This window comes from Papio anubis, chromosome 1 (genome assembly GCF_008728515.1).
Source record: "Papio anubis isolate 15944 chromosome 1, Panubis1.0, whole genome shotgun sequence".
In the NCBI taxonomy this organism is placed as follows: Eukaryota; Metazoa; Chordata; class Mammalia; order Primates; family Cercopithecidae; genus Papio; species Papio anubis.
Window position 1 is genome coordinate 21,761,522 of NC_044976.1, and position 142,718 is coordinate 21,904,239.

General features: G+C 48.2%; 3 protein-coding genes across 3 annotated transcripts in view; 2 read left to right on the plus strand and 1 right to left on the minus strand.

Annotated features, from left to right (window-relative positions):
• The window catches only part of ID3 (inhibitor of DNA binding 3, HLH protein), a 1,916-nt gene extending 1,532 nt beyond the window's left edge, over positions 1-384 (minus strand). Inside the window, exon 1 of the mRNA XM_003891312.4 lies at positions 1-384. This exon is cut by the window's left edge and continues 330 nt beyond it. The gene's annotated coding sequence lies outside the window, so the exon portion shown is untranslated.
• A 56,766-nt stretch (positions 385-57,150) lies between these two features.
• MDS2 (myelodysplastic syndrome 2 translocation associated) lies at positions 57,151-84,907 on the plus strand. Its single transcript, XM_031664120.1, has 6 exons — positions 57,151-57,297; positions 63,771-63,848; positions 64,106-64,198; positions 83,175-83,386; positions 83,815-83,930; positions 84,530-84,907. The coding sequence occupies exons 1-6, from the start codon at positions 57,151-57,153 to the stop codon at positions 84,691-84,693; spliced, it is 810 nt and encodes a 269-aa protein (XP_031519980.1). The 3' UTR covers positions 84,694-84,907.
• Positions 84,908-134,062: 49,155 nt separating this feature from the next.
• Positions 134,063-139,029, plus strand: RPL11 (ribosomal protein L11). The gene is made up of 6 exons (XM_003891321.4): positions 134,063-134,151; positions 134,917-135,067; positions 136,092-136,198; positions 137,260-137,391; positions 138,410-138,520; positions 138,951-139,029. Exons 1-6 carry the CDS (start codon positions 134,146-134,148, stop codon positions 138,978-138,980), a joined length of 537 nt encoding a protein of 178 aa, XP_003891370.1. The 5' UTR covers positions 134,063-134,145; the 3' UTR covers positions 138,981-139,029.
• The last annotated feature ends 3,689 nt before the right edge of the window (positions 139,030-142,718 follow it).

Here is a 142,718-nt window from a genome sequence, read left to right on the forward strand (position 1 = left end):
AGGGGAAGAAAACCCACAGAAATCCCCTCACAGCGGCTTGCAATGCGCACACGCTCGCGGCCGCGGGCACTTATAGAGCCCGCCTCGAAGGCACGCCCCTTTATTCAAAACGGCGCGCCTCGGCCACGCCCCTGCCGGCCCTGGGCGTTCACAGCCCGCTTAAATTGCAAACAGGCTTCCTCCGGCTGGTCTGACGCCGAAGACCGCAGAGCCGCGGATTCAAAGAATGAGGAAGCGCTGATACTGGGGCGAGGCGGGCCTCTTCGCCAGCAAGGATTTAAAAATCACTCAAAACCATTAACTTCAAGAATTTGCTTTTTCCTGGCAGCGCCCCAGATCTTTGAGCTTCCCTGCCCCCTGCCAGTCCGCCTTTAGCCCAACACTGGTTCGAACCCACAGCTCCTCCGAGGTCATAAATCCCTGAACAGCAAAGAAGCTCCCCCCTCCCTTTTTTTTAAGCAAAAGATTTTTCAAGGGAAACTTGTAAGGAATTAGTGCCGCCTTGTTCCCCAATTTGCTGTTCGTCTGACCTCCAGACTCACTGGCGTCAGGAATTATCTTGTGACCAGAGGGAAAAAAAATTAATTGCGGTGAAGCTGAGGTTACAATGAAGAAAACAGATTTGCGCTAGGCGCTGAGATTGCAGAAGGAGGAGGGAAAGGGGGTTTGAGCAAAGAACACTATTTATTTGAGCAACAGGGGAAAAGAAGAAAGCCTGAGCCCATGCTTTTTGCATGGGGAAAAAAGGAGCCTGGACCCTCTGCCCTGTGAACTCCATAACGAACCAAATATATGCACAGTTGTGCTTTGTGAGTTCAATTAGAATTTTAGACAAGGTTTTAAATGTGGAGGCACAGATGGGACAATTCCTATATAAACCTTTTTAAGAGCCCCCCCATTGGGTCAGCAAATTTGTTAACTTCCCCTCTCCTTACTTTCCACACACCTCTGTGCAGAAAACAATGGTAATTTCATTGCTCTATTGTCTATCCCTTTCTCCTATGGAAGGGCAGGCCACCTGGACTTGATTATTCTTAGCCCTGCTGAAGTAGCTCCAGCTCCATCTGAAAGACCAGGAAAGGAACCAGAGGGCCGGCAAACTAAGTCCTGTATTGCAAGAGGACACTGTGCTCAGTATTCTTTCTTTGCTTGTCTTCTTGTCACCTCCTTAGACATTTGGGAACCTGCATTTCCAAGATGCTGCTTTCCATTTTGGAAATGACCCAGTGGGATTCCAATAGTTACTTTCCTAATGAACCATTGGTGAATATATATGGACTCCCTCCACATAAAACAGTGGTTCCTGCTTTCAAGCACCCCACAATTTGGGGAGAGAAGATTAACACAGAAAACAAGAGTTCAATAGTGTGTGGCACTGATGAACAGGACAAGGGGAGCTCAGAGCCAAAGAGAGTCTCAAAACAGTTAAAAAGGACACTGGGAATTGAGAGCCCTGGGTTCATAGTGCTAGCCCTGACAATAATTTGTCATGTAATCTTGAACAAGCCCAGGTACCCTGGCTTTAATTGCCTTGTGAGTAAAATAGAAGATGGTGCTGAGTGATTATTTTAAATCCTTTCCAACTGCAGAAGTCCAAGACTGTGTGAAATTTGGATAGGTAGGTGAAGGCTGCTGAGGGACCCAAGGAGGGCATTTAAGACACATCCAATGTTACACTACAAGTATTAGCAGAGCCAGTCTTGAAGCCTTGTTCTTTTTCATCAAACCACAGGGCTCTGTGGCCCAAGAAAGATTTCTTCCTGGAATGTTTTTTTCAAGGACAGGCTCTTTAGTATAAGAAAAGAGGAAGAAAATAACCTGTGAGTGGGCCAGTCAGTCTTTATATGCTACAGCAGTCGAGTGCCAGCTATTTGATCAGGAAAGGCAAAATAGTGGTTGTAGGAACTCCTGAATAACCAAGAGAAGATCCTTCTTTTCCTATCTTGCAGACTTCTGTGACAAAATGGTCAAGTCCAGGGGGTTCTAGAAAAATCACGGTCCAGGCAGATTTCTGTGCAAATGTCCATTCTTCTTCTAAACTAATTGTGTGAACTTCGGCTAAGTTATCCCTGGGTGCTTCTATTTTCCCATCTATAAAATGGAACTAATTGGGTCTACTCATTCATTCATTTGATAATTATTGAATGCTTTTTCTTTGCAGAGCACCTGATGTGCTCACTCCATCTGATCTTAAGTCTTCTTACTGCCTGGGGGGCCCAGCATGGGCCAGTTGTGTGGAAGGTGCTCAGTCTACCCAGGTTCTCCTTCCTTCTTTTCTTTCCTCCACTACTACAGCTGATACCTCAGGCTTGTATAGTGGTTTAGGTTTGCAAAGCACTTTCGCATTTATTATTTCCCAGGATGCTTCCAGGCTGAAATGCCCATGGGCTGTGTGACATAAGGCAGAAGGATGCCATGGGATTAGCAAGCAAAATTCTGTTCTGTGCATGCCAATAATTTGCAGTGTGCCCTTGGACGAATTTCCTCCCTTCCTGGGCTTCATTTTCTCTTAAAAAAAAGAAAGAAAGAAAGAAAAAAGATAGTGGGTAGGAGGAGGCTGGGAGGAAGCAAGTGACCTTTAAGGGTCTTCTCTAGACGAAGATTCTAATTCTGAAAGAAGCCGGTTATGGTTAGGAACCCTGAATAGAGTTTAAACGCAAGAGACTTCTTTTTCCCCACAGCAGACTGGACAGGCTAGCTCAGGCCTTCTGCAACTTGTTTAGCGGTGGTGGGGCCTCAGCCTCTTATTCCAAATGCCTCTGAACTTTCTGTTCCCAGTTCTGCTCCTTTTACCAGCTTTTTCCCCCCTCTTGCATTTTTTATTTTTATGAAAGGATGTCATTAAGGCTTTTGTCTGCGCTGTTTTTGTTTCAGAACTTTTCTCACAATCCTATTTTTTGTTGAGGAATCCGCTCCTTTGCCCAGCTGTGGGTCCCGGTCCCACAGCTGTGTTGATCTAAGACTCAGCCCCAGACAGCCTGGCGCCAGGGTGGGACGTCATGCGTTCACACAGGGATGCGTGTCCCAGGCAACCTTTCCTCGGGCAGTCACCGGCCGGCGACTGTCTCCACCACCAATGAGCGCGGGACACCCGAGAAAGGGGCGGGGTCTGCACCGCCCCAACCGCGAGCGGCTTGTGAATTGCAGATGCTGAGAACTTGATAATGTTCCTTCAATTGGGGCCCTTTAAAGTCTTTTTTTTCTTTCTCTTCTAGTTATTTCTCTTCTTTTGTCTATTCCCTTTCTTTCCACCTTCTTCCTTTATCTATATATGTGTATAATTTTTTTCTTCTTTTTTCTAACTATCTCCTCCCAGTGTCAGGAATCATTTTGTAAGCATTTCCAGGAACTGAATCTTCCTCTGCCAAAATTTAAAAAAAAAAAAAAAAGAAAAGAAAAAAAAATTCAATGTGCTCTCTGATTTTTTTTTTTTTTTTTTTGAAGAGTTGGCAGAACTCTTTAAGTTATACTGTTTTGTATTTTAAAAAATTTTAAGTGCTGGTAGTGGGATCCCTGAATTATTGATTTCAAAATCAAAGTAATGATGGCAAGGATTGCAGATGTCTTTTTGTCTAAACTGAGCCTCTATTTATTATCTATCTATTGATGGATCATCTTTTCCCCATTTATGTTCTAGACATGGGGATCATGGGGACCTCAGAAACTTGCTCAAGTTTACTTGGGATGTCAGTAGCTGGGCCTGTGGCCAGAATCCAGACCTCCTCTCATTTGACTCTGTGTCCACTCTGCCTTCTCTTTTTTTTTTTTCTTTTCTTTTCTTTTTTTTGAGACGGAGTCTCACTCTGTTGCCCAGGATGGAGTGCAGTGGCGTGATCTCGGCTCACTGCAACCTCCACCTCCTGGGTTCAAACGATTCTTCTGCCTCAGTCACCCGTGTAGCTGGGACTACAGGCACAAGCCACCACACCTGGCTAATTTTTGTATTTTTACTAGAGACAGGGTTTCACCATATTGGTCAGGCTGGTCTCGAACTCCTGACCTCATGATCTACCCAACTCCATCTCCCAAAGTGCTGGGATTACAGGTGTGAGCCACTGCGCCCTGCCTGTCCCCCTAACTCTTAATAGCATTAGGATGGTCTGCTGTGGTCTCAGAACATTCCCAAATGCCACATTTCATAATATGTACCTCCTTGCTCATAAGTGCCTAGAAGGTGTGGTGAGGACTTTGCAGTCACACACATAGAGCATCCCTTCTCCTTTTCCCCTCAGAGAGTCTGGAGCCCAAAGTATTGCTTGAGATTCAAGTGATACAAGGAAAGCACAGGGATTCAGAATCAAGACCAGGCTCAATCCTTGCCCAGACTACTACTACCTTCACTCTGCCTCAGCTGTCTCTTCTGTTAAATTAGGAGGAAAATACCATCCATCTACCTCGCAGCTGGGAGAGTCAAAGGGGACAAGGGATAGAAAATGGTGTGGGAACCAATTAGTTATTTTTATCTGCTATAATGTGATGTAGCCCCTGTTGAGTGGGATAGGTGGTACCAGGTGAGTTGAATGGTTCCTGCTGAGGCTGTTGTCAGGAATGTGAGGAGCATCAGGATCTAAGGCATGAGTCCTTACAGGGGTGGGGATTTCAAAGTCCTCCAGGATGAGCTACTCTCTAGCTCAGAAGCACTCAGCGCCACCACCACTATCATCATTCATTGAGTTCTGTTTGCCAAGTCTTGCTTGCCTTCTCACACATTTTCCCATTGATCCCTCTTATAGACAAAGAGACAGTGGCTCAGAAAGGTGAATGTGCTTGCCCAAGGTCACATAGCTAGATAAGTGGCAGGTCCAAGATTTGCACCCAGGTCTGCCCGTCTCCCAAAGCCTGTATCCTCCTGCACCTATGCTTTTCCTTCTGCCCTCACAAAGGAACTCCTGGGAAGGTAGCTTGGGCCTGAGAGGGTTTTATTCTACCAGATAGGGAAAAGTAAAGGCAGATCCATTAGGTAGGGAGACAGACACTGAAGTGTTGGGGTACTAAGGAAAAACATTGTTTTCTATGCAGAGAGACTCAGAAAGCATTGGAATTTGTTGGAAATCTAAAGCTTTTCCTCCCTCAAAGACCTTCCTCCTGTCCATACTTACGTTTTAGGAGATGTTTATTTTTTATTTTATTTTATTTTTTTGAGACAGAGTCTCACTCTGTCGCCCAGGCTGGAGTGCAATGGCACAATCTCCGCTCACTGCAATCTCTGCCTCCTGGGTTCTAAGCTATTCTCCTGCCTCATCCTCCAGAGTAGCTGGGATTACAGGCACAAGCCACCACTCCCAGGCTAACTCCAGGCTGGTCTCAAATTCCTGAAAAGTGATCCACCCACCTTGGCCTCCCAAAGTGCTGGGATTTCAGGTGAGAGCCACTGTGCCCAGCCAGATTATTCTTAAAGTAACTACTCCTGTTTTTAGGAGTCAGCTTTAGAGTTGAGCTCTCTCTTCTAACCCAAAGTCAGCCTAGCTTCAATCAGCCACACCACCCTGAAATTAACTTACCCCTTACTTCAGTAGGTAGGCAGTAACTATAGAATGCCCACAGACCATCTGGGATTGAGGGCTGAACACCCACAGGGAAACAGGAAGGAAATTTATTTTCTGAGGGACTGTCATGTGTTCAAGGTTTCATAAATTCTATTTTAATAATTGGCCCTCGAGTTTTTGGGGGTTATTATCATGATCATTTTCTCCACAAAAATACTGAAATTCAGCTGGGCATGGCGGCTCACATCTGTAATCTCAGCACTTTGGGAGGCTGAGGTGGGTGGATCACGAGGTCAGGAGTTCGGGACCAGCCTGGCCAACATGATGAAACTCCATCTCTACTAAAAATACAAAAATTAGCCGGGTGTGGTGGCAGGTGCCTGTAATCCCAGCTACTCAGGAGGCTGAGGCAGGAGAATTGCTTGAACCCAGGAGGCGGAGGTTGCAGTGAGCCGAGATCATGCCACTGCACTCCAGCCTGGGCAACAAAGCAAGACTCCGTCTCAAAACAAAACAAAACAAAACACAAAAAACTGAAGTTCAAAGACATTTGTCCACACAGCTGACGAGGAAAAGGAGAAAACAATCAGGATTTGAACCCAGGCCTATGGCTCAAACATTGATACACACAAAGAGATATTCAAGCTGCTCACAGTGTCCAGAAACAAAAGGACCGGTTCCCTCATCTTTGCACTTCTAGGCTAATGAGGACAGAGACAGCCTTTGCCTCATTTCTCTGTTAAAGGGAAAGTTTGAAACTTCTAGACTTTGGAGAGCATCAGTAGGTTATGTAGGAATTTAACTTAGACTTAACAAACAGCAAAAGAAAAAGAATTATGAACTCTTATAATGCAGTTTCACTACTTTCAAAGCAATTTCATTCACAGTTTCATTGAACACTCCCCACCACCTTATGGGACACACAGCTCGCCTGCTTCGTAATCAAGTCTTATTTGTCTCCCTGGAGTCAGTATCCTTCACAGTGCCTGGCATCGAGTAGGTACTTAGTAAAGGTGTACTGAATTAAGTTCCACCCCATTAATTGCTTTTGGGAGACAACTAGAGGGGTGATTTGAGACTCAGATGCAAGCTGTGCTGGATGACTCTGATTCTACGACTCCCAGGCATAATGTTCTTTGCTGTAGACAGATGCTGATGGTTGGATTTGGGACCCCACTAATGGGGGTTCAGGAAAGGCCTTAGAATGATGGCGTCCAAGGTAAGAAAAGATGAAGCCCAAAAAAGGCCTTGAAAAGCAATATTCACCCTGCCCAAATGTGTTGGCCTAGGTCTCAGCAGTAGTTCCAACAGCTGAGAGAGTAGAGAGGTTGGGAAGGGAGGGATGTGGCCTGGGGACAGAGCTGACCCTCCCTGAGAGGAAAGGGCTTCCCTGCCCCTAACCCAGCCAGAGCTCTGCAGTGAGCTAGAGATGCAGGGGTGCTAGAAAGCAGAGGCAGGGGCTGCAGCTCAGAGAGAGCCTCCTGCTGGCCACAGCTATCCCTGAGTGTAATCAAGTGGCCCAAGCTTCAGCAGGCTTAGTAGGATCTTATGCAGAGTGCCAGTCATGAACCAGACATTTTACATGTATTATCTCCCTCAATCCTCATATCAGTTGAGGCTCAGAGAGGTGAAGTGACTTGCCTAAGATCACACAGCAACTGGGAGGCAGAACAGGGTCCAGAGTTTATGGTTTGCAGCACGAGCCACCAATTGGAGGGAGAAAGGAATCAAATGCTGGAGAATGGGAACTGTCTTAATAAGAAACTGGGGGCCGGGCATGGTGGCTCACGCCTGTAATCCTAGCACTTTGGGAGGCTGAGGTAGGCAGATCACTTGAGATCAGGAGTTCGAGACCAGCCTGGCCAACATGGTGAAACCCCATCTCTACTAGAAATACAGAAGTTCACTGGACGTGGTGGCTCATGCCTGTAATTCTAGCTACTCAGGAGACTGAGGCAGGAGAATCACTTGAACCCGGGCAGCAGAGGTTGCAGTGAGCTGAGATCATGCCACTGCACTCCAGCCTGGGTGACAGAGTGACTTCCTCTCAAAACAAAACAAACAAAAGGGATGGAAGAAGAAGAAAACACGTATTTGACATGGATTTTGTTTCACAGAACTTTATGGTGTCAGGCAATGTGTGTATGTGTGTATTAGTTTCTTTTCTTTCTTTCTTTTTTTTTTTTTTTTTGATACAAAGTCCCACTCTGCTGCCCAGGCTGGAGTGCAGTGGCGCAATATTGGCTCACTGCAGCCTCCAACTTTCGGATTCAAGGAATTCTCCTACCTCAGCCTCCTGAGTAGCTGGGATTACAGGCGTGCGCCACCACGCCCAGCTAGTTTTTGTATTTTTTGTAAAGACGGTGTTTCGCCATATTGGCCAGGCTGGTCTCAAACTCCTGACCTCAAGTGATCCGCCCGCCTCAGCCTCCCAAAGTGCGGGGATCACAGGCGTGAACCACCGCGCCCGGCCTCAGTTTCTGAGTGTATTCCTCCCCGAGAATGTGCTGTCCTCCCTTGTCTGGGTGTGGAGCTCTCCTTGAGGGCTGTGCGCGGGGTGAGCGCATGTGTCTTCCTCCCTGGGTGTTTCAGCCTGTTGTGTGCGATGTGTCTCCGGGTCTAGTGTAGGATCTTCCTTGGGTGTGCAGCTGTCTATGCGCGTGCTTCAATGTATGTCCATCTTCACCCAATCTCCTGGCCAGGTGCAGAACAGGGCCAAGAGGACAATGGTCTCGAGCGCCCGGGTGGCCTTTTCCTCCACTCCCTCACCCACCGCGACCCTCCCCTCCTGCACCCCGCGCCCTGGCTGCCCCCTCTCTGGCCCTGCCCGACCTTCCGCGGCCCTCCCTGCCCGCGCCCTTGCGGCCCCACCCCGACCCGCCCCGCCCGCGCCCGCGCCCCGCGCCCGGCGGCCCCCTCCCCCGGCGATCCCGGGCGCGCAGCTGCGGGACACACAATCGCCGGCGCCCCCTCCCCGCCCCCCCCGCGCAGCCCCTAGTCCAACAAAAGCCGCTTTCTTTCCCCACAACAGATTAAAGACCAGGAGGGGGTGAAAAATAGCTTCTCCAGCCACTGGCGGGGGAGGGGCGCGGGAAAAGCTGGGGCTTTGGGGACTCTTTGATAGCGAGTGTGTGGGAAACCCGGGGGAATGTGGCTGCTCGGACCGCCGCGGCGGGGCCAGGCGCCGGGAGGAGGGCCCGCACCTCCCCCGCTGGGACCCCCGGGACCTCCCGGACCCCCGCGGCCCCGGCGTCCCCACGCCCTACGCCGCCCGCGCCCTGCACGCCGCCTCCCTCCCGCTGAGCGTCTCCTGCGCGCCCGGGTCTCCCATCGCGCCCTGCTTTTCCTCCCCTAGTCAATTTCCTCACATTCTAATTTCCCTACCTTCTTCGCACTTTCCCTTCTAACTCTCCTTTTCGCAAGTCCCCTTTTCTCGTCCTCCACCTCTTTCTCTATGTCTTTTGCTCAGGTCTGTTCTCCTTATCTCCCTCCCCGGGTCTTTATCTTGATCTATACATTCTTTTTTTTCTCTTTGTCTGGAACACACTCTGTGCCTCTTTGTTTCTGTGTCTCTTGCTATTTCTTGGTGGCTTTCCTGGGTTGGGTCGGAGGGATGGTGGATTTAGCACCGTCGCTGTCGCCCTTTCTCCTGCCCATCTGGAAGGGCTGGGAAGAGCAAGCCAGGGTGTGGGCAGTTTGTTTAAATGTCCCTCTCCCGCCACACACACGTGTGAGTGCAGGTGGGCGCTGGGCAGGGAAGTCTGGGGAGCCCAGGAAGACACAGGGAGGAGCTGTGGGGAGGCCTAGCCAGCTAGACCAGGATGGAGCAGGGATGGGGGACTCGTGGAAGCCTCCAAGGGTTTGGAATTATTTTTGGCCCGGTATAATTCAGTCTCTGAAAGGAATTCCTGGCCCAGGACCGGATGGTGGCCTTGGGACCCTGATGGGAAATGGGTTGGGTCTCCTGGCCCCCTCCTCTCTAGTCCTTGGGACAAGCTAGTGGGAGGAAGGGGGCTGGTTCAAGACAAAGGGCTTCCAGGTGGCTGAGGAAGGAGGCCTTCCATGTGAAGACAGCGTGGTACAGTGGGGAACTCAGCCTGATCTGATTTGTTCCAAATGCGTTGCTTGTATTAATGAATCTGCTTTCATATTTTGTGTTTATGAAAGACAAGCATTCAGTCAGGGTTTCTGATTAGCATGCTTCATCACCATGCAGAGCTGGTCTAATTCAAAGAACAAAGACACCCCAGCCAAAGATACCCTAGACAGATTCTCGAACAGAGATACCCCAATTCCAGCTAAAGACACCCCAGACAGACCCCAAAAGCTCTTGGTGTTTTTTCAGTAGTCTGTGCAGCAAAATCCCATGGAAGAAGAGCACAGGCTTTGCAGTCAGACAGCTTGGGTTTGAATCCTGACTCTGCCAGTGTCCAGCTGCGACCTGAGGGAGGCCACACCCTCCCTCAGTTTTCTTATCTGGAAAAAAGAAATATTCATGGTATCCACCCCCACAGAATTGTGGTATTATATCAGATAACAGATACAAAAATTTAAGAAGTAGGTGCTCAATAACAGGATGTTGATGCTTTATACGATTGCTGTCCAATAGAACAATAATGCAAGCCACAAATGTAATTTAAAATTTTCCAGCTATATTTAAAAAAGCAAGGACAGTGAAATTAATTTTTTTTTTTTTTTTGAGGTAGGGTCTTGCTCTGTTGCCTAGGCTAGAGTGCAGTGGTGTGATCATGTTCAAACTGCAGCCTCGATGTCCTGGGTTCAAGCCATCCTCCCACCTCAGCCTCCTGAGTAACTGGGACCACAGATGCATGCCACCAAGCCTGGCTAATTTTTAAATTATTTGTAGAGACAGATTCTCACTATGTTGCCCAGGCTGGTCTTGAACTTCTGGACTCAAGCTATCCTCCCACCTCAGCCTCTCAAAGTGTCGGGATTACAGGTGTGAGCCACTGTATCTGGCCTTAAAATTAATTTCAGTAATATATTTTACCTAATCCAATATATTCAGAACATTATTTCAACATGTAATGAACACAGAAAAACTATTATTCCTACATTATTTTTTATACTTCGTCATCAAAATCTGGTGTCTATAATTCAGCACATCTCAGTTTGAACTAGATACATTTCAAATGCTCTGTAGCCACACATAGCTAGTGGCTACCAATTGGAAAACTCTGGGACTCCAGATGTGTCCCACCACACCTGGCTAATTTTTTAAAAAAATTGTGTAGAGATGAGGTCTTGCTGTGTTCCCCAGGATGGTCTCAAACTCTTCGCCTCAAGCAGTCCTACCACCTCAGCCTCCCAAAGGAATTACAGGCATGAGCCACCATGCCCAGCCCAGATGAGATTTTGGTACACGAAGACAGGGCAGGAGAAAGACTGGAGGGAAGGGGGCAGAGAATGGTATGAACAAAGCTGCTCAGGTGCAGATCACTTGATTGGGCAGGAGTGAGGAGGTGGAGAGGTGCAGGCCAGGATTGTAGAAGTAGATGGAGGTGCGATATCTGGAGAGCTTTGAATGCCAGGCTAAAGAGTACAAATAGGCCGGGTGCGGTGGCTCAAGCCTGTAATCCCAGCACTTTGGGAGGCCGAGACGGGCGGATCACAAGGTCAGGAGATCGAGACCATCCTGGCTAACACGGTGAAACCCCGTCTCTACTAAAAAAATACAAAAAACTAGCCGGGCGATGTGGTGGGCGCCTGTAGTCCCAGCTACTCGGGAGGCTGAGGCAGGAGAATGGCGTAAACCCGGGAGGCGGAGCTTGCAGTGAGCCGAGATCCGGCCACTGCACTCCAGCCTGGGCGACAGAGCAAGACTCTGTCTCAAAAAAAAAAAAAGAGTACAAATAATGTAAGCATACTTCCAGGGAAAAAAAAGAATTTGGTCACTTTCTTCAGAGTGACTATGGTTATGAGATCCACTTTATTCAGAATAGGGAAGAAGGCAGCCGTTCTCTGGGTACTGTAACTTCCTGTTTCTATTGAAACCTGTTGGTGCTAACTATCATTTACTGAGGATTTACTATGACCAGGCGCTATGCTAAGCACTTTGTGTTGGTAATTTTGTTTAATTATCTCAACAAACCCTCATATGCTGCTAATGGGAAGGTAAAACTTTGGAAAACAGCTTGGCCGTTTTTAAAAAGTTAAATATCGGCCGGGTGTGATGGCTCATGCCTGTAATCCCAGCACTTTGGGAGGCCGAGGCGGGCGGATCACCTGAGGTTGGGAGTTCGAGACCAGCCTGACCAACATGGAAAAACCCCATCTTCCATGGGAAGAACACCCACCGGGTGTCGTGGCACATGCCTGCGATCCCACTGTAATCCTAGCTACTCGGGAGGCTAAGGCAAGAGAATCGCTTGAACCCGGGAGGTGGAGGGTTGCAGTGAACTGAGATCACTCCATTGCACTCCAGCCTGGGCAACAAGAGCGAAACTCCGTCTCAAAAAAAAAAAAAAAAAAGTTAAACATCAATTTATCATACGACTTAGCAGTTCTCCTCCTAGATGTCTACCCAAGACAAATGAAAACATGTCTGCCCAGAAACTCGTACAGGGATGTTCACAGCAGCATTGTTCATGATAGCCAAAAAGTGGAAATAACTCAAATAGCCATCAACTGATGAATGGATCAACAAAATGTAGGCCGGGTGCAGTGGCTCACACCTGTAATCCCAGCACTTTGGGAGGCAGAGGTGGGTGGATCACGAGGTTAGGAGTTCGAGACCAGCCTGGCCAATGTGGTGAAACCCTGTCTCTACTAAAAATACAAAAATTAGCTGGGTGTGGTGATGCGTGCCTGTAATCCCAGCTACTCAGGAGGCTGAGGCAGGAGAATGGCATGAACCCGGGAGGCAGTGCTTGCAGTGAGTGGAGATCACGCCACTGCACTCCAGCGTGGGCGACAGAGTGAGACTTTGTCTCAAAAAAAAAAAAAGTGTATATTCATACAAAGGAATATTATTCAGCCATAAAAAAGAAATGAACTACTAATCTATGCAATAAATAGATGGACCTCAAAAATATGCTCACATGAAAGGAGCAAGACACAAAGGACCACATACTGTGCAGTTCCATTTATGTGAAATTTCTAAAAGAGGCAAATTTATACAGACAGAAAGTAGATTTTTTTTTCTTTTTTTTTTTTTGAGACGGAGTCTCACTCTGTTGCCCAGGCTGGAGTGCAGTGACACGCTCTCAGCTCACTGCAAGCTCCACCTCCTGGGTTTACGCCATTCTCCTGCCTCAGCCTCCCGAGTAGCTGGGACTACAGGCGCCCGCCACATCGCCCGGCTAGTTTTTTTTGTATTTTTTAGTAGAGACGGGGTTTCACCGTGTTAGCCAGGATGGTCTTGATCTCCTGACCTCGTGATCCGCCCGTCTCGGCCTCCCAAAGTGCTGGGATTACAGGCTTGAGCCACCGCGCCCGGCCGACAGAAAGTAGATTAATGGTTGCCTGGGACTGGGGGACAGAAGGGGAGTGACTGCTAATGGATACAGGGTTTTTTGCAGGGGTGATGAAAGTATTCTAGAATTGATGTGATGGTTGAACAACTCTGTAAATGTGCTAAAAAGCATTGAATTATATACGTAAAAATGGGTGAATTTTCTAGTATGTAAATTAAAAATTCTCCCAGCAACTTTTTTTTGGAGACAGGGTCTTGCTCTGTTGCTTGGGCTGGAATGCAGTGGCCTGATCATGGCTCACTGCAGCCTTAACCTTCCATGCTTAGGCAATCCTCCTGCCTCACCCTCCTGAGTAGCTGGAACCACAGGTATATGCCACCACAGCTGGCAATTTTTTTTTTTGTTTGAGATGAAGTCTTGCTCTGTCGTCCAGGCTGGAGTACAGTGGTACAATCTCGGCTCACTGCAAGCTCTGCCTCCTACGTTCACGCCATTCTCCTGCCTCAGCCTCCTGAGTAGCTGGGATTACAGGAGCCCACTACCATGCCCGGCTAAATTTTTTGTATTTTTAGTAGAGACGGGGTTTCACCATGTTAGCCAGGATGGTCTTGATCTCCTGACCTTGTGATCCACCTGCTTCGGCCTCCCAAAGTGCTGGGATTACAGGCGTGAGCCACCGCGCCCGGCCCAATTTTTTTGTAATTATTTGTAGAGACAGGGTCTCTCTATGCTGCCCAGGCTTCCAAACAACTTTTGTGACAGATACTATTATCATCCCATTTCACAGTTGCAGAAGCATCAGAAAGGTGAAGCCACCTGACTGAGGCCAAGGAGCCAGAAGCAAAAGAGCCAGGTTTCAAAACTGCAAAGTGTTCCTGGCCTCTGGGCTCTCCTGCTTCCTGGAAATTGCTTTGGCAGTGTCCTCCATCTTTCTGGGGGCATTTAACCCACAAGTTTGCTAGCAGCCATGTTTTCTTTTTTTTTTTTTTTTTTTTTTTTTTTGAGACGGAGTCTCGCTCTGTCGCCCAGGCTGGAGTGCAGTGGCCGGATCTCAGCTCACTGCAAGCTCCGCCTCCCGGGTTCACGCCATTCTCCTGCCTCAGCCTCCCGAGTAGCTGGGACTACAGGCGCCGCCACCTCGCCCGGCTAATTTTTTGTGTTTTTAGTAGAGACGGGGTTTCGCCGTGTTAGCCAGGATGGTCTCGATCTCCTGACCTTGTGATCCGCCCGTCTCGGCCTCCCAAAGTGCTGGGATTACAGGCTTGAGCCACCGCGCCCGGCTAGCAGCCATGTTTTCAAGCTGCAACAACTACTTCTTAGATGGTGAGAATTGGGAGATATGGCAGGCGGCCTGGGGAAAAGTGGGGATGCTGGGAAAGCCTCCTGGTGAGAAAGCTCAGGCCACAGCTGGGCCAGGGTCATCGACAGCAGTCTCCAGGCTCTGACACCCCCTCCCCAACCCTGACTCCCTCCCAGGGGAGAGAATAACTTGGCTCTAAAGCTGAGGCCAGAATATAAGCCAGAGACCTACTGACCTGACCCCCAACCCTGGAATCTACTGAATCTGGGGCCAGGAGGTGGGAGGGGCTGCCCCAAACTGAACAAATCAAAAAGCCAAGTTCCCCTCTCAGCCCTGCAATTTTTTTTTCTTTTGGACCAAATAAGGAAGGAGCACCTGTTACTTTATAACCATACTGTAGGACAGCCTCTAGTTGAAAGCCATGGGATCTGGAGTCTTGAAAACGTGGTTCAAGCTCCTATCTTCTCTATTTCCAAACTCAGTGTCCTAGAGCAACTTAATCACTTTCCCCAAGTCTCAGTTTTTCTATGAAATAGACAATGATACTCCTGTGAGAGGGCACTTGTAAGGATTTGGGGAACCAGAGATTAAATTCACTTCATTTTAGTTCACCTACATTACTTATGTTTTGTTACATGTCTTAAGTTATGGTTTTAATACTCCTCCCACTCAAAATAAACAAGATGAAAAGGATAGTGAAAATAGTTAATAATAAGAGTCAACATTTATGGGCACTGATTTTGTGCTGTTTCAAGTGCTTTATACACATTAACTCATTAATCTTCATAACAAGCCTATGAAGCCATTATACAAATGAGGAAACAGGCTCAGAGAGGCTAAGCATGTTGTTCAAGGTCACACAGCATGGAAGAGGCAAGCCGTCTGACTCCAGAGCCTTAGCTTTGTGCCAGTCAGAATGGAAAGGAACTTCCCAGAAGACACCAACCTGGTTTATTCAAGTGCTGGCATGTGAGGATAAGGAAAAGCAGCCATCAGTTTGAATGACAGGCGATTGGTCCGGAGTAATTAGCCAAATATATGAACATTTCACCATTTCTAAACCATCCTGCTATATGACCACACATACCATCTTCATGGAAGTGCAGTAGCGTCACCATGACAACTGCTTCTGTGTTTTTACCTCTAATGCACCTGATTGTATTTTAAAATATTTTTAAATGAATACAAGGTTTTGAATTTAACATCTTAAGTAGGTAATACTTTCACCTGGTTAAAAACTCAAAAAGCTCGAGAAGCATAAAGTGAAAGGCCTCCTTCTCACCTCCGCCCCTGCCGTCCTCTCCTCACAGCCAGCCAATGTTGCTAGTTTTTTGCAGAGGGGAAGAACTGATACTTTTTGAAAGTAGAAAGAGTGTGCTTGATTTGTTCTGAGGTCACAAGCCATAAAGCCCACCTTACTCTGGTTGATTTTTTCAGGTCGACCTCAGCCTGATTTCCTGTACCCTTTGAGGCACTGCTGCTTCCTGCAGGTGATGGCTGGTCCCTTAGGGAGTTGGTCGGTCCCTTCTCCCTCTGAACTTTCCCCTGAGGCACCCCCTTCAGTACCCGCTATGCTCCTGACCACATTCTCTCTGGCCTCTAGGCCTGACTGGTTCTCCATCCCCCAGAACCTGCAGAGCCTGTAAATGCCAGCGAAATCTCATCATCTCACACAGCTGATGTGGTGGAGGTGGACCCAGAGGTCACACCTGGGTGGCTTCAGGCTAAATCTAGCCTATGAGATTTTTTTTTTCTTTTTTCCTTTTTTGGTCTGTACAATGATGTCAGAATTGGAAATCTTCACCTGAAAGTCCAGTTTTCTGATTTCACTTGAAATATTGGCAGACTCAGCCACACTGAACCCATATTGATGCATGATGACGACAGCTGGAACTGAGCAGCAGTTGCTCCCTTGAGAAGGAGCACGTGCTCTCTGTGTTGTATGGTCCCTGCCACTCTGTTGGTTAAGATGGTAGGCAGGATCATAGTCACCTTCAAAGATGTCTGTGTCCTAATCCCTGTGATTTGTGAATGTGTTGTTACATGGCAAGTGGGAATTAAGGTTCAGATGGAATGAAGGTTGCTATGCAGGATTATCTAGGTGGGTCCAATGGAATCAGAAGGGTCCTTAAAAGTGGGAGAGGGCAGCAGAAAAGAGTCAGAGAAAGAGAGACAGCCATGAAAACAGGGTCAGAGAGATGCCATGTTGCTGGGTTTGAAAATGAAGGAAGGGGTCATAACCCAAGGAATGTTGGCAGCCTCCAGAAGCCGGAAAAGGCAAGGAAATCAATTATCTTCTAGATCCTCTGGAAGGGAAGGCCCTTCCAACACCCTGATTTTAGCCCAGTGAGATCAGGTTGGTTTGAGAGCATAAACTTACGTTGTTTTTTTTTGTTGTTGTTGTTTTTTGAGACGGAGTCTCGCTCTGTTGCCCAGGCTGGAGTGCAGTGGCAGGATCTCAGCTCACTGCCAGCTCCGCCTCCCAGGTTCATGCCATTCTCCTGCCTCAGCCTTCCAAGTAGCTGGGACTACAGGCGCCCGCCACCTCGCCCGGCTAGTTTTTTGTATTTATTTTTTTAGTAGAGACAGGGTTTCACCAGGTTAGCCAGGATGGTCTCGATCTCCTGACCTCGTGATCCGCCCGTCTCGGCCTCCCAAAGTGCTGGGATTACAGGCTTGAGCCACCGCGCCCGGCAACTTATGTTTTTTTAAATGACTAAGTTTGTAGTCATTTTGTTATAGCAGCAATAGAGAAGTAATATAGTTAATATGGGCCCTTGTAGGTCTCCAGGGATGGGGGAATGGGGCACAGCTGTGAGAGCTGTTGTACGTGTGCAAGATTCATAGCTTAAAGAGCTCCGTAAATGGCCATGAATGTTCTAATGAATAGGTGTAGCAGGCGGGTTCCGGGCAGAGTAGAGATATGGGTGACCCTTGCTTTGGCTTTTTCTCCCTCCACTCTTGTGACACCCTCTGCCCAGTTTCCTTCACAGCCCTGGGGCTTGCTGAGAGAGCCGGGCTGATATGTCAGGCCTTCAGCACCGAGTAGGACAATCACTCAGCAAGTTGGCAGGTCTCAGCCACCAGTGGAGGAATCTGGCCTCTGACTGAGGACAGGATTAGAGGATTAGAGAGCAAAGTGGGAAAGTAGGGAATAGGCCCCAGAGTGAGTAAAAAGGCCAGGAGAGCTGAAGGTTGGGGAGGGTCAGGAGCAGGTTCTGAAAGGGGGTACAAAGCTGGGCAGGGCCCAGACTCGAGGCCTGTTCTAGGTGTTGCTGGCTGGTATGGGAATGACAGATGGCCTAGGATTGCTGAGGGCAACTGTGCACCTGCCAGCACTGTCCTAAGCCTGCCTCTGAATACTAAGCTGCCAGCCTCTGTTTACCTTCCACTCTCAGTATAACCTGCATTTGGCCTATTTGTTGGGAGGCAACTGAAAAACTAATTTATCCTGAATATTCTTAGTGACTGATAGTGGCTTACTGTGTCAGATACTTGCCAAGGAGATTCATGTTGAAGTGCATATCATCTTAACCTAAAAAGATGAAGTTGCATTTAAGGTAGCAGTGTCTGAGAAGGAAAACCTCATGGCTACTGGTGGTAGGGGGTGGCAGGGAACATAGGATGTCACATGGTAGACAGCCTTACCTGATCACAGGGTCTTACACCCCAGGAGGTCTCTCATATTCCAGCCCCCATGCCCTTAAGTCTCTGTAGATTTTTTTCACCTGGGCTTTCATTACAATTCTACTTTCTATGTTTCCTGGGTAAGCTTGTTTATATATTTTTAGCAAACATTCATATAACACTATGTGCCAGGCACTGTTCCAAGTGCTTTACAAATGTTTATTTAGGTAACAGAGGTACTGTTGCCTCCATTTTACAGATAAGGAAACTGAGACACAGAGAGGCTAATTTGCCCAAGACCACGTGGCTAGCCAGTGGCTACACTTTCTGAGCCTCAGCTTTCTTGGCTGTTAAATTGATATGTATATACAAGCACCTTCTGCATAGCAGGGCTTCTCAGCCCCAACACTATTGACATTTTGGGCTGGATAATTCGTTGTTGTGGAGCTGTCCTGTGCATTGCAGGATGTTTAGCGGCATCCCTGGCCTCTACCACATAGGGTAATTGCTGGCAAGAGATGCCAGTAGCAACTCCCACTCAAGTTGTGACAAACCAAAATGTCTCCAGATCTTGCCAAATATCCTCTGGGGGCAAAATCAACCCCAGTTTAGAACCACTGCCTAATAGGATCCTGGGGAGGATTAAATGAGCTATTTCATATAAAATACCTTCCAGCAATCCCTTCCCCATTAGGGTTAGGGTTAGGGTTAGGGTTAGGGTTAGGGTTAGGGTTAGGGTTAGCACTCACCATAACTCTATGGTGAGTTCTAACTCCTCGGAACCCTCTTGCTCTTTCTGTTCCTCTACTGTTTGGAAAATGTGCCCACCTATGGAGACTGAGTGCTTGAAAGCTTCTTGCAAACCCAAAGCTGTTCCAGGGGCCAGACCTGATTCCAGTCCTGTCATTTCCACAGACATGCTGTGGGACCTTGGCTGAAGCCCTTCCCCTCCTTGAGCCTCGGTTTCCCCGTGTGTACAACGAGGGGGCTGACCCAGAAGCTTTCCAAAAGGTCTTCTCGCTGCAGAAATCAGTGACTGGGTGATTCATACCAAGTGCAAATTCCCCTCACAAAGTCCAAATTCTTCCAGCGACTTAGTCATTCCAGGGTTTGAACTTTCTCGCAAAAACCATTTGAAAAATTCTTCCAGCTTAAAAAAAAAAAAAAAAAAAAAAAAGCTATTAAAAGAAAGTAAAAGTTTCAAAACCAAATCCTAGGCAAACAACCCTGAAAACAATACACACATGCATATTCACATACAGCACCCAAGGTAGCTCTGAGAACAGGATATGAAACCTTGCAGGCCGGCACTAAGACATGATTCACAGGCCTTTGAGATGCTTCTATTTCAAGACACAGTCCACCCACTGGATCTGGTGGCTCCAAAAACAAACCTTCAGCTGCTGTTTCTTATCGCAGTGTGGTTCGCCTGGCCAGTATCCTTGGGTCTCAAGAGCTCCAAACAGAAGACAAGGTTGAGTCCTGTGAATTCCCTTTCTGTTCTATTTCAAGCCTCAAGCTGCTGGCTTGTTTAAAGAAAGTCTTTTGCATCCACCTTTTGGTTGGCTGACCTGAGTTTAAAGCAACATAGCCTAATGGGTTCCTAGCACAGCCTGCGAATTCATAATTTTAGTTTAGCAAGGCCTCTGTATGACTCCAGCAAGTCCTACTGGATCCTGGGCTGGTCATTCTAGAAGCTGTCTCCAGCTAAACAATCCTGCCTGGCTTTGCTTATACATATCAATATTATACTTGCCCCAGTCAGGATTAAGAATTTTAACACAAATTCAGAATTTCATGCTTTTATGTAAAATAGAAATATAAAAGTTATTCATTCAATGAAATGCTTACTGAGTGCTCACTATATGCCAAGCACCAGCAATGTACTGGCGATAAAATGCAGCCCCTGCCTTCAGGAGCCACACTGAATAGGAAAAGCAGACAATCTAAATACACGTAGTAGAAACACATGGAACTATTCCCTATGGGAAATGCCCTGCATAAAAAGTGATACCAAAGTTGGAGCAAAATTGAAAGAAATGCAAATGCTTGTGATACGATTAAGTACATTTTCATCTGTACTTACCCTTGATTTTGTTTTAGATTTAGAAAACCTTGAACTTTCACTGAGGCTTCATTTGCCCTCCAAAAATCCAGAATCTTACAGAAAGGGTCACTGTCTGGATCAAACTTATTTTTCTTATCTAATTTCCTCGCCCCAGTTTTTGTTTATACCATCATTGCTGCATGGAGTCCTGCCTCCTCTCCTTGTCTATCCTCCGAGGTCTGATTCAAAGCCCACTTCCTCCAGGAAGCATTCGCAGACCCATCTGGCCACATCCTCGCTGTTCTCTAAACACATATATCTCATGCTCTTGACTCGGCCTTTAGCCTGTCCTGCCTTATGATCTCTCTTGTACTTCTGTCCTGAAGTTTTATCTAACTTATGAATTAGGGGAAAGAGAACAAGCACTGGCATTTATTAAGTGCTTTTTTTTTTGGTGACAGGCATTTTGCTAGCTCTTTACTGTATATAATGTGCCTGGTATGTAGAAGACGTTCAATAAATATTTATTCAATGAATCCTTCAGTGATTTGGCTTAAACCTACTAATAACCCTATGAGACCAATTCTATTCCCATATTATTATTCCCATAGTATTCCCATATTACAGATAAGGGAACTGAGGCACAGACAGGTAAAGTCTGCATGTGAGGGCTTTCTATCTTAAAAGCTGAAGTTCAGACTTTCTCTTTTACTCTGTTGCCTTTTTCTGCAAATAGATTTCCCTGAAGTGTCTTGATTAATTAATGGGACATACAGTGTGCTCCCTGCTTTATCCCATCTCAGGCATTATTACCTGTTCTCTCCGTTGTGAGCCCATATTTGTATTTCTATAGTTAGTTTAAAAACCACCCTGCATCAGGCGTGGTGGCTCATGCCTGTAATCCCAACACTTTGGGGAGGTTGAGGAGGGTAGATTGCTTGAACTCAGGAGTTCGACATCAGCCTGGACAACATGGCAAAACCCTATCTCTACAAAAAAATGAAAAATTAGCCAGGCCTAGTAGTGCACATCTGTGGTCCTAGCTACTAGGGAGGCTGAGGTGGGAGGATCGTTTGAGCCCAAAATGTGGAGGTTGCATTGAGCCAAGATCACGCCACTGTACTCCAGCCTGGGTGACACAGTGAGACCCCATGTCAAATTTAAAAAATCACCCCACCATTACCTGTGCCTTGTCTACCTTTCCCACTAGACCATAGGCAGCACTAATGTAGTATGACTGCTGTGCCCCTGGCTGGCACACTGCTCATGCTCAGTGAAGATTTGCTGAATCAGGGTGGTGGTGATACAGTGGGTTGAGTGATGTTCCCCAAAAGATATGTGTTAAATTTTAACCACCAGTACCTGTGAATGTAACCTTATTTGGAAATAGGGTATCTAAAGATATAATTAAGGATCTTGAACTGATACCCTGTATTTTTGGTGGGACCTAAATCCAAGGACTGATGTGCTTATAAGAGAAAGGAGGCTGGGCATGGTGGCTCACACCTGTAATCCCAGCACTCTGGGAGGCCAAGATGGGCGGATCATGAGGTCAGGAGTTTGAGACCAGCCTGGCCAACATGGTGAAACCCCATCTCTACTAAAAATACAAAAATTAGCCGGGTGTGGTGGTGCGTACCTGTAATCCCAGCTACTCAAGAGGCTGAGGCAGGAGAATTGCTTGAAACCAGGAGGCAGAGGTTGCAGTGAACCGAGATCATGCTACTGTACTCCAGCCTGGGCAACAGAGCGAGATTCCATCTCAAAAAACAAAAAGAAAAAAGAGAGAGAGAAAGGAAAGTAAGATTTAAGACACAGAGACACAGTGAGAAGAAGTACAAGTGAAGATGGAGGCAGAAACTGGACTTATGAAGCCCCAAACCAAGGCATGTTAAGGCCACCTGTAGAAGCTAGGAGAGGGGCCTGGAGCAGATTCTCCCTCGAGCCTCCAGAGGAAACCCACCCTGGCGACACCTGCTTTTGGACTGCTGACCTCTAGAACTGTGAGAGAAAAAATTTCTATTGTTTTAAGCCACTGAGTTTGTGGTAGTTTGTAACAGCAACCCTAGGAGATGAGCATAGAAGATGAGCAGGAGGACTTTCCCGCCTATGAAATTCAGGGTTTCAAGGAAACAGCTTCCACTCTGGGGCCTCACAGACCTGGCATTGGCACCTGCCTGTCCTATGGTCTTGACTTTGCTTCCCTGAGCCTCAGTTTCCTCCTCTGTAAAAGGGAAGAGCCAGAGTAAAGCTGCATTTGCAGAGTGCCAGTGTGCTAAGCCCTTTACTGCATCCTAAGACTCTGCTTGGATGGTAATAGGCCAGGAACACCGTTAACAAAGAAACTGGGTTTGAAATTGACAACTTCACATTGCCATGTAAGAAGCAACCTCCACCTCCTGTTTTTGCTTTGAATCTGACCATGTGATAACTCGAGAAAACTCATGAATATTGGAGTCAGACAGAACGAGGTTCAAAGCCTGGCTCTTGCATTTACCAGCTGGGTGAAATTGTGTGATCTGTCTTGCACCTCTGAGCCTTTCATAGTTTGCAAAATGGGAATGGTACTGGTCCCTATTTGATGTTGATGTGATGATTAAATTAAATGATATTTTTAAAAGCATGCTGTTATGGGCTGTGCCACAGAAGGTAGCACAGTTCCAGCACATAGAGGAGGCTTCTCTCTGAAGATGCTACTGCTGAAGATGCTGGTTCAGGAGGGGACAATCCAGGAAGAGTAAGCCAGTACACAGAGGACGGCAACAGCTGGGGACTGATTTTCCCAGAGGAGGAATGAGGGACAGTGCGGGCCTCTTGGGCAGCTGCTTCCTGGGGTTGTGATGTCACCAGCCCATCCAGGAGGCCACAGTACCAGCGCCTGTTACTGCCTCCCAGCTGGCCGGCTCCACTTCCTGCGCCCTGAGCCTGCCCTTGCCTTCTTTCTCATGACCCTCGGGAGGCAGCTGGGCTGCAGCTCAGAGAGCAACGCTCAACTGCAAGTTGGGACAGCAGAGGCCCTTCACTCCTCCCCAGGGCTCCCACACCTTGGGAGGGACCCTGAAGAGTGACTCTTGTCCAGTGGTTTTCAAACTGAGTTCCTCTAAGCCCTGGGGTATTAGTGCCCCAAGGACCCCTGAAGGCAAGGAGGTGGAGCATGGTGGAAGCCAGGGCTACCCTAAGTAGGCTCAATTCTAATGCCACTCCCTTCACCCTCCAAAGCAGCTTTTTGTTTTGTTTTGTTTTGTTTTGTTTTGTTTTGTTTTGTTTTGAGATGGGGTCTTACTCTGTCACTCAGGCTGAAGTACAGTGGCATGATCTGGGTTCACTGCAGCCTCGACCTCCTGGCATCAAGTAATCCTCCTACCTCAGCCTCCTGAGTAGCTGGGACTACAGGTGCACACCACCATGCTCAGCTAATTTTTTATTTTTATTTTTGTATAGACAGAGTCTCCTCATATTGCTCAGGCTGGGCTCGAACTCCTGGGCTCCAGTGGTCTTCCCACCTGGGCCTCCCAAAATGCTGGAATTACAGGTGTAAGCCACTGTCCTGCCTAACAGCACCCCCCCTTTTTTTTTTTTTTTTTTTTTTTTTTTTTAGACTGAGTCTTGCTCTATCAACCAGGTTGGAGTGCAGTGGCACGATCTCAGCTCACTGCAAGCTCTGTCTGCCGGGTTGATGCCATTCTTCTGCCTCAGCCTCCCGAGTAGCTGGGACTACAGGTGCTCACCACCACACCTGGCTATTTTTTTTTTTTTTTAATTTTTTAGTAGAGACGGGGTTTCACCGTGTTAGCCAGGATGGTCTAGATCTCCTGACTTCATGATCCACCCACCTTGGCCTCCCAAAGTGCTGGGATTACAGGTGTGAGCCACTGTGCCTGGCCATAGCCCCACTTTTTATCTTGTTTATGAATTGAGTCTTCATATCAAATTTAATTTGGGAAAAAAAGACTGCGTCAAAAGAAAGTTCAAAAAACCTCTGATCTTATGCATGTGGGAATTAAATCCCAGTTAAAAAAGCCCTCCAAACTATTCTACTCGTTTCATTTTCTAGATGGGAGACTGAGGCCAAGTGAGGAGGGGGGGCTCCTTTGTGGCCACCCAGTGAGTCCGTGTCAGAATCAAGAACCAGGCCTCCTGCCATACCAGATTCTGTTTCTACATCATGTGGTACCAGGAGTGGGGTGGCGGGCAGACAACTCTGATTCCTACACCTGGCAATCACCACCTCACTTCTGTCACTCTGGGAGGCACAGCTCAGAGGCAAAGTGAATCCAACTCAGTGACAGAAAACTGAGCCTGAAGATAAACACGCAATCATCTCACCTCACTGAGCCTCAGTCACCTTCCTCTGTCAAAAGAGAATACTGGTGCGTAGGCCTGGTGTGGTGACTGACACCTGTAATCGCAGCACTTTGGGAGGCTGAGGTGGGCGGATTACTCGAGGTAAGGAGTTTGAGACTAGCCTGGCTAATATGGCAAAGCCCCGTGTCTAATAAAAATACAAAAATTAGCCGGGTGTGCTACAGGCATGTGCCTGTAACCCCAGCTACTCGGGAGACCGAGACAGGAGAGCTTGAATCCGGGAGGCAGAGGTAGCAGTGAGCTGAGATCGCACCACTGCATTCCAGTCCGGGTACTAGAGACTATCTCAAAAAACAACAACAACAACAAAAACTGGTACCTGAAGAGGAGTACTGGGAGGACCTAATTTATTAGTTGTTCTTTCAACAAACATTTTGAAAACAACTACTGTGTCTTTGGGAAGCAAGGCAGAATCAGGATGTCAGGCTCTTGCTCTCATGGAAACCTATATTTTTATGGGAAAGGCCAATAATACACAAGTAATCAAAGAAACTAATAAGAAAGTATCACAGAATAAATTCTATTATTAAAATAAAAAGGGTAATCAGATTATGTTTCTGATTAGATTGGGCAGTTGGAGAGAATCCTCTAGAGAGGTGATATTTGGGGCCAGGCACAGTGGCTCATGCTGGTAATCATAGCATGTTGGGATTACTAGGTGGGAGCCCAGGTGGAAGGATCACTTGAGGCCAAGAGTTTGAGACCAGCCTGGGCAACATAGTGAGACCCCCCATCTCTACAAAAATTAGCCCGGTGTGGTGGTACATGCTTGTAGTTCTACCTACTTGGGAGGCTAGGGCAGGAGATCACTTGAGTCCAGGAGTTTGAGGTTACAGTGAGCTATGATTGTGCCACCGTACTCCAGCCTGGGCAATAGAGTAAGACCTTGTCTCTAAAAAATAGGCAATATTTGAACTGAGACCTCAATGAGCAACACCTAGCTTATTAATACTAAATGTTAATGCTAAAATAGCAACATGTGAGGGACAAAACTGATTACTATGAGTGTTTATTTGCATTACAACTGAATTATTGGAAATGTATGTAATGTGCATGGATCATATGTTTGTTTCTCCACTTAAGTTTAATGATGGTAATAACTGTTAACATTTTTTGCACACCCATAATATGCAGTGTCCTAGACATTTCGATGTTTTGCTTCATTTAATTCTCATAGCAATCTTGTAAGGTAGGCACTGATATTTTTCAATTTTACAATTTTTTTTTTTCTTTTGGGACAGGGTCTTACTCTGTTACCCAGGCTGGAGTGCAGTGGCACGATCTTGGCTCACTGTAACCTCCGCCTCTCAGGCTCAAGTGATCCTCCCACCTCAGCCTCGGAGTAGCTGGGACTACAGGCGTGTGCCACCACACCTGGTTAATTTTTTGTATTTTTGGTAGAGATGGGGTTTTGCCATGTTGCCTAGGCTGGTCTTGAATGCCTGAGCTCAAATGACCCATCCACCTTGGCTTCTCAAAGTGCTGGGATTACAGGCATGAGCCACTGTGCCCAGCCTCAATTTTACTTTTTTTTTTTTTTTGAGACAGACTCTCCCTCTTTCACTGGGCTGGAGTGCAGTGGTGTGATCTCGGCTCACTGCAACCTCCGCCTCCCAGGTTCAAGCAATTCTTCTGCTTCAGCCTCCCGAGTAGCTGGGACTACCGACGCGTGCCACCGCACCCAGCTAATTTTTGTATTTTTAGTAGAGAGGGGGTTTCACCATGTTGGCCAGGATGGTCTTGATCTCTTAACCTCGTGATCCACCCGCCTTAGACTCCCAAAGTGCTGTGATTACAGGCATGAACCACCGTGCCCAGCCAATTTTACAATTTTTTTAAAACCATGATTTATTGTTTTACAAATAAGGAAACAGGGACGCAGAGAGGTGAATTGACTTGCCTGAAGTCACACAGCTAGAAAGTGGCAGAGCTTGACCTTGAATTCAGTCAATCTGGGAACTATGGTTTTAGCCATTGCCCAGCTTTGCTTGGTCCTCTAGACAGTCTGCCCATAGTAGGTGTACAATGAAGAGGATGCCTGCTTGTGTTTGCAGAGAGGGATCTCTGACCAGGCTATTTAGGGTGTTCAAGACCTTTGGCATGACTGCCCTGTGAGTGGCACATGAGGTCTTGTGCTCACCTTTCCCTGCCTTGCTCTCTTCAACCTTCCAAAATAAATCTTTGATGGCCCAGGGGCTGGGGGAAGGTGGATAATGTCTGTTGAAAATATGCTGGCATGACACACGATAGCATCTGCAATCATGGATTGTGAAATCTAGACAAGTTCTGAGACTGTGACTCACAGATTTTACGTCAAAAAGGAAATTACAAAGGAATAACTAGCAGCATCTTTTACAGAGCGTCCTTCTCTGGCTGTGTCACCCTGAGTCCCTGATCCTACATTTTAGTCATGGCAGGCGTCTGGAATACAGATGGGAACCTTGCACCACCATCCCCCGCTCAAAGCACCTGGCTCTCAGGTTCTCTCTTTCTCTTGAGGATTGGCTCTGGCTCTTCACGAGCCACCTCTTGATCCTCCTGTAGTTCCCCCTAAGGTAATGGCTCCAGCTGAGAAGCCTGGCAGATCTGGGTTCAAATCCTGACTCAGTCACTTACCGGCTGGTACCCTTGGCCACTTTCTGGATCTCCATATTAAATCCATATTCAAGGATTAATTAGGGCTACAGATGCTCACCTTCCAGGGCTTTTTTTTTTTTTTTTTTTTTGGAAACAGAGTCTCACCTTGTCGGCCAGGCTGGAGTCCAATGGTGCAATCTCGGCTCACTGCAAACTCCGCCTCCCGGGTTCAAACGATTCTCCTGCCTCAGCCTCCCGAGTAGCTGGGATTACAGGCACCTATCACCATGCCCAGATAATTTTAGTATTTTTAGTAAAGACAGGGTTTTACCATGTTGGCCAGGCTGGTCTGGAACTCCTGACCTTGTGATCCGCCCACTTTGGCCTCCCAAAGGGCGGGATTGCAGGCGTGAACCACAGCACACAGCTCTTCTAGGTCTGTTGTAAAGAATGACAGCTCCAATGTCCTCCAAGAAGGAATTGTCGATTGTGTTCATTGCTCTATCCCAGGGCCTACCTAGAATGGTACTTGGCAAATAGTAAACCCTTAGTAAATAACTGCCAAACAAATGAATAAAAGTCCTAGTACAGTGTCCGGCACATAGTAGATACTCAGTATCTGATCACTTTTTTTTTTTTTTTTTTTTTTGAGACAGGATCTCACTCTGTGGCCCAGACTGGAGTGCAGTGGTGCAATCTCAGCTCACTGCAACCTCCACCTCCCAGGCTCAAGTGATTCCCCTGCTTCACCCTCCCCAGTAGCTGGGATCACAGGTGCACACCACCATTAATTTTTCTATTTTTAGTAGAGACGGGGTTTCGCCATGTTGGCCAGGTTGGTCTCTAAGTCCTGACCTCAAATGATCCACCTGCCTTGGACTTTTTTTTTTTTTGAGACAGGATCTCGCTCTGTCACCCAGGCTGGAATACAGTGGTGTGATCATGGCTCACTACAGCCTCAACCTCTCAGGCTCGAGTGATCCTCCTGCCTCAGCCTCCTGAGTAGCTAGGACTACAGGAGTGCACCATCATACCCAGCTAATTTTTGTATTTTTTGTAGAAGCAGGGTTTTACCATGTTGCCAAGGCTGGGCTCAAACTCCTGGCCACAAGCAACCCGTTCATCTTGGCCTCTCAGTGTTGAGATTCCAGACGTGAGCCCCTGTGTCCAGCCATCACTGCTATTATTGCTAATTCCTGAAAGGGACCCCCTCATCAGCTGACCTCAGATTTCCTGCTGTTCAGCCTCTAACTCTCTCAGGATCAGTTAATGTATCAGTTTCTTGTATATTGGTTGGTCTTGGGTGGGTTAACTTGCGTGAGTCGGTGTCCCAGAGTCAGGACACCTGGGCTGGTAGAAGCAGGTTGGGCAAACAAGACTTTGATCTTGCAAAGTTCAGGAGGAGGATTGGCGCATCAGGGCCTTGCTGAGGGCTGCTGCTGCTTGGGAGGCTCAGCTGGTATAGGCAGCTCTGCAAAGACTCTTCTCCCAGGCCTCTCCTTCCAACTCCATACCTCCGGAGATGGTCCCCATGAGTGATCTCGCCTTTGGAGGATAGGAACTTTCCTTCTGCAGCTGTGGTGAGGGACAGAGAAAGCACTTTGATAAAAATAGGAAAACTGGTGCTGGGCGTGGTGGCTCACACCTGTAATCCCAGCACTTTGGGAGGCTGAGGACTCACTTGAGCCCAGGAGTTCAAGACCAGCGGGCTAACATGGTGACATGGTGAAACCCCATCTGTACCCCCCAAAAAGGGAAACAGGCTACTGGCTCCTTGTGTCAGTCAAGGTTCCAGCCATCCAATAGGTGGCTTACTCAAAGGAGCCTCTGGAGAGAGCTGAATGAAGGGACTTACCTATAAATGGAGGAGTAAGGGGGCACCCAGGGACCAGCAGCAGCAGGAAGTCCTGGCACCATTATCCTGAAGGCAGGAAGGGAAGGAGTGGTGAAGAATATATCTGCAATATAGGAGCTGTGGCCTTAGGGAAGGGGACTTAACACAGCCAACCAGTCCAGTAGGAAGGAGGGAGCCAGGACGATCCAGGCCCCCAACCCTTGCTCTTCCTTGAGACCCCAGTTTTTTGCCATTGCTTCCATTGGCTAAACCCAAGTGCAAGCCGGACTCAAGTGAAAGCCAGAGGCCAGGGAAGCCCAGGAGCTTCCCCAGGTAGAGAAGGAGGGGCTGCTCTGGAGGGGCAAAGGCAGAATACATGGTATGCTTTGTTTCTGTTTTGTTTTGTGCCTTGGGGGGATTTACATCATTATTGTTATATGTATTACATATATTCTGACAGTCCCTCTGGGGGGTGGGGAAACCAGAGAGGTGAAGTCACTTGCCCCAGGTCACACAGACAGGTAGGTCTTTTGAGCCCCAAATCCATGTTCTTTCTATGCAGTATCCCCTGATGGAGCTCACACTGACTTTCTGGCTGATATGTTCTACTTTCCAATGGAAATCTCTCTTGACCAGGTGATGCTAAGACTCAAATGGGAGGAAACTGGGGGAACAGGGCTGACTGATGACGGGGAAGGTGTTTCACTGTGGAGCATCTGTGGTGCTTCTCAGAGCAGAGGCCAGCCCTGTGGCTGGCTCCAATTCATTCTGTGATTCAATGGCTGTGAAGCCGACAGGGCAAGGGGAGCAGAGGCTGGGCTTGGGAGGGGGCATTGCCCTCATAGAGATGAATAAATGATTAGGTAATTACCACCTTACGGTTCCTGTCCTAGGGAAATACAGACACACGTACCAAGATGACGGCTGCAGCTTTTCTATAACACAAAAGTTCAGACCCTCTACATGCCCATCATTCAGGGTTTTAATTGTGGCTAGGATTTAATTTAGAGAGATGATGAGGCAATGAGGTCAAGGCCATTGAAAAAGTTTTACTCCTTACGGTTCCCAAGTGGGGGTGAAGCGGGCGCACTGTGTCACACAGGGCCACATGGGGAATCTCTGGGATCGGTCAGAAGGCAGGAATGCAAGGAGAGCATGGCCCAGAGCCTTTAGTGCGGTTTTTGCGGAAAGGAATGGGCGAGGTAGGGTAGGCAAGTTTGAGCAAGTTTAGGACTGGACAGTTTGAGTACTGTTAGCAAGCTCTAGGCTCTAGGGGTGGTCTCTCGTTGTCTAGTACCTGACCCTGGGGTGATGCAGGGCAGGGGAGATATTGGCTTGGCGTATGAGAGTGGTTAGTTAGTATATGAAAGGCATGTTCACAGGCAAATTGTTTACCATCTCTACGAATTAGCTAGCCTGGGAGGGGCCATCTCTCCAGGATTAGCAAGGCCCCAGATGTCAAAGCATCGTAAAATACAGAAAATAAAAACATGATTCATACATTCAGGGAATGATTGGAAAATGACATTATGTACATACTTTGGAATACTATGAGGTAGGTAAAAATAGGAAGGTAGGTCTACACAGATGACCTCCAAGACATTAAGTTTTTTTGCTGTTTGTTTGTTTTTGAGACGGGGTCTTGCTGTGTTATGCAGGCTGAAGTACAGCAGTGCAATCAATCACAGCTCACTGCAGGCTTGACTGCCCAGGTTCAAGCAATCCTCCTGCTTCAGCTACCACGCCCGGCTAATTTTCTTTTTTTGTAGAGACAAGGTCTCGCTATGTTGCCCAGGCTGGTCTCAAACTCCTGGGCTCAAGTGATCTGCCTGCCTTGGCCTCTCAAAGTGCTGGGATTATAGGCGTGAGCCACCGTGCCTGGCCAAGACATTAAGTAGAAAAAAGAAGTTGTGGAACAATACTTACCCATATGATTCCATTTACATGTGGAAAAAATGAACAAATAAACCTTAAAATTCTATGTATTTCTGTATATGTATGCAATGCACCAAAGAATGTATGAGTGGATAGACACCAAACTAGCATCAACGGTTATTCTTGGAAAGCAGGGGAGTGGAACTGGAAAAGGATCAGAAGGAGGTCTTTTACTACATCTGTATGTTTGAAGTTTTTACAATAAATACATGTTCATGTATTATCTGTGTAATTTAATATAAAATAATTAAATCCTCCCTTTTCCTCTAGATAATGTTAAACCCATTTGATGGGGAAGTATAGGGGCTGGCTGGTGTGTAAGCAGAGAGGCAGGTCCCTTACCCTGATTAGGCAATCAGGGAGGACTTCCTGAAGGAGGTGAGTCCTGGATTATGTTTTGAAGGATGGGTTAAAATTAGCCAGATGAAGAAGTAGAGAAAGAGTATTCTAGATAAAGAGGATGGTGTGTCTGGAGAAGTGATGAAGTAGCTATATTTAGGAGTGTAAGATTGTGAGAAAGAGGAGGGTAAGGGATGAAGCGGGAGATGTGAATGGAAGACCTCGAGGAGCCTCATAAGCCCAGCTGAGAGGTTCCAGTTTCACCCAGAAGGCAATGGGGAAGCCTCAGAAGGGCTTTAAGTTTTGCCATGCGTGGGCCAGGATGGAGAAGCAGGGAGGAGGAGGCGGGGCTGGAGTGACGCTAATATCAGCTGCCATCAACCTCACCCTCCCACACTCCAGCTACAGGCTTGCTTTCTGAGCTCTAACTCACTGATCCTAAACTTTCAGGTGCATCAGAACCACCTGGAGGGTTTGTTAAAAACTCAGCTTGCTGGGTCTCACCCTCAGAGTTTTAGCAAGTCTAGGGTGTATCCCAAGACTGGACATTTCTAGCAAGGTCCCAGTGATGCTGATGCTGCTGGCTGGGGGAACTTCCTATGAGAACCACTACTCTAACATACCTTTCCCTTCCCACCTCAGTGCCTTTGTTTGTTTGTTTTGTTTGTTTTTGAGAGGGAGTTTCACTCTTGTCGCCCAAGCTGGAGTGCAATGGCGTGATCTCGGCTCACTGCAACCTCCGCCTCCTGGGTTCAAGCGATTCTCCTGCCTCAGCCTCCTGAGTAGCTGGGATTACAGGCATGTGCCACCATGCCCGGCTAATTGTTGCATTTTTAGTAGAGACGGGGTTTCTCCGTGTTGGCCAGGCTGGTCTCGAACTCCTGACTTCAGGTGATCCTCCTGCCTCGGCCTCCCAAAGTGCTGGGATTACAGGCGTGAGCCACTGCGCCCGGCCAACCTCAATGCCTTTGCACTTGCCTTTCCTTCACCTTGAAATGTCTTCCCCACATCTTTGTCACCTCCTTAGGAAGCCTTCCTTGACCACTCACTCAATTAGCCACTTGGTCACTACCTTCTTGTCCTGTGTTATTTTCTTTAGGGCACTGGCCACCGCTGGAGATGATCTTGGTACGGTACCGGCTGGCTTTGTTCGTTGTCTGTTTGCTTCTATTAAAATGTAAGCTCTAAGAAGGCAGGGATCTATCCCTGGGCTCCTAGGGCCGTGTCTGGCCCGCAGCAGATGCTCAGGAGTCTGGTACGCTAACAGCTGGTAGAGTGGGTTTCTGCAGCCTGGAAGAGCCTGATGGGGCTGGGGCTTTTTGACGGTGGAGGGCTGGTGATGGGCACCAGGAAGGACAGCTGTTTGGATATTGAACTGAGCTGTTGACACAGGTTAGAAAAACTCGTCCTCTTTTTGGGGGAAGGGCAGGGTGGGGTGAGAAAGAGTTTAAAATAGGTGACCTTTTCAAGCAGATGCGGGAGGAAGGAAGAGCCCGCTGACATCACAGCTGAGAGGCCCAGAGCTCAGTTGTGGCCCAGGGGCCAGCGCTACCAGAGCAGGCCCCCAGCCTGAGTCACTCCCACCTGTAAGTCAGGTGACCAGGCCAAGCCTGGGGGCGGGGGCACTGTTCTCAGAGGCATGGGGCGGGCACCCAGGGCCTCCTCCTTTCTTCCCTCAGGCCTCCTCCAGCCATTCACTGTCCTCTGCATTATGGAGGCCTGGGTAAGGCACAGGTCTTCAGTTTCCCCATCTGGAAACAGGAGTAGAGGGAGAGGAAGGGTTTGGGCTCAAAGGTCTCAGAGGATCAAATCCAGGCATCTCTACTTGTCATAGATAACCTTACCCCAGCTATTGATCTCCACTCCCTTGCACCCACATCTGCCTTGTGTTCCTGTCTCTGGGCCCCCATTCAAGCTCTTCATCCTTCTCTGCCCCCACTCCCCAATATACTAGTACCTCCTCTCCTAAGCAAACACTTTCCACCCTCCAGGCTTGGGGAGGCTGGGTACAGGAGAGGAAGGAATATGGGCTTTGGAGCCTGACAGCTGGTTCCAGATCCGGTCTTGTCCCTGACACCTTTGGTCTATTGTCACCCTTTTGACCTCAGTTTTCCTTTCTATAGAGTGGGTACATCTACCTTCTAGATTGTGGTAAAGATTTTTTTAAAAAGCCCTGTTGTGAAAGTTGGTTTCCTTTGCCTTTTTTTTTTTTTTTTTCTAGTTTGTTCCTGCTGCTCTGAAGCTTTTCAGCATTTCTTAAAACAATGAATTCCAGTAACACTGATAGCTCTTGGCCGGCTCACCATGAAGCCCTTGATCCCAGCCTGGCTGAGAGCAGAGACTGTTTCACACATCACTAACTCTGCCCCAGCCTCTGGCTCAGAGCTAGTAGCAGGACATGAAGGTTTACTGAACACCAAACAGATGGTGAGTGCCCTGCTAAGAACATCACATACATCTGCCTCCTCCATCCTCCTCACTGTGAGGAAGTGTCATCGTCCCCACCAGAAAAACAAGGCCTGGGAGGTGTCCTGACTTGCCCGGGCAGAGACTGGTGAGTGATGAGGCTGGAAAAGTGACAGGGCCCAGTTCTTGAAGGGCCCTGAATGTATTTTATCTTTTTAATCATTTTATTATTTTTAGAGAGATGGGGGTCTCACTATGTTATCTACGCTGGTATCAAACTCCTGGCCTCAAGTGATGCTCCCACCTCAGTCTCCCAAAGTGCTGAAATGACAGGCATGAGCCACCACGCCCAGCTGAATACACTTTACCTTAAGGGCAATGGAGAGGTTTTAGACAGGGAGGCAACATGATCAGACTTGGGCTGAAGGCTGGGTGGGGTTGAGATAGGTAGGGAGGAAAGAGAGGGGTAACAGTTTGATTTCTGCTTCCCAGAGTTGTAAGAAGGGTGAGCCTGCCCTGTCAAAGAGGGAAGGTGATTGGGCAGGGCACATGGGAACACAGCTAACACATGTGAACTGGAATGAGCCACGTGAGCTGGGATTGGGTGAGAAGCTTGGGATGGGCCCATGTTGCCTAATACATGGCCTTAGGCAAATTATTTGACTTCTCTGAATCTCAAGTTTCTCATCTGTAAAATGGGCTTAATCACAGTATAACTTCCTGAGGAGCTGTGAGACTTCAGCAAGATAATTAAGACATGCAAAGCACTTACTTGGGCCAGGGCCTGGCACAGAACAAGTGCTCAAGAACCACCAAGCATTGTGAAAAGTGAGACATCATCATGATTTTTATTGTAATCCTCATGGCTCCTGAGATAGCCCTTCCAGTCGGCTGGGGGCTTCAACTCCCAGGAGCATTCCCAAGCCCAGCGATTTCAGGTGGACTCTGCTAGCTGACGTTTCTCTGCTTCCTGGCAGGGGGGTGGGAATGGCAGCCAAGAGTGCAGGTGTCACGTCCCCTCCCTCCCCATCTATTTCCAGCGTGGCTGCCTGAGGCCACTGCCAGGTGTGGGTGGTGAGTCAGAGCCAGGCTGAGAGGACAAGGCAGCCCTGGGGGCCTGAAGCTGTCCCAGCTTCCCTCCCTTGGCCTTTCCCATGGGCATTTTGAAGGGGGACGGCTGGGCCAGTGCCTAATGGTCCTCCATCAGTGTCACACAGAGGACACAGGGCAGAGCCCCAAGGACCCCCAATCTACCTGTTTGCTGGCTGGAGGTGGGGGCAGAGGCCATGTTCTATTCATCTCTACCTCCAAGAATACCTAGGACAGGGCTTGGCACGTAGTAGGGATGCAAGAAATGCACATTGACTGAATGAGGCAATGTTTGTTCAGGACTTTAGAGGAGCAGGATTTGTTCATGAGAACAGACTATGAGCTCTGCAGACAGACAGACAGATAGACAGATAGACAGGGTTAATATGACCCTGGACAGGGGAATTTGCCTCTCTGAGCCTCAGTTTGCTCATCAGTGAAATGGGGATAGCAATGTGTACCTTATATTAAGGACTATTGTGAGGTGTAAATTAGGCAACCTCAGGAAACTGTCTACTGTGCCTCAGACTATATCTATAATAGCATCGATTACATTTTGTTGCAAGTATTTATTGCCATATTTGCCCCTCTCTGGATGGTGAGCTCCTCTCGGGTCAGGACAATAGTAAGTAGAGGCTTCTGAGACAGGAAGGTATGAACTTGAATCCTGGACCTATTTTTATTTTACTGTGTGACCTTGGACAAATCACCCACCCTCTCTGAGCCTCAGTTTATTTGTGAAACAGAAATGATGGCCGTAGAGGCCACAGTGAAGATTAAAAGAGGCATGTTGTGCAAAGCACCCAGCCCAGTATCTGGTACCTGAAGGCAACTATATCAGGAAGAGAAACAGGCTTGAAATGGATCAACAAGGACCAGCCCCATGGCTGGGTGAATGGACAGATCTTGGACTGATAGTGAAGAGACCTGGGCTCTGGAACTGACTTTGAAGCCAACTGGCTGAGTGTCCTTGGACAAGTCCTTCAGCCTCTTTGGGCTCAGCCTCACATCTGTAAAATGAAGGGCTTGGATCCAGTGGCCCAAGGGTCCTTCTGGCTCAGCATCCTCTGAGGCAGGTAGCCTTGGCCAGACCCTGTGAGCTGACTCCTCAGTAAGAAGCAGAACATGGAAGATCTTGGTGTGTCCTAGACGTGTCTTGAGTCCATGAAGGTAGTCAGTCAAGTGCACCCTGGCCCTGGCCCCAGCAAGCCACAGGGATGAACCTGAGGCCTCTGCAGGCAAAGAAGATGTGCCCAGTGCACACAGCTAATGAGCGAGCAGGCAGGTGAACCATGCATGGCTGGTCCTAAGATCAAGGCTCGCCACACTGCTTCCCGTAGGCTGCCCTCCCCCAACCCTGCCCTTAGCCACCTCTCATCCTGGTCTGTCCTCAGGGCACGCTGCGAAGGAGGCCTTGTTCCTCATTTTATTAATGCAGAAACAGGCCCAGCAGCACTCAACTGCAAAGTCAAGGAGACAAAACTTGAACTTGGGGCCTCCTGCTCCCAGGCCTTTCCTGCTACACTTAGGACCTTTCGCAGGGAACTTTCTTTACCCGAACGTCACTGCCCCCTGCTCTGACCCTCTCACCCACCCAATGTCCTCTCCTTGTCCTCAGCTCATCTTCTTCCAGTCCATCGTCCCCCTGGCTCTGACTGAGTTTCCTAAAGTGGCTCTGACCATCTTGCTCTCACCTAATGGCATTCATTCATTAATTCATTCATTCTCTCAATAAATATTTGTTGAATGGCTTCTATGGTACCTGGCTCTGTTCCAAGCCACCAGGAACACAAAAAGATGGACAAAACAAAGTCCCTGTCCTCATTTTGCATTCTACTGTTGGGGAGGAAATAGACCATAAATAAACGAATAAAATACAAATTGCTCTGAAGAAAGAGAAAGCAGGATAAGAGGGTGGTGTGATGGATGCTATTTGAGATGGGGGGATGGGTATCAGGCATATAAACATCTAATTACCATGTAAGGTGCCAGGTGCTGATTCAGAGTTGGGTACAAAGTGCATTGGGAGCTTGAGGAACAGAGCAGGTCATTCCTGCTGGGAAGGAGGGAGGGGCTTTTGAGAGGGTCATTAGGGAAGATATCTCAGAGTTGCTGCCATCTGAGCTAAGCTGTGAAGGATAAGTGTACTAAGCCAAGAAATTGGGGAACAGCATGTGCAAAGGCAGGGAGGTTTATGTTCAAGGGGGCAGGAGCATGGCAGCAAGGGTAGAGAAATAGAGCCAAAACTGTAGCCAGAGGGTAACAGGTGATGAATGTCGAGCTCAGGAGTTTGGACTTGATCCTGAGGATAACGGGGAGCCTTTGAAGGGTGTTGAGCATGACAGTGACCACTACAGATGGGTTTTAAAGCCCTTAGTGGGGTGGCAGTGCAAGGAACTGAAGGGCCTGGGCTAGAGAAGCTAGATATAGAGCGGTCTGGTTTAGGCTGGCCCTGGGGATTGGAGCTTGGAAAGTTCTACCCATGGAATCATGGCCTATAAACATCCAGAACTGCATTCAGCAAGCTGAGAGGACCTGATTTAATGCTGATGGCATCTGAAGAGTGAGGACTCCCAGATTTGAACTGAGAGAAGCAAGCAGGCCCAGGATTAGACTTGGGAAAGTTAGACTAAGGAATTCACTGGTGGCAGCCCAACCTGTGACCAAGCTAAGCCTCATGTCTGAGCCACACACAGCTCCTACCCTAAAGAGAAGCCGGCTTTTGGCTTATTAAAGAACCTACTGTATGCCAAGAGCTTTGCAGTACATTTCATCAAATTCTTACGGCACCACAGGAGCAGGTCCTACTCTTAGCCCCATTTTACAGGTGAGAGGACTCACTTGCTGAAGGTCACATGTTGACCTAGTGGTGGAGCTGGGCTCAGACTGCAGTCTGTGTGGCTCTGTGATGTTCTGCATGGTCCCTGATACTGCTGGCATAGACAGAAGTGGGAGTCAGGGAGTGCTAGTGGATTTCCTTGCTCCTTGCTGATTTATGCTGCCTTGAGATAGCCAGGATCTCAGGACTGTGATGGCCTGTCATCTATGCACCCCCACCACTACTGGGACTTTTTTTTTTTTTTTGAGAGGGAGTTTCACTTTTGCTGCCCAGGCTGGAGTGCAGTGGCATGATCTCAGCTCAGTGCAACCTCTGCCTCCTGGGTTCAAGCGATTCTCCTGTCTTGGTCTCCCGAGTAGCTGGAATTACAGGTGCCCACCATCATGCCCAGTTAATTTTTTGTATTTTTAGTAGAGATGGGGTTTCATCATGTTGGCCGCTGGTCTTGATCTCCTGACCTCAGGTGATCCACCCGCCTCGGCTCCCTAGAGTGCTGGGATTATGGGCGTGAGCCACCGGCGGCGCCTGGCCAGTACTGAGGACTGTAAGGGATGGGACTACGCTATTGTTTGGATGTTTGTGTCCCCTCCAAAATTTGTGTTGAAACTTAATCCCCAATGCAACAGTATTAAGAGGTGTGACCTTAAGGTGGTGATTAGGCCATGAGAGCTCTGTCTTCATGGATGGGATTAGCAACCTTATATAAGGGCCCAAGGGAACTAGTTAGGCCCTTTTTCCCTTTCGTCCCTTGCACCACGTGAGGGCACAGTATTCCTCCCCTCCAGAGGTTGCGGTAACCAGGAGCCATCTTGGAAGCAGAGAGCAGCCCTCACCAGACAACTGAATCTGCCAGCACCTTGATAGTGGGCAGCCCAGCCCCCAGAACTGTGAGAAATAGATTTCTGTTGTTGATAAATTACCCGGTCTCTGGTATATTTTGTTTCAGCCGTGATCTGGTTTCGATGTTGGTCCCCTCCAAATCTCCAGTTGAAATGTGATTCCCAGTGTTGCAGGTGGGGTCTGGTGACGGGGTCACAGGGGCAGATCCCTCATGAATGGTTTGGCACCATACCCTTGGTGATGAATGAATTCTCGCTCAATGAGTTCTTGCTCAGTGAGTTCGTGAGAGATCTGGTTGTTGAAGAGTCTGGGCCCTCCCCCTTCTCTCTCTTTTGCTTCTGGTCTTCTTGCCATGTGACCTGCTGGCTCCCCTTCGCTTTCCACCCAATGTCCTCCCCTTGTCCTCAGCTCATCTTCTTCCAGTCCATCGTCCCCCTGGCTCTGACTGAGTTTCCTAAAGTGGCTCTGACCATCTTGCTCTCACCTAATGGCATTCATTCATTAATTCATTCATTCTCTCAATAAATATTTCTACACTTTCTGTACAGCCTGCAGAACTATGAGCCCATTAAACCTCTTTTCCTGGCCGGGCATGGTGGCTCATGCTTGTAATCCCAGCACTGTGGGAGGCCAAGGCCGGCAGATCACCTGAGATCAGGAGTTCAAGATGAGTCAGGCCAACATGGCAAAACCCCATCTCTACTAAAAATATAAAAATTAGCCAGGTGTGGTGGTGGGCGCCTGTAATCCCAGCTACTCGGGAGGCTGAGGGAGGAGAATCGCTTGCACCTGGGAGACGGAAGTAGCAGTGCACCGAAGTCGCGCCACGGTACTCCAGCCTGGGTGACAGAGCAAGACTCCGTCTCAAAAAGAAAACAAAACAAAATAAAAATCTCTTTTCTTTATAAATTACCCAGTCCCTGGTATTGCTTTATAGCAGTACAAGAATGTACTAAAGCCCGGAGCAGTGACTCACACCTGTAATCCCAGCACTTTGGGAGGCCTGGGTGGGCGGATCACAAGGTCAGGAGTTCGAGACCAGCCTGGCCAACATGGCAAAACCCTGTCTCTACTAAAAATACAAAAAATTAGCCAGGCATGGTGGTGCATACCTGTAATCCCAGCTCTTTAGGAGGCTGAGGCAGGAGAATTGCTTGAACCTGGGAGGCGGAGGTTATAGTGAGCCAAGATCGCACCACTGCACTCCAGCCTGGGCAGCACAGTGAGACTCTGCCTCAAAAAAAAAAGAATGTACTAACAGGGGCTGGGCCTAGTGGCTCATGCCTGTAAACCCAGCACTTTGGGAGGCCGAGTGGGAGGATCAGTTGAGGCCAGGAGTTCAAGGCCAGCCTAGGCAACATAGCGAGACCCTCTCTCTAAAAAAAAAAAAAAAAAAAAAAAAATTAGGTGGGCATGGTGGCACATGCCTGTAGTCCCAGCTACTCAGGAGGCTGAAGAGAGAGGATCACTTGAGCCCAGGAGTTTGAGGTTGCAGTGAGCTATGATCACACCACTGTACTCCAGCCTGGGTGACAGGGAGACCCTATCTCAAAAAAAAAAAAAAAAAAATGGACTAACACACATGGCACAAACTAACAAAACCAGACTATGTCTCCTTCACCATGGGATCTTCAGTGCCAAGCACAGGGTCTAGCGTATAATAGGTGCTTAATATGAGTTTCCGGGGAGAATGAGTAGCCTTTGACCTTTTCTGTTGACTGGGGGGTCCCACACTGTTGGGACAGCACAAACAACTTCACTTAAAGGCAGTTTCTGGGTACCAGTGCAACCCAGGCTGGCGACGCAGGCATAGAAGCAGAGCTGAACTGGCTTCTTAGTCACGGCCAGTGCTTTCCTCCATTTTGGATTCTGTCTGTCCAGCCCCCAAGCTTAGCCTTTCCCAGATTGAGTCCCTCTCTCTGCCGTCTAAGACACTGGAACACTTCTTCCCCCCACCCCATGACAGCTCTCACACTTGGCAAAGCAGAGACTTGCTTTAGAAGTCACTGAAGCAGTTATGTCAGGTAGGCTGGGCCTTTTACTTAGTTCCTTTGAGTCTCTGAGCCTTTGGCTATTGCTAGCACAGTGGCGGGCCCATCATAGGTGCCCAGTATTTGTTAAATGAATGAACAAAGGAATGATGAATGAATGAGAGAGTGAATCAGGACTCAGTGAATCTATAGCTCTACTGAGCTCTCTGCTGGTAAAGCTCTGGATTGATGTGTGTGTGACCTTGGCACTTCTGGGCCCTGGTTTGCCCACCTTGGAAATGAATAGGTTGGATGGAACTGTCAGGGGCATTTGAACCAGCAACTCCATCTTGAATAAGGGCTGGGTAAAATAAGGCTGAGACCTACTGAGCTGCCTTCCCGGGAGGTTAAGGCATTCTTAGTCACAAGATGAGATAGGAGGTTGGCATGAGATACAGGTCATAAAGACCTTGCTGATAAAACAAATTGCAGTAAAGAAGCCGGCCAAAACCCACCAAAACCAAGATGGCGATAAGAGTGACCTCTGGTCATCCTCAGTGCTACATTCCCACCAGCACCATGACAGTTTAAACACAAATGCCATGGCAAACTCAGGAAGTTACCCTATAAGGTCTAAAAAAGGGAGGAATCCTCAGTTCCAGGAATTGCCCACCCCTTTCCCAGAAAACTCATGAATAATCCATCCCTTGTTTAGCATATAATCAAGAAATAACCATAAAAATGGGCAACCAGCAGCCCTCAGGGGTGCTCTGCCTACAAGTAGCCATTCTTTAATTCCTTTACTTTCTTAATAAACTTGCTTTCACTTTACTGTATGGATTCACCTCAAATTCTTTCTTGTGCGAGATCCAAGAACCCTCTCTTGGCATCTGGATTGGAACCCCTTTCTGGTAACAGAACTGGCCCCATCCACCCGTGTCCATACTGGCATGCTGGACAGACAGGGAACATTGCCATGCTGAGCCTCCCCGCCATGTACACACCCAGACTTTGATGAAACTCAAAAATTGTGTGGAAAGCAAAGCCCTAAAATGATTTGCAACCATCACAATTGTTGACCCAGGAAATAGCAGCTCACTGTGGGTTGGGGCTTACAATCCTCAGTGCAAGAGCAAGACTTCCTTTTGTTCTCCTCAAGGAAGCAGATGGCAGAGCCTAGGGTGTGAATGACATTATTACAGGGATTCAAGTGTTCGTCTCTTTATCTAGTTAACTATTTATGGAGCATCTTCTAAGTCCTTGGCCCTGGGGATGCAACAATGAGCAAGAAGCCCTTTTGGAACTTACATTCTGGTGGGAGAGACAGGAAATTCAAAAATAAAGATACATATTAAATGAGAGGATCGCTGATAATAAGTGTCATGAAGGAAATCACCCAGTGCTGGGTTAGAGGGGGCAAGGGAAAGGGGGTTACCTTAGCAGGTTCCCAGAGCTTCACTGAAGAGCTTTATTTGAGCTGCAACTAGAGGATGAGAAGGTGCTGACCTTGTAAAAAGCAGAGGAACGAGCACGGCAGGCGGAAGGAACAGCATATGCAAAAGCTCTGAGGGGGAAAAGGGATGGTTGGGAATCCTTTTTATTTTTCTAAACAAGCAAATCAATATAAAACTATAATTATTTAGTTATTAGTAGTGCCAGATTAATTTTTTCATTCAGCAAATCAAGCCCCTACTGTGTAGACAGCCCTGGTTTAGGCCCTGGGGACAAACAACGATGAATGAAAGCGACATTCTTGTCGCACAGGTCCTCAGCCTGGCACCCCATGGAGATGAGCTGGTCTGATGTTTGCAAAGGGCTCCCCAGCTTGGATCCTTGGGGAATCCAAATAAACCCTGCGGGTTCTGGCATCCCAGGCCTCCCTCCAGCCGGCTGGCGGCTCCAGGCCTCCATAGGCAGGCGGCTTCTCTGTTTCCTGCCTTTCCCTCCCCCACCCACCTGGGCACAGAGGGTCTTTCATCCATTGTTACTGCTTCCTGCCCATCCATCTCCAGCTGCTGGTCTGAACCCTGCAGATTTACACTGACAAGCGGATGCTTTTACCAGGACCCTCGAGGGGGATAGGGAGGGGAGTGATGTGGAGTGTTGGGAGGAGAGGGGGGAGGGAGGACAAGAGCTCTGTGACAAGGAAGAGTTTCCTGCTCTGAAGAGGTGTTAGACCCTGAGGGCTGAGAGGACGGGAAGCAGGCCTCTGTCCCCAAAGCCTCCCCCACCACTCTGGGGGAAGGGGTGATTTATGACCCCTGACCTGGCAGGGCCTCCAATCCCCTTGGACTGGGTTTGGGTTCAGCTACATCTTCCCTGGCTAAGGGATGCATAAAATGAGCACTGAGCTTGGAGTCAGGAGACCTGGGTTTCCGTACCCTATCCACCAACTATCAGCTGAGTGACTTAGGAAAGTTTCTTAGCCTCTCTGGGCCTCGGTTTCCTCACTGGAGAGGTGGGTCTGATAACCCATGCCCAGCAGAGGTTATTGTGAAAATGAATATGATCATGTAGGATAGATGGTTGCAAAATACCATAAAATGAAGAGCATTTCGTCCCCTGGAGCTCTTTCTCCTTCTATCCGAAGAAGAAGGTTATAAGCTGGCTTCTGTTAAGACAGACTTGATTGAGCACCTACTATGTGCCAGCTGCTGTTTGGGGTATTGAAGATAAGGAGACACAAGTTCTTGCTTTTTCTTTTGAGATGGAGTTTCACTCTTGTTGCCCAGGCTGGAGTGCAATGGCACGATCACGGCTCACCGCAACCTCCGCCTCCCAGGTTCAAGCAATTCTCCTGCCTCAGCCTCCCTAGTAGCTGGGATTATAGGCATATGCCACCACGCCTGGCCAATTTTGTATTTTTAGTAGAGACAGGGTTTCTCCATGTTGGTCAGGCTGGTCTCGAACTCCCGACCTCAGGTGATCCACCCTCCTCGGCCTCCCAAAGTGCTGGGATTACAAGCGTGAGCCACCACGCCCGGCCAAGTTCTTGCTCTTAAATGAAACAGATAAACAGACATTCAGCATGCAATTGACTGCAGCATTTGGACACAGCGGCCAAGAATGTGGCTCTGGAGCCAGGCTGCCTGGGTTCATTTCCCAGCTCTGCCACTTACTGGTTGTGTGGTCGTAGGCAAATTAGGCAAATTACTTAACCTCTCTGTGCCTCAGTTTCCAGTCTGTACAGTGGAGGTAATAATTGCCCACTGCATAAGATTGTTGTGAGGACGAAATGACTTAATACTTTTTTTTTTTTTGAGACGGAGTCTTGCTCTGTCACCCAGGCTGGAGTGCGGTGGCCGGATCTCAGCTTACTGCAAGCTCCGCCTCCCGGGTTCACGCCATTCTCCTGCCTCAGCCTCCCGAGTAGCTGGGACTACAGGCGCCCGCCACCACGCCCCGCTAGTTTTTTTGTATTTTTTAGTAGAGACGGGGTTTCACCGTGTTAGCCAGGATGGTCTCGATCTCCTGACCTCGTGATCCGCCCGTCTCGGCCTCCCAAAGTGCTGGGATTACAGGCTTGCGCCACCGCGCCCGGCCCGACTTAATACTTTTAAAGCATTTAGTATATGCCTGTCATACAGAAAGTGCTCCATAAATAAAGTTATTATTATAGGTGCTGATGAAGTCAGCGTGGAGTGGGGAGGGCATGGCCAGCCTATAATCCCAGCACTTTGGGAGGCAGAGACGGGAGGATAGTTTGAGCCTAGGAGTTTGAGACCAGCCTGGGCAACATGGCAAAACTTGTCTCTACAAAAAATACAAAAATTGGGCCAGGCACGGGGCTCACATCTGTAATCCCAGCACTTTGGGAGGCCGAGGTGGGCAAATCACTTGAGGTCAGGAGTGTGCCTGTAGTCCCAGTTCCTTGGAAGGCTAAGGTGAGAGGATCACTTGAGCCCAGGAGGCAGCGGTTGCAGTGAGCCGAGAGTGCCACTGCACTCCAGCCTGAGTGATGGAGTGAGACTCTGTCTCAAAAACAAACAAACAAACAACAACAGAAGAAACATCACCATGTCCGTGAGCTGATTCATTCAGCTGCTGGTCTAGCTTCTGGCTTCATTCATCCACCAACTCTTCGGTGAGCACCTACTATGCGCAAGACACCTTCCTGAGCACCTACTATGCGCAAGGCACCTTCCTCGGTGCTGGGGCTATAAAACAAAGCAGAGCTGGTCCCTGGCCCTGGAGCTCACCATTCATACACGGAGGAAATGAGGAAATAACCTGTTTCATCAAATGACCAGAGACTGCTACAGCCTCTGGAGCTGCCCCCAGGCAGACTCTCGGTGGTTTGTACACTTCTCAAATGAACATGCCCCAAACCAGATTCCCACACTCACCCCTCCTGCTTGCAGGTTCCCCTGACTAGAGAATGGCACCAGCACCTCACAGGCGCTCAGGTCAGAAACCTGTGTGTCCCCTCCGGTACCCTCCACGCTACCCCACCACTCATCCCATCCATCTGCAGCCCCTGTGACTTTTGTTTCAAAAGGACATATTTGTAATCCATCTTCTGTTCTCTCTGTTTTCCCATCTTAGTCCAGGCTGCCATCACTGCTGCCTGGATGCCACGTCCATTGCCTAACTTGCCTTCTTGCTGCCTGCCTTCCCCTCTAATCCTTGTCCCACACAGCAGTCAAGAACAGGCTTCTCCAGGCAGGGGGCAGTGGCTTACGCCTGTAATCCCAGCACTTTGGGAGGCCGAGGGGGCAGATCACCTGAGGTCAGGAGTTCAAGACCAGCCTGGCCAACATGGTGAAACCCTGTCTCTACTAAAAATACAAAAACTGGCCGGGCGTGGTGGTGGGTGCCTGTAATCCCAGTTATTCGGGAGGCTGAGGCAGGCGAATTGCTTGAGCCCAGGAGGTGGAGGTTGCAGTGAACGGTAATGGAGCTACTGCACTCCAGCCCAGGCAACAGAGCAAGACTCCATCTCAAAAGAAAAAAAAAAAAAGAAAAGAACAGGCTTCTTCAAAGGCAAACCACATCCCCGTTTCACTACTGAAAACCTTGCTTCAGTAGCTTCCCACCGCTCTGGAATCAAACCAGAAGCCTATGCACATCCTTAAAGCCAGCACACGTCTGGCCCTGCCCTCTTCCAACCTCCTCCTGCAAGTCTCCACCCTTTTCCCCCTGTTCACTGGCTTTTTAGTTCCTTGAGCCACCAGACTCCCTCTCCTGGAGATCCTCTTCTGTTCTTTCTTTGCTGGGCTGGCTTCTTCTCACCCTTCCGGTCTCAGCTTGTATCTTCCCTCCTTCCAGAGGCCTCCCTGCCCATCCCAGCTAAAGTAAATCTCCCCTGTCAGTTTTTTGTTTTTTTGAGACAGAGTTTCGCAATCTCAGCTCACTGCAACTTCCGCCTCCCGGGTTCAAGCGATTCTTCTGCCTCAGCCTTCCTAGTAGCTGGGATTACAGGCATGAACCACCATGCCTGGCTAATTTTTGTATTTTCTGTAGAGACAGGGTTTCAACATGTTGGTCAGGCTGGTCTTGAACTCCTGACCTCTGGTGATCCACCTGCCTCAGTCTCTCAAAATGCTGGGATTACAGGCATGAGCCACCACTCCTGGCCCCCTGTCAGTCTTTCTCAGCACTGTTTGTTTCCTTCATAGCACTTTGTAATTATTTTATTTGTTGATTTTTATGTCTGTCTACCCCCTCTAGAGATCAGGATCTCCCAAAGGCAGCATCCAGGCCTGTCTTGTTCCTTAGGGTTCCTGCAGCCAACAGCCTACTAGCCTACAGCCTACAGTGCCTGCCAGAGCCGGCCCTCTGTTCATGTTGCCAAATACTGAGACTCGGTGGGTCCAGACCACTCTGCTCAGTCACCCACAGTGACTCCCAGCTCCCTTTCTGCTCACCCAGAATCACGCTCTCTCCTCTCCCCAGTCTCAGTGGAATAACTTGTGGGTTATCTTGTCATCTATCAATCTCTAATAAAAACCAGATTATTTTTAGAACAGGTGAAAGCAACGATCTAACATCTCTGAGAGGATTTTCCACTCCCATCTGCCTTTCTACTACAATTTGGTTTCCTGTGGTGGTTGCAGAGGCTGCCGAACCAGCCAGCTTTGTTATTCTGGGGTGCAGAAAAGAGCCTCAAAAGAAAGCCAAGCCCCTCTTCTTCCACCCTGCAGAGAGAAAGAAATGTGGTGTCTAGTGCATGTGCCTGGTGTACAGTGGGAAGCCTGGGATGAAGCCTTGTGCTCATTTGCTGTGTGACCTTGGGCTGGTCACTTTCCCTCTCTGAGCCTCAGTCACCCACCTGTAAAAGGAAGGGGTTGGAGCATTAATTACTAAAGGTCTGTGACAGCGAAAATTTGGATGGCACCATGGGCATCAGTTACACTCTTGGGCATCGGTTACACTCTTGGGCATCGGTTACGTGACAGTCCCAGTTCTTTCTATGAAATGAACTGTAGTTGGTGCCTCTTTTAAGTGTATGTGCAGATGTATGCAAATTAACACAAAATAAGAACCCCAGAGGCTCTCGTTCACAGGACCAACGTCTGGCCAGACCTGGGATGAAAGAAGAAATGTAGCTCATATTTTCAACACTGCTTGGTGTCTTTCCCAACATGGCACTCTTACAGAGAGGAAACTGAGGAGGGAAAGTGACTTGCCTGAGGCCATGCAGCAAGACACTGACAAAGTATAATTAGCAGCCAGGTCTCCATTCTAGCACTTTCCTGACCTCATCTTCCTGCCATTTAGCCATAGGCCTGGGGCTAGAACCTAGCTCTAAGGAAAGTTTGTCCTCTAGTTGACACAAAGTGGACTGGGATGAGCTTCCTAAAGAAGTTCAAACAAAATACTTTTTTTTTTTTTTGACAGAGTCTCACTATGTTTCCAAGCCAGAGTGTAGTGGCGTGATCATTGCTCACTACAGCCTCCATTTCCCTGGCTCAAGCAATCCTCTCACCTCAGCCTTCTGAGTAGCTGGGAGTATAGGTGTGTGCCACCATACCCAGCTACTTTATTATTTTTTTAATTTTTTTTTTTTTTTTTTTTTTGAGACGGAGTCTCGCTCTGTCGCCCAGGCTGGAGTGCAGTGGCCGGATCTCAGCTCACTGCAAGCTCCGCCTCCCGGGTTCACGCCATTCTCCTGCCTCAGCCTCCCGAGTAGCTGGGACTACAGGCGCCCGCCACCTCGCCAGGCTAGTTTTTTGTATCTTTTTTTAGTAGAGATGGGGTTTCACCGTGTTAGCCAGGATGGTCTCGATCTCCTAACCTCGTGATCCTCCCGTCTCGGCCTCCCAAAGTGCTGGGATTACAGGCTTGAGCCACCGCGCCCGGCCTACCCAGCTACTTTAAAAAAATTTTTTTGTAGAGATGAGGTCTCACTATGTTCCCCAGGCTGGACTCAAACTCCTGGGCTTAAGCAATCTTCCCAAAGTGCTAGAGTTACAGGTGTGAGCCACCACACCCAGCCCCCAAATACTCTGTCTTTGGAGCAGGGAGAGGTGGGTTATTTTGGTTATGTGCCGGGGGCGGGGCGGGAGGCGTCGGGGAGGGAGGCAGGGGGATGAATCAGAATGGAGTTGCAGAGAGACCATTCCATGTAGGGGGACCAGCATATGCTAAGATGCAGATGTAGAAAAAAAGCACAACCAAGCTCAGAAGTTGTTTATAAAGACAACTTCAAGACATGTCAGCCGGGCACATGGCTCACACCTGTAATCCCAGCACTTTGGGAGGCTGAAGCGGGTGGATCCCCTGAGGTCAGGAGTTTGAGACCAGCCTGGGCAACATGGCAAAATCCCATCCCTACTAAAAATACAAAAATTAGCTGGGTGTGGTGGCGAATGCCTGTAATCCCAGCTACTCAGGAGGCTGAGGTAGGAGAAGCACTTGAACCCAGGAGGCGGAGGTTGCAGTGAGCCGAGACTGTGTCCCTGCAGTCCAGCCTGGGTGACAGAGTGAGACTCTGTCTCAATTAAAAAAAAAAAAAAAAAGACATGCCTCCCCACTGTGTCCCCTTCTAATCAGAATGCACCCCCCTCCCCGTCAACTAAGTCTCTTTTAATTAGAAATTCCGGAACCTCCATTACCTGTAAGATAGAGCACGTGTAGAGAAATCATGAAAAACAAGCCTGGGGACCAACTTGTAAAGCCTGAAATGGCAAAGCTTAGGAATACGGACTTTATTCTGAAAGTAATAGGGAGCCATTGAAGGTTTCATGGCAGTCAGAGAAGTGATCAGATTCATATTTAGGGTGATCCAATTACCTGCTGGTGGCAAGGAAATCAGTCTGAAGACTGAGGCCGTAGTTCCAGAGAGAAAGACAAAGGCCGAAGCAGGTCTACGTGGCAGGGTTGGAGATGGGCATTTGTCTGAATGGAGCAGACTGAGCCTGTTTGGATGAGGAAGTGAGGGAGAGGGCTGAGAACTGTGGGTTCCACTTAATCCAGTGAGCAAGGGCGCTGAGGCCCCTCTGTCCTTTTTGTTACTGGCTATTTCCCCAAGCCAGTGCCCAGGCAGACGGTGAGGCTGGGGTCAGTGGAGCAACTGCCCGCCAGCTATACAGGACAGAGGGCAGCTTGACTTTGTTCCCTGGAAACTTTTACTCTATTATTTGGGCTTATTAAGGAAAGACTTTAGGGCCTTAGGGGACCACAAGTCAAGTATTTCTCAAACCTTCATTTAGTACCCGCTAGGGCAAAGTTCTAGTGTAGTGGACAGATATATTGAGGCTATATTTTCTGAATATCAAACTGGGACACATGAACTGCATAGGAGTTTTTCAAATTTGACATTTATTTATATGAAAAGTCCTTTAATGACATTTTTTGGGTTGAATTGTGTCTCCCCAAAATATATGTTGAGGTCCTAACCTGTAGTGCCTCAGAATGTGATCTTACTTGGAAATAAGGTCGTGGCAGGTATAATTAGTTCAGATGAGGTCATACTGGAGCAGGATGGGCCCTTCATCCCGTATGACTGGTGTCGTTATACGAAGAGGAGAGAGACACACAGGGAGAATGCCACGGGATGACGGAGGCCGAAACTGGAGGGGTGTTTGTCAAAAACCTGGGAATGCCAAGAACTGACGGCCACCACCAGAAGCTAGGAAGGGGCAAAGAAGGACTCTACTCAGATTCTCAGGGATAGCACAGCCCCGAGGACATCTGCATTTCAATCTCTGGTCTTCGGAACTGGGAGAGAAAACATTTTTGTTGGTTTAGGCCTCCCAGCTTGTGGTACTTTGTTATAGCAGCCTAGGAAACTGATAGTGTCTACGTTAGGCCGGGCGCAGTGGCTCATGCCTGTAACCCCAGGACTTTGGGAGGCCGAGGTGGGTGGATCACCTGAGGTCAGGAGTTTGAGACCAGCCTAGCCAGTATAGTGAAACCCCATCTCTACTAAAAATACAAAAATTAGCCAGGCGTGGTGGTACGCGCATGTAGTCCCAGCTACTTGGGAGGCTGAGGCAGGAGAATTGCTTGAATCTGGGAGGTGGAGGTTGCAGTGAGCCGAGATCATGCCACCACACTCCAACCTGGGTGACAGAGCAAGGCCCTGTCTCAAAAAAAAAAAAAAAAAAAAATTAAATCACATATAATTGTCCGTTTGGGCCCCTACTGATCACCACTTCTTTTTTTTTTTTTTTGAGGAATCTCAGCCTCTGTCGTGAGCACGGAGTCCGGTGGCGGGATCTCGGCTCACTGCAAGCTCCCGCCTCGGTTGCCTCCAGCAATAACTGAGAACCAGCCCGCTCTGCCCGGCTTAGTTTTTGTATTTTTAGTAGAGAAGCAGTTTCACCATGTGCTCAGGATGGTCGATCTCCCACAGCCTTGATCCCTCCCGATCTAGAGGCCTCCCAAAGTGCTGGGATTACAGGCTTGAGCCACCGCGCACGGCCTGATCACCACTTCTAAGGGAGGGCACTTCTCTAGAACAACCGTGCCTATAGGTCCCCAGTCCCAGAGCAATGCTTTGAGGGGCTTTTTGCCTGGGCTCTGACTGCTCCCTGGCCCCTCCACTCAGCAGCCTCCCTCCCGTCCCCTCTCGGCTCCAGCACATCATCTTCTGTTTGGGCTTCTCCTCCTGTTGCGCCCTCCATGTGGCCCCCCTTTTCTCCCAACACCAGCTTCCACTTCCCCTTCCTCAGTGGAGTGGGTAAGAGCAGACCGCTTGGTTTCAAGTCCTGGCTGTGCCATTTTCTAGCATCTAGCAGTGAGAACTTGGGCAAGTTCTTTCCTTCTCAATGCCTCAATTTCCTCATCTATAAAAGGGGAATACTAGCAGTTCCTAGCTCACAGGGTTGTTTGGGGATGGAAAGGTATTAAAAAGCCTTATGAGGGCTTAGCTCTTTAATCTGGCTTCTAGTAAGCTCACAAAAGTGGTTGTTATTATTATTATTATATTCTTTTAGAGATAGGGATTATTGTAGAATGCAGTGGCATGATCATTGTACACTACAGCTTCAAACTCCTGGGCTCAGGTGATCCTCCTGCCTCAGCCTCCATAGTAGCTAGGACTACAGGCACATGACACCACACCTGGCTAATGTTTAAATTTTTTGCAGAGATAGGGTCTTGCTATGTTGGCCAGGCTGGTCTCAAACTCCTGGCCTTAAGCGATCCTCCCACCTCAGCCTCCCAAAGTGCAAGGATAAGAGGTGTGGGTCTCCATGCCTGGCCTAGAGTGGTTATTGTTATCTGCTTGTCCTCCTGGCCTCCAGAATGCCTCCCTGACCACGGACTCAGCCTCTCGCTGGATTGTGTTACCCACATGGTATTGGAGCTGTCCGCCTTGCCTGCCTCTTCCAGACTGTGCTCCTCTCTGGTTAGGAAAGGGGCTATTCTGCATCCTTGGGTCCTAGCACATAGCAGGTACTCAATGCATGCTTGTTGAATGACCCGTTGAGCAGAGAAGAGGAGAGAATTGGCCGAGGCCAAGAAGGTCTGGGATGTAGAGGTTGGGGACAGCTTTCATAGGACGGTGTGCCCATCCTTCTAGAAGTGAGAGTCTTCTTCTTTTTTTGAGACAGAGTCTCACTGTGTCGCCCAGACTGGAGTGCAGTGGCGCGATATCGGCTCACTGCAACCTCTGCCTCCCAGATTCAAGTGATTCTCCTGCCTCAGCCTCCCGAGTAGCTGGGACTACAGGCGTGTGCCACCATGCCCAGCTAATTTTTTTGTATTTTTAGTAGAGATGGGGTTTCACCATGTTAGCCAGGATGGTCTTGATCTCCTGACCTCGTGATCCACCCGCCTCGGCCTCCCAAAGTGCTGGGATTACAGGCGTGACCCACCGTGCCCGGCCCAGAAATGAGATCTTACTCTAGGTTCTCGAACCCTGCTCCAGCACCCCTGACCTTGCCCCCAAGCCCAGCACATCCTGCCCTCCCATGGCACCCCCTCCACACCCTGTTGCCCACGCACACCTGCCCCGTCCCCAGGCAGCAGCTTCCCCTGACACACATTTTCCACTGCTAGGCGGGGCAGAGCAGGTTACAGGTGAAAACAAGGTTTCCTTTCCTGAGTCCTTCCCCCACCTCCCAGCCCTACTCCCTTGTTTGGTTTCTGTCCCTGCAGAACATACCTGTCCACAGTCCCTGACTTCAATGGCACAGGGTCCGTTGGGGGCCAGAACATTCGAGGCTATGTGACTGCCACCTAGGGTCTTGGATCAGGTACAGGGTATAGTGAGGACCTTGGCCCTGCTGCATTTGAACTGTGTGACGCTGGGTAAGCCCGTTCCCCTCTCTGAGCCGAGTGACTCTGGGCAAGCCCCTTCTGCCCTCTTTCCCCATCTGCAAAAAAGAGTAGTAATTCCAGTCCCCTGGGACTGTTATGGGAATTAAAAGGGACAATGGAGGGAGTGCAAATGAGTTCTATCAATCCGATTATTTGTGGGGACAGGGCAGGTACCCAGTGTAAGTAGGAGAGGTCCCCTTCTCTGGGCCCAGCACTATGCCAGCCACTGAGGGGTCGTGAGTGTTTAGAATCTAGCGTGTGTTCAGGATGGGGGAGGGAGACTCCAGTGGACAGTACACTAGCCTGGATATAAGAAACCTGGGTTTGGATCCCCGAACTCTCTGTGTAACTTTGGCATGTCTCTTCTCCTCTTCAGGCCTCAGTTTCCCTGACTTGCAATAAGGGGACTAACTTGTATGCTCCCCAGGTCTGATGTCCTAGAGCCTGCACAGTGCCAAGAGAAGGCAAGGCCAGGTAAGAATGGTGCGAACTTCCAAGCTGACACCATTCCGAAGTCACTCCTGCTGAGAACCTGAGGTGAAATCTTGGCTGGAGGTCAGTTCTCCTTGATTTCCTCCCATCAGCTTCTGTGGCAAGCTCTTTTGCGTCCCCGGCTGGTCTGAATCGCTGCCCATCTCATCAGCCAGGCTTTCTTCTTCTGGCTTCATGAGCCCCTGCCCCTCTTTGAAGACCAGCTGCAGTGTTCCTTCCTCCGGGAAGCCTTCTCTGACTTCCTCCGGCAGAATTGGGCATTTCCTCCTTGGAGCTCTCACTGCCCCTCCTAGAACACTCCATCTCCACACTTACCTCTCTTGCTTAGACTAAGTGTCTGAATACCTCACCAGGTTTGAAGGCAAGAGCTGAGTCTTGTGGTTGCATGTCAGGCATCCAGCACAGGACCATGTGCAGAGTCAGTGGTAATAATGGGAGGATGGATGGGGGAATGGGGAGAAAATGAATGAATGGATGAATGAAGGAATTGAGAGGTGGATGGCTGTGAGGGCTATGGACAGATGATTTGATGGGGGGATGAATAATGTCAAAGTGAATAGGTCAGCAAATAATTCGCTACTGATAATTATTGTTAGCACCACACATCACTGGAGTCACCAAACACACACCTGGACATGCCAGCGAATTCCCCTTGCTTCCGTGATTCTAAGGCTCTGGTTTCCCCTCCAATGCATGGATGTTGGCCAAAGAACCCTCCTATGTCTCTCTCCACATGAGAGCCTGGGGTCAGCTGCCCATTAGAATGTCTTACCTTTCTCAATACATTTTAATTTCTCAAGCATCAGGATTAAGATGATGGTGACTAATTCACTGTGAACTCTGCGTCCTACACGAGGCTCGGGAATGGGTGTTTCTGGATGTTTTGGTGAGGAGGGAATTGCTGACCATGACACTGGCAAACATGCCAAGATGACCCACTGGCCACTTTTCCTGCCTCGTCTAGTTTCCCCTCCTCTCCCCCCAATCCAGTACAGCCTGTACCTTCACCCATGAACAACCCTCTCACCTGCTAAAAGAGAATTTTACAACTGACCTTGAGTCCCCAATTCTCTGCTGCCACCTACTCCATGTGACCCAGAGACCCCAGAAGAATAGGGGTCAGAACCCAGATTGAAGCTGGTTGTAGTGGCTCACGCCTGTAATCCCAACACTTTGGGAGGCAGAGGAGGGAGATCACCTGAGGTCAGGGGTTCCAGACCAGCCTGGCCAATATGGTGAAACCCCGTCTCTACTAAAAATACAAAAATTAGCCGGGCATGGTGGCAGGCGCCTGTAGTTCCAGCTACCGGGAGGCTGAGGCAGGAGAATCACATGAAGCTGGGAGGTGGAGGTTGCAGTGAGTTGAGGTTGTGTTACTGCACTCCAGCCTGGGCGACAGAGCGAGACTCTGTTTCAAAATAAATATGGAACCAGTTTGGAGGGTTGCTGCCTTTCCCTCAGTCTGACCCCTAGAGTTGGTTGATAGCACTGAGGGACTTGGGGTCAGAAGACTTCAGTTCAAATTTTTACTTTTCAGCCCTTGTCAACTGCTTTCTTCTGGGAGGAGGGGCCCAGAGGTGGACAGAGCAGCAATGAGAGATAGACTTTGGAATGACACAGAAGCAGGTTTGAATCCTGCTCCGCCAGGGAGTTACTGTGACCTCAGGCAAGTGATGAACTCTTCTGAGTCTCTGCTTCCTCATCTGTAAAATGGGAGAAGAGTACCATCACCTCCCACCTCCCAGATGCTGTTCAACCTCTAGCCATCTGTGATGATGGAAATGTCTAATTCTGCCCAAGAAAGTCACAGAAAGTTTCCTGGACATTTTTCTATGTCTTTTAAAATCTCAAGAATTTTTATATTGATTATAATGGATAATATTTCATATTGATAATATTTTGAGACATTGGGTTAAATATGTTACTAAAATAGAATTTAAAAAAAGATGCCGCTCAAAAGTCCTTCTGCTGTGAGGCCATCCCAGCCTCTCCCAGAGTTTGGTGGCTTCTCTCCTGCCTTGTCACAGGGTTTGCACGTGCCTCTATTATAGCTTTTAGTTTTTTTATAACTCTGTTGCCCAGACTGGAGTGCAGTGGCGTGATCTCGGCTTACTGCCACCTCCACTCTCGGTTCAAGCGATTCTTGTGCCTCAGTCTCCCAGGTAGCTGGAATTACAGGCCCATGCTACCATGCCCAACTAATTTTTGTGGGTTTTGGTGGAGATGGAGTTTCACCATGTTGGCCAGGCTGGTCTTGAACTCCTGACCTCAAGCAATCCACCCATCTCAACTTCCCAAAGTGCTGGGATTACAGGCATGAGCCACCACACCCAGCCTGTTACAATTTTTAGAAGTTATATTGTAGTTGTCTGTTTAGGGTCTGTCTCACTGACTAGCCCAGGAGCTCCTTGAGGGCAGGAACTATATCTTGGTCATCTCTACTCCCAATTCCTTGCATACAGCCTGGCACACAGCAGATGCTAAGCAGTAGTTAATAAAGTGGATGACTACACATATGTGAAAGCAGTGTGAATTGCAGTGAGAATTTTATTATTCTTCCATACCTGGAGTTCTAGGTGAAAACAACAGGATACATGCCACATAAACCATGGTCAAGGCTTTGGCAGGAAACAGATGGTACAACCAAATGGGTAATTTGTAAAAAGTTTAATGAAGGGACTACTAACAAAGGTGTGGGCAAGGTTTAGGAAAACCAGGGGGAATTGTGCAGTACCCCAGGGCTGGCAGGCAATATGAAGAGCTGTTACCACCTGTGGCCTGAAGGGTGGGCAGGGAGAGGTCACCTGGACCCATGGCCAGAGATGTATGCACAGGGCCGACTGATAGGAGCATAGGCTTCGGGTGAGGGACACAGCCAAGGTGGCAACCCTGCAGGAAGGGGCTGGGGAATAAATACCAGTCCCCACTTGCCACCTGTCCTCTGCCCTCCTGCCTCATCCAGCCAGAAGCCAGAGGGCAATGGGGGCCATTGATGTCACCCACAAAGGTCACCTAATCAAGGTACAGAACAGGTTGAGGAAGGGCGAAGGGGAGTTCTGGAGGGGCAAACAGATTCAGCATGAGAAAGAACATAATACCCTTTTAAGGACTTCTGGATATGCTTATAAAATACAATAAATGCTGGGTGCAGTGGCTCACACTTGTAATCCCAGCACTTTGGGAGGCAGAGGCGAGCGGATCACGAGATCAGGAGATGGAGACCATCCTGGCAACCATGGTGAAACCCCGTCTCTAATAAAAATACAAAAAATTAGCCAGGCGTGATGGCAGGCACCTATAATCCCAGCTACTCAGGAGGCTGAGGCAGAAGAATTGCTTGAACCCAGGAGGCAGAGGTTGCAGTGAGCCGAGATGGCACCATTGCACTCCAGCCTGGGCAACAGAGTGAGATTCTGTCTCAAAAACAAACAAACAAACAAAAAAATACAATAAATGGCCATACCCAACAATAATCATTAGCCCTTAAGCACCTACTGTGTGTCAGGTGCTATGCTAATCCATTTTCCAGTTGTGCAAACTGAGGCTCAGAGAAGCCAAGCAACCTACCCAAGGTCACACAACAGGAAGTAGCATAGCCAGGACTGGAACACAGGTGGGCCCCAAAGTGCAGGTTCTCATCGTCCTTTAGCAACTACCTATTGCTAGGCACTATTTCCAACAATCCAACAAAGCTCTGCAAGATCAGTGGTTTTTTTTCCAGAAACTTAGAGAGGTCAGGTGTTTTCTCTAGGGTGATTTCTTCCTAGCTCATAGGGGGTGGGGGTAGGGGCAGGGAAGCAGGGTTGGAGAGTTTGCCATTAGTTGGAGCAGGTGACTGGCAGATTGCACAGTGGCAGCCTCAGGGATTTTTTTAGCCCCAACGGGTGGAGCCACCTCTCACCAGGTGCCTCCTGGAGTCACTCCCCAGCTGCAACCACAGGATTTAGACTTTCAAAGCTGGGCAGGCCCTCAGCATCCTCTAGGCTGCCTCTCGCCTGTGACTTTAAAACTAATAATAATGATCGCAGTCAGCCATGGTTTCCTGAACCCCTGGTGTACTCATTCATTATCTTTCTCTACATTGTTGCTAATCTGACCACAACTCTCCTTTAGGATTGTACAACATCTACAGGCAGGTATCATGGGCTGCTCATTTTGTAGATGAAGTCTGAGGCTTAGAAGGCAAATGACTTGTCCACAATCATAAGGCAAGTCAGACCCTTCAGAGCCAGACCCTGACCCCAGGGCAGTGTATGCAGCTTAGAACAGATCCCGGACCTGGAAAAGCTGCATCCACATCCCCAATTGCACCTACCAGCTGTGTTGACCTTGGACAAGTCATTTCTCTGCATCTTAGTTTCCTCATCTATGAAATAGGAACAGCAATAGCATTTGCTTCATCTGGTTGTGGTAAGGATGAAATGAAGGATGATACGTAAAGCACTCAGAGCAGTAATTAGAAACACACTAAGGGCTTTATAAGCATTGTATCCTGGAGTCCACTGAGCTTTCCAGCCATGTCTCAGGAGGCTCTTAAAATTGCTTCTTTGTGACCCTGGCTTTCATAGTAATCAACTGAATGGTTCCCACCAGGGCCATGCACTATGCTTGACAGGCCATGCTTGCCCCATTCAGCCCTCACCATCACCCCGTCCCCATTTTGCAGACAAGGAAACTGAAGCCCAGAGAGGAATTATAACCTGCCCAGGCCTCCGCACCTCAGAAACTGCAGAGCCAGGGGGGCTCCTCCCAAGTCTGAAGCTGGTAGTTCCCCCTCCCCACTGCAGGAAACCCAGATTGTTATGATTATTGGTATTGTTGTCCAAAACAATACTGGAGACGATGACAATACAACAATCATGGAGGGTGCTTCTTTCCACTGGCTCAACAATTATCCCTACGCCCATAGGGAGGGGGCCTGGGCCTTCAAGAAGAGGCTCCTCGAGCAGGATGAACAAACAAGCAGTGAAAACCCTGCAGCTGGGCCCCAGGTGCTGGAAGAGAGAGTGGGGCAGGAAGCGGGCAGGCCATTTCTTTCCTCTTCTTTCTTATTTGTTTGAGAAGCAACTTTACTTTCTAAATCGGTCATTGTCACCCGTTAGCCCCCGCCCCACCTGGGCCAGGGCCTCTGGTGACGGGAGCTCAGGAGGAAGCTCTAGGGGGCAGGAGGGATGAGGGTGCAAGGTGGGGCAGGGCCTGGGCCCAGCTGGACGTGGGGGCTTCTTTCCTGCAGGAGCCTCATGGGCCACCTTCAGGTGACCTGGGCCTGGCAGACAGTGCCTGCTGGAGGTGTGACCGGAGTCCTCCAGGTTCAGCTGTCAGTGGGGAGGGGAGGGTACCCTCATAAACAGGGAAGTAGCTGGCACAGTGGTCAGAAGTAGCCTGGCTCTGGAGTCAGACACATTTGACTTCCACAGTCTGTCACCTTGGGCAAGTTACTTCACCTCTCTGAAAATGGGATGGTTTGTTGTGAAGGTTAAACATAATCAAACAACATGACACATGTAAAGCATTTAACATGTTTACTAGCACATTTACCACTGGAGATTTACTCGAGAAGCCAATAGGTATTGGGCATTTACTACACACCAGACACTTTTAAAGCATTCTACACATATTAATTCATTTATTCAGCACAATTAACCTTCTTCCCACTTAACAGATGAGAAAACTGAGGCACACAGAGAGGTAGAGTTCCTCACATAGGGGCAGATCCAGGCTTGGCAGGATGTTGGTAAAGGGGGTCTCAATACTGGGGGGGTCTCTTTAAAAAATAATGAAGTACAACGCCATGCCAATGGGGGACCCAGGACTTAAACCTCACCATCCTCACCTTAAATCTCCCTCTAAGCTCTGCCACCGTGCTAGGAAGTGGTGACAGAGGTCAGGTGGCTAGCTCCAGAACCCATAAGAGTTATAAGCACTATTGAGAGTACATGAGACAGTCACTGCAGAATGCCACACAAATAAGAGGCAGCACTTCCACTGCACGTACCATGGGCTACACACTCATTTAACCCTTCCAGGAACCTAATGAGGGTGGCATGTTATTACCACGCCCATTTTACAGATAAGGAAGTCAAGGTTCAGAGCGGACCAATGGTTTGCCTGAAGGCACAGTGCTAAGGAGTGGTAGAGCAGGATTCCAGCCAAGGCAGCCTGATCTCAGGCGCCACCTGTGTAGCCACTACAATAACTGTCACCTCGCTTATGACTGGGGCTCAGCACCTTCCCCTCACCTCCCCTTGCAGGCTCTCTCATCTGTTCCCTGACAGCAGCTTGGGGTGTGGACAAGACACCCCTGCTTTGGAGTCAGAGATGCCTGGATCCTAATCCTCACCCTGTTGCTTGCTGTCCCTGAGAGTCTTTTCCCATCTCTGAGCCTTAATTTTCTCATCTGTAAAATAGGGATTGTACAATTTATAGGGTGGTCACAAAGTGCAGATACGCCAATGATTATTTTATGTGTTTTGTAACATACTATCAATAAGCCATGTATTATGTACGTACAGTTGCCTCTGACTAACATTTCATAGGGTGGTTTGGAGGGTCAGAGTAAGGCGAAGTGTCTGGCCCATATTAAATGCTCAGGACCAGTAGAGATCACCATCCTGGGGACAAGGGGACAAGTCATGTGTGAGGAGTCGGGGGAATGGAGAAACGGACAAAACCAGATGTTGGGACGCCTGCATTCTAAATGGATTTCTACCACCAGCTTGTGGTGTGACCTTGGACAAGTCACTCCCTCCTTTCTGAGCTCAGTTTCTCCATTTGCAAGTCGTAGGCATCACTCCCCACTAATGCATGAATGAAATTGTCTCTAAGGTCCTTAAGAGACTGAATTTCTGGGTAGGAGTACAGGAGCATCTTCTGGGACTCCCTGAGGGCTGTTCCCATGAAGCTTCCCCCAACTCTTGGGGTGCTCTTCATGGCTCCCACTCTTGAGACAAACAGGAGGGTTTGCAGGGAACTCATACATCTCATCTGCTCCAGCAGAACCACAGTGCATGGCTCAGTCATGGGCTCTGCAACTGAATAGGTTTGATCTGATCTGTTTCTCACCTGTAAAATGGAGATGAAGATAATATAATAGATGTCCTTAATCTCATTTTATAGAGGAGGAGATGGAGGTTCCAGAAGGCACAGGACTTGCTGGAGGTCATGGCTCTCACCTTGCCCTTGTCCTACTGCCTCTGGCCCACCCTTCTACAGATCTGGGCTTTCCCTATGGGAATTCCAGTTCCCTCTCCCCATCCTAGAGGATTGGATCACATTGTCCTTTGCCCTCTGCCTGACATCCTGTCTCTCCTCTCTCCCCATCGGGCAAACTCATCCAGTGGAGTTGGGCCAGCCCTGGTGTCCCTACTTATGAGCATGGTGATGCTGAGTAAGCTGCCCACCCTCTCTGGGCTCCATCCCCTCATCCATGTCACAGGAACAATGTAGAAATGCTTGGCACACCCAGTACCTGATCCATTGTGAGTGCACATGAAATGTCATCTCAAATGTTGTCTTCTTAGGGGGCTGCCTGGGGGCCTCCATGTGGACCAAATTTCTCTGGGCTTGCAAAACCCAGTCCCTTCAGCACTTATCACTCCATATCGCAACCATCCACCATCAGGTCTGTATCCCATCCATCCTCAGATCCCTGTGTCGTCTTTACATCTGCTGTGTTTGGCATAGGGACTGATATACAGGAGGCACTCAGTTAAAGATTGTTCAGTGAGTGAATGAATGAATGAACGAATGGTGCCAGAGTGGTGCTACATTTGTTATCCTTTCTGCCCTGTTAAGATGGCAGGATTCTGGGTGCTACAACTACCACCAACAACTAATACTATTTCTTTGGCCAGCACTGTAAGTAGCTCCCACTTATTGGGCATTTGCTATGTGCCAGGCACTGGGGTAAGCATTTCTCGGTGTCTCTCACTCAGCCCTCTCTGTCACTCTATGGGGTGAGTGTTCTGTCATTGCCCCCATTTCACAGATAAGCAAACAGGCTCTGCTGGGGGAGGTGGCAGAATCAGTGTTAGTGACACCGGGTCCCAGAGCCTTTCCATGTCAGGTGAGGGTGGGTGGTTGGAGACCAGAACAGTGAGTGTGAGTGACCCCTCCCAGAAGTTGCCTTTGACCATTCCCTCCTTGTAGAATTTCTCTCCTCCCTCGAAGACGCTGCTTCTCCCGGAACCTCTCTCATACCCCTCAGTCTCCTTCCCAAGTTCCACCCAACCCTTGAATATTAGTGTTCCCCAGGGTTCTGCCCTCAAGCTTCATTGTAAACTGAGGCAGGGCTGGAACCTTTTTTGTCTGCCTGGCATATTTTTCCAATCCTCTCATTTCCTGTCCATGTGGTCTGGTCAGGTATCCCTCACAGGGCCCCACATTCTGGGAAGGGAAGTAGGCCAATCACAGTGTCCCATTTTCCTTGATGCAGTGATTGGTTTGGGCCTGGGCATGTGATACAAGCTGAGCCAATCAGAGCCCTCCCAGGAACTTTCCATGCAGCCAGTGGCGAAGCTTGGCTCTCTCCTGAAATGAGAGCTGGTAGGATGTTTTGAGCATCTTTCCTGGGACTGGAGAATGCCTATCTGCCATAGGAGAGAAGGCCCATTCTTTTTGTTTGTTTGTTTGAGACAGAGTCTCACTCTGTCGCCCAGGCTGGAGTGCAGTGGTGCGATCTTGGCTCACTACAACCTCTGCCTCCCAGGTTCAAGCAATTCTCCTGCCTCAGCCTCCCAAGTAGCTGGGATTACAGGCACTCACCACCACACCTGGAGAATTTTTGTATTTTTAGTAGAGTCAGGGTTTCACCATGCTGGCCAGGCTGGTCTTGAACTCCTGACCTCAAGTGATCTGCCTGGCTCAGCCTCGCAAAGTGCTGGGATTACAGGCGTGAGCCACCATGCCCGGTGGAGAAGGCCCATTCTTAAAGAAAGGCACAGACAACAGAACTGACTGATGGGGGTGATGGGGAGATAACCCATTGTCATCATTGGAAACCCTGGATCCAGCAATGCCCGAAGTTTGACTCACCCTTGAAACTCTAAGATAAAGGAGCCACTACGTTTGTAGGATCGTTTTGCTTTTTGTTTTGTTTTCCATAACCTAATTTGAACTCAGTTTCTGTCACTTTCAACCAAAAGATTCCTAATATTCTCTCTCTCGCCTCTCCCTGGATGATCTCGGGTCTTATCTAGTCCTATATCTGGGTGTGTAGTGCAGTCAGTTCTTGAGGAAATGGACATCTATGGACATCTGGGAGGTACCTCAAAGGTGACCTCGCTCTGCCTGCCGCCTTCCTGAGTTAATGCTGTCATCATCTACCTCAGCTCCTGATACAGGAAATTCTGTCACCTTTATTTTGTGTCTCTCCCTCTTAATTGTTCTCCTGGATCTACTGCTATTCAGTTTCAGAAAGTTCTTGCCCAACTTCCCCCGCTCCCTCCCCATTGCCATTACCTTGGTTCAGGCCTCCTTCAGCTCACCACAACAACTTGAATCTGTCCTTCCTTTCCTCCCCCTTTGTCCATCCTCCATACCTACTACCACAGAGATTTTTTCTTTTTTTTTTTTTTTTGAGATGGAATCTCATTCTGTTGCCCAGGCTGGAGTGGAGTGGTGCAATCTCGACTCACTGCAACTTCCGCCTCCCAGGTTCAAGCAATTCTCCTGCCTCAGCCTCCCAAGTAGCTGGGACTACAGGTGTGCACCCCCACGCCTCGCTAATTTTTGTATTTTTAGTAGAGACAGGGTTTCACTATGTTGGCTAGGCTGGTCTCGAATTCCTGACCTCAAGTGATCCACCTGCCTCGGCCTCCCAAGGTGCTGGGATTACAAGCGTGAGCCACTGCGCCCAGCCTGCCACAGAGCTCTTTCTAGAACCCACACCTGACCATGTCACTCCTACTGCGAACCCTGAATGCCTCCCTATCAACCTCAGCCCTCTCTGTCACCCTATGGGGTAGGTTTTCTGTCATTGCCCCCATTTCACAGATAAGCAAACAGGCTCTGCTGGGGGAAGTGTGAGCTCCCTAGGGTGGTGCTGGAGGCCATTCCCAATTTGACTTCATCTTTTTTTTTTTTTTTTTTGAAACAGAGTCTCACTCTAGCATCCAGGCTGGAGTGCAGTGGTGTGATCTTGGCTCACTGCAAACTCCACCTCTGGGGTTCAAGTGATTCTCCTGCCTCAGCCTCCCGAGTAGCTGGGATTACAGGCATGCACCACCACACCTGGCTCCAATTTGACTTTATCTTGAACCCATTTCTTCTCCCCACCCTGTATTTCAGTCACGTTTCACACTGTTTTCCTGAGCGCACTACCCCCTTTCTTGTCTCTGGACTTTTCTGCTGGAATCTGTCTCTGTCCAGCACTTGCCTTGCCCCTCTCCCAACCTGAGCTACAATCATTTTTCAGAGGGTCCTGTCAAGGCTGACTCCTCTGGGAAGTACCCCCTGTACCAGCCTGATCCCCCTTGCCCAGAGAGTCGGCTTCCCCCCTCTTCCGTGCTCCCATCACACCTGGGCCTTTGCATCCTGGGCTAACTGGGACATGAGCCCCCAAGGGCAGGACCTAGCCTGACCTCGACCTCCCTCTCCACCCTTGGGCCACTGCTGCACACTGCAGTGAGCTCCATGGGTAAAGGGGAATGCCATCCAGCCCTTCTCACAGGTATCCTCCTGGCTCATCTCATTTGGTTCTTGACTCATCCTTGACTCTAGGGCAAAGAGGCACCTGGAAGAAATAATTACAGTCTTTGCATGTGGGTAGTAATCACAGTTTACCAGGTGTTTCTGGGTTTCTCATTGGTCTTTATGTGTCTGAGGGTTTTGGGGAAGGTGTTGTCAATCCCATTTTACAGATGGAAAGCTTGGTTCAGAGAGTCAGGGATGGAACCAATCCCCAGTCTTGGGCAAGCCCCTGACCCTGAGAATCCCTTTCTGATCCAAGCCCCCTATTTCCTAAACGTGTGCTGAGAACCAGGGAAAACCAGAGAATCAAAGTAAGAAGAGGGAACACGGATTCTGAACTGGGCTAACAGCAACAGTAATAACGACCCCACGGCAGCCACTGCCCTTGTCCTGCGCTGTGTTCCATCCACATCATGAGCATCATCTGCTTATGAGGAAGCGTTACTCATTCGCATGTTACAAATAAGGAAACCGAGGCCCGGCACAGCTAAGAGACTTGCCTCTCTTGGCCAGTTTCCTTCCGATGCCTTGGTGATTGCTACAGCCCTTTACAGTTTGTAACTTTAGCACCCCTTCCCTGATCTCACCAGTCTAGCACCAGTAGGTGGACGTGCTTCCATTTGACAGAAGCAGCAACTGAGGCTCAGAAGTCAAGGGCGGAGCTGGGAGACGGCACCCAGCCTTCCGATCGGGGGGGAGCGCGCCCAGAGCCTGGTGGTGCAACTCTGGCGGGGAGGCGGGGAGCAAGCGGCAGGGCCGCGAGTGGGCGTCCGCGTCTCTTCCCCGCCAGCCGCCGCCGCAGCCCGAGCCTGACTTCCCTGCCGCGAGCGCGGCAGGTGCGCAGCCGGTGGCGGCGTCGGCGCGGCGGGTGCGCCCGCGTGGCGTGGGCGAGGGACCCGGGCGGGCGGGGCCCCACGCCCATCCTCCCTCCCCCTTGCCCTCTCTCCCGTGGCTGGTGGCAGGTGAGTGGGTGTCGAGGAACCGCCAGGCAGCGGAGAAAACAGGACGCCGCAGAAATCAGATTACTCACCTGCAGCTGCTACTACCCAGGGCTAATAAAAGCAGAGCTTCCTGTTGTTTCTTTATTACCGCCCTCTGCCTCCCTCCGCCCCAATCCGCTCCCAGCTGCAGCCAGACCCCCAACTGATCGCCAGAAACCGGTTGCTTGGGGTCCGGACCAATCCAGTGCCTGAAATACCCTCCTCTGTGCCGCACAGGGTTGGGTTAATGCTGCCTCAAGGGTGGACTTCCGTCACCTGCATGGGAACCACCTGGGGTGCTGGTTAACAACACACATCCCCAAACACGGCTTCACACCTGCTCGATCAGAATTCCTGCAGTTTGGGGCCCAAGAGCAGAATTCATAGGAATCTCAGGTGATTTGTAGGCAGGCTGAAGTTTGAGAACCACTGAGTCTGGATGTTGTAGATTCAGATGATATAGGTTTCCTTTTCTCAAATGCGACCCACAAGTTAGGGATGAAACCTACCCCCAGTCTTGGGCACGTGGGGCAGAGCCTTAGTCTGCTCATTTGTAAAATGGGGGTGAAAATAATACAGACCTCTCAGGACTGAAACAAGGCTCAAGTGGAGAATACACTTACTGTGATTCCTAGTGATTGCTCCTGGAGTTTACAGACCAATCAGGACTAGGCACGGAGTACCATCCATGGAGTATGAGGGGCAGGATGAAGAAGCAGGCAGGATGGACCTCAGCTGGGCAGGGGACATGATTCACCCTGGGTGCAGTGAGAAAGACCTTTCACCATCGAGCTTCTCCAAAGTTCAGTCTCTCTCACACCAGGAAAATGTTCCCGCCCAGGGCATGGACAACCCTGATGGCTAGATCCACTGGCCTCTTCTCAACCCTTCTGTGACACTTGACTCTGGGGTGGACCTCACCTTTCTCCTCCAAGCTGACACCTCCCTCAACTTCAGGGCAAGTTTGGATCCCCATCTTTATCTTCCTCCTATCTAGCTAGCAGCTCCCTTGCAGGCACCCCCGCAGCCCTTCTCCTCCTGCCTCTGCAGTCATGGACACCTTGGCCTATGCGCGGCCTGTACATCCTCCCAGGACAACCTCACCCACTCCCAGTTACCTTCTTGAAACTGAGCTCTGCCCTTCCTGAGTCCCTGATTCATAAACACAGCACTTCCTAGACAGCTCTGCTTGGCAACTCCCCTGCACCCAACTCAGCTTGACCAGTTCCAAACTCATCATCTTACTCTCCCCTGCCACCCGCCTCTTCTGGTTTCTCGGTCTCAGGACAACATGCCTGGATATTGTCCCGGGTGATTTCTGCTCCTCAGCTCCCACATCCAGCTTCCCAATCCAATCCATTTTATCTCCCCAGTTTTGCTCCAGAATCTGTCCCCTTCTTCCTGTCCCTCTGCGCTCCAAGCCCCCTAGTTCAGGACTCCATAATCTCTCACCTGGATGATTCTAACAGCCTCTTTTTTTTTTTTTTGAGACGGAGTCTCGCTCTGTCGCACAGGCTGGAGTGCAGTGGCATGATCTTGGCTCACTCCAAGCTCTGCCTCCCGAGTTCAAGCAATTCTCATGCCTCAGCCTCCCGAGTAGCTGGGACTACAGGCACCCGCCACCGCACCTGACTAATTTCTTGTCTTTTTGGTAGAGACGGGTTTTCACCATGTTAGCCAGGATGGTCTCGATCTCCTGACCTTGTGATCCACCCGCCTCGGCCTCCCAAAGTGCTGGGATTACAGGTGTGAGCCACCGCGCCTGGTCTCTAACAGCCTCTTAAATGGCCTTCCTGGCTCTAGTTTTACCCTTACTTTAGTCAGGGGGCTTATTCTGAGACAGAAATCTTGTCCTTGCTTTGTTTCAAGCCATCAGGTGCTCCAGAGTACAACTCAAACTCCTTCTCCTTTTCAAAGCTCACCTGGACAGAGCAACATTCTCCTCTCCACCCCACCCTCTCGGCAGTTGGCACAAACAGTGACATTTACTGAGCTCTCACTCAATGCTTAGTAACATGGCAAGCCAGTTATCTTCGTAGCTTTATCTCAGCCTCATACCATTTCCATGATTATCATTCCTGACTTACAGATGAAAAAACTGAGGAAGAGGGAGGTTAGGTAGCTTGCTCAAAGTCACAAAGCTAGTAAGTAGCAGAGCTGGAATTTGTACCCAGGTCTCTCTGGATCCAAAGCTGGTACTGTTAGCTGTTCTAATCTTGAGCCACCTCATCCCAGTTGCATAGTCTTCTCCTTTTTTGTATCTTCCCTGGCATCTCAGAGGATGCCTGGCATATGGCAGATGTTTGTTGAATGAATAAACAAATCTATCTGCACTCCCATTTAATTCAATTTTTTTCTTTCTTTTTTTTTTTTTTTTTTTTGACAGAGTTTCACTCTTGTCACCCAGGCTGGAGTGCAGTGGCGTGATCTCAGCTCACTGAAACCTCTGCTTCCTGGGTTCAAGCAATTCTCCTGCCTCAGCCTCCGAAGTAGCTGGGATTACAGGCATGGGCCACTACACCCAGCTAATTTTTGCATTTTTAGTAGAGCCGAGGTTTCACCATGTTGGCCAGGCTGGTCTCGAACTCCTGACCTCAGGTGATCCACCCACCTCGGCCTCCCAAAGTGCTGGGATAACAGGCATGAGCCTCCACGCCTGGCCCCATTTAATTTTTACAACAACCCTAGGAACTACATTTTTTTAAAAAACAGCAAAACTTACTATATAATATTTGATAACTACAAGAAAAGTGTGTTGAATATCTGGCGTATGAAGACAAATATCCGTGAACCCATGGCCCCAGCTTAGGAACTAGGCCTTTACCAGCACCACTGAGGCCACCTGTACATGCCTACCCAGTCCTATTCCCTGCCTTCCTCCAGAAGTAAACACTATCCTGAATTTTGTGGTCATCATTCCATGCCCTTGCTTTGAAAAAAAATAATAATTTTACCAAATGGGGAGGATCTGTCTGCTTACATTATTTTGTTTGTTTTTTTTTTTATCTTTACATAAACTTATCCTGAAAATACGTAATGCATTCTTCTTTGGCAGTTTTCATGCATCACTATGTTTCTAAAATACATACATATTTTGCATTTTTGGCTGGCCTTCATTCCTTTTTCCTGCTGTCTAATACTCCATTGTCTAATGAATTCAGTGACTTTATCCATTCTCCAGTTGATGAGCACATGGATTGTTTCCATTTTTTTGCCATCACCAATAAGGCTGCCATGATCATTCTTTTTTTTTTTTTTTTTTTTTTTTTTTTTTTTGAGGCGAGGTCTCTCATCGCCAGGCTGGAGTGCAGTGGCACAATCTGACTCACTGCAAGCTCCGCCCGGAGGGTTCATGCCATTCTCCTGCCTCAGCCTCGAGTAGCTGGGACTACAGGCCTTCACTCCTGCCCATGCAAGCTGAATTTTTGTATTTTTAGTAGAGAGGCGAGGGGTTTCACCATGTTAGCGGAAGGCTGGTCTTGAGCTCCTGACCTCAAGGGATCTGCCTGCCTCAGCCTCCCAAAGTGCTGGATTACGGGTAGGCGCTGCTGCACTGCTCATTTATTCATTTCTCAAGTAATGTCTGCTGATGAGAAACTTTCTCAAGTAAATACTGGAGAGGGAGTAGATGGTTGTGGTTAAGAGCATAGATTCTGGAACCCTGCCTAGATTTTCATCTCTACCTCTCACTAGCACCAGCTGACCTTAGGTAAATTTCTAACCCTATGTGCCTTAGTTTCCTTTTTTACAATAAAGGATGATAATAAAATCCCCTCTCACAGGGTTGATATGTGAGGACCTTGATGAGCGATTGAAATTCATATAAAGGGCTTGGAGGTGGGAGTGGTACACAGTCAGTGCTGAGATAAATAAAGAGCACATACCGAGGCACTGGGCAGCCTGCAGAGCACCATTCTGGGGACACAGGAATGAAAAAAGACAGACAATGACACCTGACATCATGTAGCTCACTATTCCAACAGAAAGAGACAAACACAAGGCAAGTAAATAGAGAAAATAAAATAATGTGAAACGATAAAGGCAAAGGAAAGAAAACCACAAGGTGACGAGACAGAAGGTGTGAGACAGCGACCAGGCACTGTCAGCTGAGGGTCATGCAGGGAGAAAGCCTGGCAGGAGTTGACATTTAGGCCGGGCATGGAGGAGGAGAAAAAGCCACCAGGCAAGAGCAGAAGAAGGTGGCCCAGCAGAGAAATATGGCTGAAGATTACAAAGGCCCTGAGGCAGGGGAAGAGATTGACATTTCCAAGAACAGCAAGGAGAGCAAGCGTGGCGTGTGGCTGCGACCAGGTGAACACAGAGATGACAACAGAAGAAGATTGAAGGGGAGGCTTTCCAGGGCAAAGGGGGCTGGATTTTTTTTTTTTTTTTTTTTTTTTTTTTTTGAGATGGAGTCTAGCGCTGTGTCACCCAGGCCAGAGTGCAGTGGTGCGATCTCTACTCACTGCAAGCTCTGCCTCCCGGGTTCACACCATTCTCCTGCCTCAGCCTCCTGAGTAGCTGGGACTACAGGTGCCCACCACCACACCCGGCTATTTTTTTTTTTTTTTGTATTTTAGTAGGGAGGCGGAGTTTCACTGTGTTAGCCAGAATGGTCTCCATCTCCTGACCTCATGATCCACCCACCTCAGCCTCCCAAAGTGCTGGGATTACAGGCATGAACCACCATGCCCGGCCAGGGGTTGGGTTTTATTCCAAGTGCAGTGAACAGTTTTGGACAGCAGAGGTTTGTGATCACGATTTATATCTTTATTTTTTATTTTGTTTGAAGTGAGTCTTACTCATCACCCAGGCTGGAGTGCAGTGGCATGATCTCAGCTCACTGCAACCTCCATGTCCCAGGTTTAAGTGATTCTCATGCCTCAGACTCTAGAGTAGCTGGGATTACAGGTGCCCACCACCACACTCAGGTAATTTTTTTTTTTTTTTTTTTTTTTTTTAGTAGAGGCAGGGTTTTGCCACGTTGGCCGGGCTGGTCTCAAACTCCTGACCTCAAGTGATCCACCTGCCCAGGCCTCCCAAAGTGTTGGAATTATAGGCGTGAGCCACCAGGCTCAGCCTGATTTATATCTTTAAAACATCCCTCTAACTGCCCTGTGATCAACTATCTATGAACTGATCTAAATACTTCTTGAAGCCACTAGTATTTTTAGCCAGTGCCCCCTCTGTGTGAAGCAAAACTTCCCTTTACTGGTCTTAAATTTACTTCTTTCGGGTTTCAAGGGGAGCCCCCTTCTGCCTCCTGTCTTAGGGTTAGTGGCCCAATGTGAGATCTCTAGTAAAGGTTTTTACAGAGTGGGTGGGAGGAGGGTCTCCCAGTTTACACCTTACCTGGTCTATGATGTTTCACCACCTGTAAAATGAAAATAATGAGAGTGGCCACCTCAAGAGGCTTTGATGATGAAATGGGACACAGGTTGGCAGCAGGGAGTAATCAATATAGGCTAGCTTCCATGCAGATGACAATTATTGGTGATCAGGAGGAGGGTGATAATGATAGGGATGTTGGTGATGGTGATGATGGTGATAATGTTAAAATAATTAATGTCGAGATATTAAGTAATAAATGTCGTGTCGTTAAAATTAATAAGTAATAATAAATAATAAAGTAAATAAATTAATAAATAAATAAATCATTAGTAAAATAAATAAATAAAGTAATCAAGAATTAATAGAGATAAACAATAAATAAATAAATATTCCAGGATAAAATAAATATCATTAATGTAATAATAGTAATAATGTCGAAGATAAATGTCGTAATAAAGTAAATTTAATCGTAATAAATATAAGTAATAATGGTAAATAAATAATGGCATCGTATCGTAATGTCGTAATAATAATGTCGTAATGTCGTAATCGTAATGTCGTAATGTGTCGTAATAAATAAATAATAAGTAATGTCGTAATAAAGTAATGGTAAATGTCGTAATAATAAAGTAATGATGATGGTGATGGTGATGATGATGATGGTGATGATGGTGATGATGATGGTGATGATGGTGATGGTGATGATGGTGATGATGGTGATGATGGTGATGGTGGTGATGATGATGATGATGGGGATGATGGGGATTCTGCTGTGTGATATTGGGTGAGTCAGTGAACCACATTTTCCATGTCTGTCAAATAAGGGTGTTGGGCCAGATGATCTGTGGGGGCCCATGCAGGTCTGATGTTCTAGAATTTTCTGGTTTAGGCTCTCTTTTCCTCCTTTCAGCCTGGGTTACCTTCTTCCCCTCAATTTTGGTGCTCCCTAGTGATGTATGATGAGAGATGCAGTATTATAGTAGAGAGAAAACTGACGTGGAGTCAGGAGGCCTGAGGTTCCAGCTGCACCATTTACAGTGAAGTCTTCATGGTGCATTTAACTTACACAAATGGTGCATTTAACTTAACACACTTTTTTTTTTTTTTTTTTTTTTTGAGACGGAGTCTCGCTCCGTCGCCCAGGCTGGAGTGCAGTGGCGCGATCTGGGCTCACTGCAAGCTCCGCCTTCCAGGTTCACGCCATTCTCCTGCCTCAGCCTCCCTCAGCTGGGACTACAGGCGCCCGCCACCTCGCCCGGCTAGTTTTTTGTATTATTTTTAGTAGAGACGGGGTTTCACTGTGTTAGCCAGGAAGGTCTCGATCTCCTGACCTCGTGATCCGCCCATCTCGGCCTCCCAAAGTGCTGGGATTACAGGCTTGAGCCACCGCGCCCGGCCTTTTTTTTTTCCTTTTTGAGACAGGGTCTTGCTCTGTCACCCAGGCTGGAGTGCAATGGTGTGATCTCGGCTCACTGCAACCTCCACTTCCTGGGTTCAAGTGATTCTCATGCCTCAGCCTCCTGAGTAGCTGGGGTTACAGATGCGTACCACCACACCTGGCTAATTTTTGTATTTTTCGTAGAGACAGTGTTTCACCATATTGCCCAGACTGGTCTCGAACTCCCGGCCTCAAGTGATCTGCCTACCTTGGCGTCCCAAAGTCCCGAGATTACAGGAGTGAGCCACTGCACCCAGCCTAATTTACAGACATTTAAACATGTATGTAAAGGGAGGGGAGAGAGAGAGAGCACGTTGTGCATGAATCACTGCTACAGAGTCACACTCCCATTCCACTTGGTGAGCACTCACCCTTGAGGGGGAATGGCACCTGCCAGGGTCCCCCTGCCGGTCCAAGTTCCTGCACATCCAGCCTCATGTGGGCTCTCATCTTGCTGAGTGTGATCCTGCTGTTCATAGGGTTTTTATGTGATGTGGCCCCAGATACAAGCCAACCATTTCACCTGTGGTGAGCGGAAGGTGCAGCTCTCTGTAACACCTGAGGAAAAAGGAACCTCCTGTATTGGCTGTCAGCTGCTAGAGGACCTTGCTTTCTGTTTCACTGGGAAACAGAAGCAATCAGAAAGAAAATTCCTCAGACTCCACCTCTCCCTTCACTCCCGCCTGTACCCGTGCCTGTTACCTGAACGCCTTGTGTGAATTCGAATTCTACACCCTCCACTGGGACACTGCCCTTCGTCCTCTCTCAACTCCTCCAGGACAACATCGAGCAATTCCTTGTGTCTCTCCAACAGCTCCAGGGGTCCCCCTCTTCTGCTGGCTCATTCACATCAGCACATAATCGACTGCAGTTCTCTCCATCTTACACACACACGCACACACATGCACACACGCACAAGACCATGCACACACACCCCCACCCCCATATCGCTATATTTCTTTGCTCCCCTTCCCAGGAAAACATCTCACAGAGTTTTCTGAATTGACCATCTTCATCCCTCCTTCCTTTTCTCTCTCCAGCTCTCTCTGTGGGGCTTTCACTTCCACCGCTCCACTGAAACCGCTCTTGTCAAGGTCATCGATGACCTCCTGCTGACAAACTCAACCATCTCGTCTCAGTCCTCAGCATCAGCGGTTGGCCAGCAATTGCGCCCTCCTCCCTGCTGGACTTCCTGACCATTTCTTCCTGGGGCCCCTCTCTCTGGGTCCTCTCACCTCACGGGATCCCTCTTCAGTTTCCTTTGCTGGTTCTCCCTCATGTCCCCAACTTGCACAGGCCGGAGTGCCCCAGAAGTCATCCCTGGGACCTCTCCTATTCTCTAGCCCACTCCCGGATGCCCTCACCCAGTCCCGAGGCTTTCATACATTCTCTCTGCGGGTGGCTATAAATGAGTATCCCTAGCCCAGCCCCTCCCACTCGACTCCAGGCTCACATGTCTCCAGTCAGATATCCAACAGGAACCCAAACTGGATATATCCACAGCTGAACTCTTCATTTTGCCTCCAAACTTAATCATCCCTGGGTCTTTCCATCCCAGCAAAAGGCAACTCCCTCCTTCCATTGTTCAGGTCACAACTTGGGCTGTCCTTGACTCCGCTTTCTTACACCCCCAACTGACCCATCACGAATAACGTGAGTTCCACCTTCCAAAGCTTCCACGATCTCACCATCTCAACCATTCCTACCTGTGGCCAAGGCACCACCATTTCTTGCCTGGAGTTGTGTAACAGCCTCCCAGTGACGTTCCCTGCTTTCATCCTAGCACTCCCTGCCGCCTTTATACCCCATAGAATAGCCAATGTGATCTTTTTATTTATTCATTTATTATTATAGTTATTGTTATTATTATTTTGGAGACAGAGTCTCGCTCTATCTCCCAGGCTGGAGTACAGTGGTGCAGTCTCGGCTCACTGCAAACTCCGCCTCCTGGGTTTAAGCGATTCTCATGCCTTAGCCTCCCAAGTAGCTAGGATTACAGGCCCTTGCCACCACACCCTGCACCCAGCTAATTTTTGTATTTTTAGTAGAGACGGGGTTTCATCATGTTGGCCAGGCTGGTCTTGAACTCCTGACCTCAGATGATCTGCCCGCCTCGGCCTCCCAAAGTCCTGAGATTACAAGCATGAGCCACCGTGCCTGGCCAATGTGATCTTTTTTTTTTTTTTTTTTGAGGCGGAGTCTGTCTGTGGCCCAGGCTAGAGTGCAGTGGCGGATCTCCAGCTCACTGCAAGCTCAGCCTCCCGGGTTTTGCGCCATTCTCCTGCCTCCAGCCTCCCAAGTAGCTGGGATTGAAGCCCACCACCTCGCCCGGCTAGTTTTGTATTTTTTTTTTTTTAGTAGAGACGGGGTTTCACCGGGTTAGCCAGGATGGTCTCGATCTCCTGACCTTGTGTTCCGCCCGTCTCGGCCTCCCAAAGTGCTGGGATTACAGGCTTGAGCCACCGCGCCCGGCCCAATGTGATCTTTTTAAAACATGAGTCAAATTACTTCCTTCCTCTCTTCAAATCCCCCAGTGGCTCCCTTCTCACTCAGAAAAAATCTTAACACTGCTCTGTGGCCTAGAAAGTCCTACCTGAGCTGTACACACCCCTCCCCACCTTACCTTCTGTTGCTTTTCCCTCCCTTGCCCAAGCCACACTGGCCTCCCTGCTGTTCTTTGAGCAGCCAAGCACAGTCACACTTCCGGGCCTTCTCCCCTGTATTCCCTCTGCCTAGAGGAGATAACTGCCCCTGCCCATTTATCCATGACAGGGCTTACTTCCGCTCATCACTAGACAAGCTCTCTCTGGCCATCCTATTACACATACAATAGCACCCTAATCCTCTCTCATGTCTCCCACTGTCTAGCCCCCTCTCCTGCTTGACTTTTCTTCATGGCATTCATCACTGTAGAACTGACCTTTGTTTACTGTATGTCTCTCCCATTAGAATGTTCTAGTCCTTGTCATCAGCAGAGACTTTGTTTCATCTTCTGCTGTAGCTGGAGTGCCTGGCTCATTCACGGTAGGTGTTGAATAAATATACGTTAAGTAGATGAAAGCGTGTGCATAACTGGGAAGCTATTTGTTGGTGTCCACTGCACTCCAGCCTGGGCGACAGAGTGAGACCCTGTCTCAATAATAATAATAATAATAATATTGGTGAGGGCTGGGTGCGATGGCTGATGCCTGTAATCCCGCTACTTTGGGAGGCTGAGGTGGGTGGATTGCTGGAACCCAGGACTTCAAAACCAACCTGGGCAACATGGTGAGACCCTGTCTCTACAAAAAAATGTTAAAAAGTAGCCATGTATGGTGGCACGTGCCTGTGGTCCCAGCTATTCATGTGGCTGAAGTGGGAGGATCGCTTGAGCCCAGGAAGTCAAAGCTATAGTGAATCATGATCATACCACTGCACTCCAGCCTGGCAGTCTGAGGGAGACTGCTTCTGTGTTGGTGAGGATGTAGGTAGTTGGAGAGTCCTAGGCATTATCAGTGAAAGGTTGAATTGCTATGGCTCTAGTGTGAGGCAAGTCCTTTGACTCCTGAATCCTCAGTCTAGGAATTTACCCTCAGGTAATTCTTACCCAATGGCAAAAAGATGCAGGGCTGTTCACAGAACTTTTTTTGTTTTCATAATAGTGAAAAATTGGAAATGTCACCAATGTCCAACCATGCAAGGGTTGGTTGTTAAAATTATGATAGAGCCATATAATGAATACTAAGGGGCCATCAAAGATGATATTGTGAAAGGATACTTCATGAAACTTGAGAATAGGTTTATAATATATTATTAAGTGAACATTTTTAAAAAAACCAACAGGCCAGGCGTGGCACCTCATGCTTGTAATCCCAGCACTTTGGGAGGCCGAGGTGGGCTGATCACCTGAGGTCAGAAGTTCAAGACCAGCCTGGCCAACATGGTGAAACCCCGTCTCTACTAAAAATACAAAAATAAGCCAGGCGTGGTGGCGTGCGCCTGTAATCCCAGCTACTGAGAAGGCTGAGGCAGGAGAATCGCTGGAACCTGGGAGGCAGAGGTTGCAGTGAGCCGAGATCACACCACTGTACTCCAGCCTGGGCGACAGAGCAAGACTCCATCTCAAAGAAAAAAAAAAAATCCAGAGCAACATGTAAAGTGTGATATCATTCTTGTATACACATACCTGTATGTGTTCAGACCCAGGAAGCTATTTAGGAAGAGGACACCAACACGTTTAAAATGTGGTGGTTTCCATTGTTGAATCGAGCTAGTGGAGGGTGTAGGGGGGTTCACTGTGTTATTCTTTCAACCTTTCTGTATGTTTAAAAAATCTGGGCCAGGCGCAGTGGCTCACACCTGTCATCCCAGCACTTCGGAAGGCCAAGGCAGGCCTTGGCAGGATTGCTTGAGCCAGGAGTTTGACACCAGCCTGGGCAACATGGAGAAACCCCATCTCTACAAAAAAAATATAAAAATTCGCCAGGCATGGTGGTGTGCACCTGTAGTCCCAGACTCAGGAGGCTGAGGTGGGAGGATTGCTTGAGCCTGGAAGGTTGAGGCTGCAGTGAGCCAAGACTTCACCATTGCACTCCAGCCTGGGTGACAGAGTGAGGCCCTGTCTCAAGAAAGAAGGAAGGAAGGAAGGAAGGAAGGAAGGAAGGAAGGAAGGAAGGAAGGAAGGAAGGAAGGAAGGAAGGAAGGAAGGAAGGAAGGAAGGAAAGAAAAGAAAAATCTAGTCAGGTGTGGTGGCTCACGTCTGTGGTCTCAGCACTTTGGGAGGCTGAGGCAGGAGAACCACTTGATGCCAAGAGTTTGAGACTGGCTTGAGCAATGTAGTGAGATCCAGCCTCTAAAAAAAAATTAGCCAGATGTGGTGGCAAATGCCTGTGGTCCCAGTAGCTCTGGAGGCTGAGGTGAGAGGACTGCTTGAGCCCAGGAGGTCAAGGCTGCAGTGAGCCCTGATTGTGCCACTGCACTCCAGCCTGGGTGACAGAGTGAGACCCTGTCAAGAAAGAAAGGAAGAAGGGAAGGGAAGGGAGAAAAAGAGAGAGAGAGGGAGGGAGGGAGGGAGGAAAGGAGAGAGAGAGAAAGAAAGATCTTACAATAAAAAATTGAAAGACCTGTAATCCCAGCACTTTGGGAGGCTGAGGCCGGTGGATCGCTTGAGGTCAGGAGTTCGAGACCAGCCTGGCCAATGTGGGGAAATCCCGTCTCTACTAAAAATACAAAAATTAGCTGGGCGTGATGGCATGTGCCTGTAATCCCAGCTAGTTGGATGACTGAGGCAGGAGAATCGCTTGAACCCAGGAGGCAGAGGTTACAGTGAGCCAAGATCGTGCCACTGCACTCTAGTCTGGGCGACAGAGTGAGACTCCGTCTCAAAAAAAAAAATTTTTTTTGAAAGAAAATACGGTTATTTGGGGGTAGAGGGATTTGGGGAAATAGTTTTTCCTCTTTGCACATCATGTATTTTATTTACTTTCCTATAAGGAGCATCTACCACTTTTACAAAACTAATGAATTGATATCAAAATAAAATACAGCTCTTGTCACACAAAACGTTTAAATTAAAATAAAAAAAAGACAATAGTTGTCTTGATAGTTTAAAAAGATGGAAGACAACACAAATACCTGTAAGCAGAGAACTGAGTAAGTAAATTATAGTAGTCATACAAACATTGTACCCTCGTTTAAAAATACGTTATAGAAAAGATATTTACAGTAATTTGGTAAGTGAAAAAACGGGTCATAAAACAGACTGTAGAGTATTAACCCATTTTTGAAAAAATATATATATATGTTGCCCACCCATAGAAAAAACTGGAAATATCCATGCCAAAATGTTCACAGTGGTTTTCTTTGGGAAATGGAATGACAGGTGTTTTTTCCTCCCTTCCTTTTGCTTATTTATATGTCATAAATCGGTTTTATCCAATAGAACTTTCTGTGATGATGGAAATATTTTCTATCTGCCTTGTTCAATATTATTATAGCCACTAACCACATAGGAAATACTTCACATATGGCTAGTTGGCCGGGCCCTGTGGCTCATGTCTGTAATCCCAGCACTTCGGGAGGTCCAGGTGGGCGGATCACTTGAGCCCAGGAGTTTGAGACCAGCCAGGGCAACACAGCAAAACCCTGTCTCTACAAAAAAAAATACAAAAATTAGCTGGGTATGGTGGTGTGTGGCTGTAGCCCCAGCTGCTTGGGAGGCTGAGGAGGAAGGATCGCCTGAGCCCAGGACATTGAGGCTGCAGTGAGCCATGATAGCACCACTGCACTCCAGTCTGGGCAACACAGCAAGACCCTACCTCAAAACAAAATAAATAAATAAATGTGGCTAGTGAGACTGAAAAATGAAATTTTTATTGTATTGAATTCTAATTAATTTAAACTGAAGTGGCCACATGTGGCTAGTAGTTACTGCATTGGACAGCATAGGTCTCAAGTGTTTACCAAGAACACACATACTGGCTTTGCAAAGAGAGAAAAAGAGCTTTTCTTCCTTTTTTTTTTTTTCCTTGTGTGTTTATTTGTTCTGCCCTGGCTTCTTGAAGAGCTCCTTTGAAATCCCAGGGAGAGGCAGTGAATTCAAGGGCTTTGCAAACTGTTAAGTGCTGTACTCAGGAGATGCTGCTGTATGAGACTATTTTTCCCTTTGCCTGGAACCCTTTTTCTCCTCTCCTTACGGGCTCCCAGCTAAGATAGAGCCCTGATCAGAGAAAGCATCTTTGGGTGGTCTCTCCAAGGGGAAGAGAGTATCCTGGGGTCTGGCCCCTGAAGCTAAGGCCCTCTCCTGAAAAGACTTTCCAGCATTCATTCACTCATCTATTCATTCAACAACCATTACTAGCCCTCCTCCTTCTCACCAGTGGCTGCACTAGGCCCTGGGTACAGTGGGGTGGCTTAAAGTCTAGGCTTTGGGAGGTATGGAGTGGCAACTCACAGGGCTGGGACACAGGCCAGCTCAGCCACCTGTGGGCATGCCCCTTAATTTTCCTAAATCTCTATTTTTCTCTTCTGTAAAAGCAGGAAAATAGTGACACTGTCTTGCCAATCCCATAGGGTCAATCAGGGCTGGGAAAGTGAATTACAGAGGGCTGCAGAGATATTCGTGATTAAAGAATATGCTTTCCTGGGAGAATAAGTGGGTCGTGACAGCCAGTTCCAATGCCCATGTAGAAATTATTATTAATAATATTTTATCGGCCAGGCGTGGTGGCTCACGCCTGTAATCCCAGCACTTTGGGAGGCCAAGGCAGGCAGACCACAAGGTCAGGAGATTGAGACCATCCTGGCTAACATGGTGAAACCCCGTCTCTATTAAAAATATAAAAAATTAGCCGGGCGTGGTGGCACGCGCCTGTAGTCCCAGCTACTCTGGAGGCTGAGAATTGCTTCAACCTGGGAAGCGGAGGTTGCATCGAGCCAAGATTGTACCACTGCACTCCAGCCTGGGCAACAGAGCGAGACTCCGTCTCAAAAATAAATAAATAAATAAATAAATAAATAAATAAATTGTATCACAACACATCACAGTTTAAGAGTAGTTAAAATATCAACCTTAAGGAAACCAGGAAAAGGGTGTTATCATTCATCCATACAGCATTTGTTGATTCTCACTGAAGTTCCAGGCCAAGGTGGGGTAGGGGATCAGTCTGGGAATACAGGCCTGGGTCATGGCCTTGCCCTTCGGGACCTGACATGGGAGAAAGACACATAAGGGAATAGCCCCTTTTTATTCATTCATTCCTCTGGCATATGCCAGCCCTCTGGGGACATAATGAAAGACATCCACAGCCTTGCTCTCAGGAAGCTTTTAAAGGAAGTGGGGAGGCAGATATTCCTCAAATAGCCACTCAAATACATAATTATAAACAGTGATAAGAGTTAAGGAGAGGAAGTACAGAGTGCTATGAAGACATCACGGGGGACCTTGATGTACTTGGTGGTGGGAGGGTCAGAGACGGCATCTCCGGGGAGGTCAGCATCTGAAGGAGTTGAATAAGGACTGATAGGGTGAGGAAAGAGGGTCCAGGAGGCAGAAACAGCTTGTGCCAAGGCCCTGAGCTGGGAGAGGGCAGGGTGCTTGTGAGGCCAATGTGGCTGGAACCCGGCTGGCAGAAGGAAGGGGTGCGTCATGCAGCTGAGGCTCTAGTGGACCATACTTAGGAGCCAGTGAAGGCTTCAGGGAAGGACAGTGAGGACAGCTGTCCATTCTGGATGGGACACTGGAGGGGCAGAGTGGGCGAGGCATGGGCACAATGACAGCTGGTGCCAGGGAGGCAGCAATGGGGCGGAGAGAAGGGGAGAGTGGGTGCATAATGAGCATGATGGCAGCCTGTGCCAGGGAGACAGCAGGGGATTGAGAGAAGGGGAGAAATTTGAGGGCTGCTTGGGAGGTAAGTGAGGCAAGACGTGGGGTTGGATTGGCCCTGGGAGAGGTGGCAAGAGAGGTCCCAGTGGGTAAGCTCTGTGACCCAGGAAGGGCTGGCTAAAGCTGACCTGGGGAAGGCCTCCCAGATGGAGTGAATCTCCCCGGCATGGTGAAATAGGTTGCAGCACCCCTGGTGGACAGAAAGGAGAAAGACAGTCTATCCCTGGCGAGCAGAAATTCAGCTGGGAATTGTCAGTGAAATGAAACTAACATTGAGTATGGACCGTGTACCAAGCCCTTTCTAAGTGCTTTACCTTCATCACCTCGTTTAATCCTCCCAACAACTCTACAAGGTCAGTGGTATTATCACTCTCATTTTACAGACGAGGAAGCTGAGGCTCAGAGAGGCGCTGCCACTGGGTTGTGGACTCCAGGAAGCCTGACCCTATCCTGCCTTTTAATCATGGCTCTTGTGGTTTGGGATGATTAGAACCTGAGAGAGTTGGAGAGGGGAAGAAGAGGGTTGAGTCTGAGGCTAAGAGATGGGCTGGGACCAAATCCCAGGGGGCTGCTGGTGTTAGATTTGGGGGTGGTGACATCATTGCAGATGAGTGTGTAGCACATTCTTAGGGAGAAGGTGGTGGGATCACGTGTGCTTTTCTGAGAAGTCACTCTGGGATGGGGCAGAGAGGAAGTAAAAAACAACAGAGGAGAGACAGTGAGGCAGGGCGTGGGTATGAGGCCAGGGCAGCAGGGCTCTGGGAAGGGTGAACACCAGGCAGACAGTTCCAAGGAAGATCTAACAGGTGACTGGGTGGTGGGAGGTGAGGGGTGAACAATCAAACGTGGGTAAAGGGTCACATTGCTTTTATTCATTCACTCAGCAAACTTTTTTTTTTTTTTTGAGACAGAGTCTTGCTCTGTCGCCCAGGCTGGAGAGCAGTGGCTCCATCTCGGCTCACTGCAACCTCCACCTCCTGGGTTCAAGCGATTCTCCTGCTTCAGCCTCCCAAGTAGCTGGGATGACAGGCGCACATCACCATGCCCAGCTAATTTTGTATTTTTTTTTTCTTTGAAATGGAGTTCTTGCTCTGTCGCCAGGCTGGAGTGCAGTGGCACGATCTCAGCTCACTACAACCTCCACCTCCTGGGTTCAAGCAATTCTCTTGCCTCAGCCTCCCAAGTAGCTGGGACTACAGGTGAGTGCCACCATGCCCAGCTAATTTTTGTACTTTTAGTAGAGATGGGGTTTCACCCTTTTGGCCAGAATGGTCTCAATCTCTTGACCTCGTGATCTGCCCGCCTCGGCCTCCCAAAGTGCTGGGATTACAGGCGTGAGCCACCACGCCCAGCCAATTTTTATATTTTTTAGTAGAGATGGAGTTTCACGATGTTGGCCAGGTTGGTCTCGAACACCTGACCTCAAGTGATCTGCCCGCCTCAGCCTCCCAAAGTGTTGAGATTACAGGTGTAAGCCATGTGCCTAGCCCACTTAGCAAACCTTTGTTGAGCACCTACTATGTGCCAGGTCTCGAACAAAGTGCTAAGATCGTAGAGAAAAAGGATGGGATTCCTGGCCAAGAAGGGATATGGGAAACCTGGGAGAGGAGAAAAGAAGGGAGGACAGTTATGGATCTGGCTGGGGATGTACCGAGTTGGCGGGGCAGGGGACAGCCAAGGGACAACAGCCAAGGGGCAGCTGAACACATGGTCTGGGACTCAGAAAAGAGGTAGAATTTGAGATGCAGGATTTTGAAAATCAAATCTTGAGCACAACTTGATAAACTTGCTGAAAATCGTTGACTTGTACCCTTAAAGTGAGTGAATTGTATGATCTATAAATAATACCTGGATGAAGTTTTAAAAATACAATTAGGAAAAACCCAAGAAGTCTCAAAGTTCCTAGGAAATCGTGAAACAAAGAGGGAGAGAACATTCCAGTCAGAGGGCAGAGGGCGTGAGTGAAACCTGGGGACCTGGCTGGAGTGGGCATGGGGTGTCGCTGAAGCCAGGGGCTCTTAGCAGGGATGGAAGATGGAGCTGCAGCCTCGCTCTTTAGTGGGTTGTACCAGTCATGTCACTGAGCACTGACGCTGCAGTCTGCATCCTGGAGCAAATCAATCCTCCAACAACCCCAGAAGAAGGGATGCCAGATGAGGAAACTGAGGTTCAGAGAGGTTAAGCAGTTTACCCAGTCACATTGCTATTAAGAAGGTGTAATCTTTTTTTTTTTTTTTTTTTTTTTTTTTGATATGGAGTCTCGCATTGTTGCCCAGGCTGGAGTGCAATGGCACAGTCTCGGTTCACTGCAACGTCTGCTTCCCGGGTTCAAGCGATTCTCGTGTCTCAGTCTCCTGAGTAGCTGAGATTACAGGTGCTCGCCACCACGCCGGGCTAATTTTTGTATTTTTAGTAGAGACTGGGTTTCACCATGTTGGCCACGCTGGTCTCGAACTCCTGACCTCGTGATCCACCCACCTCGGCTTCCCAAAGTGCTGGGATTACAGGTATGAGCCACCACGCGCGGTTTGAAGGTGTAGAATCTGAGATCCATCCGCTCCAGAGTTTGGGATCTTGAGTAACAGTTTCGCCGCGTTTAACAAACGTCCCGGGCCTGGAGCTGAGACACTGGCGCTTCTATGGCGCCATCTGCTGGTCAAAATGTAGAGCTCAACCGGCGACGGAAAGGCTTTGGTTCCCAGGCTTGACAGGATTCCCTTCCGCCCTCTTCTCAATTCTGTTTCTCCCAACAACCCTGAGTGGGTGGTAGGCAGGAATTGTCCAGCCTTATCTTACCAATGAGGAGGCCAAGGCTTGGCGAGGAGAGACAACTTCTCAAAGATGATCCAGAGGAGTAGAGGAGGCCCCGGGATTCAAACCCCACTCCATGAGGTGCTCTCCACCTCCCGCTGTCCTCAGTGTGGACTTAGGTCCCAGAGCATCTGCACCCCCTGAGGGGGCGAGGCCAGTCCCCTCCCTGGCTGGCTTGTAGATGGCGACACAGGTTCAGGTAGCGGCCTGACCTACCCAGCTCTGTCTCTGGGGTAGGGTTTGACCTGATGCAGGTTTGAGCCTGTATCAGGCTCTGTGGGGAGTCAGGGCAGGGTTTTCAAGGCTGAGCAGAAAGCTTCCACCCCAACCCTCCACTGAGGACTCCAAGCAGGTGACATTTCTGTTTGGGAGCTGGCTGCCCCTTCCCTGTCCCCAGCCCTTCAGGAATTCTGGGTCTCAGGCTCTGCAAGGAGGGAGAGGAGAGAGAGAGGAGGCCCAGGCAGAAGTGCGGGGACAGTAGGCTGAGAGAAGGAGGGGCATGGGGTTGGGGCCAGAGCAAGGCCACAGCGAATGACTGTGACAGCAACTGTGCTAAGCAGAGCTGCCACTGTGAAGGGACAAGTGCTGCAAAGGTGCTTTTTGGGAATTAGGAGCCTTAACCTTCTCTGTGGTGCTGAGAGGCGGGGAGGATCATGACCCTCATTGACAGTGGAGGAGCAGTATCTGGGAGCTTGAGTGATGTGCCCAGGGTCACATAGCCAGTGAATATGAAGTCAGAGTCACAACCCAGGGAGTTGTGACTCCCAGAAGGAGGGGACTGATGGGAAGCAGAGTGAAGGAGCAAAGGACTGACTATTGGGGCGGCCATCAGGCTGGAAGTGGGGAACAAAGGCATCCGGCTGCCGGGCCGTCCATGGCTGCCATCTTGTGTATGAGTGTGTATGTGTGCCAGGGAGGGAGAGTGTCTGAGAGTCTCAGTTGTCAAATCTTGGTGACACCCTGGTGGCATGGGTTGTCTGACTGTGGCTGAGCAATCTGTGTTGTTGAGGGGCAAGGAAGGCTTCTTCTCTCCCGCAGGAAGTCTGGGTCAACTTTGAGTCATCCTTTTGAGCACATCTTAAAAGTCACCTCTCCTGGGGAGCCCTCCTGGATTGCTAAAATGGGGTCGAATTCCCATGTTACACACTTGCAATGCTTCTCCTGCCAAGGACCCATCATAAGTGTAAGTGGTTAAATATTTGTATTTACCCGGTAGAAGCCCTGCGTTCTGACCCAGTTGGAGCTGGTAGTAGGCACATGCCAGGACTTTAGATAAAACCAGATGTGCAGGGGCAGGTTGCAGAGGGAAACCCTGGCTCTGAACATTCCTTGTCTCCTGAGTTCCAGGCTGTGGGTTTTATTGAGAGAACGGAGACTGCTGGTGAATTCCCAAGGGGGTTAATTGGCGTTTTATCAAGCCAGCTTTCATTGTGTCTGCTTAATATTCTTCTCTCCAAGCTTCCCACCAGACTGCAAAAGCTGAGGTGACTGCCTTGACCCTACTGTGTCTCTAGAACTTAAAGCCCTGTGGATGGTTCTGGCACTTAACAAACACATATTAAAGGAAAGAATGAATCAGTGAAGCATGGGTTTGGGTGTCGGGCTGGGTAAACCAGGTTTGTGAGTGAGGGGATGAGGGGATGGGACCCAAGCAGGGCTGGCATGGGTGGCAGCAGAGAACCACAAAACCACGAGTGGTTACCTATGTGATGGTACCTCCTGGAGTTGTTCAGAGCAGTGCACAGCCTGTGGTAGGGGGCTGGCTTCTCTTAAACGCAGTTTGGGGAAGAAGAGCCTGACAATAGATTTTCAGGAACTGGGGAGACCAGAAGGTGCTCTGATTCCCTTCCTCCCTGATCTCCCCTGGCACCAGCTCCTTGCTCAGCCTCCTTGCTTCTCCAATGTCTTGCAGCTGCAACATTCTGAACAGCAGTCCAGCTGTGAGGGGAGGTGCCCGTGGCAGGCCTCAGCTGACCCCGGAGAGGCCGTTAAGACCTGGCTGTCGCCTCCACAGTTGCTCAGAGGCAGGTGAGTCTGGTTCTCTGACTCTCCCTCCTAGAGGTGGGCACTGAAGTCAGGACCAGGGGATGGGAAGGAAAAAGACCAGGGCTGGAGAAGGCAGCCAGCATGTCCCACTTCCTCCCCAACTGCCACTCCAGGTGGTGACCCAGGTGACTGGGTCTCTTTGTCCTCCTCCCTCCCAGACACCCCCCTTGTCCTGGGTTCTCAGGAAAGTGGGGAGGCTAAGCAGCTCATTCCAGGCAGTTGTGCAAACCGCCCCACCAGGCGCCTGGCCAGATGCTGCCCCAGACACCTCCCTCCAGGCTGTCATCCTCCACATCACTGGGACCAGTAGTAAGGGAAATAGAAAGCTCCCCAATGCCCTCCACCTGCAGCCCAGGCCTGATCCTGAGGCATGGCTGGCTCAGAGACAGTGACAGTGGGGTCAGAGGGTATGAGACAGATTCTCCATCTACCAGAAACAGGCAAGTGAGCCCCAGCCTCCTCGTCTGGAATGAGGGACAACAATGGTACCTATTTCATAGTAAAGTTTCGGGAACATAGGTGTTCAATAAATGACAGATGGCTACCATCACTGATTACCAATGTTATAAAACTATAAACAGAGAAGGGTGGCTTTGTAAGAAGAAGAGAACAGATCACTCTCTTTCCACCATGTGAGGACCCAGCAAGAAGGTGGCTGTCTGCAAGCCCAGGGAGAGAGCCCTCACCAGGAATCTGCTGGCACCTTAATCTTGGACTTCCCAGCCTCCACAACTGTAAGAAATAAATGTATGTTGTTTAAGCCTCCCAGTTTGTGGTATTTTGTTATAGCAGTCCTAGCTGATTAAAAAATACTGTCTCCTATAACCTATGAGTTTTGTTTCAAAGCACTTAACACAATCTATAATTATACATCTACCTATGCAATTTATCTTTTTAAATTTTATTTTGTTTTATTATTTTTGGGGGATGGAGTCTCACTCAGTCGCCTAGGCTGGAGTGCAGTGGCATGATCTCGGCTCACCGCAACTTTCACCTCCTGGGTTCAAGCAATTCTCCTGTCTCAGGCTCTGAGTAGCTGGGATTATAGGTGTGCACCACCACGCCTGGCTAATTTTTGTATTTTTAGTAGAGACGGGGTTTCACCATGTTGGCCAGGCTGATCTCGAACTCCTGACTTCAGGTGATCCTCCTGCCTCAGCCTCCCAAAGTGCTAGGACCCGGCCTGTGCAATTTATCTTTTTAAGTTTTTCCTGAAGTATAACAAACACAAAAACACACAAATCCTGTGTACAGCTCAATACACCTTCACAAAATGAACCCATCTGCATAACCTGCCCCTAGGTCAAGAAGTGAACATAACCAGCTCCCCAGAAGCCTCCTTGTGACGCCTCCTCATCACTACCTCTCCCTGGAGGTAGCTATCGGATAATCATTCATTTAGTTACCAATGTGGGTGTCATCTGTGTCCTCTATGGATTATTTTCTTAGGGCTGCTGTAACAAATTGCTACAGCCTTGGTAGCTGAAAGCAACAGAAACTTATTCTCCCATGGTTCTGCCAGAAGTCTGAAATCAAGGTGGGCTGGGCACAGTGGCTTGTACCTATAATCCCGGCACTTTGGGAGGCTGAGGTGGGAGGATTGCTTGAGCCCAGGAGTTTGAGACCAGCCTGGGCAACATGGTGAAACACCATCTCTAAAAAAAAAAAAAAAAAAAATACAAAAAATAGTCAGCCTGTAGTCCCAACTACTTGAGGGGCTGAGGCAGGAGGATTGCTTGAGTCCGGGAGGTGGAGGTTGCAATGCGCTGAGATCACACCATTGTACTCCAGCCTGGGTGATGGAGGGCCTAAGGGAGGATCCATTCCATGCATTTCTAACTTTTGGTGGCTGCTGGCAAAATCCTTGGCATTTTGTGGAGTGCCCCTGCCCTCCAGTCTCTGCTTCTGTCTTCACAAGGCCTTTTCCTCTGTGAATCTGTGTACTCTTTTGTCTCTTATCAAGATTGGATTTCTTATCTCATTGGATTTCGGGCCCACCCTAATCCAGCACGATTTTATTTTGATCCTTATCTTAATTACATCTGCAAAGACCCTGTTTTCAAGTAAGGTCATATTCTGAAGTTCTAGGTGGACATGCATTTTTGGGAGACACGCTTCCACTCACCATACCCTACAAGATTTCAAGCCCCGGGAGGACAAGTGGTGTCACTCATCTTTGGATCCCCAGAACGAGCCTAGCCTCAGAACCTAGCCTGGCAGATATGAGCTGCTCACAAAATGTGGGCTGAATAGATGAATTATCAGTACATCTTCACATCAGGAGCACCAGTGCTGTGTGCCTGATACATGGTGGGTAGTGAGTAACTGATTGACAAGTGAATGACATTTAGACACCAGTTGAGAGTGACTGCAGAGTGTAGAAATAATGATAGGATGGCCGGGCATGGTGGCTCATGCCTGTAATCCCAGCACTTCAGGAGGCCAAGGCAGGTGGATCACTTGAGGTCAGGAGTTCAAGACCAGCCTGGCCAGTGAAGCCCTATCTCTACTGAAAATACAAAAATTAGCCAGGCATGGTGGTGCATGCCTGTAATCCCAGCTACTCGGGAGGCTGAGGCAGGAGAATCACTTGAATCTGGGAGGCAGAGGTTGCAGTGAGCCGAGATCATGCCATTGCACTCCAGCCTGGACAATGAGCAAAACTCCATCCAATAAATAAATAAATAATGATAAGGTGGCCAGGCATGGTGGCTAATGCCTGTAATCCCAGGACTTTGGGAGGCCGAGGCAGGTGGATCACTTGAGGTCAGGAGTTCGAGACCAGCCTGGCCAACATGATGAAACCTCATCTCTATTAAAAACACAGAAATTAGCCCGATGTGGTGGCATGTGCCTGTGCCCAGCTACTTAGGAGGCTGATGCAAGAGAATCTCTTGAACCTGGGAAGCTTAAGTTGCAGTGAGCAGAGATCACGCCACTGCACTCCAGTGTAGGTGACAGAGCGAGACTCTATCTCAATAAATAAATAAATAAATAAATACAAAGAAGTCCCGGCGCAGTGGCTCATGCCTGTAATCCCAGCACTTTGGGAGGCCAAGGCTGGTGGATCACCTGAGGTCAGGAGTTCGAGATCAGCCTGGGCAACATGGTGAAACCCCGTCTCTACAAAAAACCACAAAAAATTAGCCGAGTGTGGTGGCACATGCCTGTAGTCCCAGCTACTCAGGAGGCTGAGGCAGGAGAATTGCTCGAACCCAGGAGGCAGAGGTTGCAGTGAGCCGAGATCGTGCCACTGCACTCCAGCCTGGGCAACAGAGTGAGACTCCATCTCAAAAAAATACAAATTAAAATAAAAGAAATAATGATAGGTGCTGCTTACTGAGCACTTACTTTGGGCCCCCTGCTTTCTGTGCATGGTTCTACTGAATCCCGTCTTACAGAGAAGTAGGGGATTATGTGTCCCAATTTGGATGGGACAGACCCGATTGGCACCTATTGTCCCAGCATAGTGAGTATTTTATTCCCACTTTCCCCTTCTATTCTCAGAAGTGTACTGAGCTAATCAATAAAGTACATGGTGCCCCCATAGATAAGGCAACGGAGTCTTAAAAATTTCCGAAGGCAATAAATTCAGCACCTGATTTGCTCTCTTCTCAGAGACTCTAAAGCCCTTGCCCTTAACTGCTAGTGGTGCTGAGGGTGTTAATTAAGAGGGTTTTTTTTGTTGTTGTCCTTGTTTTGGTTTTGGCAGAAATAAGCCTGGTATCAAGTAACCATCTCAAGAGAGAGAGGTCACAGAGAGGCCAGCTCCCTCCCTGCTCCAGTCCAGTGATCTGTGGAGAAGGAGAGAGGTTCACAGATCCCCATCCACGCAGACTGGCTCAAGAGTTTGTGGGGCCCAGTGCAAAATCAAAATGCAGGGCCTCTTGTTAAACAATTAAAAAATTGTTAATAATTCAAGACAGCAACAGCAGAACATTAAACAAACGCTGGGCCCTTTGGTGTGTGAGACCATGCAGGTCACATGCCCATGGAACTGTCCCTGCATCCCCCTGTTACTCAAGCTAGGAATCTGGCAGTCATCCTTGACCTCTCCCCCTCCCTCAGCCCTCCTTTCACATTGAGTCCTGCAGATCCAAGCTTATTGAGCAGCTCCCCCTACTCCCTCCCAAATGCCTTGCCTCTGGTCCAGTGGCACGTCTCACCTCTGGACTACAGCAGCCATTCAAACAGCTTCCAGTCCTGCCTGCTCCGGCCCATCCTCCCCTCTGAGGCCAGAGAGAGCGCCCCAAAGGCCTATCTGACCCTAGCACCTTCCATGGCCCCTGCTGTGGATTGAATTTTGTCCTCCCAGAATGACATGTTGCAGCTTTAAGTCCCATTGCAACTGTGTTTGGGAAAAGGGTCTTTAGGAAGTAATTAAGGTTAAATGAGGTCATAAGAGTGGGACCCTGATCCCCTGGGATTCGTGTCCTTATAAGAGGAGACACTGCAGAGCTCACTCTCCTCTTCCACCCTGTGAGCACACACATAAAGAAAAGGCCATGTGAGGACACAGTGAGAAGGCAGCTGTCTACAAGCCAGGAAGAGAGTCCTCACCAGAAGCTGAATCTGCTGGCACCTTGATCTTGGACTTCTGGCCTCCAGAAGAGTGAGACGTCAATGTCTATTATTTAGTTACTAAGTCTGTGGTATTTTTTTGTGGCATCCCGAGCAGACAAAGGCAGCTCCCCGCCGTCTGAGATCTGGACATGATCTCCGTGGCTGTGTGTTAGAGACCCCACCTCCGCAGCCCTTGCCAGACCTTCTTTCCTGTCTCTGGGTATTCTACAAGATCTCCTTCCTCTGGATCGTCCAACATATTCTTCCTCTACCCCTTTCTTACCTATTTATCTGGCCAACTCCGGCTCGGCTCTTAGTCCCCAGCTTAGAAATGAAGCTTCCCTGACGTCCCCACCCATGCACAGTCCATGGAGGGCTCCTCCTCCCTGCCCCCATAGCTCCTCCATGCTCCATCCCTTGTAGGGAATTCTTGTCATTTGTGTCACTACACGTTTTGGGCCTCTCTTGCCCAATAGTTCAGGAGCTTCCTGAGAACAGGGACCTTATTCTGCTCAACCCTTGGTCCTGAGCATCTACAGGTCTGGGGGCCTCTCATCCCTGGTGTCCTTGACCTTTGAGAAGGATGCCAGGGGCAGACTGTGAGATCCAAAGCCCCTCTGGGAAGCTGGGGGCTGAGGAACAGAGTTGGAGGCCAGACTGTGGGTAGAGGAGCAGGGCTGAGGGTGCAGGAAGAGACCTCAACAGCCTCTGTGGGTTCACTTTTCATCCACTTCCTTTCCAAGGAGAACTTGCAACTGACTCTGCTTGGAACGTGTCATTCATTTTATTCAGTCAACAAACATTCATTGTGCTTCCAATTAGGGCCAGGCCCTGGGCCAGGTGCTAGGATGCTGCAGGGGAGGTTCCTGGGTCCCCACCAGGAGACACATGGCACAAGCCGTGACGTTGTGTTAAGGGAGGGACTTCCCCCAGTGTAATGGGAAGGAGAACTTGGAGGTCAGAAAAGCCTAGTGTGACTCCAGGCTCTGCTCCTCATTAGCTGGTAACATGGGACAATCCAAGCATGTGCCCTAGTTTTTTAAATCTTGAAAACGGCTCTGACAGCAGAGCCTCTGGAGGCCTGGGGTGGGATGAAGTCCTGGAAAATGACCCCAGTTCTGGGCTTCTGCTTCCTCCCATTCAGCTTGACATGCCTCATGCATGTCTTCGTCACAGTCACCTACTCCCCAACTTCATGGCCATGGTCAGGCTCGTGTCCATGTGTGGGGCGTACTTGACCACGAGGAAGACATAGCAACAACCTACAGCAGCAACCTTCAGCCAACACCCCCGGTGAGACCTGTCCAGAGACTCAGGCAAAGATTCCTCATGCGACACATTCCTCCCAAACCAACGTACCACTTTCTGCAGAGGCCGCCTCGGCCTCTCTCTCCCCTGGGTTCAGGTTTCTACTCTGACTGGGGATCTTAGAGCTGCCTGACCTGGAGAGAGAGCCCAGTGGATGAAACCTGTTATCAAGGAGGAGGAAATTCGCTTTTAGGTCGTCCCATTCAGGCAGGCATCACTCGGGCAGCGAATACCAGTTACCATCCGGATAACTGTTTTCCACGTGTTAGGTCATTGAACGCATAAGATACCTTCATCTCATTTAATCATTGCGAAAAGTCCTGAAGTGAGTCCTATTACTCACCCTATTTTACAGATGGGAGGCTGAGGTTCAAAGAGGTGAAGTCACTTGCCCAAGGTCACACAGCTTATAAGTGCTGCAGCAGGAATTTGAACCCAAAAACCAACCACTTAACTTCTATTCTAATTGCCTCCTCTAAGCCTCAGTTTCCTCATCCGTTAAAGGGGAAAATAGTGTCTTTAACCTACTATTAGTGTCTCTAACCTCTAACAACCTACTTCACAAGGTTGTTGGTTATTAAATTACAAAGTTAAGAGCTGGTGAAAGGTGAGAAGTTCTCTGGACTCAGACAGACTTGGGCTTTAATCCCAGCTCTGAAACTTACTAACTGGGTGACCTTAGTTACATTACTTCCCCTCCCAGCATGAATCTCTCCATTGTTGGAATGGGGAAACGTGGTCATACCTACCTGGAAGGGTTGTCGGAAGGAGTGAATGTGAACATCTATTGGCGTGTGAAGCAGGATTTGGACTGAGGAGGGGAGGGTGCTGCCGGCAGAGGAAAGAACCTGAGCAAAGGCCTGGAGGTGGCGTGTCACGGGGAACATTGCATTGAATGAGATCCAGCTTGACTCAAATCTCATTTGCTGATGGCTTGACCCCCAGAGGACACCCCCAATCCCTCTGCCTCCTCAAGTCTGGTGAAGATGTTAACTCAGCTTGTCTCAATCCATCAACAAATATGCTGGGAGTGGCTTACTGGCAAAGACCTCAGAAAATGAGGGACACGTATTGAAATCCCAGTCCCCCCACTTACCAGCAGTGTGACTTTGCTGATCATTTCACTTGGCTGAGTCTCAGTTTCCCCATCGGAAAATGAGGAGAATATACACAAATTGCAGGGCATCATGGAGTGGGCTGAATGGGCTCAGGTGGCAACCCTCCCACTGAGGGTCCCAGCCCTCCCATATTGCAAGTGCCTGTGTACAGCTGGAGCTCAGACAGTGGAGCCTCCTTCCTCTTCTGTGCCTTCTATGGCATCCTCATCACCTTGACCGCCATGGTTTTGGCTGGAAGCGAGCCCTGGATATAGGGCTTCTGGTCTCTTCCTTGTTGTGCCTTCCGGTGTCCAAAGCCGCTGTGCTGGACCCTGGTGACCTTGTCCTGCTGCTGGTCCTGCAGATAGGCGCCCACTTGGAGTGCAGCCCCAGCGCCTGTGCTCAACTAGAAAGGCAAGAAGTCACACTCCAGCTCCCACCTCTAATTTTATGAGGAAGCAGGAGCAACCCTTAATTTTTTTTTAGTTTTAAAAGCTGGCATTGGCTGGGCGCAGTGGCTCACGCCTGTAATCCCACCACTTTGGGAGGCTGAGGAGGGCAGATCACTTGAGGTCAGGAGTTTGAGACCAGACCGGCCAACATGGTGAAACCCTGTCTCTACTAAAACTATAAAAGTTAGCCAGGCGTGGTGGTGCATGCCTGTAATCCCAGCTACTTGGGAGGCTGAGGCAGGAGAATCGCTTGAACCTGGGAGGCAGAGGTTGCAGTGAGCTGAGATTGCACCACTTCACTCCAGCCTGGATAACAAGAGCGAGGCTCTGTCTCATAAACAAAACAAAACAAACAAATAAACAAAAAATGACATTGACTATGTGCAGTATGGCTGTATTGGTTGGTAAACTATGCAAATACTTTGCTCTAGTTGTTGAATAGCAGCTGCTGCAAACCCTGTGAGTGCCCCCAGCACCCTGGCAGTCTCAGCCCACCCCAGAGACACTCCCACTGTTGTAAATAGCTCAAGAAAGAACACCTGTAATTATATTTCCTTTGAAAAGTATCTCAAGTTGAATTACTGAGTCAGAAGGATGCACATTTTAAGGCTTTAGATTCGTATTTCCAAAATACCCTTCAGATAAATTATGTGATTTGAAACTCCCGTCAGCAAAGTATGAGACCGAGAGTGCTCATTTTCCTGCATCTTCATCAACAATGGTTGTTACAATTTTTCTATTGCTTGAAAACCTGGAAGATGAAAAGAAATTATATACTGTTTTAATTTGCCTTTTATTTAGAGAGAGAAACAGTCTTGCTCTTGTTCTTCTCCCCCAGGCTGGAGTACAGTGGCGAGATTACAGCTCGCTGCATGCCCAAGCAATTCTCTTGAGTAGCTGGCACTACAGGTGTGTGCCACCATGTTTCACTAATTTTTATTTTTATTTATGTATTTATTTTTGAGACAGAGTCTTGCTCTGTCGCCCAGGCTGGAGTGCACTGACGCCTCCCGGGTTTAAGCGATTCTGCCTCAGCGTCCAAGTAGCACGCACCACCATACCTGGCTAATTTATTTATTTATTTATTTTTTTGAGATGGAGTCTCACTCTGTCACCCAGGCTGGAGTGCAGTGGCGTGATCTCAGCTCACTGCAACCTCTGCCTCCTGGGTTCACGCCATTCTCCTGCCTCAGCCTCCCCAGTAGCTGGGATTACAGGCGCCTGCCACCACACCCAGCTAATTTTTTGTATTTTTAGTAGAGACGGGGTTTCACCGTGTTAGCCTGAATAGTTTCGATCTCCTGACCTCGTGATCCCCCTGCCTTGGCCTCCCAAAGTGCTGGGATTACAGGCATGAGCCACCATGCCCAGCCCTAATTTTTTTATTTTTAGTAGAGATGGGGTTTCACCATGTTGGCCAGGCTGTTCTCAAACTCCTGACCTCAGGTGATCCACCTACCTTGGCCTCCCACAGTGCTGGGATTATAGGCGTGAGCCACTGTGCCCAACCAATTTTTTTTTTTTTTTTGATGGAGTCTTGCTCTGTCGCCCAGGCTGGAGTGCAGTGGCGTGATCACCACTCACTGCAAGTTCTGCCTCCCGGGTTCACGCCATTCTCCTGCCTCAACCTCCTGAGTAGCTGGGACTACAGGCTCCCGCCACCACACCTGGCTACTTTTTTGTATTTTTAGTAGAGACAGGGTTTCACAGTGTTAGCCAGGATGGTCTCGATCTCCTGATCTCATGATCTGCCCGCCTCAGCCTCCCAAAGTGCTGGGATTACAGGCGTGAGCCACTGCGCCCAGCCCTAATTTTTTAATTTTTCATAGAGACAGGGTTTCACCATGTTGGCCAGGCTATTCTCAAACTCCTGACCTCAGGCGATCCACCTGCCTTGGCCTCCCGGAGTGCTGGAATTACAGGCGTGAGGCACTGTGCCCAACCAATTTTTTTCTTTTTTTTTTTTTTTGAGACGGAGTTTCACTCTTGTTGCCCAGGCTGGAGTGCAAATGGCGCGATCTTGGCTCACCGCAACGTCCGGAGTTCAAACAACTTTCCTGCCTCAGCCTCCTGAGTAGCTGAGATTACAGGCATGTGCCACCACACCTGGTTGGCACCTGGCTAATTTTGTATATTTAGCAGAGACGGGATTTCTCCATTTTGGTCAGGCTGGTCTCGAACTCCCGACCTCAGGTGATCTGTCCACCTTGGCCTCCCAAAGTGTTGGGAGGCGTGAGACACCTCGCCCAATCAATTAAAAAAAATTTTTTTTTGTAGAGATGGAGTATCCCTATATTGCCCAGGCTGGTCTCCAACTTCTGGACTCAAGTGATTCTCCTGCCTCAGCCTCCCAAAGTGCTGGGATTAGAGGCATGAGCTACTCCAACCAGTGGTCTCCTCTTATCGATTCGAAAGAGATTTTTTTTTTTTTTTTTTTTTGAGACAGTCTTACTATTGCCCAGGCTGGAGTACAGTGGCATGATCTCAGCTCACTGCAACTGCCGCCTCCTGGGTTCAAGCAGTTCTCCTGCCTCAGCCTCCCGAGTAGCTGGGATTACAGGCACCTACCACCACGCCTGGGTTTTTTTTTTTTTTTTTTGTGTTTTTTTTTAGTAGAGACAGGGTTTCACCGTGTTGGCCAGGCTAGTCTCAAACTCCTGACCTCAGGTGATTCACCTGCCTCAGCCTCCCATAGTGCTGGGATTACAGGCGTGAGCCACCACACCCGGCTGAAAGAGACTTTTGTATATTAAGTTGAGCAACTGCAAAGTAAGCTCTTGATTCCAGAAGCAATTTTGGTATTGCCTCTTCTGTTCATCCATGGAGCTAGGAGAGGAATTATTTGTACTCTCAATCCAGAAAGGCTTCTTTATAGGAGAAATCTGGAGAAGTTGGAAAACAAGAGATACTGAAATATTCCAAGTATTTTTTACTTTGGAGGATTTTCTTCTTGAACCTACCCTTCCCGCTTCAAACCGTGGAAAGACCACTGTGCTCTTCTGTAGCCAGAATGACCGGGTTGCGCCCTCATGGCAGGGTGGGGTCTCTCTGGCTTGCTGCACTCTCTGAGCCAAGTGGGTCCCCACCCAAGAAATCTCCTTGCTCAGGAGCTGTGCTGATGTCAGAAAGACCCAGCTGACCATCCTCTCGCCAAGCCCTGGCTCAAGTTGTCTCTGCCCCTGGCCAGCTGTGTGTCCTTGCCCTGTCCTTTAACCTCTCTGTGCCTCAATTCCCTTGTCTCTGAAATGGAGAAAACATTGCCTACCTTTCAAGGGTCGTTGGGAAGATTAGACAAGGTCATGCGTCTAAGGCTTTGGATACAATGCCTGGCACGGTGTAGGTGCTCCAGAGACACTTGTCAAATCAGTAACGGATGGCTGTTTTCCTTTCCATTTGTTCTTGTTACTTTTGTGTGCATGATGTGTGTGTGTGTGTGTGTGTGTGTCCTTTTATAGCCTGCACTTTTTTTTTCCAACTGAAAACTTACTCAACTTTTCAGAAAAGTAATAAAGCAAACCCCTTCACTTTAAACTATGTGGGCTAGTTACCTTTGGTGACCAGAAACAGAAATAAGTTGGAACTTGTAGAAAAAATAGAAAGTGGGGAGAACGTATTAAAAAACACAAGGGTGTCACAGATTCCAAGAGCCTGAAGTAGGGATTCTTCTCTCTACTAATCCCTGGAGGTGGGCTGTGTTTTCCTCTCTCCTCCCTCTCACCCTCTCCTGTCTTCTCCCCAGACTGGCGTTCTCCTCCACTCAGTCACGCACAGCCTCATGGCTGTAACTGCCTTCTTCTCCCAGGGACAGTCTCAACTACCTGCAGAGACTCACTAACTGACCCTAAGTCCCTAAGCCAGGTTCCGGTTAGGGAGATTCTGACTGGCTCACACTGGGCCAGGTCCAATCAGATGTTGTCCCTCGAGAAATACATAGTGTGTCACAGCCGGAAGGCAAGTGAGTTCATCTGATCTCCTCTTGGTAGGCAGGAAAAGTCTGGGCCAGCTGAGAGGCTCTGGAGGGACTGGGGTGGAGGTAGCTGGAAACTGAATTCAAAGCTCATGGAATTCACCCCAGAAGGTCAGAGCTTGAAGGAGACTCATATATTGCCTGGTCCCACCTCTGCCCACAGTTCATAGAGAGAATGAGGCACAGAGGGGTGTGGTTTGTCCCAGACTGCCTGGCCAGTCAGTGATGGGGCTGGACAGAAACTCAGGTCCCCTAGCACTACGGCTCAGGCTCACATTTTCAGACAGTCAGACGATTTCTCAAAAAGCAGTGCTATTCAATATAACTTTCTATTTTTGCTGGGTGCGGTGGCTCATGCCTATAATCCCAGCCCTCAGGGAGGCAGAGGTGGGAGGATAGCTTGAGCCTAGGAGTTCGAGACCTGCCTGGGTAACATAGCAAGACCCCATTCTCCACAAAAAGGAAAAATAAAAAGGACAAAAAAAAGAGAACTTTATATTTTTGTGATAAAATATTTTCTATCCATATTGTTCAATATTGGTTATGAGCCACATGTGGCTCTTAGCACTTGGAATTTAACTATTGTGGCTGAGGAATCAATTTATTATTATTATTTTTTGAGATAAAGTCTCACTCTGTCACCCAGGCTGGAGTGCAGTGGCGCGATCTCAGCTCACTGCAAACTCTGCCTCCTGGGTTCAAGCGATTCTCCTGCCTCAGCCTCCTGAGTAGCTGGAGCTACAGGCGTGTGCCACCACACCCGGCTAATTTTGTATTTTTAGCAGAGACAGGGTTTCACCATGTTGGCCAGGCTAGTCTTGAACTCCTGACCTCAGGTGATCCGCCCGCCTCGGCCTCTGAAAGTGCTGGGATTTCAGGCGTGAGCCACCACACCTGGCCACCCCATTCTCTTAATGAGTAAACTGAAGCAGAAAGAGGCCAGGTGGCTCACTCAAGGCTCACTCAACTAGCCAGCCTCCAAAGTCTGAGTTCTTCTGGTGAATCCTTGCAGAAGAGGTGAAGGTGGGAAGGAGAAACAGAGAGGGAGAGGGAGGAGGGGGAAGGGCAGGAGTGGGGACCGAGGATAATGACTGGGAGGAGAAGTCAGGGAGGACCGAAGGGAGGAGGGAAGAGAGCATATCACCTGGACAGGATTGTCCATCGGTCCACTGTTTCCCCCAAAATGCCAGGCCCTGCCCTATTGCTCTTGGCTGTGATCTATGGGGGCTGTGACTGCAACATCTCAGTCATCTTGTTCTCTCTCACCATGACCTTGACCACCCTCAACCCAAGCAGGCTTCTTGGTGAACCTGAAGACATCGCTCCCAGGTGGGGCCGCTCCTTCCCCTCCCCTATCCTCCCTCCTCTCTACCCTTCCCACCCTGGGCGAAGGCTTGGCTCTGATTGGAAATAGGAGGTCAGAAGTAGATAGCCCAAACAGAGGACAAAAATGGGACCCATGGGCTAAATCCAATCACAAAAGGTCTGGATTTAGCCTGAATAATGCTTTTATGAAATTTGAGACACTATTAAAAAATTAGGTCGGACAGCACTGGGATGGATTTATGCCCTTTATGTGGTCTCTTAGCCACTAAAGCCAATTAAAGGTAAAGTCAGTTACCTTTCATTCTGCCTTTCATCCTATTTGAGCAGTCATTTGTCTTCACAGTAAAAAAATACTTCAGTCGGCTGTGGTGACTCACACCGGCAATCTCAGCACTTTGGGAGGCCGAGGCAGGTGGATCACCTGAGATCAGGAGTTCGAGACCAGCCTGACCAACATGGCAAAACCCCTGTCTCTACTAAAAAAAAAAAAAAAAAATTAGCCAGGCGTGTGTGGTGGCGCACACCTGTAATCCCAGCTACTCAGGAGGCTGAGGCAGGAGAACTGCTTAAACTTGGAGGGCAGAGGTTGCAGTGAGCTGAGATCGTGCCACTGCACACTCCAGAAAAAGAAAAAGAAAAGGAAATGTACCCAGAATCTCTTAGCTGTGGAAGATCAGGGCCAATATTTGAGCCTAGCTCCTCTGACTCTAAGACTAAGTGGTTTGTACCACATTAGAGCTGCCTCTAGGACCAGGGGGGAAACTAAAATGCCAGCTCCCCAGGGCCAGGGGCTTTGGTGCTTTCATTCACCAGTGACTAGAACAGTGCCTGGCACATGGTAGGTGCTCAATCATACTTGCTCAAAAACAAAATAAATGAATGCATAGATGAACATGACATGGTCTGTAGTCTATTACCATATCATAACTGCTAGTTCAAGAAGTCTGACCTACGCTCTAGTAGAACCAGGAGGGAAGAGAGATGCTTCCTGCCCAGGGGCTCAGGGCAGCCTTCAGAAAGAGTGACCGATGGGTTGGGCCTTGGAGGATGAGATGCACTAGGTGGGGATATTAGGAGAGGTCATTCTTGGCAGAGGGAAGCATGTTAGTAACGACCTGGAGGTGTGGAGAAAAGATGAGTCTCCTGAGGCCTCCCTGCAACTTAGTAGGTGGAATCAAGATTCAAACCCAGAAAACTCAACTCCAAAGCCCATGCTTGTAACCACTAACTACCTAGACTGCTTCCCATGCAGCAGATAGTGAGGGCTGACCCTGGGGCATTTCGGAGGAAGAACTGACAGAAAGAGTGGGTGACAGAATGGATGACAGAGGGGAAGAAATTGAGAATGACTTCAGGTCACCAGTAAGTCACTCAATGAACAAGTAGTGAGCATCCGCGCTGTGCCATGCCCTGGCTAGGAGTTAAAGTCAGCATTGAGTGAGACCCACCCCTGCCTACCAGAACTCACCGTGTGATGGGGGAGGTCGGCACGTGCACATGACCAGGCCCGAGGGAAGGAGGGAGGCAGAGGTGAGAGGTTGTCTCCTGGCACAAATAATTAAATGGTATTTGTTCTGTCTCCTTCTCATCCAATTTTTACAACCTTCTTATTTAGCATCCCAGACACACTTGGCAACAGGCCAGACATCTTGTCTTGCATGGCTGTGGGAGATCTGACTGGCCAAGGCAAGGACCCTGTTGGGGGGGTAGGGATGCCAGCTTGCCCACAGCACCATGGATTCTGTCCCCACTCCCTAAGAGTCACTTAAATCAGTTTGTTGGGTCAGATAGCCAGCAGCATTCCCTCTCCCTCTTCTTTTTTTTTTTTTTTTTTTTTTTTTTTTTTGGGGGCAGGAGTCACCGGCTCTGTCGCCCAGGCTGGAGTGCAGGCTCAGCCGCGATCACCGGCTCACTGCTGTCCACCTCCCGGGTTCACGCCATTCTCCTGCCTCCAGCCTCCCGAGGTAGCTGGGCTACGGCCTGCCACTGCAGCCCAGCTAATTTTATATTTTTAGTAGAGACGAAGTTTCCGCAGTATTAGCCAGGATGGTCTCGATCTCCTGACCTCGTGATCCGCCCATCTCGGCCTCCCAAAGTGCTGGGATTACAGGCATGAGCCACTGCGCCCGGCCCCTCTCCCCTCTTCTAAAGCTGCTCTGAAATGGTTTCTCTAGGCAGAACTTCCCTACTCTGCCACGGACCATGCCAACTTGTGGCATTTCTGCTGCTGTTGGATCTAGAGAATCCCAGAATATCAAATCTAAGGCACTGATAGAGCTTCTAGAACTGTGAACCTCAAATTCTGTCCTTTAACCTGGGAAGCATCACCCCATGCGGTTGGGTGGACTCGGGGCTTCCTCAGAGTGGGGGGTTGAAACTCTTGTAAACTGTGCGATGGTCTGGGTGGTAGAGGGAACGAAAGACCTGGGAATGTGCCTATATATTGTTCTCTCACCTCTTTTTTTTTTTTTTTTTTTTTTTTGAGATTGAATGTGCTCTGTTGCCCAGGCTGGAGTGCAGTGGTGTGATTTCAGCTCATTGCAGCCTCCACCTCCCAGGTACAAGCGATTTCTCCTGCCTCACCCTCTCGAGTAGCTGGGATTACAGGTGCCTGCCACCATGCCCGGCTAATTTTTGTATTTTTAGTAGAGACAAGGTTTCACCATGTTGGCCAGGCTAGTCTCCAACTCCTGACCTCCAAGTAGCCACCTGCCTTGGCCTCTCCCAAAGTGTAGAGATTACAGGCATGAGCCACCATGCCCAGCCTCTCCCTTCCATTTTAACGATTCCTGGTGTACAAGACGAACTATTCCTAACCTTACTTTTTCCCCCTAACTAATTTTGAAAAGGCCTTTAACATGGCATCTCCCTCTTCCTTTTTGAAATGGGAAGCTTTTAGTCAGTGAATCACGCCTGCCTCAACCTGGGTGACAGGCTGAGACTCTGTCTCAAAAAGTTATATAGGATACATATTAATATTCTCACCGGAGGAGAGAAACTGGGAGGCTCAGAGTTAAACCACTTGAATACCTAGTGTATTTTACAGCTAGTGAATGGCAAGCTGGATTTTTGGTAGAAATGTTTTAAATATATATATACAGACACATTAATCCATTAATTTTTTTTTTTTTTTTGAGATGCAGTCTACGCTCTTGTAAGCCCAGGTTGGAGTGCAATGGTGCTGTCTCGGCTCACTGCAACCTCAGCCTACCAGATTCAAAGCGATTCTCACCTCAGGCACTGGAATGGCTGGGATTACAGGCGCCCACCCCACGCCTGGCTAATTTTGTATTTTTAGTAGAGACGGGGTTTCACTGTGGTGGCCAGGCTGGTCTTGACTCCCTGACCTTGGTGATCCACCCATCACCGGGAAATCCCAAAATGCTGGATTGCGGGTGTAACCACCTGTACTTTTAATCCCATTAAATTTGAGGACACAGTACAAAAACCACTTCAACTAATGCATTTGACAATTTTGTTCATATTCATGACACCATTTTTAGTTGTTGTTGTTTTCCTAATAGTAAAGAAGGTGACTTAGGGCTGTTGGGCTGATGTATATTTGTGGGTTCCATCTCCCCACCTCACCCATATACCACCAGGGTCAAAGCTGGAATTTATTTATTTATCTTTATTTTTATTTATTTATTTATTTTGAGGCAGAGTCTTGGTCTGTCACCCAGACTGGAGTGCAGTGACACCATCTCGTCTCACTGCAACTTCCGCCTCCCAGGTTCAAGTGATTCTCCTGCCTCAGCCTCCTGAATAGCTGTGATTACAGGCGTATGCCACCATGCCCGTCTAATTTTTGTATTTTTAGTAGAGACAGGGTTTCTCCATGTTGGCCAGGTCGGTCTTAAATTCCTGACCTCAAATGATCCGCCTGCCTCGGCCTCCCAAAGTGCTGGGATTACAGGAGTGAGCCACCATGCCTGGCTAAAGCTGGAATTTATTTATTTATTTATTTATTTATTTATTTATTTATTTATTTATTTTGGGGGGGGGGATGGAGTCTGGCTCTGTCGCCCAGGCTGGAGTGCAGTGGCCGGATCTCAGCTCACTGCAAGCTCCGCCTCCCGGGTTCACGCCATTCTCCTGCCTCAGCCTCCCGAGTAGCTGGGACTACAGGCACCCGCCACCTCGCCCGGCTAGTTTTTTGTATTTTTTTTAGTAGAGACGGGGTTTCACCGCGTTAGCCAGGATGGTCACGATCTCCTGACCTCGTGATCCACCCGTCTCGGCCTCCCAAAGTGCTGGGATTACAGGCTTGAGCCACCGCGCCCGGCCTAAAGCTGGAATTTAAACCCAGGTCTGTGGACCTCGATGGTCTACAGACCATGTCTTTAGCCACAGGACTATATTGTTTTTTAGAAAAGCCAACTGTGCTGAGAAGGATATAGGTGAGGGGTTTGGCCAGCATTTTAGAGGCGGAGCTACAAACCACTAGAGGCAGGTGTGGTGCTGGCCATGGAGATTACTGAGAGGCCAAAAGTGGCTGGGTAAGAATTCAGGTGCAGCTCTTGGACTCCTCAGTGCTACCCGGAGATCTCTGCAGCCCAACGCCCCAACCTCAGTGCGCCTGAGCCCAGTGGGGTTCCTGCGATCATAAGCAGAACTATTTACTCCAGACCTGTACTGTCTCCATCATAGACGGAAGCGCTAAAGCTCCGTCTATGTCCCTGTGCCTAGCAGGCTGGGAGGCAGTACAGCATGGTGGCCAGGAGTCTGGGCTAGGTTTACATCCTAGCCTGGCTTTTGCTGGCTGTGTGCCCTGAATAAGTCACTTCACTTCTCTGAGTCTCTGAGTCTGGAAATGATAATAAAAAAAAACCTCATATGATGTAGGAAGAATAAAGGCTAAAGACACACTGCCTGGCACATGGTGCACACTTGTAAATATTGGTAATAATAGGACTAAGCATTGGACAAAGCTTTGGTGGGTTTGGTATTTGGGTTCCACAAAGGAATCCGCTTTATTACAAAACACAATCTGAAGCATCCCGACTTATCTCCCAGAATCTGGATTTATTCCCACTTTCTGCGCCCATCACCCCTTGCACCTGGCCCCAGCACCAGGCAGCTCCAGTGCCAAGAGCCGCACTGGTAGCACCTTCTTTTGAGCCCAGTCCTGTCCGGGTTTCCCATCCACGGGACAACGTAGATACCTGTGCCGGGACTAATGCTTTCCAACGGCCGGCCTAGTACCAGACTCCAGGCCTGGGCCCGAGGGATGCAGCCTGAAGTGGGTGAAGGCGCGTGCTAAAGCCCAGGGCTTGTGCCTGGGAGGAGGAGCCTTGGGTTGTGGAAACCCTAGAGGGGCCTTTGGCAGTGTGGGTTTGGTTTTCGTTTTGTTTTGAATTTTTATAAAGTTTTTCTGTTGGCAAAAATAATACGCTTGGCTGCACGCAAACAAATTGGATGGCCGGGCTGGTGGTTCAAGCCTGTAATCCCAGCACTTTGGGAGGCCGAGACCGGCGGATCACGAGGTCGAAATCGAGACCATCCTGGCTAACATCGGGTGAAACCCTCGCCTCTAAAAAATACAAAACTAGCCGGGCGGTGGCGGCGGCTCTCGCAGTCCCGGGCAATTTCCGGGAGGCTGGAGAGGTGGGAGAGAATGGCGAAACCCAGGAGGCGGAGCTTGCAGTGAGCCGAGATCCGCCACTGCACTCCAGCCTGGGCTGGCTGTGAGCGGTGACTCGCCTCAAAAAAAAAAAAAAATTGATGATATACCTAAAATCAATCTCTCTGTAGTTCCCTGCAATCTAATGTTGGATTGTGTGACCTAATGTTGATTTTGGAATTTATTTATCCATGCTATTCACTATATATGTATATGTTGGGTTTTTTCTTTTTACACTTTGTTACAAAGATGGAATGATATAATTTACTTTGAAACTTTTTTTTTAAAGATACTCGGCTGGCTCCCACTCTGTCCCCAGACTACTTCATGTAGTGGCATTACCTTCGTTCACTGCAATCTTGACCCACTGGGCTCAAACAATCCTCCTACCTCAGCCTCCCGAGTGGCTGGAACTAGAGGCTCTGCCACCATACCCAGCTAACCAAGTTTTCAATTTTTGTAGAGATGGGTCTACCATGCTGCTTCAGGCTGGTCTTTTTTTTTTTTTTGAGACTGAGTCTCATTTGTTGTTCTCGGGCTGGAGTGCAGTGCATGTTGATCTTGGCTCACTGCACCCTCCACCTCCCAGGGATTGAAGTGATTTTTCCTGCCTCAGCCTCCTGAGTAGGCTGGATTGCAGTGCCCACCACCACACCAAGCACTTCTTGTATTTTTTTGTATTTTAGTTTCTCTACTCCATGTTGGGCAGGCTGGTTCTAAATTTCTGATTCTGGGCGGCAATCCTGGCCTGCCTCGGCCTCCAGTGTTGATTATAGGTGGCTGCAGCCACTGTGCCTGGCCCTTTAACCCTCTTAGTATTCCCTGGCACAACTGAAGCAGAATTGGAACCCTCACCCAGCTCCTCCTGAGTGTTTTCCTTGGACCTCATGCAGCCCATCACCTCTGTTCTTGCTGGTGGTTCCAGGCAGGAACATAGACAACTTTGTACAGAGGAAAGTTGACTTTGCATGCCATAGCTCTGGGATAAACTGTCTCTGCTTCCTAGTGTGGTTTCAAAGTTTGGTTCACGGATTTTAGTGCTTGTGGTCTGTTGAAGTTTTTGATCCATAGGAGGCAGCCGCCTGCCCGCAGCACCACCTCTGTCAAAGTTTGTTCATTTATTTTGAAATGGAAATCTCTTGTTCAGCTGCTCCAGGACTGGAGGCAGGGCACGATCTCAGCTTCACTGCAAGCTCCGGGCCCCGGTTCACACCATTCTCCTGCCTCAGCCTCCCGAGTAGCTGGGACTACAGGGTGCCCGCCCACCACACCCTGCTAATTTTTTTTGTATTTTTATAGAGACGGGTTTCACCCATGTTAGCTACAGGATGGTCTCGACCTCCTGACTGCGGATCCACCCACCTCGGCCTCCCAAAGTGCTGGGATTATAGGCATGAGCCACCGCGGCCGGCCGGCCATTATTTATTTAAATATTTTTTCTCTTTCTTTTCCCTCTACCTCCTTCGGGACTTCATTTACACATATATTGGGCTACTTGAAGTTGTTGCAAAGCTCCCTGATGCTCTGTAACTATTTTTAAATCTTTTTTTTTTAATCTATTTCACTTTGGATGCTTTCTATTGCTATGCCTTCTAGTTCACCAATCTTTTCATTAGCAGTATCTAACCTGCTGTCACTCCTAGCAAGGGTATTTTTCATTTTAGATGTTGTTGTTTTAATTTCTAGAAGTTTGAGTTGGGTCTTTGAAAAGTCTTCCATGTCCAGGCTGGGCATGGTGGCTCACGCATGTAATCCCAGCACTTTGAGAGGCCAAGGTAAGAGGATTGCTTGAAGCCAGGAGTTCAAGACCAGCCTGGGCAACATAACGAGACTCCCCACCTCCTGCCCATATCTACAAAATCTTCCATGTCTCTACTTAGCTTACTTAATCTTTCTTTTACCTGTTTGACCATGTGGGATACCGTATAGTTACAGTAACATTAATTCCCTTTTCTTTCTTTTTCTTTTTCTTCTTTTTTTTTTCCTCAGCCCAAGCAAAATGCCATGGCATCCCTTTTCTATTAATTCTATCATCTGTATCATTTCCCAGTTTGCTTCTATTAATTTATTTTTCTTTTCATTTTAGGTCTTATTTACTTTCCTCTTTGCATATCTAGTAATTTGTAATTGGATGATGCCAGACATTGTGAATTTTACCTCTTTTGGTGTTACATATTTTCGTGTTCCTATGAATATTCTTGAAATTTGTTATGGGACACTTAAGTTACTTGGAAACAGTTTGATCCTTTTGAGGTTCACTGTGACGCTTTTTTTTTTTTTTTTTTTTTTTTTTGAGATGGAGTCTCTCTCTGTCGCCCAGGTTGGAGTGCAGTGGCACAATCTCGGCTCACTGCAACCTCCACCTCCTGGGTTCAAGCAATTCTCCTCCCTCAGTCTCCCGAATAGCTGGGATGACAGGTGCCCGCCACCATACCTGGCTAATTTTTGTATTTTTAGTAGAGAAGGGGTTTCACCACATTGGCCAGGCCAGTCTTGACCTCGTGATCTCAAGTGATCCCCACACCTTGGCCTCCCAAAGTGCTGGGATTACAGGCGTGAGCCACTGCGCCTGGCCAGACTTTGAGGCTGTTAGGTGAGACCAGAGCAGCCTTTATTCTGGGTTCATTTTGTCCCACTACTGAAACAATACACTTCTGAGGACTGTACCAATCCCCCTGGAATAAAGAGGTTTTCTACTCTGCCTGGTGGGAACACAGAGTACTCGGGTTTCCATGTGAACGGTAGTGATTGTTTCCTGTGGTCCTTTCAGGTGGTTCTTCCCCAGCCTCAGGAAGCTTCCTTACAGGATGTGCTGAGCAGTGAAGAGGGAGCTCTCTGCAGCTCTCTGTAGCTCTCTCCTCTCCAGTACTCTGCCCTGAACTCCAGCCACCATGGCCTCCTTGGACTCTCAGCTCCAGCTGCTCGGCTCCAGAAGTCCATCAGCCTCCACCTGGGTGCGAGCCGCCGTGCCTGGCCCCAACCCTCTTAATGCAGCTCCCTTCCACGTGCCACAGCTCAGAAACTCCTTCCAGGCAGCAAGGTGGGAGGGGCAATCATAAGACTCACCTCCTTTGTTTCTCCTCTCTCAGGAATCACTGTCCTGCACTGGTGAGGCCCAATATCAGAAAATCATTGCTTCCTAGATTTTGTCCAGGTCTTTCTGTTGTTTCAGTTGGGAGAGTATATCTGGTCTGTGTTATCTCATTTTGGCCAGAAGCAGAAGTGTTCTCTATATGTAATGCACTATTTTAAAGTTTTTTTTAAAGATTATCTTAAGGCCGGGCGCAGTGGCTCACGCCTGTAATCCCAGCACTTTGGGAGGCCGAGGCGGGCAGATCACTTTAGGTCAGGAGTTCAAGACCAGCCTGCCCAACATGGAGAAACCTTGTCTCTACTAAAAATACAAAATTAGCCGGGCATGGTGGTGCATGCCTGTAGTCCTAACTACTTGGGAGGCAGAGGCGGGAGAATCGCTTGAACCCAGGAGGCGGAGGTTGCGGTGAGCCAAGATCGTGCCATTGCACTGCAGCCTGGGCAACAAGAGCAAAACTCCATCTCAAAAAAAAAAAGAAAGAAAGAAAAAAGAAAAAAAGAAAAGGAAGAAAAAAAAGACTATCTTTGTTCAGGCTTCTGAAACAAAATACCATAAATTGGGTGCCTTATAAACAACAGACTTATTTCTTACAGTTCTGGAGGCGGGAAGGTCCAAGAACAAAGTGCTGGCAGATTCGGTGTCTGGTGAGGGCCCTCTTCCTGATTCATAGAGGGTGCCTTCTTGCTGTGTCCTGACATAGTACAAGGGGCTAGCTAGCTCTTGGAGTTCTCTTTGATAAAGACACTAATCCCTATCATGAGGGCTCCACTCTCATGACCTAATCACCTCCCAAACGCCCACCTCCTAATACCGCCACCTTTGGGGTAAGGCTTATAATATATGAATTTGGAAGTACACAAACATTCGTTGTATAATCAGGATCAACTAAAGAGAAGGGTTCTAGGACTGTGCAGTCTTTAAAATATCCCCTAAGCATAATCACAAAGATTTGGAAAACAACATAATTCAAGAGTCAGAGATCCAAGTCCCTCCTATTCCGTTTGGCATATGGGCTGATTTTCAGGCATGTTCAGGTTGGTCCTTGGTGCCATGCCTGACTCATCTGTCTACAATTGCTACATCTTTTCTCTCTCCTCCCATCCACTCATCAGGTATTCCTACCCCCACCATCCTCCACAGGTACCTGAAAAGTCCACATGCACACCAACCCCTTCTCCAAGCTGCAGGAGGTGGGATGTTGGAAAGGTGGCATCCCACCCTGGAAAGGGGGAGTCCTTGCAATAAACACATTGGACAGTGGTGGAGAGGTCTTGCCTAGGTACTTCCCTCACCCAAATTTCAAGCTGTTTGTTTTGAAATCATTACACACTCAAAGGCAAGTGTAAGAATAGCACACAGGGATTCACATACCACTCACCCAGCTACCCCAATGGTGAAATCTTTTTTTTTTTTTGAGACAGAGTCTCGCTCTGTCGCCCAGGCTGGAGTGCAGTGGCCGGATCTCAGCTCACTGCAAGCTCCGCCTCCCGGGTTCCCGCCATTCTCCTGCCTCAGCCTCCCGAGTAGCTGGGACTACAGGCGCCACCACCTCGCCCGGCTAATTTTTTATGTTTTTAGTAGAGACGGGGTTTCGCCGTGTTAGCCAGGATGGTCTCGATCTCCTGACCTCGTGATCCGCCTGTCTCGGCCTCCCAAAGTGCTGGGATTACAGGCTTGAGCCACCGCGCCCGGCCGAAATCTTTTTTTTATTTTGAGATGGAGTCTCGCTCTGTTGCCCAGGCTGGAGTGCAGTGGCGTGATCTTGGCTCACTGCAGCCTCTGCTTCCCAGGTTCAAGCGATTCTCCTGCCTCAGCCTCCCAAGTAGCTGGGACTATGGGCATGCGCCACCACACCCAACTAATTTTTGTGTTTTTAGTGGAGATGGGATTTCACCATGTTGGCCAGACTGGTCTTGAATTCCTGACCTCAGGTGATCTGCCTGCCTTGACCTCCCAAAGTGCTAGGATTATAGGCATGAGCCACCACACCCAGTGCCAATGGTGAAATCTTGTGTAGCCATATTATAACATCAAAACGAGAAAACTGATGTTGCTTTTGGTGTATTACTATTAGCCAGTCTACAGACCTTACTCAGTTTTTACCATTTTTAAAAACTGCTTTCATGTCTGTGTAGTTCTAGTTTTATCCTATGTATAAATTTGTGTAACCAACACCACAGTTAAGAAACAGAACCATTCCATCACCTCAAAATCACAGCCTCATGCTACCTGTTTGTATTGTTAGCCACTCTCACCCTCTCCCAGTTCCTCACCCCTGTCTTTGTCCTCTGGCAACCACAAATCTGCTCTCCATCTCTATAGTTGTGTCACTTTGAGATGTTATATAAACGGAATCACACGGTATGTAATCTTTTAACACTGGCTTTTTTTCACTAAGCCTAACACCTTTGATGTCCATCTAAGTTGCTGCGTGTATCATTAGTTCATTCCTTGCTATTGCTAGGGAGTATTCCATGGTGTGGATGTACCAGAGTTTGGTCAACCATTCTCCTACTGAAGAGTTGTTTCCAGTATTTTGTTGTTACAAATTAAGCTGCTATAAACATTTCTCAGGCCGGGCACGGTGGCTCACGCCTGTAATCCCAGCACCTTGGGAGGATGAGGCAGGCGGATCATGAGGTCAGGAGATCCTGAATAACATGGTGAAACCCTGTCTCTACTAAAAATACAAAAAATCAGCCAGGTGTGGTGGTAGGTGCCTGTAGTCCCAGCTACTTGGAAGGCTGAGGCAGGAGAATGGTGTGAACCCAGGAGGCGGAGCTTGCAGTGAGCCAAGATCGTGCCACTGCACTCCAGCCTGGGTGACAGAGCGAGACTCCATCTCAAAAAAAAAAAAAAAAGTCTGCAGGTTTTTGTGTGAACTTAAATTTTAATTTATCTGGGATAAATGCACAAGAATATAATTGCTGGGTTATATGATAAGTGCATGTTTAGTCTTATAAGAAATTGCAGGTCGGGCGCGGTGGCTTATGCCTGTAATCCCAGCAATTTGGGAGGACAAGGTGGGCGGATCACCTGAGGTCAGGAGCTCAAGACCAGCTTGGCCAATATAGTGAAGCCCTGCTTCTACTAAAAATACAAAAATTAACCGGACGTGGTGGTGCACCCCTGTAATCCCAGCTACTCGGGAGGCTGAGGCAGGAGAATTGCTTGAACCCAGGAGGTGGAGGTTGCAGTGAGCCAAGATCACTCAGTGATCTAAAAGTAGAATTTAAGGAATCATCAAGCCAGTGGAAAAGGCTTTTGGAAGGAGGGAAGAAAGAAAAGAAGAAAAGGAGTTATTGATGTTTTACAAGAAGAATCTAAAGCAGCAGATTGCCAATGGTGGGATTTCTGGCACTCTAATGGGCAGGTGCACAGAAAGACTTTCCAGACAATTAGGTGACTACCAACTTCACCCTGGCCAAAAGCTCAGCCCTGTATTTTTTAAAGTCCAGATACCAGAAAAATCTCTTGAGAGGTAAAATGAAATTTCTGACACAATAGGGAATTAGGACAGCAAAGAATCAGCGTCTTCAAAAACCACATATTAGACACTTACTTATTTACATATTTCCACAGGCCAGTGTCATAACAAATATAGACCTTCCTACAGTACTTTACAGTTTATAAAGCCACTTTACTGCTCATCTGCTCTTCACAATAATTCTATGAGGGCAGCTATTACCGTCTTTCTCTCAGTGGTAAGATAATGAGGCTCAGAGAAGTGAAGTAACTTGCCCAAGGTCACACAGCCAGGAAGTGGTGAAGCTGAGACCTGGTGCCTGGTCTTTGGATGCCAAAGCCAGTTTCCTTCCCAACACTCCACAGATGCTCTCAGAAGCACGGCCTGAAAGGCCAGAGATGGGTGTCATAGGGCCTCACTTTACCTTTTATGAACTTGTGGGAGTTATGGCCAAGAAATTACATCAATACACCAAGATGCAAAATAATTCGTGGAAAACAAAGCTTACAGGAAGGTGAAATTAGCTACATTACCCATCCATCCCTATCACTACCTATAACCTAAGGGGAAAGACCAGAATTGGTGATGATGTGATCAGAAAAGTGTTGTAATAGCAGCCCCCCAGGCATCCACGGCCTTCAGTGTCCTTGGTTTTAAGATCATTTTTCTCTGCAGTTTGTGGCAAGAGCGCCCCCGTGTGTTTCTTTCTTTCTTTCTTTCTTTGGAGACGGAGTCGCCCAGGCTGGAGTGCAATGGCCCATCTCAGCTCACTGCAAACTCTACTTCCCGAGTTCAAGCAATTCTCGTGCCTCAGACCCTTGAGTAGCTGGGATTACAGGCACGCGCCACCACGCCTGGCTAATTTTTGTATTTTTAGTAGAGATGGGGTTTCCCCATGTTGGCCAGGCTGGTCTCAAACTCCTGACCTCAGGTAATTGGCCCGCCTTGGCCTCCCAAAGTGCTAGGATTACAGGCATGAGCCACCAGGCCAGTTTTAGTTATCAGCAGGGTGTGGTAGCTCATGCCTGTAATCCTTGCACTTTGGGAGGCCAAGGCGGGCCAATCACTTTCGGTCAGGAGTTCGAGACCAGCCTGGCCAACGTGCAGAAACCCCATCTCTACTAAAAATACAAAAATTAGCTGGATGTGGTGGTGCCGACCTGGAATCTCAACTACTCGGGAGGCTGAGGCATGATAATCGCTTGAACCCGGGAGACAGAGGTTGCAGTGAGCCGAGATTGCGCCACTGCACTCCAGCCTGGGTGACACAGTAAGACTCCATCTCAAAACAAAACAGCTCAGTTTTATTTTGAATACAGTGAATATAGATAGCTCTAATCCACATAATCAAATCCCTGTGGAGTCCCTTTAGGAGAGTAAAGGGTTCCCAAGAGCAGAAGGTTGGAGAATCACCATATCAGATCATTCCTTTTTCCATAATCTTCTTGGAAAACCACGTCTCTACTAAAAATACAAAAATTAGCCAAGTATGGTGGTGCGTGCCTGTATTCCCAGCTACTTAGGAGGCAGAGGCATGATAATTACTTGAACCCTTGAGGTGGAGGTTGCGGTGAGATGAGATCGCGCCACTGCACTCCAGCCCAGGCAACAGGGTGAGACTCTGTCTCAAAAAATAAAAATTAAAAAAAATATATATATATATGAAATTTTTTAAAAAATTAAAAATGTAATTATTTTAAAATAGCAGTATAAACTCCTTACATATTAACATATCACGTTTTTTGTTTTGTTTTTGTTTTTGAGATGGAGTTTTGCTTTTGTTGCCCAGACTGGAGTGCAATGGTGTGATCTTGGCCCACTGCAACCTCTGCCTCCTGAGTTCAAGCGATTCTCCCGCCTCAGCCTCCCGAGTAGCTGGGATTACAGGCATACGCCACAACACCTAGCTAATTTTGTATTTTTAGTAGAGACGGGGGTTTCTCCATGTGGGTCTGGCTAGCCTCGAACTCCCGACCTAAAGTGATCCACCCGCTTCCGCCTCCTTAACTGCTGGGATTACTGGCGTGAGCCACCGCGCCCAGTCAACATATCACATTTTTAATGTGTGAAGAATAACTATTTCCCAAAACAAAAAAATCATAGAAGGGTGGCATTCTTTTACATTCTTGCAGATCTCTTTACTGTCTGGCTTAATAGAAGACAGCTGGATTCTCATATCTGTTTCTTCAGCCCATTACAATTTTACATGTCATGTAGCCCCTAGAAAACACCACTGTGCACTCATGGGAGAATGAGAGGGAAAATAATGTCTTAGCATCGTTACAGAAATAGTTTCGATCTTGGAAACCCTTAGGCCTCTACGGGTCCCTAGACTGCTCTTTGGGACCTGCTTATCTAATTTATATTCGAAACTACTTAGTAAACATTCCTATAGTAGCAAAAGTCAGGAGGCCTGTGTTCTAGTCCTGTCTCCGAATGACCTGATTAGTTTTCTTGAGGAAGCCACCTGGTCTCTGGTCTGTTTTATCCTCCACTATGCCTCAGGGCTTAGCACAGCACTCTAATTACGGCTGAAATAAACAAATAGCCAGGATCTCCCAGTTGGCGAGACTGATGTGGTAACCTATATGTTCTACTGACTTTTTTAGTAGCCTCATTTTTACCAGTGCTAAAAGAAGTGCGAAGTTCCCAGGTGTAACCATCTGTCATAGCTACCATTTACCACAGGGTAGCGTTCAAGGGCTGGAACCTGGGTTCAAATCCTGATTCTGCTGTTTATTAGCTGTATGATCTGAAGCTAGTTCATTTATCTCTTACAACAGAGTGAGACCCTGTCTCAAAAACTAAAAATAAAAGAATAAATAATAAAAATTAGGCTGGGCACAGTGGCATACACCTGTAATCCCAGCTACTTGGGAGGCAGAGGTTGGAGATTCGTTTGAACCTGGGAGCTGGAGGTTACAGTGAGCCAAGATGCGGCCACTGCACTACAGCCTGGGTGAAAGAGTGTGACTCCGTCTCAAAAATAAAAAAAAATATAATAATAATAATAAAAATTTAAAAAATAAAACTTCATTGAGTTGTTGCAAGGATTAAATGAGATAATCTGAGTTAAGTGCTTAAAGCAACACCAGATACATGGTGAGCATTATGTAAGTGTTTGCTGCTATTGCTAATTTAAAGTCTTGCTGACCATGTGGTAGGCCCATGTGCCAGGCTAGGCACTTTATGAATGGCCCTGGGTCACTTTGACTCTAAAACTTGCTCTTAAAGAAAAACCAGGCTGGGCACAATGACTCACGCTTGTAATCCCAGCACTTTGGGAGGCCGAGCCAGGTAGATTGCTTGAGGTCAGGCGTTCGAGACCAGCCTGGCCAACATGGTAAAACCCCATCTCTACTAAAAATACAAAAAATTAGCCGGGCGCGGTGGCAGGCACCTGTAATCAATCTCAGCTACTCTGGAGGTTGAGGCAGGAGAACTGGTTGAATCTGGGAGGTGGAGGGTGCAGTGAGCCGAGATTGCACCACTGCACTCCAGCCTGAGTGACAGAGCAAGACTCCATCAGAAAGAAAAGAAAGAAAGAAAAGAAGAAAGAAAGAAATAGGGAGGGAGGGAGGAAGGAAGGAAGGGCCTAATTTTTCAAGTAATATATTCTATTATTTTAAAAATTTGGGTCAGGGATGGTGGCTCACACCTATAATCCCAACACTTTGTGAGGCCAAGGCAGGTGGATTGCTTGAGCTCAAGGGTTTGAGACTGGCCTGGGCAATATGACAAATCTCTGTCTCTCCTAAAAATACAAAAATGAGCCAGGTGTGATGGCATGTGCCTGTGGTCCCAGCTACTTGGGGCGCTGAGGAAAGAGGATTGCTGAAACCCAGTAGGTCGAGGAGGTCGAAGTTGCAGTGAGCCATGTTTATGCCATTGCACTCCAGCCTGGATGACAAAGTAAGACCTTGTCTCTAAAAATTAAAATTTAAATTTAAAAATTCAAAGTCTTCTCCATCACACTGCCCAGTTACTGTCCCTTCTGACTCTCGACTTATTTGGGAACTTTCTTCTTGGTTGATGGGAAGCTTTAGAAGTAGAGGTAGGCCAGGTGCAGTGGCTCATGCCTGTAATCCCAGCACTTTGGGAGGTCGAGGCAGGTGGATCATGAGGTCAGGAGTTCGAGACCAGCCTGACCAACATGGTGAAACCATGTTTCTACTAAAAATATAAAAATTAGCTGGGCATGGTGGTATGTGCCTGTAATGCCAGCTACTCAGGGGGCTGAGCCAGGAGAATCACTTGAACCCAGGAGGTGGAGGTTGCAGTGAGCCAAGATCACGCCACTGTACTCCAGCCTGGGTGACAGAGCAAGACTCTGTTAAAAAAAAAAAAAAAAAAAAGAAAGGATCCCTGGAGTTCTTCTTCTCACTCCTAGTCCAGATGGGCAAAGGCTCCTTCTCATACTTCTGGGTACTGAACAAGCTAAAGGCAGGGTGGGAACATGGCTGTATTCGTCCATTCTCACACTGCTAATGAAGACATACCTGAGACCGGGTCATTTACAAAGGAAAGAGGTTTAATTGACTCACAGTTCAGCATGGCTGGGGAGGCTTTAGGAAACTTACAATCATGGTAGGAGGGGAAGCAAACATGTCCTTCTTCATGTGACGGCAGGAAGGAGAATGAAAGCCAAGCAAAGGGGGAAGCTCCTTAAAAGAACCATCAGATCTTGTGAGAACTTACTATCACAAGAATAGTATGAAGGAACCACCCCCATGATTCAATTACCTCCCACCGGGTCCCTCCCACCACAGGTGGGGATTGTGGGAACTACAGTTCAAGATGAGATTTGGGTGGGGACACAACCAAACCGTAACAGTGGCATCACCATCGACATCTTTCTGTAGAAGTTCGGGGCGAAGCAATGCTATGTCATCATCATTGATGCCATGGGTCACTGTGACTTCATCAAACACATGATCACAAGCACCTTACAGCTACCACCAGGGTTGCCTCGGCCCTGCTGTGGGGATGGGCAGGGGGTGTCCCAGGCCAGGTCTGAGCTGGGCCTTCCTCTCTCAGGCTAGGCAGACTGTGCCGTGCTGATTTTGGCAAGCGGTGTAGGAGAGTGTGAGGCTGTCATCTCCAAGAACAAGCAGACGTGTGAACACACACTGTTGGCCTATACACTGGTCGTGAAGCAGCTCACTGCGGCAGTCAACAAGATGGACATCACAGAGCCACCTTACAGTAGTACATGCTTTGAGGAGATCAGCAAGCAGGTGAAGGCTTATATCAAGAAGATTAGTTACAACTCCCAGACTGTGCCCTTCGTGCCCATCTCAGGCCAGCATGGGGACAGCATGCTGGAACCTGGCAGCAAGGTGAGGGACAGCTGGGCAGGGCCAATTAAATGAGACTTGCCCATTCAAATCTTTGAGCTTCTCCTGGAATAAATACCCAGTATTCACGGTGTGCTCATGGACTGATCACTGGGAACGATCTCCATCCCCTTTTGGGGGATGCTTTGAACTCCATTTTACAGGTGAGTGAAATGAGTACACCCGAGACTATATAATCAGTAAGCATAAAACTGTGCGGACTGATGTTGTGGCCACTAGGTATGTGTGGCTATTTAAATTACTAATATGAAATCAAATGAAATAATTCCTTAGCTACATTTCAAGTGCCCAGCAACCACATATGGCTCTCATATTGAACAGCGAGTGCAGTAGTAGACTATTTACATCATTGCAGAAAGTTCCATTGGGCAGTGCTGGTGGGATCTAGAATTCTAGCCCATGCTTACAGTAGTATCTAAGCTATCCCACCTTAGGCAGTGTGGGCGCAATACAAATATGTCTAAGACACAGTCCCTGTGCTCAGGGATCCCACGTTCAAGTAGGTTTTGACATCTCCACACAAGTATCTCCCTACCAAAAGAGTTGAGTTCTAACGTCAGACCTGAATTCAAGCCCCAACTCTATCCTTTGCCCACAGTAAAGGAGCAGCTGAGGTATTAATATTAATGCTCTGGGACTTTGGGCTCACTTCACGGGGTTGTAAGAATTAAACAAAAGACTTCATGTGGACATCCACTGACACAGACAGTTGGTGCTCGCAGGCTAATTGCTATTACTTAGTATATTTGCCTAAAGCCTACCTTTTCTGTAATTGACTTGAGAATTCTTAGCCTTTTCCTCCATGTGTACATAGCTATCTTTTTCTGATTATAAAATTAATGTCTAACATCTTTACAATAAGCATTTCGTGCAGATATGAAGCATAAACTGCCACCCCATGACTTATAACCTAGTTATAGATAACCTAGTTATAGATGATAACCTAGTTATAGATAACCTAGTTATAGATCATAACCTAGTTATAGATAACCTAGTTATAGATGATAACCTAGTTATAGATAACCTAGTTATAGATAACCTAGTTAGTTTCCATGCAATTCTTTCTAGGTATTCACAGCTGGACTCAAACTATACATAATGCTCTATACACATTTTTAAAACTTTCCTTGCCATTTAAACTATTGGAGAGTTAATGGGTGTTTTATATCACATCTCACTAGGTAGGTCGTTTGGCTATATCCATGATTCACGGTAAATGGCGATTAATGATTTAAGACTGAGTGCTTCACATGTATACAACCCCATGATGAAGGCATTTTACTCCCAGGTGAAGTAAGAAAACTGGGACACAGTGCAGTTAGGGAATAGCCTAAGGTCACTAGCTTCTGTTGTTTCTAATTTTATTAAAAACTGCCATAATTGGGCTGGGCATGGTGGCTTGTGCCTGTAATCCTATCACTTTGGGAGGCCAAGGTGGGAGGATCTCTTGAGCTCAGGAACCGAAGATATCAGTCGGCCAACATAGTGACAAAACATCTCTACAAACAAAAAAAAAAAAAAGAAAGAAAGAAAACTTAGCCAGGTGCGATGGTGCATGCTAATGAGGAGGCTGGGATGGGAGGATTGCTTGAGCCTGGAAGGTCAAGGCTGCAGTGAGCCATGATCATGCCCCTGCACTCTAGCCTGGATGACAGAGTGAGGACCCCGTCTCAAAAAACAAAAAAGCAAAACAAAAAAACTGCCATAATTAAGAATGTTAACTCTATTAAAAAAATTAAAACCTTCCATAAGCATCTTGGTAAATAAATCTTTCCATGTGTCTTTGGTAGTGTAATTATAATCAGCTCCTAATGAAATAAATTCCTCGTGAACCACTGGGCATGGTGGCTCAAACCTGTAATCCCAGCACTTTGGGAGGCTGAGGCTGGAGCATTACTTGTGGCCAGGGGTTCAAGACTAGCGTGGGCAATGCAGCAAGACCATGCCTCTACAAGAGTTTCATTTTTTAAAAAAACGAAGCAAAGGTATGCATTATTTTTGGAGTCTTTTGACACAGACTGCCCAATTGCCCTTGAGAAAGGACTAGACCTGCAGGGACAGAGTGTCCCTTCAAATGGTGACTGAGCGCCAGCGTGCCTGGCACTGTCCTTGGTGCTGAGAGTGCAGCCGTGAATGAGAAGCAACTCTGCTCTTGGAGCTCAGTCTCCTGGGAGACTGGGAAGGGACAATAAGGCAGATGATGACTAAGTGCTTCAGAACATTCTACAAAAATGTGAAGGGACACAGTGTGGGAGAGTTACTGTACATCAGGTATTCAAGCAGGGGTGGGTTCTAAGATGACTTTAGAGCAGAAACCTGAAGCCTCAGTGCCTGTTTCCTATAACCTGAGTATTATCACACATCTCAGCTAGTGACACACATGAATTTCATCCCCATGTCCTCCAAGCATTTATTACACACCTACTGTGTTCTAGATGCCAAAAGAACAAAGCATGTCAGCCTGCAGCTAGTGAACTAGATATTCAACTTGTGGTTTACTGACCTCATAGGCTTGTAGTAGGACTATGGGTTGGCATAGAAACAAGTGAGTCACCAAGTTCATCAAACCAACGGGTAAAGTTCATCACTACCTCACCCTGACTGCAGGCTCAGTGGGAAGAGGCTTGTATTTGGGTCTGGGGAGTTGGTCTCATTTTCAACTTCTTATCTGGTCAATGTCAGTCACTGGGCCCTGGGCAACCCACTTCTGATCCTCAATTCTCCTTTCTGAGAAAGATAAAATATTCCTCTTACAAACTTGAATTATTTATATAAAAGTGCTTACTAAAAAATGCTTTCAGAGCCTCCTACCCACTACTCCTCCACCCCAAAAAGAGTTGAATATGAATAGAAACAGTAGCTTTATTCCTTGGGCTACCAATTTTTGAGTCCCTGAGGCAAGAGGTGCTTTGTGTGGCTTCTATACTGTGTAGCTCTGGTTCTCTGCCATGGAAGGTTTCCCTTATCTAGAGCCCTCTTCCCCCACCTGCCAAAGCCTCCCCTGATGCAATCACTGCATCCTCCAGTATCTGAGGGTCAACCAGCTACTGAGAGGCCTTCCTCTATTGTGCTAAGGTTGGAGTTGGCATTGTTTTTGATGCTGATGGGAGACTGAAGTTTTGAAGCCTAGAGATTTACTCCAGGACCTGTGACTGGAAAGGAGAAGCATTTTATTGAGATTCTGACAGTGTGTTGGATCTAAGCCTATGTGTCTACCAACTCTGCTGCTGTGATAGTCTGGCTGCCCATTTAGCCCTTAATATCAGCCACCTTTGTTCCTTCTATACCTCTTCTGTCCTGTGTTTCCAGTCTTTGAAGGCAAAGATTATGTATCTAAGCTTTGCACTTGATCTTAGCCAAAATGCCAAGAAGCAATTGTCTGTAAGCTTTGGCCAGGGTTTTCAGATGAGTAAATATTATATCTTCTTAAAAAGTATGCGTAAAATGCATTGCCATACTGAAAATCATCCCCCGGAAGGTCTTATGTTCAACAGTGGTGGCTTTGCTTACAAGTCAGCATCCTTAGGAACAGTTTTGAGACCCTGAAGCACATTCTTTAGGGCACTGATATGGTTTGCCTCTATGTCCCCACCCAAATCTCACCTTGAATTGTAATAATCCCTGTGTCAAGGGTGGGACCAGGTGGAGATAATTAAATCATGGGGGCGGTTTCCCCCATTATGTTCTCATGATAGTGAGGGAGTTCTCACGAGATCTGATGGTTTTATAAGGGGCTTTTCTCTCTTTGCTCGGCACTTCTCCTTCCTGCTGCCATGTGAAGAAAGATGTGCTTGCTTCCCCTTCCACCATGATTGTTAGTTTCCTGAGGCCTCCCCAGCCATGCAGAACTGTGAGTCAATTAAACCTCTTTTCTTTATAAATTACCCAGTCTTGGGTATCTCTTTATTAGCAGTGTGAGAGCAGACTAATATAGGCAACTTCACTAGGAAATGTCTGAGTCTTTAGAAACTTTAGTCTCAGTATTTATTTATTTATTTATTATTTACTTTGAGATGGAGTCTTGCTCTGTCACCCAGGCTGGAGTGCAGTGGAGTGATCTTGGCACACTACAACCTCTGCCTCCAGGGTTCAAGCGATTCTCCTGCCTTAGCCTCCCCGAGGAGCTGGGACTACAGGCACAAACCACCGTGCCAGGGTGATTTTTGTATTTTTAGTAGAGACAGGGTTTTGCCAGATTGGCCAGGCTGGTCTTGAACTCCTGACCTCAGGTGATCCACCCACCTCGGCCTCCCAAAGTGCTGGGATTACAGGCATAAGCCACTGTGCTGGGCTGTCTTAGTTTTTAGAATGAGTGTTAGAGGCCAGGCATGGTAGCTCATGCCTATAATCCCAGCACTTTGGGAGACCAAGGTGGGTGGATCACCTGAGGTCGGGAGTTCAAGGCCAGCCTGGCCAACATGGTGAAACCCCGTCTCTACTAAAAATACAAAACTTAGCCTGGCACGCTGGCATGCACTTGTAGTCCCAGCTACTTGGGGAGGCTGAGGCAGGAGAATCGCTTGAACCCGGGAGGTGGAGGTTGCAGTGAGCCGAGATTGTGCCACTCTACTTCAGCCTGAGTGACAGAGTGAGACTGCATCAAAAAAAAAAAAAAAAAAAAAAGGAAAAAGAAAAAAAAGAATGAGTGTTGGAGTATTTGAATTTTACTTTTATTCTTACTCCTGACACTTATTTAACTTGCTGTACGTTAACAAGTCCCTACCTTCTCTGGACCTCACTTCCTCCACCTGTGTAATGAACAGATAGAATGGGATCTAAGGGATATTCAGATTCCAGGAATCTCTGCTTTCTGAAATATATTAGCTTGATGCAGGGAGCCAATCTCACAGTGCTTGTGAGATTTAATCATAATCATTTAGCAAGTGCACAGTAGATATCATGAGATAGCTCGTGTGTGGTCTTTTGTGTCTTTACAACAGCCCATAAGGTAGATGGTGAGATCTCTGTTTCACAGATGGGGAAACCAAGGTTGAGGATGCATCCCTTGAGGTTCATGTTAATTGCAGGCTGGGTCCTGGATCAGACCGACGCCCTCACTGGGCTGAATGAGCTGCACATTTGCTGGCTTTTGCAGATGCCCTCGTTTGAAGACTGTAAAGTCACCAGGAAGGAAAGGAATGTGGCAGGCGTGACACTGCTAAAAGCACTGGACTCACCACACCGCCACCACTCATTGCATTGCCCTCGCGAAGCGCCCCGAAAGGCGGGTACAAGACTAGGGGTAAGTTCATGCCTTGTGGAAGTGCTTGGGGTTGGGGGCCTACTGGGGTCTGGTTGCTGATGGCCCTGAGTGCTCTGTCCCTCCAGGTATTGGCACTGTGCTTGCGGGGCAGGTGGAAACAGGCATAGTGGTGAACTTCGCCCCATGCAACATCACCATGGAAGTCAAGTCCGTGGAGATGCACCAAGGCCCTGCCTGGTGACTAGGTGGGCTTCCATGTGAAGAACGTATCAGTAAAGGACATCAGGCGAGGTGACATGGCAGGACAGCAAGAATGACCTGCCCTCAGAGGTGGTGAGCTTCGTCTCCCAGATGAGACGCCCATGGAGGGGCATGTCCCGCTGCTCCTAGGGCTGCTGGTTCACTCAGAGTGGTCGCAAGGGCATGGGCTCTGTATTAGGCTTCCCTTGACTGCGGGAGGTGTGGAGCCAGACTGCCTGGGTTAGAACTCTGCCTCCTATTTGCGTGCACTCTTGAACAAACCAATGTACTTCAATGAATCTATTAGTTTCCACAATACCATCATGAAAAGCAGTATTTCTTTTTTTTTTTTTTTTTTTTTTTTTTTTGAGGAGTTGACTTCAGCCGACTGGGTAGCAGGATCTCAGCTCACTGTAACCTTCCTCTCCCAGGTGCTCAGTGATTCTCCCTGCCTCAGCTCGGAAAATGGGACTACAGGCATCGCAAGGCCGACGCCAGCGCCAATTTTGTATTGTTAGTAGAGATGTAGCTCTTCACCTGTCAGCCAAGCTGGTCTTGGAACTCCTGACCTCGCGATCCACCTCGCCTCGGCCTCCCAAAGTGCTAGGATTACAGGCATGAGCCACCATGCCTGGCCGAAAACCAATATTTCTTAAACCAGGTGGTTTACAATCACCTGGGAAAGTGTTTCAAAAATACAGATTCTGGGGCTGGGCACATGTTGGCTAGGCCAGACATGGCGAAACCTCGTCTCTACTAAAAATATAAAAATTAGCTGGGCATGGTGGCATGTGCCTGTAATCCCAGCTACTAGGGTGGCTGAGGCAGGAGGATCGCTTGAACCTGGGAGGCGGAGGTTGCACTGAGCAGAGATCCTGCCACTGCACTCCAGCTTCGGCAACAGAGTGAGACTCCATCTCAAAAAATTAAAAAATAAAATGTGCCCAAGGCGCCTGACCTCTTAGTTGGTCAGGGTCACCCCCTTTGGATGGGGCTTAGCTGATGCCCCCCTTTCTCCCCTCCCCATCCCACCCTGGCCTCCAGGTGATCATTCTCAACTACTTTGGCTGCATCACAGCTGGCTACTCACCAGTTTTGTACCGCCACACAGCCCACATTGCCTGCAAAGTTTGCAGAGCTGCAAGTTTGCAACCAGCACTTGGGCAAAAGAAAGTGGAAGATAACCCCAGAGCTTTGAAGTCTGGGAACTTGGCCATCGCCCAGATGATCCTGGGCAAGCTCATGTGTGTGGAAAGCTTCTGAGACAACCTGCCCCTCAGTAAGGCCCAACCGCACCTGGCCACCGGGGCTGCCCCTTCCTTCTTCTGGGTCCAGGAAGCCAGTTGGCCACCTGAGGCAGGCAGTGGAACCTAGTCGCAAGGATCTGAGAGCCAGGTTAGAAGAGCCCACAGAGAGAAAGGGGCTTTCCCAGTGTCACACAGTAAGATGGGGGTGACTCTGAAGGCTTGCTACTCAAAGCGTTCATGGACCCACTTCACAGTCATGCCCTGGGAGTTAGAAATGCAGAGTCTGGGCCGGGCTCGGTGGCTCATGCCTGTAATCTCAGCACTTTGGGAGGCCGGGGCAGGCGGATCATGAGGTCAGGAGATCGAGACCATCCTGACTAACACGGTGAAAGCCCGCCTCTCACTAAAAAATACAAAATTTAGCCGGTGTGGTGGCAGGCTCTGTAGTTCCAGCTACTTAGGAGGCTGAGGCAGGAGAATGGCGGAACCCGGGAGGCGGAGCTTGCAGTGAGCCGGTGATCGTGCCACTGCACTCCAGCCTGGGCGACAGAGCGAGACTCCGTCTCAAAAAAAGAAGAGGGAGAGGGAATGCTGCTGGCTGTCTGACCCAACAAACGGATTTAAGTGACTCACAGGGAGTGGGGACAGAATCCTAGGGCTAGTGTCCCTACCCCTTGGGCTACAGGGTCTCTGCCTTGGCCAGTCAGATCTCCCACAGCCATGCAAGACAAGATGCCCCATCTGTTGCTGTGGTGTCTCGGATGCCAAATAAGAAGGCTGTGTACCTGGCGGAGGAGGAGGAGACAGAATAAATACCATGTAATTATTTGTGCCAGGAGACAACCTCTCACCTCTGCCTCCCTCCTTCCCTCGGGCCTGGTCATGTGCACATGCTGACCCTCCCCATCACACGTGAGAGTTCCCTGGTGGCGGGGCGGGTCCCACTCAATGCTGACTTTAACTCCCAGCCAGGGCATGGCACAGCGCGGATGCTCACTACTTGTTCATTGAGTGACTTACTGGTGACCTGAAGCCTGGCCCCCCTTTCACTCTTCCCCTGTCATCCATTCTGTCACCCACTTCTGTCAGTTCTTCCTCCGAAATGCCCCAGGGTCAGCCCTCACTATCTGCTGCATGGGAAGGCTCCAGGTAGTTAGTGGTTACAAGCATGGGCTTTGAGTTTGTGCCCTTCGGGCCTCAACCTTGATTCCCACCTACCAGTTGCGGGAGGCCTCAGGAGACCCATCTTTTCTCCACACCTCCAGGTTGTTACCACATGCTCCTCTGCCAAGAATGACCTCTCCTATCCCCACCTAGTGCATCTCATCCCTCCAAGGCCCAACCTTATCGGTCACTCTTTCTGAAGGCTGCCCTGAGCCCCTGGCAGGAAGCATCTCTTCCCTCCTGGTTCTACTAGCGCTGTAGGTCGGGACTCTTGAACTAGCAGTTATGATATGGTAATAGACTACAGACCATGTCATGTTCATCTATGCATTCATTTATTTTGTTTTTGAGCAAGTGGATTGAGCACCTACCATGCCAGGCACTGTTCTTAGGGGCCACTGGTGAATGAAAGCATTCAAAGCCCTGGCCCTGGGGAGCTGGCATTTTAGTTTCCCCAGTCCTAGAGGCAGCTCTAATGTGGTACAAACCACTTAGTCTGTCAGGAGCTAGGCTCAAATATTGGCCCTGATCTTCCGCCACAACTAAGAGATCCTGGTATATTTTCTTTTTTTCTGAGGTGTAGGGCATGATCTCAGCTCACTGCAACCTCTATCCCCAAGCTTAAGTGGCAGTTCTCCTGCCTCAGCCTCCTGAGTAGCTGGGATTACAGGTACATTAATGCATGCTCTGCTAATTTTTTTTTTAGTAGAGATGGGTTTTGTGCCATGTCGGTCAGACTGGTCTTGAACTGCTGACCTAGGGTGATCCACTTGCCTCGGCCTCCCAAAGTGCTGAGATTACAGGCCTGATCTCAAAAAAAAAAAGTGCAGAATCTGGCTGCGTGCAGTGGCTCACACCTGTAATCCTAGTGCTTTGGGAGGCTGAGGAAGGAGGATTGCTTGAGGCCAGGAGTTTGAGGCCAGCCTGAGCAACATAGTGAGATCCCCATCTCTATAAAACATTTTTAAAAATGGCCGGGCCTGGTGGTGTTTGGGGATGCTGAGGTGGGGGGAATGGCTTGGGCACAGGAGTTTGAGGCTTCAGTGAGCTATGATCACGCCACTGAACTCCAATCTTGGAGACAGAGCAAGACCCTGCCTCAGAAAGAAAAAAGAAAAAGAAAGATAAACAGAAGAATCTCACTCTCGGCCGGGCGCAGTGGCTCAAGCCTGTAATCCCAGCACTTTGGGAGGCCGAGATGGGCAGATCCCGAGGTCAGGAGATCGAGACCATCCTGGCTAACACGGTGAAACCCCGTCTCTACTAAAAAAATACAAAAAAATAGGTGGGCGCCTGTAGTCCCAGCTGCTCCGGAGGCTGAGGCAGCGTAAACCCGGGAAGCGGAGTTTGCAGTGAGCTGAGATCCGGCTACTGCACTCCAGCCCAGGCGACAGAGCGAGTCTCCGTCTCAAAAAAAAAAAAAGAATCTCACTCTCCATCTAGACCTGCTGAATTCAAATCTGCATTTTAACAAGATCCCCCAGGTAAATGGGCTTCACATCAGTGTTTGAGAAACACTGTTCCAGAGAAGCTGAGTAGAGCAGAGATGGGTAAGGATGTTTTTCCCTTCCTGCTGTCTAGGACGGTGGCTTTCGAACCTGCTGGATTACCATAACCACTGATGAAGCCTTTTAAACCCAGAAGCTCACACCCTGATAGAGTTACCTGGTTAAGGCTGCAGCCTAGGAGTCTGTTTCTTAGACTCCCCAGGTATCCTTTGCATGGCTGGGCTTGAACTACATTCTGAACTCAAATATCTAGGGAGTAGGCTGTTTCATGCTAGTGCTTCTGTGCCAGGTTCTGTGCTACATGTTAGACATTTGTGCCTGAGCAAGAAGAACAAGCCCTTCAGGTCTCCCAGTTAATGAAGAAAAGGGTGAATCTACATTCACCCTTTTAGAGCTGGGCTAAAGAGGCTGCCAACATAAATCTTGCAATGTTGGGTTAGGTCTTCCTACCCATACCAAAAATATTATGAGACACAAAGCCAGGAACCGAAGCCTTTTCTTCTGCAACATGAAGTCAGGGATGCCTTCAAGAACCCTCAGGAGCTGGGCGCGGTGGCTCACGCCTGTAATCCCAGCACTTTGGGAGGCTAAGGTGGGTGGATCACCTGAAGTCAGGAGTTCAAGACCAGCCTGGCCAACATGACGAAACCCTGTCTCTACTAAAAATACAAAAATTAGCCAGACATGGTGGCAGGCGCCTGTAATCCCAGCTACTGGGGATGCTGAGGCAGGAGAATCAATCGCTTGAACCCAGGAGGTGGAGGTTGCAGTGAGCTGAGATCGCGCCATTGCACTCCAGCCTGGGCAACAAGAGTGAAACTCCATCCCCAAAAAAACAAAAAACAAACAAACAAAAAACCTCAGGTGAAGCGAACCCCAGGTTGACAGTTGACTGTGAGAACCACCGCATGGGTTGTGATGGACATGGGGGAATTGCTGGTTGCTTGGAGGCTGGGAGCGTTCCTTTGGTAGGATGACAGTGCACCAAAAGGAAAGCTTTCCCTGTGATCATTGCTGATGGCAGCAGGAGAGTTGGGCAGCTAAGAATATAAGGACTGGTGTGAGACTTCTAGTTTATTTTTGTTTTCATTTTTGAGACAGAGTCTTGCTCTGTCACCCAGGTTGGAATGCAACGGTGCAATCTCAGCTCACTGCAACCTCTGCCTCCCGGGTTCAAGCAATTCTCCTGCCTCAGCCTCCCGAGTAGCTGGGATTACAGGTGCCAATCACCACGCCCGGCTAATTTCTTTTTTTTTTTTAATAGAAGCAGGGTTTCACCGTGTTGGCTAGGCTGGTCTCAAACTCTTGACTTCAGGTGACCCACCCGCCTCAGCCTCCCACAGTGCTGGGATTATAAGCGTGAGCCACTACTCCTGGCCAACTTCTAGGTTTTTAACCATTGCAGCCAACTTCTCTGCCTCACTTTTCTCACCTGTAATTTGGGTACAAGAAATGTACTGTGAATTGCTGGGAGAATGAACATGAGCTCATATATATAACTCAAATTATCACGTTCTTGGCTTACTTGACCTCTTTGCAAGTGTCCCATAGCTACTGCTCTGAAAAGTATTCCCCCTATTTCTCCATGTCCTCTGTCCTAGGTCACTTCTCTGTGTGTGACGTGAAGCAGACAGTGGCTGTTGGGACCATCAAGATTGGAGAAAAAAGCAGCTACTGGCAGCAGGGTCACCAGGGCAGCCAGCAAGGCAGCCAGGAAGTGAGTGGTAGAGCCTCACCCGGGGAAGAGTGGCTCAAGGAGAAGCCTTGGACTTGTTCTCTTGCCTGAACTGTCTTTTCTTTTTTGAGAGAGAGTCTTGCTCTTCTCCCAGGCGGGAGTGCAGTGATGAGATCTCAGCTCACTGCAACCTCCACTTCCCAGGTTCAAGCAATTCTCCTGCCTCAGCCCCCTCAGTAGCTGGCATTACAGGCTCCCACCACCGCGCCTGGGTAATTTTAGTATTTTTCATAGAGAAGGGGTTTCACCCTGTTGGCCAGGCTGGTCTTGAACTCCTGACCTCATCCGCCCATCTTGGCCTTCCAAAGTGCTGGGATTACAGGCGTAAACCACCACGCCTGGCTGTCTGAACTATCTTAATCCTGACCCTGCTAATATGGTTTTCTTTCTGCTGATGAGTTTGAGGCATTGGATAAAGCAAAGCAAGTGTTTTCGCCTCTGCCTCTACTGACCTCTGTCTCAAGCAATGAGGAGGCAGGTGGGGTACTGGGAGTCCAGATGCAAGAGCCAGACAGCTGAGGTTGTAAAGAAGAAAATGCATGGAAGGGAAACTGAGGGGAAGGTCTGGGCCCTAGCTTAGTCTATTCGCTTCTAAAATAGGATGGGCCGCTGGTGTTAGACTGCCTGACTTCATTACTGTCTTAAAAGTTCCTAGACCTGGCGTGATGGTGCATACCTATAATCCCAGCACTTTGGGAGGCCGAGGTGGGTGGATCACTTGAGCTCAGCAGTTCGAGACTAGCCTGGGCAGTACAGCGAGACCTATCTCTACAAAAAATACAAAAAAATTAGCCAGGTGTGGTGGTGCATACCTGTGGTCCCAGCTACCTGAGAGGCTGAGGTGGTACGATCACTTGAGCCCAGGAGGTCAAGGCTGTAGTGAGCTGAGATCGTGCCTCTGCACTCCAGCCTGGGCAACTGAGTGAGACCCTGTCTCAAAAAAAAAAAAAAGGGCCAGCGCAGTGGCTTATGCCTATAATCCCAGCACTTCGGGAGGCTGAGGAGGGCAGATCACTTGAAGTCAGGAGTTTGAGACCATCCTAGCCAACATGGCGAAACACCATCTCTACTAAAATACAAAAATTAGCTGGGCATGGTGGCTCGTGCCTGTAGTCCCAGCTACTCAGGAGGCTGAAGCACAAGCATTGCTTGAACCTGGGAGGTGGAGTTGCAGTGAGCTGAGATCATGCCACTGCACTTCAACGTGGGTGACAGAGCAAGACTCTGTCAAAAAAAAAAAAAAAAAAGCTGGACACGGCTGTACATGGTGGCTCATGCCTGTAATCCTAGCACTTTGGGAGGCGAAGGCAGGTGGATCACCTGAGGCCAGGAGTCTGAGACCAGCCTGGCCAACACAGCGAAACCCTGTCTCTACCAAAAATACAAAAATTACCCAGGCTTGGTGGCGGGCACCTGTAATCCCAGCTACTCGGGAGGCTGAGGCAGGAGAATTGCTTGAACCTGGGAGGTGGAGGTTACAGTGAGCCAAGATCACGCCACTCCACTACAGCCTGGGTGACAGAGGGAAAATCCTCCTTCTCAAAAAAAAAAAAAAAAAAAAAAAAAAAAGTTACTGAACTTCTATGTGTTTGTCTGCTCATCTGTAAAATGAGAAAGCAATAGTATCTGCCTCCACAGGGATGTTGAAGGTTGAATGAGCTGGTGCCTGGTGGGGACAGTAAATTAGCTATTAATCATCCACTCTCATTATCACAGTGTGGGCACTAGAGCCAATTAAGAGTTATTCTGGGAAGTTTGTTTGAAGAAAAGGTGGAGGTGGGGTGGGGATTGAGCTTTTGAGAATGAGTTCAATTTTATATCTTCCCAGGTACCTGTTTCCCTTTAAGTTACATAGAAGTTGCAAGAAGTCCCATATATCCTTCACCCAGATTCCCCATATCTTTTATTGATTGGTTGATTGGGGGGGGGGGGGCGGGTATGGTCTGGCTCCGTCACTCAAGCTGGGGTGCAGTGGTTGGATCATAGTTCATTGCAGTCTCAAACTCCTGGACTCAAAAGATCCTCCTGCCTTAGCCTCTTGCATGGCTGGGATTTTAGATGTGTGCCACCATGTCCAGCAGAGTCCCTAAAACTTAACATTACCATGTTCTGCAGTGAGAAGGTATATACAAACCTACCCCCAAAGGCCAAGGGAGCTGATGGGCTGAAGAAAGAGGATGACAAATCTAGTTTCTCAGAAAGAAACATATAAGACACTTAGAAGAGAAGTCATGTCTCAGGCAGCCATGAGACAGTGGGTCCCTGTACTATTACCCCAAGACCCAGGGCTCGTATACCATAGGGAAAGAGTATATGTGCTTCAGAAGAAATGTGTAGGACAATTGAGGTCAACCCTCGGAAAGGCAAAAACGCTATGTATGACATAGCCTATAATTTGCTTAAGAAGAGGATTTATATAAAGTGTTTACAATGCTAACATCAAGGTTGTTTTGACCTAAAGGGCAGGATTTACAGCTCTTAATAGTAGATAAAGTAGAAATCATAGAGACATTCCTGGAACTGGGGTTAATTAGAAGTCAGGAACAGTGGTTCATGCCTGGAATCCTAGCACTTTGGGAGGCCAAGATGTCCAGGAGTTCAAGACCAACCTGGACAACATAGCAAGACCTGTTTCTAAAAAAAAAAAAAAAAATCAGAAGTCAATATGGCAGATTAAAATCCAAAATCCAAAATCCAAGATGAAGTTCCCTTAGCCTCTACATGCTACATTGGCTTTATTATTTCCTCTCTAAATTTGTTTCATTCTGAGCCACTTGAGAGTAAGCTGCAGATATGATGCGGGTCTACTCCAAATACTGAATGTGCTTTTATTTAAACACATGAACATTTTCTTACATAACCAAGATCCAGTAATCAGCATGAGGGCATCAACATGATACATTTCTGAAATCTACAGATCTTATTCAGATTTCGCCAATTGTCCCAATAACATGCTTTATAGCAAAAGAAAATCCAGGACCATGTGTTACATGCAGTTGTTTCTTTTCTTTTCTTTTTTCTTTTTTTTTTTCTTTTTTTTTCTTTTCTTCTTCTTCTTTTTTTTTTTTTTGGCAGAGTTTTGCTCTTGTTGCCCAGGTTGGAGCGCAATGGCACAATCTCGGCTCACTGCAACTTCTACCTCCCGGTTCAAGCAATTCTCCTGCCTCAGCCTCCCGAGTAGCTGGGACTACAGGTGCCCGCCACCACACCTGGCTAATTTTTTGTATTTTTAGTAGAGATAGGGTTTCACCATGTTGGCCAGGCTGGTCTCGAACTCCTGACCTCAAGTGATCCACCCACCTCGGCCTCCCAAAATGCTGGGATTACAGGCATGAGCCACCGCACCTGGCCCATTCAGTGGTTTCTTTATTCCAAGTTTCAAAGTAGCCCCTCCTGGGAGTCTGGCTAAAACTCCAGCTCTGAGTTGGCCAGTGGGTACTTGAGGGTGGAGGTTCAAAGGAGGGGCCTTTTCCATTCACCCTCCTCCATCAATCCAGTTTCCCAGAAGTGCCCTCTGGTCCCTCTGGGTGAAATCAGGGGAGGCTGGGGCTTCTATCTCGCCTATGGCTTATGGGGATGAGAGAAGGGAATTGTGGCAGCAGAAGGAAGAGGCTTGGTTCCTTCCCTACCAAAACCTGCTGTGTTCTCCTCTTTCCATCAATTCATTCCTATTAAAGGAACTGGCTGACTCAAAGCTAGCTGTAGCCTGGAACGTGGGTCCTGGTCTCCTATGCTGAGGATTCAGTGCGAGCCAGGGGGCCCTCTTGCTGTCTGGGGTTGAAGTCCTTGTGTATCAGAGCCATCTTTATGCCTGCAGGATGACCTTCTCTTGATTACAATACCATGTCTAACACTTTTTAGAGGAGGGTGTTGCTTGGATATACCAGCTTTATATTAATAACAAGAGTCACAATTTATTTCAGCCTTATCACGTGCTTTACATAATTATCTTAATTTTTACAACAACCTTATGAGATACAGGTACCCATTTTACAGATGAGGAAAACTGAGGCTGATAGGATTCTAATTACAGACTGAGCATCCATAATCTGAAAACCCCAAATCTGGAATGCTCTAAACTCTGAAACACTTTGAGCACTGACATGAAGCCACAGTGGAAAATTTCACACTTGTCCTCCTGTGACAGGTGGCAGTCAAAATGCAGGTACACAGCACACAGTTTATTCAGCATTCCTGAGGGAAAAAAGATGCTCCCAGCCTCCGTCAGCTGTGATATCTCTTTTCCACTCCGGCTCAGATTCTCCCACGAAACATGTCCACAAGAGGTAACACAAGGCTGAGCATGGTGGCTCACGCCTGTAATCCCAGCACTTTGGGAGGCTGAGGCAGATGGATCACCTGAGGTCAGGAGTTCGAGACCAGCCTGGCCAACATGGTGCAACCCTGTTTCCACTAAAAATACAAAATTAGCCGTGTGTGGTGGCGTGCGCCTGTAATCCTAGCTACTTTGGAGGGTGAGGCAAGAGAATCGGTTGAACCTGGGAGGCGGAGGCGGCAGTGAGCCGAGATCGCACCACTGCACTTTAGCCTGGGCGACAGAAAAATATTCCATCTCAAAAACACACACAAAAAAGAGGTAACATGATGGCACATGTGCAGGCCAGACATGCCAACTGCAGGTTCCATGCATACCTTAAATAGGGCAGAGGTCTATGCACATCACTCACTGTGGTTTTTTCATTATTATTTTCTGTTCTGTGGTGTAAATATATTGTTGAAAGTGTAAACAAAGGCCTGCAGATATGCCTATGAGTAACAGTGATAAGGAAGAGAGGAAGCAGGACAGGCAAGGTGGCTCACGTCTGCAATCTCAACACTTTGGGAGGCCGAGGCGGGTGGATCACTTGAGGTCAGGAGTTCGAGACCAGCCTGGCCAACATGGTGAAACCCTGTCTCTACCAAAAATACAAAAATTAGTTGGGTGTAGTGGCAGGCGCCTGTAATCAGCTACTTGGGAGGCTGAGGCAGGAGAATCACTTGAACCTGGGAGACGGAGGTTGCAGTGAGCCTATATGGCACCACTGCACTCCAGCCTGGGCAACAGAGCAAGACTCCATCTCAGAAAAAAAGAAAAAAGAAAAAGAGGAAGCAGTTATGTTTACAACACAGAAAGTCAAGTTGCTGGAAAAACAGGACAGAAATGTAGGTGTGAAATATCCTACAGAAGAGTATGGTGTTGGCATAAACAACATAGATGACCTAAAGAAACAGAAGGATGGCTGGGCGCAGAGGCTCACGCCTGTAATCCCAGCACTTTGGGAGGCAGAGGTGGGCGGATCACCTGAGATCAGGAGTTCGAGACCAGCCTGGCCAACATGGTGAAACCCTGTCTCTACTAAAAGTGCAAAACCTGAAGCCCTGGCGTGCAGGCATCACTGTAGTCCCAGCTACTTGGAGGCTGAGGCAGGAGAATCTCTTGAACCCAGGAGGCAGAGGCCGCAGTGAGTCGAGATTGTGCCACTGCACTCCAGCTCAGTGAGGAGACTCTGTCTCAAAAAAAAAAAGTACAAAAAAATTAGCCGGGTGTGGTGGCAGGCGACTGTAATCCCAGCTACTAAGGAGGCTGAGGCAAGAGAATTGCTTGAACCTGGGAGGCAGAGGTTGCAGTGAGCCAAGATTGCACCACTGCACTCCAGCCTGGGCAACAAGAGTGAGACTTTTTCTCAAAAAAAGAAAAGAAACAGAAGGATAAACTGGTGAAATTCTATATGCTGAAAATGATGAGCAGAAGTTAATGAGAAAGAGAAAAACAATGCAGAAAGCAAAAAAATGAAGATCTTGATTGTGTATTGAAAGAGCAGATCCATCTGGCTGAGCACAATGGCTCACACCTATAGTCCCAGCACTTTGGGAGGCTGAGGTAGGTGGCTCACTTGAGGTCAGGTGTTCAAGATCAGCCTGGCCAATGTGGTGAAACCCCATCTCTACTAAAACTACAAAAATTAGCCGGGCATGGTAGCAGGTGCCTGTAATCCCAGCTACTCAGGAGGCTGAGGCAGGAGAATTTCTTGAACCTGGGAGGTGGAGGTTGCAGTGACTTGAGATCACGCCACTGCACTCCAGCCTAGGCAACAGAACAAGACTCCATTTCAAAAAAAAGAAAAAAGAAAGAGTAGATCCATCAGCATTGTACTGAGGGATCCATCCAGCATCTGCCACTTAATGGTATACTGAAGGTGAAACAAGCAAGATCCATCACAATGAACAGAAAATTTAAGGAAACTGAATATTCAACAGGCTGGTCGCAGAATTTTTGGGGGTGTGAGGACAGGGTCTCACTCTGTCACCCAGGCTGGAGCGCAGTGACATAAATATGGTTGACTGCAGACTCAGCCTCCTAGGCTCAAGCGATCCTCCCACCTCAGCCTCCCAAGTAGCTGGGAACACACACACATACACCATTATGCCAGGCTAATAAGTTTTTTGTAGAGACAGGGTCTTGCCATCTTGCCCAGGCTGGTCGTAAACTCCTAGGCTCAAGCACCCTCTCATATTGGCCTCCCAAACTGTTGGGATTACAGGTATGAGCCACTGCACCTGGCTGGTTGCAGAAATTTAAGACGAAACATGATGTTACATCTTTAAAGATTTGTGGGCCAGGCAACACGGCAAGACCCCATCTCTTCAAAAAATTTTAAAAATTAGCCGGGCATGTTGGTGTGCACCTGTGGTTCCAGCTACGTGGGAGGCTGAGGTGGGAGGATCATGTGAGCCCAGGAGGTCGTGGCTGCCATGAGCCAACATCACACCACTGCACTCCAGCCTGGACAACAGAACAAGACCGTGCCTCAAAAAATAAAAAATAAAATAAAAAAGAAAGAAAAGAAACGCAGATGACTCTGGAGGAAACATTTTAAAAAGCCATCCAGGAGAACGCCTCCTTTTCCCTAGGGGACCCACTTCCTGCTCCCATAACTGCTTCTGATGCTTCTTCTCACCTTAAAAAAAATTACAGTGTCCAGTAATCTTTTAATCAAAACACTGCATCATAGGTGGAAACTGAAAGCCTGCCATTTGTGGTAGCTGTTTTTTGTTTGTTTATTTGTTTTAAGACAGGGTATCGCTCTGTCACCCAGGCTGGAGTGCAGTGGGGTGATCTTGGCCCACTGCAAGCTTCCTCTCCCAGGTTCAAGCGATTCTCCTGCCTCAGCCTCCCGTAGCTGGGATTACAGGCATGCACCACCAGGCCTGGTTAATTTTTTTTTTTTTTTTTTTTTTTTTTGAGACGGAGTCTCGCTCTGCCGCCCAGGCTGGAGTGCAGTGGCCAGATCTCAGCTCACTGCAAGCTCCGCCTCCCGGGTTCACGCCATTCTCCTGCCTCAGCCTCCCGAGTAGCTGGGACTACAGGCGCCCGCCATCTCGCCCGGCTAGGTTTTTTTTTGTATTTTTTAGTAGAGACGGGGTTTCACCGTGTTCGCCAGGATGGTCTTGATCTCCTGACCTCGTGATCCACCCGTCTCGGCCTCCCAAAGTGCTGGGATTACAGGCTTGAGCCACCGCGCCCGGCCGGCCCGGTTAATTTTTGTATTTTCAGTAGAAACGGGGTTTCACCCTGTTGGCCAGGCTGGTCTTGAACTCCTGACCTTAAGTGATCCACCCGCCCCGGCTTCCCAAAGCGCTGGGATTACAGGTGTGAGCCACAGCGGCTGGCCTGGTGGCGGGTGGGGCGGGGGCCGGTGGTCGCTGTTGCTTCACAGCTGATCCAGGTTTTCCGGTGATGCTCCTCTGCTGCTTAGTTGCCCTGAACACATTACTTTTTCACGGTATTAATGGCATAGCATATATTTTGCTGTGAAGTACTCATATGTGAATAAGCATAAGAAAGTATTGCTTATCAGTAGCATATACATTTATAGTCTGGAACAATGGTTAGGCCAACCAACCAGAGACTGTCCACAAGGGTGGCTGAGATAGTGACACCTTTGGTTTCTGATGGTTCAATGTATACAAACTTTGTTTCATGAACAAACTTACTTAAAATATTGTATAAAATTACCTTCACACTATGTGTATAAGGTGTATATGGAACATAAGTTAATTTCATGTTCAGACTTGGGTCCCATCTCCAAGATATCTCATTATGTTTATGCAAATATTCCAAAATCTGGAAAAATCCCAAATCCAAAAACCATCTGGTCCCAGGCTTTTCAGGTTAGGAATACTCACCCTGTAGTAACTTGCCCAAGGTCACATAGCTACTAACTGATCGAGACAGGACCACATCTGCCTGTCTTTAAGCTCGGGACTCTTGAGCTACCACACCATTCCGTTTGTATAAATTCTATTTGTGCCCGGCGTGGTGGCTCACTCCTGTAATCCCAGCACTTTAGGAGGCCAAGGCAGGTGGATCATTTGAGGTCAGGAGTTCGAGACCAGCCCGACCAACATGGTGAAACCCCATCTCTACTAAAAGTACAAAAAAATTAGACAGATATGGTGGTGCGCGCCTATAATCCTAGCTACAGAATAAATTTGCGTCATAATTTGCATGATTGATTTAATGTAGTTTTGGCGGTCTCATCACACAAGCACCACCAGCACCTGACACTGGGAGGAGAGAACGTCTTCAAGGTCCGGAAACTCAAGGTCGTGCTGATTCTAGGAGCTTTCAAAAACTATTTTTGGAAAACCCAAATCCCGGTCTTCAGCCAGCGTTGCTTGCAGTTGCTAGCCCTACCCACAAGGGGGAAGCCGACGCTGCACTGCGCAGCCAAATGCGCCTCTCTTCCTCTTCTTGATCTCTGTGGTTAGCCTGGGAAAAAAGCCCGCCTCCTGGCCCATAAGGCCCTGGGCCGGAAGCTCCGTTTTCTTTTCCTGCACTCCATCATGGCGGTGAGTAGCTGGGACCTGGATTTGCTTTTCTTTATCCGTCGCCATCCATGGCAGGCCGAGTTTGCGGGGGCTACCTCGCCTGCAGCCCGAGGAGTATGGACCCCTCAATGCTTGCCGGCCCAAAACTGGCAGAGCCGTTCGAGCCAAGGACGCAGGATTGAATTCTGTCACTTTCCCTGCCATCATTTTAAGAGCGGCTCCGGGCAGTTGCCGGGAGAGCTCAGAAGCACTGTCAGGAGGCTGCAGCTAGGGCAGATGGGGTGAATGGAGGGTTCTGAGGCAAGGGTCCGCGCCTTTCCTGGTTCCGGGGACTTGAGACTTGCTGAGTGCTAGGAAACCTTAGCCGGGTGCTCGGCTTAGGGAAGGTGCCAGCCTTTAGACAGCTTCCGAGTGGGATGCTGAACGTCGCATAACCACGTGTTTCCTGTTAACTCAGCAGTTAAGTTCTATTCCGTCGCTTACTCCCCTTAGTTTCCCTTACAGTGGGGGCGCTCTTTGTTATCCTGAGCCTCTTAGGGTTCGATCTCAGTGTCCGTAACCTTTAACACTCAATACCTGTCCTGAGTTTTCTCTTCATCTGTTCCGTTCGTGGAGGAAGAATAGGTCCCGAGCTGACTTCGTTCCTTGATGCCTCCCAAACACGGTGATACCTTCTTCGTTACGATTTGGGATGAGCAGAAATAAAAATGCTGTGCAGATAGAAAGTATTAAAAACTCAGGGCTCTCAGCTGTGAGTGTATTGACTGCTGCTCTTCCCCATTGCAGCAGGATCAAGGTGAGAAGGAGAACCCCATGCGGGAACTTCGCATCCGCAAGCTCTGTCTCAACATCTGTGTTGGGGAGAGTGGAGACAGACTGACCCGAGCTGCCAAGGTTTTGGAGCAGCTCACAGGGCAGACCCCTGTGTTTTCCAAAGGTGAGTAGTGACAAATGACAGGGCTACCCACTTGGGTCGCCTGTTTGTTTAATTTACCTGCTGTCGAGTCTGTTTAGAAAGTGACAGTCGGCATCACTTAAAGCGTCAAATTCATGAGCCGACCAAAAAGTGTCTTTGTTTTCGAGATTGCATGTGGGATTGGAACACTGGATTTTATATGAGCAGATCTTAAGCTAAGGCTAGCCCAAGTAAAGATTTTCCCAAGTATCTAGGATATGAGATAGAGTGGAAATATCAGGAACGAAGTAAAGATCATTAGATCTGATTAGCAGTTAGGGTTATATAGGCTGCCTTAAGAACAGGGCTGTACAGGAGCATGAGAGGCTTCAGTGGCCTATGATAGTGCTACTGCACTACAGCCTGGTTGACCCTATCTCAAAAGTTGTGTACAGATTGCCTGGGTTTGAGTGATGGCTTCACCACTTGCTGGTCTGACTCTGGGCTCTCTGGACCTCTGCTTTTTTATTTGTATAAAGAGGGTGTAATACTTGATAATTGTGGAAGATAAAATGAGTTGTATATGTGCCGTTGCTTTAGGATGGTGAAATGTGGCAAGTCTTTGGATTCCACTCCTGCTTTTTATTACCAGTTGTGCAAATTAATAAACCTCTCAAAACCTCACGTATAAAATGTGGACAACAGTATAATAATAAGGTTTTAGCAAGTACTAGATTATTGTCAATAATGCTTTATTTTCTTTGGACCATGATAATTTTACTAGTGACTTCTTTGGCTTATTCTGGTTGTGAACTTGCCCTTCTTGGAACTTTGGCATTATGACTGTTCTTAACTGCTGAAGGATGGCTGGATGTCTGGAAATGGGAAAATCTGCTGTGGATGAAATCTTATTAATAGATGTAGGTGACACTAATTAGAACACCACAACTTAGAGTGTGGATGAATACTTAATGCCTCTTTAAGTCATGGAGATGGTGTTCTGGGAAGGAGGTGAGTGTAGTAGGGGTGTGATGGCATCTGACTCCTTGTTACCCCCTTCCTGCAGCTAGATACACTGTCAGGTCCTTTGGCATCCGGAGAAATGAAAAGATTGCTGTCCACTGCACAGTTCGAGGGGCCAAAGCAGAAGAAATCTTGGAGAAGGGTCTAAAGGTGAGGCTAATCCCCTAATGGAGTGATATTAATGAGCACCCCCTTAATAACACAAGTAGATAAGTTACATTTAATGTTCTGTTCTTTGGTGCCTTGACATTTATTATTTAAGTTTCTAAAAGGCTTTTTTACAATCAGCAGGGTTAAACTATTCTTGGTGGTTTAAGAGATGCTTGAGGCCGGGCACAGTGGCTCAACGCCTGTAATCCCAACACTTTGGGAGGCCAAGGAGGATAGATTATTTGTGGCCAGGAGTTCGAGACCATCCTGGCCAATATGGTGAAACACCATCTCTACTAAAAATATAAAAATTAGCCAGACTTGGTCGCGGGCGCCTATAGTCCCAGCTACTCGGGAGGCTGAGGCATGAAAATTGCTTGAACCCGGGAGGTAGAGGTTGCAGTGAGCTGAGATTGTGCCACTGCACTCCAGCCTAGGCCACAGAGTGAAACTCTTGTCCAAAAAAAAAGGATGCTTGGGAGTCATTTCATTCCTCTGCTTTCTCTGGGTTTTTCTCTGCTCTTTGGAAGCTGGGAGAGGTCATTTTGGGTAGTTGGGGTGTAGTGAGGAAGTCAGATTGTGTTCCTAGCCAAGTTTTATTGACTTCTGTTTTGTGTTTTTTTTTTTTTTTTTTTTTTTTTTTTTTTTTTTTTTTTTTTTTTTTGAGACGGAGTCTCGCTCTGTCACCCAGGCTGGAGTGCAGTGGCCGGATCTCAGCTCACTGCAAACTCCGCCTCCCAGGTTTACGCCATTCTCCTGCCTCAGCCTCCCGCGCTGCTGGGAGTATAGGCACCCGCCACCTCGCCCGGCTAGTTTTTTGTATTTTTTAGTAGAGACGGGGTTTCACCGTGTTAGCCAGGATGGTCTCGATCTCCTGACCTCGTGATCCGCCCGTCTTGGCCTCCCAAAGTGCTGGGATTACAGGCTTGAGCCACCGCGCCCGGCCTATTGACTTCTGTTTTTGCTCTGCGGTGCATGTTGCAGACTGAGCTATTAATAGTTATTTGGGGGTGGGAGGGAGTTGATGACGAGGAATGTTATTGCTGCATTTTTCTCCACAGGTGCGGGAGTATGAGTTAAGAAAAAACAACTTCTCAGATACTGGAAACTTTGGTTTTGGGATCCAGGAACACATCGATCTGGGCATCAAGTATGACCCAAGCATTGGTATCTACGGCCTGGACTTCTATGTGGTATGAATATTTCATCTTTTCCCGCTCCTGGTCTGTGAGGAGAGGGGAACCTTTATTTTATTTCATATGTGGTATGTTGGTGTTCACATGTTGAGTTGCAGCTTTGAATATTGTCTGCCTTTGTGTTCTCCTCCCCGTTGGGAATATGTGCCTCATTTGTGGCAAGTGTAGGGGTGCAGCACTGAACAAGATGGACAAGATCCCTGCTGTTGGAGAGCTTGCAGTCGAGGATCTGTAAAGCACCCACATGGCTTAAAGGTGGATGAAGGAAACTGTTCCCTCCAGCCAGTGATTTGAAACTTTGGAGAGAGGCAGTATTGGTGCCACATTTGGTCTGTGGGTTGGCTGCACTGAGGCTCTTCTTCCCCTGATTCTTCCTATAGAAACAGCTTTGGGTGATGCAGTGGTTTGATCAGGAAGGGGGTTTTAACATAGAAATGACCTTTTGTGTTACTGCCGTGTTTTGGTCCAACAATAAAAACTGAATAGCCTAAATCAGAAGTCCTGACTAGCGTGAAACCTGAAAGATGGTGACACCCTCATTAGACAGACAAGTAGTAAGAATTGGATATTAACAGGATGTTGGAAGAACAGCACACCTTTGGGAAGCACTTTTGAGCTGAAGCAGAAGGAAGAAAATATAGATATATATTTGTGCTTCTCAGAGTTTTATGTTTTCTACACTGCTGGTGTGACTATAGATTTTTAAATGTTATTTTTTTAAAAAAATGTTTTGGAGATTGGGGAGCAGGAATGGAGGATCCTCAGCACCACTGGAAGATAGGCTGGGGTTGGGGGGAGGTGCTGAAAGTTCCAGCCTCCATAGCAAACCTATAGTATGGCTGTGTGTTGTGTGAGATGCTGGTAGCAGCTTTGTCAGACACTGAGATCAGGGGTCTTGCTCCAGAATCCACTGGGCTGCCAAGTGACTCTTGAAGATCTGTCTGTAATGTTGAGTCTTGTCCATCTGCTCTTGACTCTGAGCTGGCTAGGTGACTGTTGGTTATTCCTGGGACAGGTGCTGGGTAGGCCAGGTTTCAGCATCGCAGACAAGAAGCGCAGGACAGGCTGCATTGGGGCCAAACACAGAATCAGCAAAGAGGAGGCCATGCGCTGGTTCCAGCAGAAGGTAAAGCTGATTTATCTCAAGTGAAGTGGTGGAATGTGGTGTTGGTGAATGGAGTTGGGATTTGGGGATGCAAAATATAGGACTATTTGCTGGGTACCTTCTTTAAAATTAGAATATTGGGCACCTTGATAAATCCGGGGCTTCCAGGGATGATGGTTTAAAAGAATATCCAGAACTAGGCCTCCCCACCACCATGAATGGGGGTAGCTGGAAGGGGAGGAATATGGCTTTAACAGGAGCCCCCTTTCTCAGATGATAGTGCAGTTCAGCACAGTGTAAAAACCAGCCAGCTTCCTACTTAGTCCAGAAAAGGATGGGATTCAGAGCCCAAGTTCATGTATCAGTCAGATTTGAATTCTCAAAAGTTAGCCATTGCTGCAATCTCTGCTGTTGCCTCCTGTTCTGAAAAATCAAATCTCTTCTCTTTCAGTATGATGGGATCATCCTTCCTGGCAAATAAATTCCCGTTTCTATCCAAAAGACCAATAAAAAGTTTTCAGTGAAATGTACAATTCTGTTGTGTGTTCTGTGAAAGGATCCTGGCCATATTCAAGTCCTTGGACCTCAAGCCACTTAAAGCTTCGATGGGAGTAGCTGGTAACAACCCTGTCATCCTCTGATTGGATGCTAGTATTTCCTGGCAGATCCAAGTCCGAGCTTCATAGCATCCGTTGCCTGTGCTTGCCACACCTTGGTTGATGCGCTGTGGTGCAGTAGCCCCATTTAGGAGGGGAGGGTTTGGTTGATGTTGGGGTTTGAATTTAGAGCCTTGATTAAGCAGAGTGCAGTGCTCCTGTGTTCCAGGAGGCTCCCTGCTATTCCGTGATACTGTTCTGTACTAGAAATTTTATCAGCATTGATGTATCATGAAGGAATGATAGGCTTTGGTGTGATGTTTGAGATTAAATTTAGACTTAACTGTTCAGGCTCAGGTTTCTTTAACAACGAGAATATAAGGTTGTTGGGAGGCCGTGTGTGTAGATAAGAGGGCAGTCTTTCCATTTCCAGCCCTCTCGGTGAGTTGTTTCTCTGCCCCAGTCTCCTTAACTGTATCAGGAGGCAATAATAGTAATATCTGTCAGAGGATTAAATGATTTAATATGAAATGCTCAGACTAGCACCAGGCACGGAGTGCTCAAAAGGGGTTTAGTTTTTGTGTTTGGGTATATGAGAAATGTAAATTCTGTTAGCTTGCTTCCCTTTGGTGCAAAAATGGAAATACTTTCTCTGTGGTGATTGTCTTTTTTTTTTTTTTTGAGACTGGAGTGTTGGTCTGTCACGCAGACTGGAGTGCAGTGGCGCGATCTCACTGCAAGCTCCGCCCCCGGGTTCACACCATTCTCCTGCCTCAGCCTCCCGAGTATCTGGGACTACTGGCATCTGCCACCACACGGAGCTAATTTTTTTGTTTTGTTTTGTTTGTATTTTTAGTAGAGACGGGGTTTCACCATGTTAGCCAGGATGGTGTCGATCTTCTGACCTTGTGATCCGCCCGCCTCAGCCTCCCAAAGTGCTGGGATTACAGGCATGAGCCACTGCGCCTGGCCCCTGTAGTGATTTTCTATATCTCACTGAAGCCGACGCTCAAAAGCCATCATTTGTGTGTATTTGTTTTTTTGTTTGTTTTTGTTTTTTTTTTTAGACAGAGTCTCCCTTTGTCATCCAGGCTGGAGTGTGCAGTGGCACGATCTCTGCAACCTCTGCCTCCTGGGTTCAAGCAGTCCTCCCACCTCGGCCTCTCAAGTAGCTAGGATTACAGGCATCCGCCACCAAACCCAGCTAGTTTTTTTTTTTTTTTGTAGAGATGGGGTTTCACCATGTTGGCCAGGCTGGTCTTGAACTCAGCTTCCCAAAGTGTTGGGATTACAGGTGTGAGCCACTGCACCTGGCAAATGCCATCATTTTTCTGACACAATACTTGGCCATTGGTTCATCATTTTCAATTTCGGGTTTAAATTTTTTGGAGCACATGTTAATTCAGTTGTCCTTGGGCCACCCATTCATTGCTGTTCAGAAGTTCTCAAATTTGCTGCTTTTGTAGGTATTTTGAAACCTGGAAGTAGATTATTTGGTGTGTCTCATTTTTAAAATGAAAATAAAGTTACCTTACCCAGTAAGATGAGTTCTAGTTGGTGAAAGGGGAGAATCATGGAACATGTTGCCATATACTTTTTAATTTCATTTAAAATATAAAATGTGCATTCATATCTCAGTCTTTTACTACAGGGCCAGGGCCCCCACCTCAAATGGGGTGAAGGAGTCTCATTCTTAAAATTCAGCTTGATTTTTATAGGGGGGAACCATACTTGTTTTTACTAACTTCTGAATTAAATAATACTCAATAAACATGTTTAAGAACAGACTTGGTGAATGGATAGGTAATTAGTTCTGGGTACGGAGAACAAATACTAGTTTTACCTAAATAAAGCATTTCAGAAATACAAAATGTAGAAAGTCTCTCAATTTTAACAATATAAACCTGTTGAGCCTTCATTTGGTCCTTGTGTATTGTTTGTGTACTCAGTTGACTTAACTTCCCATTAAAAAAAACTGCTGTGTTCCTGACCCAGTGGATAAAGCACTGTTGGGAGTTCAAAGAGCTAACTAGGTTTTAGTCCTGGCTCTAACTAGCATTGAGATTTTGAGTAGGTCATGAAACATCTGGAGGACTGGAACCACTAGACACAGACTCCTACCCAGTAGCTAGACAGCTTGCCCCTATTCTGGCTAGAAGCTTGACTTGGAAACAAATGTCCTACTGGTATCTAAAGCACTGTCATTTGTGGTTGAGCTTGTACCAAGTGGGTAGATAGGATTGCCTGGTAGTTTGTTAAAACTCTTGGGCACTATCTCAGACCTACTGAATTAGAATCTTAACGAGATCTGCAGGTGATTTGTATGCATACTAAAGTGTAGAGGTAGTGGCCAAAAAAAGCAGGAAGGGCATGATACCCAAGGAGGTTCTTAATACATTCAGTTCTTACGACGTTCTTACTGTGCGGTTATTTTTCTCGTTTCTTTAGCTGCCACCCATGAAAGTCTGGGAGTGGACCCTGTCTCAGGAAAAAAAAAATTGATCAAAAATTATACTCAATAATTACAATACTGAGGGGACAGTATTTTCACTATTAGAAACACCAAATAGTAAACACAGCTAAGGCTTTTTTGTCTTTTAAACATAGTTGGGAGGTGTTCTTACTTTTTCCCTTTAACAGTTGTGTTCTCAGTACATTGCAGTGGCTATACAATATTTCATTCTGGAAATGTATAGGACATAATTATGTAGTTGGCACTAAATGTCAGGAATGTCAGTTTCATTAAACTGTCCAATAGAGGCTCTTTTATCCTGCTGTCTTGGCCCTCAGTCCAGTGAGTACCTTTAAGGTCCTTGCAAGGTATCTTGAGCTGTTGTTCAGTGGTATGGTATTGTGGAAAGAACACTAAACAGGAAAAAGGTTATCCATCTTCATTTGTGTTTGAGACAGGGTCTTGCATTGTCATATGCTGGAGTGCAGTGGTACCATCACGACTCACTACAGCTTCAACCTCCTGGGCTCAAGTGATTCTTGTACCTCTATCTCCCGAGTAACTGGGACTACAGTTGCATGCCAGCATGCCCAACTTTTTTTTTTTTTTTTTTTGGTAGAGAAGGGGTCTCACTGTGTTGCCCAGGCTAGTTATCCATGTTATGACTTTGGTTCTGCTTTTCCTACTAGCATTATGACCATAAGCAAGAAACTTGGCAAGTTAGTCTGGCCATCTAAAGTGGAGCGTGTTGGATTTTGCGTATAACCCTTTATCTTCTAAATTGTGTGCTTAAGCTTTCTTTTCTTGCAGTTTAACACTGGCTAGTCCTAACCTGTTAAACTCAATGCAAATGCTGAGGTGCTCCAGCCAACTGGTGGGTGAAGACCAGAATGAGTAGTCTACCAAAGGCAACTGAGTCCTAAAGGGTTAAGGCCCAAGCCTTGTAGGTACTCTAGCCCAGAAACCACCCACACAGGTAATTTAAACTGCCAGCCACTGGGGACCAAGCTAGTGCCTGGGGATACAGAACTAGTCAGAGCTGCTTGTTACGGAAAACACTGTGTGGTTGTCGGAGGGGAATCCAGCCTAAGGCACCTGGAGGGCGCCAGGAGAACTGAACTTGACTCTGCTTAAGGTGGCAAATGCAGGAAAGCTTAGGAAACAAGTACAG

Bases quoted from the DNA above. Each gene is read 5' to 3' on its own strand.
- MDS2 (XM_031664120.1), top strand. From the start codon at position 57,151: ATGGAGGGTGCTTCTTTCCACTGGCTCAACAATTATCCCTACGCCCAT. The intron at 63,849-64,105 runs GTGCGCCCGCGT...ATCCGCTCCCAG, and splicing joins TGGCGGCGTCGGCGCGGCGG to CTGCAGCCAGACCCCCAACT. The intron at 64,199-83,174 runs GTTGGGTTAATG...CCAGGACTTTAG, and splicing joins CCTCCTCTGTGCCGCACAGG to ATAAAACCAGATGTGCAGGG.
- RPL11 (XM_003891321.4), top strand. The intron at 135,068-136,091 runs GTGAGTAGTGAC...CCCTTCCTGCAG, and splicing joins GACCCCTGTGTTTTCCAAAG to CTAGATACACTGTCAGGTCC. The intron at 137,392-138,409 runs GTATGAATATTT...TTCCTGGGACAG, and splicing joins ACGGCCTGGACTTCTATGTG to GTGCTGGGTAGGCCAGGTTT.